Below are 138842 nucleotides of genomic sequence, written 5' to 3'. Positions count from 1 at the left end.
ATCACATACAGACAATACGGTGGCACATATTTGCAATTTTATTCTAAAAACCAATATATACATGGCATCTGTATATGACGTTATAATGTGTTATATGCCCCCCAGTGGCTCAGTGGTATGTCTGCGGACTTACAACGCTAAAAACCGGGTTTTGATACCCATGGTAAGCAGGGTACAAATAACCCACTGTGTAGCTTTGTGCTTAATTCAAAACAACAACAACAAAACAACGTGTTATATTTCTCCATATTGTATCAAGGTGTCTGTTGATGTGAACCAGTGAGTTTTAGCTCCTAAAATTTATATCAATGTTTACGAAATTAACAAATTATACATTGTTTTCATAACTTTGGTTTTTTCTTCATTTGACACTTCAGTATTATCACTTTCACTTTTCGCAAATTTCTGAGAGTTTTTCACTCAAGTTTACATGAAACCTTTGTTATAAGTCTTTGTGGTTAAATATATACCTATTACAGTGATTAATAAAATGAATCACTTTTTAATTTTTTATATAATAATTTCTCGTTTTTTGCAGGTTACAGATACTAGAAAAGTTACCTTCACTTTCTTTGATACAGAATCTCTGTTAGTGTAAAATAGCTTCACGATAAACAACAACTAAAACACAGAAACGTATGTGGAACTGTATATACATCAAATTGTACATTAACACCTGGTGTTCTCCCAACAAAGAGGATGTTATGGAGTGCATGATGTATATCAGGCAGCAGCAGACACTTGCTAACAGGGTCAATCTCCTAGTTTATGCACTGAGTGTACACTAAAAATACTGTAACAATTTCACACTCCACCCTATGAATGTGACCAAACATATTAATAAACTCTGCAGTGAGTTCATTAAGAAGGTTCAATACAGAAAGGTCAGACAGAAATTTAGTTAGAAGTCTAAAATGAAAGCTTAGAATGAAGAAATGATGAAACTGTTTGATTCATTTTACGACAATCAGAGAAGAAAGACTAAATTTGAAAAACAACATGGTGTTAAGATGAGTCAGATGGAATGGAACTTCCTGCAGGATATGAGAAGACCAAGAAAAATGTTCTGTGAAAAGGCTGTAGATCGCTAATTGCAAAGTTCCAGAGAACATCAAATGCAACATGAAGAAAATATGATGAAATTAAAAGTTGCCAAGAAAAAGGAAGAAGAGATGCAGACAAAAGATAGATAGGATGAAGTAGACCTGAGTGAAGATAGCAGCAATAATGATGAGGAAAACTACAATAGCAAGAAAGATGATAAATATGAACTACAGATGGAAGAAGATAAAGAGACAGGCAGTTACTGAACAGTCTTCCTCTAGTTCCACAGATAATATACCATATGAATTCTAGCATATCAGAGAAAGTGTCAGGAAAATTAAGCCTAAGTTTTAAAGGGAAGTCAACAAATTTAAAATCAAGTTCCGCTGTTTTGACACCCAAGCAGTTGCAGCGGCAATTGAAATTGCAAATGGCCTATTCAAAAAAAGATGGAAATACCACGACCAAGATGAGCAATGTGTTGATCTTGATACTGCACCACATGTGAAAAATATCAGAGAATCTATCAAAACCATAGGTGCTCTAACTGTCGCATGCATTGTGAAGAAATGGTGAAATTTGAGAATATAGTCATTACATATCACAGTAAAAGATCAAATGGCCAGGGAGAAGATGGATACTTTGTCATCATTGATGGCAAGCACAGGTCTTTTCCAGCATTGCTTACCGCTAAGTAGAGCCGCTCTAACCTTGCAAAACTCAAGATAACTGTTCTTAACATTCTTACAGTATATGATGACGTAGAAACATCAGAGTTGTTTTTTTTAATACGTTCCAGGATATATATACCATAGCTCATAACTTCAATGTTGATGAACAAGTAGCCCAAGAACTTGGGACTAATCATATCCCAATTCATTTGCTATGTCATACACACTGTAATTATGCTCAACAGGAAAATAGTGGAATTCGACAACAAGATGGAAGAGAAAATAGGTCCAGATCAAATATATTGATCTTGTCTTGTTAATGCAACATCTCACGACTCTGTCACAGAACAATTCATTGACTGCTTCACTCGACTGATTTCACATGACTTTAATAATAGTTCTGGAATAAAGCAGCATAATGCGATGTACACATTGATCTAAAGAAATATCTAGCTGTATCTTTGAAAAAGGAAAGGTACAACCGCTTTGTGTACTTATTTATTGTTACTCGGTATCATGAAACAGATGTCAGGCGCTTTTTTGATAAGTATGGTACAATCACTAATACATTTGCCTGTATAGTGAGAACTTTCAAGATATAGAACTCCTAATTCTATTTCTTGTTTGTTTTGCTGTACTTGGAATTTATTTAATTGAGTCCTACCTTTCTATCATGTACTTTCATCCTACAAATTATTGACAACTAGTTTCAACTATGCAGCAGTTGTATCAAAATCTTGTGAATGGAGATCCTGCTGATCTCTTGGATTTGACCACACCAGCTTTCAAGTTTTTCAACCAGGAAAGATTCGACATGAGCAAATGGGACAAACACATACTTGCTTCTCTTTCAAGTCACATAAGAGAAGTGTATTTGGTTTTGGAGACTTTGATCCAGAAAGTAAATCTCTATTAACACAATATGACATCGACACTCGAAACAAGGCACTAACCACAAACATATATGCATAGAGATCTGTGGGTCCTATAAATTATTAACTTGATTGAAGAGAAGCCAAAGATATGGCAGCTGCCAATTTGAAGTCAAAGTCAGTGGAATTTGTTGAGTTGAAACCTGTAGACCTCTTAAAAGATTACAGCAAGAAAACCTAGAAAGTGAATCAGTTGGTGTCAGATTGGGCGGACACTCAAGGCAATTCAGAGAAGTCTGATCTTTCAAAGAAAGAAGTGTCGAGCCCAGAATCTGAGAAAAGGAGGCTTTCTATCCTAGATGAATTGGTCTCTGTTAGAGAACCTTTTGCTAAACCTAAACACACAGATAATTTTCTCAGATGTAAACACTTGAGGAAAAACGAAAAGCAAGATAGGCTCTACATAAGGTTAGATATGCCCGAAACACAACCATTTTACTTACTAAAATCAATGAGCTGTTCAGACTCAAAGAAAAGCCCTAACCTTTCTCAGCAGAAAGTATACTTAAAGAATGTGCCTGCTACAACCCTTGTCATCTGGCAAAACTTTGGTGCAACCCTCGAAGTAATCAGTCAAAGTGCTGCTGTGTAATACGTGAGTTTTGTTGATTTAATTGTTAAAATTAGGCGTTACTGTTCCATTTTTGCAGATTGAAATGAGTTCAATTAGGTTTACTTAATGTTTGCTGTGTTGTAAAATAGTTTTCGTTATAATAACAACACCTACTACCCAGGTCAACTATTTGTTTTCCTAATTTATAATCTTTATATCTATATTAGTGATTTCTGTAAAATTAATTGAATCTTCTTAGTCCATGTCCATGTGGGTTTTTGTGACTGAATAAATAAAAAAAAAATTACTGTTTGTTTTACTTTTACCCATATTTTAATAATTCACCGGCAAAAGTTTGATTCTCCAACATTTTTGAAATAACACCCCTCCCCAGTATAAAGAAGCTTACGATGTATACGTTCAAAACCGGCACGGCATGGCCAGGTGGTTAAAGCACGTGACTTGTAATCTGAGGATCGCGAGTTCGAATTCCCGTCGCACCAAACATGCTTGCCCTTTCAGCCGTGGGAGCGTTATTATGTGATGATCAATCCCACTATTCTTTGGTAAAATAGTAGCCCAAGAATTGGCGGTGGGTGGTGATGACTAGCTGCCTTCCCTCTAGTCTTACTCTACTAAATTAGAGACAGCTAGCGCAGGTCGCCCTCGTGTAGCTCTGCGTGAAATTAAAAAACAAACAAACAAGAACTAGTGGTTATACCTAACAACAACTAGTGGTTATACCTGCCCAGAGGGCGGATATTTCTACTATTTGAACTAATTTTTTACAGTTTTATTAAACTTTAATACATTGTAAATTCTTTCTTTCCATAAGCATGAAATGTATATGATAATTTGTCTTTAGAAGTTATCGTATAGATTTTGAATGAAAAAACGTAAAACCACATAATTCTCGATAAATAGTTTACTTAAATTAATTCAGTTAAAAAGACATATGTTATAACAATATATTGTACAAAGTAACAGAGATTTACAAAAAGTAAAGTTTGTTAGTGGCTCAGTGGAAAAACTGAAGGCATGTAACACTAGTCGTGGCATGGCCAGGTGGTTAGGGCGTTCGACTAGCAATCTGTAGGTCGCGGATTCGAGGCCCCTCTACCAAACATGCTTATCATTTCAGCAGTGGGGGCGTTACAATATTACAGTCAATCCCACTATTCCTTGGTAAAAGAGTAGCCCAAGAGTTGGCGGTGGGTAGTGATGACTAGCTGCCTTCCCTCTAGTCTTACAGTGCTAAATTAGGGACAGCCAGCGCAGATAGCCCTCGAGTAGCTTAGCGCGAAATTCAAAAAAACAAAAAAAAACAAGAGAAACGAATATGGATTTCTTTAAATAGGTAAACGAGTATATAACACAAAATATTAATCTGTTCACATCACGATTTCCTATAAACCTACATGATGATCAAACAAATTACCATACATACGAAAATTCTGCAACGTACGAGATGACAAAAACCATAATGGAAATAAGAGTCAAACAAAGGATTAAAGCAACAGGAACAAAGCTTCAAAGAAGGCATTCAGAGAAGCAAGGATTGTATTAATGTTCCACAAAGAAGGAAAGACAGCAAATAATCCAAACAGTTACCATTCAATCAATCTGACAAGTTGTGTAGGGAAAATTATAGATTGAATAATCAGTAACTGACTCTCCACATTCTTAGAAATAACTTCAAAAAATACTTGAAATCCTAAATGGATTTACAAAATTTTGACAGACTACTGAAAATCTAGTTCGACTAACAAAATTAATCATAGATAACTTTAATAAGAAAGAATGCATCGTCGAATGCTTTTTCTATATTGAGAAGGTATCAGACATTGCATGGTTATTCACCAGATATAAAACTTTCTGTAAACAGAAAATTGTAAAATAAATGTAAGGAATCCTTCTAGAAGACATTTACTCCAAAGGCAGGTGAGCATCAAGTTAGCTCTATCGTATTCATTATGTATGTTAGCAATATGCTTATTAAGGATTTAAATCTAGGTTTTTCTTCACAAGATATTGCAGTTTAGAAAAGAGCTCCCACTTCTTCAATAGAGAAAGCAAATTTACAACCCGAGTTAAATAACATCATAGAATATTGTTCAAAATATCTTTTCAAAAAATGTCCCCTAAACTCAATTGGTAGTAATCGCAAAACTAAAGGAAAAAAAAATCCACCCAATCTATATATGAACGGGACACTTCTCCAAACCACAATATCGGCGCGATACCTCGAATTAACGTTGGTTACACACACAAATAATATTCTAACTAAAGTATGACAACATACGAATTATGTCAGGAGCCTAATGGACAAAACAGTGAAACTTCAGCCGACGGTATAATAAAAATTTATGAAACATACATACGTCCAGGTGCTTCAAACCAATTTGAACTATGTTGTTTTTTTCGGTAAATGTTATTTGGAATTATCGGTAATATATCTGGTGTTGGATTCTGGTATACCACACTTTAAGATTTCAATCATAATTTATTCATTTTGTACGGATTTTTAACAGAAAAAAACAGGAGCTTCACTGAATATAAAGCTACACAGTGTGAGTCTCTGTCCTTCTGAACCCTGACTGAGTTTATCCACAAGAAAGAATCACTACACAAACTCTATGAGACACCAAACAGACAGTCAGAGATAAACATAAAAAACAAACAAAACAGGAGAAAGTGTTTGAAATGTTTTTGTGCAACATGTAAAATACAGACTGAAAATACACATGTTTGTTATTGTTATTTTTCTCCAATTTAGTGTGTGTTACTTATTATAATTAACTCGGACGAGTCTCCGATGTATTATGTTACGTGCACTACATATTAAGATTTCAAATAATAGGAAATTTTAATTTTCAGTTTAGAGCTTAATTATTATTGTGTATCAAATTGATGATGCTTGCTAACAAGACTGATACACATAATTTTCTTTCTTAACACAAATATATTTTAATATACAAACAACAATACAGTTTATAATAACAGTTATTACAAACAGTTGTTACAAATATTGGTTTATATACAAGAGTTTTACAAACTTACAAACTATACTGTGTCTTCTATCTGGTCTAGAATGGAATACTTTATCGATGGTCCAAGTCAAAAACGAGTAAATTAATTCTGAGTTGATATTGTTACACCTCACTTAAACTAGCTAGCTTAGTTGGTCTCACACCGCTGACTTTTTGCCAATGAAGATATTTAATGTCCTCCTAGAAATACAAGCATCCAAAGTTAATCCACTGAAGTTGAACGGATTGTAATGTTCGAAATCTATAAACGTCCCTAGTCAAATATCTGTAATTTTCTGATTAGTAAGCATTTATTACAATCATAGTTTCTAAGCTCTATAGTATACTGACGTGGAGCGACAAAAAGTTTCTGTTCTGTCTTATGGCGCGTCGGTTTATAAACTTTAAAGCTAGATTCTCGAATGTTCAACAATGTTCAAAGGAACACTAGTGTTTTCATAGACCATATATTGTTGAATCGTGTTCTCGAGAATCTGCTACAAATTTAGAAAATAGGCGAAACTTGCGCAGTACACATCCAACAATATGCATCATATGCATTACTAGAGGGAAGGCAGCTAGTCATCACCACCCACCGCCAACTCTTGGGCTACTCTTTTACCAACGAATAGTGGGATTGACCGTAACGTTATAACGCCCCCACGGCTGTGGGGGCGAGCATGTTTGGCGCGACGGGAATGCGAACCCGCGACCCTCAGATTACGAGTCACACGCCTTAACGCGCTTGGCCATGCCAGGCCGTCCCGATTAAGTCAGCAGGTATAGCAATATATCTCGAGCTTATTTGGCTGGTGTGTGGGTATCCGCTTTGATATTCCGATAAAGATACACACAGAGAGAGACACCTATATATACTTACACATCTTTTCAACCCAAGAAACGACGTTATTTATATATTTAGCAGGGAAAACAACAAGGAAACCAGCTGGTCATTATCACCTATTGCCATCTCTTGAGCTATTCTTTCACCAACGAATGTTTTTTTAGTTTAGTCGGCGTATGGTAGTTGACGTAGTATCTGTTTAGAAGTTTTCTATTTTAAATTAGGCCTACAGGTAAAAATGGCGGTAGCAACGTTAAAGAAGAAATACATGAATTTGTAATTGTCATATGGAATAAATCTCGCGTTATTTTTGCTGAATAATTCATTACATATAACAAATATAATGTAGTTGGCTTGTTGTTATATTCTTCTTTGCTTTAATTCGCTTAAAATTATATTGACAAAATTGGCAAAACTTATCTAAATATATTTCTCGAGACTAAAACATTATCGATACACCGCCTTATATTCGAAAATGAATTCAGTGAGATTTTTATCGTCAAATGCTAAAAAGAATGACAAAGCGCTTTATGGATTTTTTTTTCTGAATATGGGTTAATCTGAAAAACTGTTTTTTTTTACAATTACGATAGTAAAAACAGATGATTAGAGATGATAACATGACCTTAATTATATCCATCGTTTGTTAAAATTGGCTCAGTTTGTATATTATAAGCAGAAACCCCTAATTCCACATGAGTTAGTACAGACAATAGTGTTAGACTAACGACTGACAAGAGTTAAAACTCCAATTGACTTGTCCCGTGCGAGGATATCAGTACCACAAATAAAATTAACCACCGTAAGAATATTCTACGTCGGTGTAACTCGGCTAGCACTGTTCTACCCGGTATTTTATGTGTTCTATCCTTAACCAGTTTTTGGGTGATTAGCAGAACAGTTTGGTTTTTGGTTTGCTATGAATTTTGCGCAAAGTTACATGAGGGCTACCTGCGCTAGCCGTCCCTAATTTAGTAGTTTAAGACTAGAGGGGAGGCAATTAGTCATCACCATCCACCGCCAACCCTTGGTCGACTCTTTTACCTATGGGTAGTGGAATTGACCGTACAATATAACATACCCACAGTAGAGAGGGCGAGTATAGTATTTACTCTCAAGATTCGCGATTGATCATTTATTTCAAAATTATATATTAAGTTCTCAAGCAAATTAAGGGTGGATATGAATATAACAGCAACCGGAAAAGAAAAACAACAACTAAGGAGCTTTATTAAATATATTTACTGAAAGAGCTTGCATCACAGAATACGCAATAAGCTGGATAAAAGTGTCCTATTGTTTATAAACGATGTGGATTACTTTAGATACTGTCAACTGAACAACAATAAAATCAATACAGTGTTTGAAATTATTTCGTGAAGCAATATCAGAGGTCATTGGCAATGTTTTCAGTAAAGTAGATTAAATCTGTTAATAACTAAAAGTTTTAATATTTCATATTTCTATTGAAATAATTTATTCACTCATTCACTTACGTAATAAATTCTAAAATACGACACAGGCTTAAGAATTTACGTGTATACAAAAATATACTTACTAGTTGAGAACACTTTTTTACACTTGACGCTGTTACTTGCTTTCAGGACCATCCTTTATTAACAGTTATTGTACTATTGAAAGCGCTATAAATAATTTATATTTAAAGTTCATAATACTCGAAATTCTAGAGTTGTTTTACTGATGAAAATTTAAAAATATGTTTTAAGTTTCAAATTCCCTTTATTTCTGTTTGGTATAAAAAGGTCGATAAATAGGGAGAAGGGAAAACAATATAAAGTTATTGGTCAACAGGTGGCACTTCCAACTTCTGAAGTAGTAATAAACAAAATTGTGTTATATACAGCTGAGAGAAGTTAATAATGGCGAGTAGGTGAGTTGAAATATTGCAGAGTTCAGTTCGTTCTTGCACGTAGTGATTATTTTAGTATTCTGATTTTTCTTTAGATATTTTAAAGAAAATATTGCTACATAAGATTATAGATAAGAAATTATATTTTAATAATTAAATATAATTTAACAGCGTGTAAATGTATTACTTTTAGTATCTTGGGCAATATGAATATCACGTGCTTATCAGGTGATCAGAGTTAGATATACGTATTGAGTGAATGTGCAAAAATAATTAATGGTAAAAAAATAAGTGTGAAGTTTACCCATTTCAAAAGAAAACGAAATAATTTAAACACGTGCATTTGCATCTAAGAAAAGTGGGAGGACACTTGGAGTTTTTTTTCAGTGCTATAAAAAGTGAAATTTATAGTCTTTTAATAAGTTTAATTTTGATTAAAGTAACTGAAAACTTGTATGAGGCCGAGGTTTATATTGAAATAATACTACTAACAACTGAATATAATTCACTCCTAGTTGTATGCAAAACTAAAAGACACACGTAATTATGTCGTTGTTTCACTTTACAAATTGTTTCTTCCTGTATAGATTATGATGATTTCCAATACTTTTTTTATAAACCATAAAATAGTTTATTAAAGGTCAAAAGCTGAAAAGAAAAAGAACAGACCGATAGTAAAGTCTCAAGTATGAAGTTTATGCCAGACAGATGTTTCACTAGCACATTTTTCGTCAGTAAAATAAAAAATGCTCTTTATATTAAAGCAAAAATCAGTTCTGCCCTAGTTTTTTTTGTTTTTTTACCTTGTTGCATATTTTGAAAGCAGCAAGTGCATACTGTTACAGATGTAATACTGTCTCCATTATATAGTCATTTTTTTTTATTTAATAGGTACTTAATAATTGAATTGTATTTAGAATCTTAACTTATTTTCTTAAGTTTTCATAAGTACTGTCTATTTTATTGCCTGAAAGTTTAGTTCTAGTATTTTTCATGCAAAAATTGTATTATTTAAACAATAGTTTTAGAACTTACTATTACCAGTGTTTGACTCTATAACAACAATTGTACACAGAATTTTATTTCCCCAGAAATTTTTGTTCATTGAATACAATTATTTCAACTCAAAATTACTTTTATATTCAAATTAAAGTAGATATGAAATTCCAAAATTTTTTTTAATTTGTGAGAAAAAATGAAACTTGACATCATTGTATTTTTCTGTATATTACAGTATCAGTATTAAATTTTATTTACAAATATTGTGTTTTCTAAATCAGTTTTATTGTCATAAATTAGGAAGAATGCTGCAATACAAATGTGATACAAAATGATATACTGCTGCTCAAATTGGAAAAGAAAAATCCAATTTGTCGAATGTGTAGAGTTGGTGAAACATTTTGGTGCAGTGGTTCTTAACCTTGTTGGAGGTACTGAACCACGGAAGTTTTGTACTTGCATTCACTGAACCCTTTGTAACTGGAAAAATAGAATATGATTTTTTCAAATTCAAAACATAAGTAGATATTTTATTAGTGTACAAAATGAACCATGCATCAGTTGCACACAATATCACTGTGCTCAAAGAACAAAATCAACAAAACATGAATTCCACACAAAAACATAACTCAATGAATATTTACTGCAAATCAATGTGACTTTTGCTGTTGCCTTTCAGAGACAAGTTCAGAAATGCTTCACCTTGGCAAGTGCCACTCTAGTATTTTCGGAACAAAGTCTGTTCCTTTTCTTCGTTTTTATGTCTACCATCCTCGAAAAGATACGTTGTAACAAATGGTATGAGTATCTCAAGGGCTTTCTTAGCAATAAGAGGATACGCTACAATTTTGTGACACTAAAACGTTGAGAGCGTTGTTGTTCTGAAAAGTTGCTGTTGAACCTGGCTCTGCTGAAATTCAATGATTTTATCGAGGTATTCATCATTGAGATCTGCTGTCACAACATTAAACGTGAACAGCTGTCTCACCAATGTTGGATATGACTCTCTGGTGGGGAAGTATCCGTCGAGAGACTTTGCGAGATCATCTAAGTGCATGGCAATTGCTTGCTTCAGTTCCCCGGGTACAGAAATGTCTCCGATTTCAGACACATCTTTGATCTTACTTACACAGTCACCCAGCAGTGGAAAGTTTGGGAAGTTATCATTTTCTGTTCATCATTTCCATAACGGAAGCTTTTTTTGAAAAGCCTTCAGGTTTTCTTCCGCTTCGATGATGTTGACTCCACCGCCCTGCATCTGTTGATTGAGAGCATTGAAAATATCAGCCATGTATGCCAAAATGAGAATGAACTCAGATTTTTTGAAGCAATTTGCATGACAATGTTGGTGCTCTCACAAAAACAGGGCTAATTCCATATGCATGGCAAAACCATGATTCAGCACCTTTCCCCAGGATAACCACCTAACGTTAGAATGGTACAGAAGTACCTCGAATTCAGTGTCCATTTCATTACGCAGCTCTTTGAAAATGCGGTGCTTCAGGGCACTATTTTGCACAAAGTTCACACATTTCACTAAAATTTTTAATACTTCTGCCAGTTTTGAAGGCAAGGTTTTTGTTGCCAACACATGCCTGTGCAGAACACAGTGTGTTACAATGATGTGTGTTGTATGGGCTTTCACCAGCACACCAAAACCAGAGTTTCATCCCAGTATGACTGGAGCTCCATCTCAACAAACTGCAGAAACCATACCCCACGAAAGATTGTTGTGTCTGAAGAAGTCATCCACAAGTTTCTTCACGTCGGCTGCCTTAGTTTTTGTTGTAAGAGGCTTACAAAATAAAAAATCTTTTATCTTGTCGTTCTTCACATAGTGCATGAATTCAACAAGTTGGCTTAGATTGGAAACATTGGTGGTTTCGTCGAGTTGAAGGCTGAATTTACTGGGCTTGAAATCAGATCTGCAGCTACTTGAGCCAAGATGCCATCACTCATGTCATCTATTCTGCTGCTGATGGTGTCATTTGAAAGAGGAATTTGGGATAACTTATTTTCAGCAGCTTTTCCCAGCATGATATTCACCATCTTCAATGCAGCTGGTTTTACGAGTGTTTCAGCAATGGTGTGTGGTTTGCCATGCTTTGCGATAAGTATGCAACTTTGTACAATGCTGTGAGGATCAGTTTGTCAATGGGTACAAAGCCTGGAACAGGCAAAGTAGCCTTTTCATTGAACCTGGCTCTTTACCTTGAATTCAGCAAGTGTTGTGTTCTTGTATTTCTCATCTCCATGCAGCTTTAGGGAGTGTTCTCTTAGCTTTGCTGCTGCTACACAAGAATTACTCAACTTGGCATTGCAAGTTATGCATTGAGGATGCTGACTCCCATCATGTTCTGTCATACACATGAATCCATATTGTACATATTCGTCTGACCACTTTCCGTTTTTGCTCAACATAGTTAGTATGAAGAGATTGAAAGATTAGGAAAAAATCACAAATGATGCACAATTACTACAATTACAAGTCGAGTGCTAAGAGCACAAAGTTCCCTGCAGCACAGATATAAAGGCCAAGTGATGTGACGTGATCTGCCGCAGCCAATGATGGCCAAGTGGAGCATGACGTCACGAATCATACGAGTAGGGTGAACACACACACACACACACACACACACACACACACACAGTGTGTGTGTCTTGACCCCTGCTGAACCTCTGAGACTGACTCATCAAAACCCTGGGGTTTGATTGAACCCAGGTTAAGAAACTGTTTTAGTGCAAGTTCTACTTAAATTATTAAATTATCTTTGTATCATTTAAAGTAGTTCAAAGTTAGTGTTAAATCAGTAATAGAATATGTCCTTAGGTGTGTTTTTTTTCATAAAGTATCTGTTTATTTGTCAATTAAGACATGTTTTCAGCAGTTCCACATACTTTGGTTCCATGAACATGTTTTGTAAACTTCACCTTACTTTGTAATAATATTAATTTAGTTACTGCTTGTTTAACCCTGTATATATTCATCTCATTATGAAAATACAGAGAGAAAAAATTTTTCTTTCAATTTCTCACATAAACAGGCCTCTATTCCAAATAAAAATGTTTGGTAAAATATTATTTGGAAAGCTATAACTTGGTACATTACCTAGAAGTATCCATCAGTGTGACTTCCTGTACGTGGTGAGGGGGACCTCTCAGGGAAGGTTCTCTTTCATTTTACCTCCTCTGGGATTTAAACATCCACCCATGTGTTTGCTGTGAGTGGTGACCCACGAAGGGGAGGAAAGGATCCTGGTGGTTGAGGGTCCAATCCTAACACACCACTGTGGCCTTGAATTCCTGTTTATGGGCAGCCCTATGGTGGCCCCCCTTTGTGTCAGTCGGCTGGTCCACTTGGGGTAGGGTCAACCAAGTATCAGTGTTGGACATTTTAACAGGTGTTGTTCGGATGCTGGTGTTTGGGTGTAGTGCTCACGAAATCCTGGTGTTGCTGCAATGTCCTTGTTTGACATTGTAGTACATACCCTTGTAGAGCTCCATGGTGAATAAGGTCAGTGGGCACCAAAATTTCCCTCTCTTTATTATGCATATTCCGATTAAAAATCTCGATAAAAGAGTGAAAAAACAGTCTATAGGTAAATGACCACATCTTAAAGATTCTGAGCAGCAATCCTCACCATCTGTACCACCTGTTGTACCTCATTTTCTTATATTACACTCTCTTTCAGACAAACCTTTAGGGCAAATGTCTCCCTTTTTCATTCAGAAAGGACTAGAGGGACTTGCTGGCTCTCAAAAGTCAGTAAAGAAGCTTCAATCTGGTGACATGTTGGTGGAAACATCTACATCTCAACACAGTGAACTCCTCTTGCATTCAAAGGCAATTGGGGATATACCTATTGAGGTTACACCTTATGCTACTTTGAATTCATCACAAGGAGTTATTGTTGAGAGGGATTTGAAGAACATCCCCCATTCGAAGATTCTTGCTGGTTTCTCCACCCAAGAAGTTTCTACAGTGAGGCGTATCTCTGCTCACATAGATGGAATTATGGTGCTGACCAATGTCCTCATTCTTACATTTACGTCATCACGTCCACCTACCACCATCAAGACAGGTTGTCTTAATTGCCAAGTACAGCCATACATTCCAAACCCTCTCCGATGTTTCCAGTGCCAAAGGTTTGGTCACTCGAAGACGTCATGTCATGATTCTTTAATATGTGATTGTTGCAGTGGCAAGAACCATGATCCCTACAAGTGTGAAACAGACCCTCATTGCATCAATTGCAATGGCTCTCACCCATCCTACTTTCATTTTTGTCCTAAATGGTTGGAAGAAAAAGAGGTGCAGGTTTTGAAAATGATTAATAACATTGCTGTCCACCACCTCATCTCAAATGTGTGCTGCTGCACTTCATTCCACAACTACAGTGGAAGTGCAGACAGATCTCTCTTTGCTTCCTAAAGAATCATTCTCCAAACAAATGAAAAGTCTTTTGACCTCCATGGTTAAAAAAAGTTGAATCAACTTCAACATCTATCTCTGAACCTTATACATTCCACCAAACTCCAAGATCCACATCCTTTGGTTCCAGGTACAGGCATTTCCTTGGATGTGTCGTCTTCTCTCACCCCAAGATGCAAAACAGTCATTTGTTCATGTCCTCAGTCTCTAGAATCCCCTTTCAACAACAAAGACCTGCCCAATTGACCAAGGGCAGGATCCATGGAGGTCTTCGCCATCAAGACTTGCTCAGAGCAGTCACCACTTTCCTTTCAAGCTGATTGTCTCTATGATTATCATTGTTTCTTTACACTGGTGGAACTTAAACTGGCCCTTCATTGGTCTGGCAGTACATCAGTTGCACCTGATGATATACACTATGAGATGCTGTGCCATCTATCTCCTGCTTTTCTTGTTATCCTTCTGGTTGTTTTTAACCGGATCTTGCAGGAGAATATTTTTCCTGATGCCTGGTGACAGGCTATTGTTCTACTTTTCTCCAAGCCTGGTAAGTATCTCAAGATTCCTTCAAACAACTATCCAGTTGTTTTGACAAGTTGTCTCTGTAAGATCTCAGAGAGGATGGTTAATGCTCGTCTTGTTTGGTTCCTTGAATCAAACAACCTCCTCTCGCCGACCTAGTGTGGGTTCCGATGACAACCCTCCACCATGGACCACCTGATTTGACTTGAAATGTCAATCAGAAAAGCCTTTCTCAAATGACAACATTTTGTATCAATATTATTTGATATTGAGAAGGCTTATGATACAACATGTAGGTATGGCATTTTGCAAGACCTCCATATATGTGGGTTATGTGGCCATTTGCCCATTTTAATTAAAACTTTTTTCATGGACAGGAAATTCCACGTTTGTTTAGGTTCAACACTTTCCCGTTCTTTTCTACAGGAACTTTGAGTCTTTCAGGGCTCTGTTCTGAGTGTCATACTTTTCAGTATAAAAATTAATGCCATCACTGAACAACTTTCTCTCACTGTTTCAAACGGGCTCTATATCGACAATCTCTTACCCTGGATCATATTGAAGCTGAGCAGTACTCCGACTGCACTATTTATACGGACTCGTTTATTTCTCTGCTGGCCTTGGAATCACTACACGTTGGCTCACACCCTGTTCTCGCTGATATTCAAAACTGATTGGCCCATTTCTCATTAACTGCTACTTCTATCCAGTTTTTCTGGATACCAGCCATGTTGGTATTCTTGGGAACGAGCTTGCAGACACGGCAGCTAGATCTATCTGCTCTGGCACTATCACCACTGTGCCTTTTCTGTACATGAACTATTGTCCTGTATTCAAGGCTTGGCTCTGTGCCAGCTGGCAGTCCACTTGGAGTGAGCAACATGACAACAAGCTTTTTCAAATAAAACCCTATATTGGGCTTTGGCTGTCTAGCTTCCGTAAGGTTCAGAAGGAGGAAGTTGTTCTAACTACACTATGCATTGGTCACAGTTTTTTAACTCATTGTTTTCTTTTATCTGGAACTGTTGCATCAGTGTGTAGTTTGTGTAACACTGAAATCACTGTAAGCCACATTTTACTTTCCTGCCATCGTTATGACTCTTAACGACGGCACTATTTTAAACATGTTCTGTCCCAGGGTTTGTCTGTAACATTGGACAGTGTTATTGGTGATGGTGACACTGTCCACCTTGATAAAGTTTTTAGTTTTTTAAACTACTCGTTAGTTGTACTGGCGAGTTGTTATTACACTTTTGCTGCATGCCATTTAACATTTTTATTACTTTACCTTTTAGTACTGGCCATAATGACACATAACCCCGAACCAGAACTGGAAAGACCAACTTCAGGTGACTGATGGTGGTTCTTGTACTTACCTGTTAGTCTTCCTGGCAGGTTATGATCATTACCATTCTGCTACAGGAAGTCCTTTACAACTTCTCTTACTCTGCTTTCTCTCTTAACATTGTAGACTAGGTGTCAACATTGATTTTATACTTTTTGTGTTTTTCAATGATGTTTTGTTTTACCTTCATTTCCTTTTATGTATTTTACTACATTTAATTTATTTTTATCTTTTTACTGGACATTTGGCACAGATTTCCTAGCTGCTTTGTGCCATAAAACACTAAATCAATCAATCAATCAAACTATGTCGACAAATTTCACATCTCATGTTAGTCATCGAACATTGGGTATATTGAGAGGCAGCTACAGACTGCTCTCAATTGTTTACTGAAGTGGACCACAGCAAATGGCTTTACATTTTCTCTCTAAAACTGTTTGCATGCACTTTTCCCATCAACGGGATATTCACCCTGATCCTGAACTCCGTATCAGTGAAGTTCTTGGGGCTTATCTTTTATCATAAGCTTATCTTTATACCACACATCAAGCAGCTACGTGTCAAATGTACAAGAGCACTAAACATACTCCGTGTCTTCTCTTCCACCACTTAGGGAGTGGATCGATGTTCTGTACTAAAGATATATTGTGCTCTTATTCGTTTGAAACTCGACTATGGATCACTGGTCTATGGCTCTGCCAGGACTTTGTCCTTAAAGATGCTGGACACCATTGATCTTCAAGGACTTTGGCTCTGCACTGGGGCTTTCTGCACTTCCCCAGTTCAGAGTTATATGTCGAGTCTCATGAACCTTCTTTGCACGTTCATAGTTTGCAACTGTCTTTACTATATGCTTTGAAACTTTGTTCTTAACCAAAGCATCCCACCTGGGGTTATGTATTCCTTCCTCAATAGACCATGTTTTTTCAGACCAGATGGTCTGTCATTGCTCCTTTTGGTCTTCGTATCCAGGTGCAGTTGGATGAATTGGGTCTGTCCTTGGATAACACTGCTGTATCCACTGGTCAGCCCATCCTACCATGGCTTCTTACAGTCCCCAATTGTGACCTATCTTTAAGTCATCTGAGAAAAGTACACCCTCCTGACTGGAAATACAGTCTGCTCTTTGCTGAACATCTTTCAAAGCATCCTTCCATTCCTATTTATACAGATGGTTCGAAATAAGGTGACTGTGTGGGCTCTGTCATGGTTTGTTGTGGTTTGGTGGTTGCATGCAGAATCCCCTCTACAGCTTTTGTGTTCACTGCTGAACTGTATGGCATTTCTCTCACCCTGGGTCACATAGAAGCTGAGCAGTACTTGAACTGCACAATTTACACTGACTCGCTTATTTCTCTGCTGGCCCTAGAATTGCTTCACATTGGTTCACACCCTGTTCTTGCCGATATTCAAAACCGACTGGCCCATTTCTCTTTAACATCTACTTCTATCCAGTTTTTATGGATACCAGGCCACGTTAGTATTTGAGGGAAGGAGCTCGCCAACACTGTAGCTAAGTCTATCTGCTCTGGCACTATCATTGCTGTGCCTGTCTTGTACATGGAGTATGGTCCTGTATTCAATGATCTGCTCTGTGCCATCTGGCAGTTGACTTGGAGTGAGGAACACGAAAACAGGCTTTTCCAAATAAAATCCTCTATCTTTGGCCGTCTTCCTTCCATAAGGATTGGAAAGAGGAAGTTGTTCTTATTAGACTATGCATTGGTCACAGTTTTTTAACTCATTGTTTTTTTTTATCTGGAACTGATGCACCAGTGTGTAGTTTGTGTAACACTCAGATCACAGTAAGCTACATTTTACTTTCTTGTCATCGTTACGATTCACAATGTTCTGTCCCAAGGTTTGTCCATAACGTTAGACAATGTTATTGGTTATGTTGACACTGTCCACCTTGGTAATGTTTTTAGTTTTTAAAAGATCATTAATCTTTTTAATGCAATTTAAGATTTTTAATTTATACATTACAACTTTTTAATGTGTCTCCTTTTTAAAAATCACAGTTCATCTAGTTCGATTTAAAATTAGAAACTTGTTGTAACATTAAATCACTCGAAACCAGGACTGGAAAGGCCAACTTCAGTTTACTGACGGTGGTTTTTGTACTTACCTGTTAGTCTTCCTGGCGAGTTATGATTATTGCAGTTACGGTACAGAAAGTCCTTTACAACTTGTATTACTGTCGTTTTTCTCTTGACGTTGTAGACTAGATGTAAACAATGGTTTTATGCTGTTTATGCTTTATTTTTTAAACTTTGTTTTGTTTTACCTTAATTTTGTTTTATGAATTTTACTAAATTTACTTTTAACTGGACATTTGGTGCAGAGAGCCTAGCTGCTTTGTGCCACAAATCACTAAATCAACCAACCAACCAAGCAACAACCTGGAAGTAACATTGTTCAATTGAGGACCCAGCCAAAATAATTACATGATTTATGTAGACTGTTACCTGAAAGTAAGGGCAAGGCTTTTGTAAATTTTCATTTCTCAACTAGTAAATGTTGGAAAAAATCTTCTTTATTTTTGATTTATACAGGTCTTCAGAACATAACTGAAGAAAAAAAAAACTTTCAGACATCTAATGCTCAGGCTGCATTCTGTCATATTTTTCCACTTTGATGAAGAAAACTGTTTTTCACATGTATTCTTTACTGTGCTATACTACACCTTGAATAAATAAAGTAAAAATCAAATAAGTTGTAAGAAGGTTCTCCCTTTTGCTTCTCTCTTTGTGATAATATTTCAACTACCAACTTTGTTTACCAGTCATTTTAAAATTACAGTCATGAAACTCATCACTGAAATGCATACTACATCTGTATAATTTAATGTTCAGTGATTTTTTTTGAAGAATACAATTTGATTTTAATAACAACAAATGTCTTGGTTGTTGTGTTTAACAATATAGCATAATTTGAGTATCTACACTTGATATATGTGTGAATAAAAAAAACACAAAAAACAAATAATTTTATTGCAAACTCCAACTGGACATACCCAAAATATCTCTTGGTGCCCTGCATTTGAATATGATCAAATCAAATTGTATACTTTCTGGACTGATTCTCGACTCTGATCCTTTTATTTCGTCAAAAATTTGTAATAATTGTTTTGAAAATGAACAATACCAAAGGAGAACACACTTATGGCAACATGTTATTTTAGATATTTTTATATATGAAAAAGTTGTGGAAAAATCAGCTAATAATAAATTTTCAAAACATAAATGTGTACTAATTAATCACAGTAAAGGCTTGAGTCATACTTACAATTATTGTATTGTTGCTTCGAAATTAAATTCCTTTTGCTGGCAACATGCTATTTTTAACTCCCACCATTGTTTGTTTCCTTGGTTTACTTGTATAATTTAACACAAACTAGCTATATAATGTATGTTTAAAAAGCTCTATTCATCATCTATTATTTAGAAATTATTATACATACGTGTAAGGTACGTACTTGGAAACTTTTATCCCAGAATACTGGTAAGATTAAATTGGACACTTAAAGCCCAGATCATTAAACTACAGAACTGAAGCATTTGTATGTGTATAAAGCAAAAAGATAGATTTATTACCAGCATGCTACATTGTGCAAAAGAAAATTAAAACTGATATATTTAAGTCTGTTTTTTTATTGGACAGATTTCAAAGTGAATAAGCTATGAAAGTATGACACTACATCACTGATATTCAAGTAATTTTTGCATCCTTTAATTCATTGCATTTTAATTTCAAAGGATGGCTAGGATCTTTTTGACCTAGTAGAAACCTAACCCAGGTATCTGAAATACTCGTGTAGTTTCTTAAACTCTTAGTGTTTTACCAGACTTGAAAAAAAGGTGCATCACAGACCAACTAAATACTTCAAGTAAAACTGGTTTAACTGGAGTCATATCTGTGTTTCTTTTAAATTTGCTTTCATTTATTGTTGCTTGCAAACTTTTTCAAACATTATCTGGTTTTATCAGTTTTAGACATCAATTTCACCCTTCTCAATCTTTCTTTTCTGCAACAAATACACGTCAAAATATTTTAACCTTTTCTTCCCTTTAAACCTGGAATCTTCTCCAAATCCTTTTGAACAATTCCACATCTGGATATGTGTCAATGTATTGTAACCTTTTGTTCCTTCTAAACTTGGAACCTCCTTTCAAACTTCTCCATTAGGTCCACATCCAGATACATTTCAAAGGATTTTAATCTCTTCTTCCTTCTAAAGTTGGGATCCTCTCTGAAACCTCTCCAACAACTTTACCTCCAGATAAATATCAGAAGGTTTTAATCTTTTTATTTATCTCTTAACATCACTTAGGTCTTTTGTAAAGTGTTTTTAAATGGAGAGAATAGATTTAAATGGAAAATGACTAAGGTTTTTAAGATTTGAAACCTATAGATCCTGAACAGAGGTCACAGATTTAAGATATGGAAAACTTGACAGTTATAATTAAGGCAGTGTTACTTTGCTAATAATATGGTTGGTTTGTAGAAAACTTTACCTCCAGGTGTGGTAAAAACTGCTTTATTGAAGATTGAATAAATATTCAAGAAACAAGGTTTGGATATAGGAAAGTTTCTGTGCATATGTAGTTTGTAGTTGGCTTTTAGTAGATAATAGGATGGCCTAGATTGGTCAATGAACCCTGTATCTCTTGGCAATAAAATGTGAATAATTATTTTTTACTAACCAATATGCATAATCTTTTTATTAAAATTAAAAGGCATTTTGGGTATCTGATGTACTTGCAAATGCAGTACATTGTTTTTGTAGTTTATCCATTTAAAAAATTAACCCGGTAAATAATGTAGTTGATTTATAATGTTAGTCTAACTCTACGGGTAGTACAGTATATCAAAAAATTAATATTGGATGCATTGATTTGTCAGTTACATGTTGTCACTATTAATATATTTGCCACAATTGCAATATCTCGCAGGGTGCAATTAAGAGATTTGGGTTATTTTCAAATGCATGTAGTAAGGTAAGAATACAAAATTTAATTCAGGTTTTAAATTAATTGGTTATTCAAAAAAAGTTGTTTTTTTCAGCATCAAATCTTCCATACCACCATCAGAGAGTGCAGCAGTGAAGTTGCGAGCTGCAACGTATCTTTCTCCTAGTATACCTGTAGAATTTTATGAAATGACATTGAATTACTTGGAGAAAGCTCTTAATCTACACACTACATTGATGTATGAATCTCGCTGGGAAGGTCCACCACCAGACAGAGCTGATCCATTTATTGAAAATGAGTTGGACTTAGGTGCAAGTCCCTTTACTGACTACACATCATATGTGTCATACACGACATACATAGGCTTAGAGAAATAGCAAAAATAAGTTATTTTACTTAATTTAAAATTTTGACTCAGTTTTAAATTTTTATACATTTTTAATAGATTATGTCCAACAATAGACCAAAAACAATTATTTACTAGAACAATAAGGTATTTTATTATCATGTTTTTCAAAAAAGAAATCATAAAAGTGGAATTAAAACTTGTGTATAAATATAGTTTTGCAAGAATTTGTGACATCTTTTAAACCATATGTATGAAACATGAATTATATGGTTAAACATATTGAATTACTGGTTATTGTTCATCAGGTTCACATTTTTGTTAAAATTATCTGGAAATGTTTTGTAATGAAATATATACTATATAGTTTTTTGCTAAAAATTTCTTATGATTAATCACTCATGTAATTAAGAATATTCATTAATAACTTGACACAAAACAATAAAAACCCTGTAATCCAAGTGCTTTTAAAAGGTGGACCTATTTTCATCAGTATGCCCCTGAAGAAGAAAGGTTTATCTTTCAAAAGTGCTCAGGTTAAAGGGTTTTTATTATTTTATATGAAGACTTCTCAAATCTGCATGTTTTTCTGACATCATTAGTAACTTGTACATTCCTAAAATTACTACAGGCAATATCAGTGTATCCAAAACTTGGAACACTGCATGTACTTCTAAGTTTTTATTTAATTAATTTGTACAAGGTTTAGAAGGTCTAGTGTATAGTCAAATATCTGGATTTTTTGTGTATTTCAGCATGGATGAGTAGTACTGTGTACTTAAGGATGCTCGAGAAAGGAAACAAGTATATTGAACTTTTGCCCGTGTCTTCAATTCATCTTCATCCACGAGGTGAAGACAGTCCAGGATATTTTGCTGATGTCATCATTCATAAAGACTTAAGGTCGAGCATGATGCTGTTATTTTGATAATTTCATGCTGATTATTCTTCATGTTTCTTTACATGTTAGAAAGATAAAATACTTGTTGCAAACCTTGGTGTCTTTATACGAGTTATGTTTGGTTTTTAAGTTGATTATTAAGTATCTTAAAGTAATTTTACTGTACATGGTGTTTTATTTTAAGTAATACAATACCAGTAATAAATACGTTTGTGAATTATTAATTGGCTCTTTTATTTATTGAATATTGACAGTAACAGGTGTTTAAAGTTGCTTAAATGACAACTTTTGAGGAGTTATGAATTATTATATTAATATATTACTAAACTTGTAATATTTTGGGAATGTATATTTCAATAACACCAAAAAGTAATTTACTCTGAAACTAAGTTTTCTTCACTTATTTTTAGCTGTAGATGAGTGTTTCATGGAAAAGATCCATATTTTTTGTTTGTTTTTTCTTTTGAACTGATTGTAATTTTTGACAAGGAAGGTCAAATGATGAATTTGATCATGCCCAAGGTCTCATAGATTAATTTACTCTAATCGTGCCTAAAATAATTTCAAGTGCAGTAGCTTTTAACAGTTCCCTCTTGTTTTTGAATAAGTTTAGTTGTATGTTATAGTTCTTTTAGTGTAATTGCATTTGATAGGTTAGTCTTTTTCCCCTGTATGTAAACTGTATTGTAGAGCTTGAAAGACAGTTGAATGTTGGGACATGATCTTTATTTCTATCTTTGTTGGTATTGTTTTTACTCAAGTTGCCAAGTCAGGCTTTTAATGTTAGTTGTATGTATGAAATTTAGGAACAGAAATTAACTAGAAACCAACAAGTAGACTTGGCCCTGTAAGAACAACAACAACAAATATCTAACCTTATTTTATAATAATATCTGTATTTCACACACATGCACACATTTTACTTTGATACAGTGAAAAAGTGAAAGAATTCTTGGATTTGAGAGGAAGTAAATGGGCATATAACAGAGCAGAATCTCTCAGTGGACATATAGTGACTTTACAAACTCTTAAAGAACTTGGAGAGAATGCCAGCTTCTTTGGGAACATTCTCTATGCAGGTAAGTAAACCATCATCCCAGACACTGAACTTGTATTGTTCAAAGAACTTGGAGAGAATACTAGCTTTTTGGGAACATTCTTTGCTCTGGTAAATACCTTGTCATTGTGGTCACTAAACTTGCATTTTGTATCTATTGTGAGTAAAGTGGAGAGTTGTGAAGTGTTTCTCAGAGGAATGTAAGAGTAATTATTAAGTGTACAAGGGAAAATGTTAATACCTTATCCATACATATTTTTTCAGAAAATCATTTTCTAAACTGAGAAAATGTACAAAATTTTTGAAAAATATGACAATAGCTTAAAACACAAATTTGCTGATTCAAGGTGTGTTGCTGAAGATGACTTGTAAGAACAGCAGTGTTTCTAATGTAAAGAAATTTGAATGTTTGGTGTTCCTCCCATAAAATAAGGATTGTTTTGCACATTGTCACTATAGGCCACCAAGGTATACATCTGTGATGTTCAGATATTTAGCTTTGAATTAATTCTTTTTATCTGAAGGTGATTTGTAAACTGTTTTTAATCCAAGTCAGAAATGTGGAACACTTTGATGTGAATGGCCATATGAGTTTGTTTATAAATTATTGCCATTTGCTAATCTTGGGTCTTGTAAGATATTCCTAAAATAAATTTGAAAATGATTTCTTATGAAGTGCAAACACGTCTTGTATTTCAACAGTTGTTGGTGAAATATTGATATAAATACTGAATTGTAGGCTAATTTTTTTTTTACTTTTTTGTTTCAAGATTGATGTTGTGGGTAAAATATGCATTGAATAACACCTATTGATATTTTCTTTTTTCTGTTTAGGGTCTCACCTCGAGTCCATACGAATGGTGATAAACAAGAAAGCTGATGCAGCAGCCGTGGATGCAAACTGCTTAGCGCTCTTTCTGGATAGGAACCCTTGTGTGCGTGATGACTTACGGGTGTTAACTTCATGGGGAATGTTAACACCCTACCCTTTGGTGGTTAACAAACGTCTCCCAGGTAACTAGCAAAGATTTAAGGTGTAGAACTTGTTTATATATATAAACGATTTTCCAGTCCAGTGACACTATTAAAACAATTGCTACATTTATATTTGTAAGGGCAACTAGCTCATAAGTGAAACTAATCTGAAGCACACACTTACAATTTTTGAATATTTTTGGACCTCCCCTCGGTGTGGATTCCTGTACATGGTGAGGGGACCTCCCAGGGAAGGTTCTGTTCTATCTGGTTACCTTTTCTGGGATCTAAACATCCACCCACGTGTTTGCCGTGCGTGGCGACCCATGAAGGGGAGGAGAGGATCCTGGTGGTTGAGGGGTCCAACCCTAACACACCACTTTGGCCTCGAATTCCTGTAGACGGGCAGCCTTTGAGTGGCCCCCCTTGGGTCAATCGGCTGGTCCACTTGGGCTAGAGTCAACCAAGTACCAGTGTTGGAAGTTCTCAACGGGTGTTGTGGACATTGTGCCTGATGCTGGTGTTTGGGTATAGTGCTCACGAAACCCTGGCGTTGCTGCATTGTCCTTGCGTGACTTTGTAGTGCGTCCCCTTGTAGGGCTCCATGGTGGGTGGGGTCAGTGGGTACCGAAATTTTTTCCTTTTCCTATGGATCCTCTAAAAAATTTAAATAAAATTGTAAAAAAACAGTCAATGGGTAAGCGACCACGTCTTGAATACTCTGAACAGCAATATTTAACATCTGTAACACACGTACCTCATTTTCTTATATTACATTCTCTTTTGGAAAAACCTTTAGGGCAAATGTCCCCTTTTTTTATTCAAAAGGGACTAGAGGGACTTGCTGGCTCTCCAAAATCAGTAAAGAAACTTCGATCTGGTGACATATTGGTTGAAACATCCACATCCCAACACAGTGAACTCCTCTTGAATTCAAAGGCAATTGGGGATGTACCTATTGAGGTTACACTCCATGCTACTTTGAATTTTTCATGAGGAGTTATTGTTGAAAGGGATTTGAAGAACGTTCCCGAGTCAGAGATTCTCGCTGGTCTCTCCACTCAAGGAGTTTCTGCAGTGAGGCATCTCCACTGCAAAGATGGAGTTACACTGCCAACAAATACCCTCGTTTTAACATTTACTTCACCACGTGCACCTGCCACCATCAAGGCAGGTTATCTCATTTGCAGGGTTCGGCCATATATACCAAATCCTCTTCGATGTTTTCAATGTCAGAGATTCGGCCACTCAAAGACATCCTGTCGTGGTTCCCTGACATGTGCTCCTTGTGGAGGCAAGGACCACGATGCCTATGACTGTGACATAAACCCACATTGCGTAAACTGCAATGGTTCTCACCCCTCTTACTTTCATTCTTGCCCAAAATGGTTGGATGAAAAAGAGGTGCAGCATTTGAAAACGACACATAACATTAGTTATCCTGAGGTTCGGAAGTTGGTGTCCACAACTTCATCTCGGATATATGCTGCTGCACTTCATTCCACAACTACAGTGGGAGTGCAGACAGATCTCTCTGTGCTTCCAAGAGAATCGCTTTCAAAACAAATGAAAAGCCTTTTGACCTCCGTGGTTAAAAAGGTTGATGAATCGATTTCCACACCCATCTCTGTTCCTCCCATACCTTCCAACAAACCTCAAGATCCACGTCCTTCAGTTTCAAATACAGGCATTTCTTCTGATACATCTTTTTCTCCCACCACAAGAGACAAAACAATTATTCATTCACGTCCTCAGTCACTGGATTCCCCTTCCAATAACAAAAAGCTGCCCACCCGACCCACAGCAGGATCCATGGAGGTTGATAGACCTCCTCCGACTAAAGACAGTAAAGAAAAAAGACGTGGTTGTAAACCGAAGGGTTCTCCAGCCACTTCACCTACCCGTTCTTAAAAATGGCCACCTTGATACAATGGAACTGTCGAGGTTTACGTTTTAATCTGGATGATATCAAAACGCTGATTGCTTCCTACCATCTTGTTTGTCTTTCTTTACAAGAAACATTTCTCAAAACTGCTGATACTGTCTCCATTCGGCAGTTTTCTCTGTACAGAAATGACAGGTTGTGTGATGGTCGAGTACATGGAGGGTGGCACTGTTGGTTGATGAACACGTGCCCACCCTGTCTTTGTCACTCAACACACCCTTGGAGGCTGTAGCCATCCGTGTTTCCTTGGGTCACACCATCACTGTTTGTTCTCTGTACCTGTCCCCTGGAAAGACATTTGATCAATCAGATCTTGATGCTCTCGTTGAACAATTGCCATCTCCATTTCTAATCCTAGGGGATTTTAATGGACATCATCCCCTCTGGGAAGTGCTATTATTGATGGGAGGGGCGATCTGTAGAGCGGATGCTCTCTGATCACAATCTTTCTCTTTTCAATACTGGTTCTTCCACTTACTTTCATGCACCTAGTCAGTCCTTTACCGCTGTTGATCTCTCGGTTTGCTCCCCTTCATTATTCTCCCATTTTTCATGGAGGTTTGACAGTAATCCACTAGGCAGTGATCATTTTCCGATCTTTTTGAGAGAGACTGGCCGTGATCGATGCCACCCTACCCGCGTACCCCGGTGGAAGCTGGATCAGGCAGACTGGTCCACTTTCACTGCTCTCGCAGAACTTGATCCTGCCATCGTAAATCAGCCATCAATAGACGACTGTGTAGCAGCGGTAACTGACTGTGTTACACATGCAGCTGCTCAGTGTATTCCTAAAACCTCAACACGTTTTCCACGATATCCTCGTCCGTGGTGGAATCCTGCTTGCCACTTAGCACGGAAGGCTCAAAAGCGGGTCTGGGATACTTTTCGTAGATATCCCACACTTTTAAACCGGGTTGCTTTCTAACGGGCCTGTGCACATGCTAGGTGGGTAAGACGTCACAGCCAGAAGGAATCTTGGATTAAGTTCACAACCAGCATATCTTCTACCACCAGTTCCAAGATCATATGGGACAGGATTCGAAAGGTTAATGGACACTACAATTCTATCCCCTCTCGATCTCACTCTCTGATGGTCAGGAGGTGACTGATGTTCGGAACATTGCTAACACTCTAGGTGAAAGCTTTTGCCAGGTATCTAGCACTTTTGCTTGTTCCTCCACCTTCCTGGCCATCAAGACTCGGGCAGAGTGTTCACCTCTTTCCTTTCGAACTGACTGTTTCTTTGACTATAATTGTCCCTTTACCCTGGTGGAACTAAAAATGGCCCTTCATCGGTTTGCCAGTACATCTGTTGGACTTGATGATGTTCATTATGACATGCTGCACCATCTATCTCCTGCTTCTCTTGATGTCCTTCTGATTGTCTTTAACCGGATCTGGCAGGAGAATATTTTTCCTGATGCCTGGCGCCAGGCTATTATTTTACCTTTCTCTAAGCCAGGGAAAGATCCCAAGATTCCTTCAAACTACTGTCCAATTGCTTTGACAAGCTGTCTCTGTAAGACATTAGAAAGGATGGTTAATGCTCGTCTTGTTTGGTTCCTTGAATCAAACAACCTCCTCTCGCCCACCCAGTGTGGATTCCGTCGACAGCACTCCACCACAGACCACCTAATTCGTCTTGAAACATCTATCAGAGAAGCCTTTCTCAACCGCCAACATCTTGTATCAATATTCTTTGACATAGAGAAGGCTTACGACACAACATGGAGGTATGGCGTTTTTGAGACCTCCATACATATGGGTTACGTGGCCATCTACCCATGTTTATTAAAAAATTTTTAATGGACAGGAGATTCCAAGTTCGTGTGGGTTCGACACTTTCCCGCTCTTTTGTACAGGAACTTGGAGTCCCTCAAGGCTGTGTATTGAGTGTTACACTCTTCAGTATAAAGATAAATGCCATCACTGAACAACTCCCTCTCACTGTTGCGAATGGGCTGTATGTCGACGACTTTCACATCTCATGTCAGTCATCAAACATGAGATATATTGAGCGGCAACTACAAACCGCTCTCAATTGTGTACGGAAGTGGACTCTGGCGAACGGCTTTAATTTCTCTCTCTCAAAACTGTATGCATGCACTTTTGCCGTCGACGGGTATTCACCCTGATCCTGAACTTCATATCGGGAAGTTTTGCTACCAGTGGTCCCGGAGACCAAGTTCTTGGGGCTTATCTTTGATCGTAAACTGACCTTTATACCACACTTAAAGCAGCTTGGTCAAATGCACAAGAGCACTGAACATCCTCCGTGTTCTCTCTTCTACCAGTTGGGGGCAGATCGCTGTTCAATGTTAAAGGTATATCGTGCTCTTATTAGATCGAAACTCTATTATGGATCAATGGTCTATGGCTCTGCCAGACCCTCCGCCTTAAAGATGCTGGACCCCGTTCATCACCAAGGACTTCGACTCTGCACTGGGGCTTTCCATTACCTCTCCAGTTCAAAGTATATACATTGAATCTCATGAACCTTCTCTACACCTTCGCCGTTTGCAACTATCTTTACAATATACTTGAAACTTCATTCCTTACCAAAGCATCCTACCTGGAAATGTGTTTTCCTTCCTCGGTGGGCAGTACTTTTCAGAACAGACGATCTGTCATTGCTCCGTTTGGCCTTCGCATCCGGCAATTGGATGAATTGGGTCTGTCCTTGGATAACATTGCAGATTCCACAGGTCGCCCATCCCACCATGGCTTATTACAGCCCCAAATGTGACCTTTCTTTCAGTCACCTAAAAAGGCAGATACTCCAGATTGGAAGTACCATCTTTTATTCAATGAATATCTTTCAAACAATCATTCAGTTCCCATTTATACAGATGGTTCCAAATCAGGTAATTCAGTGGGCTCTGCTATGGTTTGCTATGGGTCAGTAGTTGCGCGCAGAATCCCTTCTACAGCTTCTGTGTTCACTGCTGAACTGTATGCCATATCTCTTGCCCTGGATCATATTGCAGATGAGCAGTACTCCAACTGCACTATTTATACTGATTCGCTTAGTTCTATATACTTGCCTTGGAATCGCTACACGTTAGCTCACATCCTATTCTCGCTGATATTCGAAACCGACTGGCCCATTTCTCATTAGCAGCTACTTCAATCCAGTTTTTCTGGATACCAGGCCATGTTGGTATTTGCGGAACGAGCTTGCAGACATGGCAGCTAAATATGTCTGCTTCAGCACCATCACTCCTATGCCTATTCCGTACATGGACTATGGTGTTGTCTTCAAGGCTCGGCTCCGTGCCAGCTGGCAGTCCACTTGGAATGAGCAACGTGACAACAAACTTTTTCAAATCAAACCCAAAATTGGACTTTGGCCATCTAGCTTCCGTAAAGTTCGGAAGGAGGAGGTTGTTCTCAATAGGCTACGCATTGGTCACAGTTTTTTAACTCATCATTTTCTTTTATCTGGAAGTGATGCACCAATGTGTAGTTTGTGTAACACTCAAATCACTATCAGCCACATTTTACTTTCTTGCCATCGTTACAATTCTCAACGACAGCAATATTTTAAACATATTTTTTCCCAGGGTCAATCTGTAACATTGGACAGAGTTATTGGTGATGGTGACTCTGTCCACCTTGATAATGTTTTTAATTTTTTAATGGCCATTAATCTTTTTAATCTCATTTAAGTGTTGCATATTTATTCATTACACCTTTTTAATTGTGGTTCCTTTTTTAGAGTTTTAATCTCTCTCCTTCAATTTGACATTGGACAATGGCCAGAACATTAAATAACTCGACACCAGGACTGGAAAGGCCAACTTCAGGTGACTAACGCTACTGTTTGAACTACTCGTTAGTCATCCTGGCGAGTTGTTATTATTCTTTTGCTGCATATCATTTCACACTTTTACTACTTAACTTTTTAGTACTGGCCATATTGACTCATAACTTGGAACCAGGACTGGAAAGACCAACTTCAGGTGACTGACGGTGGTTCTTGAACTTACCTGTTAGTCTTCCTGGCGGGTTACGATCATTACCATTCTGCTACAGGTAGTTCTCTACAACTTTGTTGACTGGATGTCACCATTGGTTTTTACACCATTTTCTGTTTTAATTGCCGTTTTGCTTTTATCTTCAATTACTTTTACAAATTTTATTCCATTTACTTGACTTTTATCTTTTTACTGGACATTTGGCTACTCATTATTATGATTTTGTGGAGTGTCTTTTAAAACTTTTATTCTTTTACATTTTGATAATAGCTGCTATGACACATAACCCGGAACCAGGACTGGAAAGGCCAACTTCAGGTGATTGACGGTGGTTCTTGAACTTACCTGTTAGTCTTCCTGGCGGGTTATGATCATTACCTTTTTGCTAGAGTAAATACCTTACAACTTCTTATACTCTGCCTTCTATCTTAACATTGTAGACTAGGTGTCAACATTGGTTTTATACTTTTTTGTTTTACCTTCATTTCCATTTATGTCTATTACTACATTTATTTATTTTTTTTTTTTTACATTTTTAATGAATGTCTGGCGCAGATAGCCTCGCTGCTTTGTGCCATAAAACACTAAATCAATCAATCAATCAATTTTTGGACCTAATTTAGGTTTTGTTGTTAAATTTACAGTTTAGAGTGAAATCAAACCTGTTGTGTGACATAATGTTTATACTGTGTCCTTATGCTATATGCCTGTAATCCTTGGCCAGTTTTTATTACTCTTGTCTGGTGGCTAGTGTGTTTAATTCCCAATCTAGGATCAAAACTTGTCACCAAATATGCTCACTATTCCAGCTATGGAAGCATTATGACTTGTAGGTAAGCTAGTAATCTGGTGCTTATATATACAAAATATATAGAATCTTTACATATAATCTGCTGGTCATATTTATGGTTCTTGATAATTACTGCTGTTATATTACAATTACTACATGTAGTTAGTGACTGTAATCACCTCTATAAACATTGTATTATAGTTACACCTTGATCTTGATCAAAATTTAGTAAAGTATTTCTCCATCTCTCAAAACAACATTATTTCCTTCACTTTTCATTGAATTCCTCATATGGCACAGTATACTTCACACAGTATACTTCATAAAATGTGCATAAGAGTTAAGGATATACCCACTGTGTGCCTCTTGGAGATAGAATAGCATACATGATTTGTTTTACTCATAAATTTGTTGTTGATAAGATATACGTTAAGTTTAAATTTTAAATTGAACACTATAACTGTAATTGTATTTTAAAGGTTACTTTAGGGGAGGAGATCAGAAATAATCATTTTAACTTAATCATTTACCCCTGTAAAAAACTAAATTGATGCTGGACAAAAATTATTAATTTCACTCTTAGTATCAGGGATTATACTTCTTGCATGTAAACTATACTGAGAATTATTTGTTAATGTTTTCATAACTTAGGGTTTTTGAAAGAGAACATTAGTGAAAACGTTTATTGGAGAATGCTCATAGTAATAGTATGGACAAATTGAACTTTTTTTTTATGTTAGGATATTAGTGTAAACATTCTTATGGAAAACTGAATGTGAACAATTTTCAAAATGCAATCTATATTCCTATACAGAAGTTAAGTACATAATTAACTGTTGTAATTGTTCTTTACTAAAAAAGTACATATTTCTTTACAGATGAATTAAAGAGTAAAATTGTCACGACTCTTCTTAATATGCATAAGACTCGAGAAGGAGCTCAAGCTTTGTCAGAATTTCGCGTCAGACGATTTGCTTCAATTTCTCTCCAATATTTTGATAAAGAAATGGAACTTATTGAAAGTACAAGAAGTTTAAGTTTTGATACAGTATATTATTAAACCAGGTGTCCAGTAGAAGAAAAATGATGTCCAATATTTTTTGTGTGTGTGTGTAACTAACAATTTACTTCTGGGTTTAGTTTCTGTAAGGGCCAGAATTTTCAGTATTTTTGATGCCTTGTTTTTATTTTATAAGAAAAACACTAGATTAATTATATCTGTTTATATTTTTTCAGTTGCTACTTATGTTTTTAAGTTCTGAGTAATAAATATTTTTAACCATGTTTTTTAGACACTGAATTTTTATGTAAATAATTGAAATACTAAGTACTAACTTCAATTATCTGGCTTTTTAGACCAAAGTGTGGACAGTTCTGAATCATGGCAGTGTTTACACTCATTTTCTTTTCTAAATTTTCCATAAACATTAAGCTGTTGGTCAACATCAATGTTCCTTCTAATTTTTGTCAGTAATTGTGTGGAATTATTTTTTTCATGTGCACCAGTATCAAGGCAATGTGCAGATGTGCACTACCAGATTATTTGTTTTTTAGGGGCACAAAGTTATTTTTAGACCAACGACCCTATTGCACTTTGCAATGCCACACGGTTTTTTGGCTTTAGGCCTATTGACTGACAGGGTCATTAAGTTCATCAACACATTGAGACTCTTCATCATAATTGAGGCACTTGATTGGTTGTTGTTTACCTGCAAGGCTTAGAGGCAACACTGGTCAAGATGTTTATTTTTCTAATATTTAACAAACATTTTCTTTTTCATCTTTGTGATTTAATTATGTTTTCTCACTATTTCTTGTGTTAATACAGGTGTGTGTAAACTGTCAAACAGAATTTTGCTTTCAGCACTTAATTTTTATTCACAACCCTCGTTTTTAGAATCTCCTAGAATTTATTGGTAAAAAATAAACATTTTGTGTTTTTTGTAACATTGTTCATATTTCCACAATATAATTTTCTATTTGCATTTTGTTCTCTTTTAACAACTTCCTATGAATTAATTGAATTATTTAATTAGACCTTCAGAAAGATATTAATGCTTACAGCTGTTATTAGTTATGTACCACTAGTTTCATTCATTTGTCATGAGTATTTATGGCTGACATTCCTTTTTGTTGTGCTTAGATCAATATAAATAAATATTTGTTTGCTTCTCTGTTTCAAAAAGTTAGTGTACTTTTAGGAAAAAGAACAATATTTTTGAAGGTCTATAATGTACTCTAAAATGTGCAAAAATTTGAATTTTTTTAAACATATCATTAATAAATTTTAAATTTTAAATTATTATGTAGAATAAAAAAAATTCAAAAACTGGGTTACACAGGGTAAAACAACAGTTTAAAAATTGATTGCTGTAAAGTAACTTATCATACCAATAATATTTTCATCAGTTGAAATATGTTAAAACCACTATAAATCTTTTTTACGAGAAGTTTGAGTTAATTTTTTAAGTAAACCTATTACTGAATGAGTCAAGACTGTCTTAAGTTTCGAGTTAGTAATCTCAAATTGTGCTCATTTCATTCCATTGGGCTTATGTGGAATAAAACTAAAAAAGTTTCAAATTAGTTATACATCCATACTTATTTACTGGGAATATTGATTCTTTTGATGAGGAAATTTAAAATAACCATTCAAAGTATTATGTCTTCAGTGATTTAAATGATGTTAATGTATAACAATTAAATATAATGGAAAACCTAGTATTTCTTTTATAATTATCACAGTGAACAATACTAGGTTTTCAAAGTATATATATCTTTATAGAAACTGAAATTTAGTCAAGTATAGATTATATCTGTTAGGGGTGATTTTTAAATTGATAAAAGATACCAATCTGTCAGTTGCATGATGGTAGATTGGATGTGTAGCTGATATTAACGAAGCAGTACTTAACCGCACATTGTGTAAATATAGAAAACTGCACAGTTGTAGAATTACTATAATATTGTGACTGTTTAAATGGTATTTGTACTTGATCGATCTGTATGTAATAGATGGAGATACGAGGTCTGTTCAAAAAATACGCGGACTGACGTCATAAAACAAAATGTACTTTATTTAGAAGTTACATGTCTGGGACCCCTTCAAAGTACTCTCCTCCCCAACACACACACTTATCCCAACGGTGTTTTCACTTGTTGAAACAGTCCTGGTACGCTTCTTTTGTAATGTCCTCCAGCTCCTTTGTCGCATTTGCCTTAATCTCGGGAATCGTCTCAAATCTTCTTCCTTTCAAGGGTCTTTTGAGTTTGGGGAACAAGAAAAAATCGCAAGTAGCAAGGTCAAGTGAGTAGGGGAAGAACAGTGATCTAGTGTTTGGCCAAAAACTCACGAGTTCTGAGGGCTGAATTTCGCAGCAACGCGGTGCATTTTCAATTTTTCGGTCAAAATCTTGTAACAAGATTTAACTGATATCCCACACTCTTCAGCAAGCTCCCTGACAGTCAGACGTCGATTTGCCCGCACCAGGGTGTTGATTTTGTCGATGTGTCGGTCGTCAGTTGACGTGTAAGGACGTCCAGGACGCTCATCATCTTCAATGGACTGTCGACCATCCTTAAAACGTTCATGCCACTTGAAACATGCCGTACGCTTCATAGCAACATTACCGTTAGCCGTGTTCAGCATAGCAAAAGTTTCAGTCGCAGATTTTCCAAGTTTAACACAAAATTTCACAGCAAGTCGTTGCTCCTTCAGGTCATTCATTCTAAAATTTGCCAAACGAAAAAATCGCACTTCACTTAAAACCGCGTAGCTAATACACAAATGAAGATATCTGCAATCGGGAAATGGCGTCGTAATCAGCTGATATATGCGAACCTAGCGACACCAAGCGGATTCCCCTGAAACCAACTGGAGCCGCGCAATTCAAATAGTCCGCGTATTTTTTTAACAGCCCTCGTTTACAAGTTATTGATACAGAAATATACGAGTAAGGTGTTCTTTGTATGAAAATGTTTTATCACTGATTAGAGGAATGTTTGAAATTAGTAAAATGTTTTGTATATTCTTGTCATGTTACTGTTGGAACAAATCTAGACTTTTATGTATCTAATGAAATTAAATGTTTAAATAGATTGTGTTTACAAATAGGAATAAATACTGTATTAGTTCTCTTTGTTGTTCATCTGTCTGTATGTAATTTGATAAATATGTAATGAAACACTGAAGCCCCTCAGTGGCACAGTGGTGTGTGTGCGGATTTACAACGCTAAAAACCTGGTTTCGATACCCGTGGTGGGCAGAGTACGGATTGCCCTTTGCATAGCTTTGTGCTTAATTCAACAACAACGAAACGCTGACATTAAAGTTTTTATTTTATTAATGTAGCACTAAGACAAAAACTTTAGTGTAATGCTTCAACTGGATAGTCCTTTACAAGAAGTGAAAAGGGTTTCTATTATATATTGTTTTTAACAGTTCAGAGAAATATTGTTTAAAACTACCTAGCTCTGATGGACAGATTTGTCGTGTATTTTCACGAGTCAAGATCGAACTGAGCGGATTTGTGATTTACTTTTTGTGTATATGAAAAGCAATTACACAAACTATTTGTGCGAGTTAGATTGGAAAGTTTGTTTACGAATAATTATTACTGTGACCACAAAATGTTTAAACAGTTTTCTAATCACAGTCAACAAGAAAATTATATCGGAAAGCATCATTAATTTTAAACTTAGTACGATGACACCGTTGCATTAAAAACGTTTCTTAGACAAACACTTGTTTTATTCCAGAATATTTGTTGGGTTTTGGTTGTTTGTGTGATACACTGACTTAATATGTCTTTTTGCAAAAGAAAGATATTAGAAAACGAAGAAAAGTTAAAACATCTCCCCGGGTAATTTCTTGATTGTTTTTAGTAAACTTATTAATGCTCATTACACTTTAATATACCTTTATGATCGGTACAACAACTTTACTAAATAGTCACCAGGTACAGAGTATTCTCAGTGTATGTATTTTGTAACAGCAAAGCCACATCGGATTATCTGTTCTTTACTGAGCCCCTGATTGTGGTGGTATAAATCCGAACACTTACCGCTGTTTCACCTGGCGACTATTTTCAGTAACACTGAAGTATGAGACGACGTTAAAGAGCTCGATAAGGTTTACAATACAAGAGTATGTGATTATTCGCAACGAACTGAATGTCTTTCACGTGACAGTAAATGATTTTTTTTTTCAGAAAATTAAACAAATATTTTATGCATGTGTTTTCCAAATATTTGTACATATTTAAATGTCTGATTTTGCCATTTATTGTGATTACAAAGGCGAATAATTTGTGGGAGAAGAAAAAATGGACGAAGGTATATATTTTTAATTAAAATGATTATAAAATGTTTTACTAAATTTTTAAAAAAATTGCTTACGTTTATTCAAAAGCATCATCACAATAATGTATTCTTGCGCTATCTGTTAGGTTGGAGTTATATTTAAATTGTGTTCTACACAGACAGATATGTAATATGATCCCTGCTTTAATTTGTAATCGTTTCCGTATTTTTTTCGGACACTCGGAAAGATTAAATTTTTAAAAATAAAGAAAAAGATAATTAACATAAAATCCCGATTCGACTAAGATTTTAACGGGATGCTTTCATATTGATATTGACAGTCGCCACCTGGGTTTTAAACAAATAGTGATAAATATGAGGTTAAAATTGTATGATTTTGCTCTAAACATGATGAGCTGATAATTAAAAAAAAAATTGCAAAGCAAACCTACACAACTGGAATTTGTTCGCGAGATCCCCACTTGAGACTAATCATCGAGTTAATTTGTCCGTTACCAACAAAAGAGGCGTTACAAAGAGAATGAGTTTTATTTAACATGCTTTCAACAAAAAATATTTCCTTTTTCAAAAATTAATTTTCCAGCGAGTTTAGAAAGGATAAATAAAAGCTAAAGAGAATAGATGATGATAAAATACAAATTTATTAAGCTGGTATTATTATATCATATTAACAATATTTCCGTCAATTTCTCACACGATAACTGTTTGATACCAGAATATAATATGGTCTTCATTTTTGGGTCGTAACTTACCAACACCTAGAATGGAAAAATGAACAAAAATATTTCTAATTTAAATATTTACAAAAAAAATTAATCATTTTAAACATATAAATAATAACAAATAATTAATACTTCTATCAGGAATTTAAATATTCACAAGTAATTAATGTGTTTAATTAGTTAGACTTTTACAATTACGTAATTAGTACTTTTAACCATTGAACGATTCAAATTAATCCCTACTTTTATCCTATAGTTTCAGTTTGTTAGTTTATATATCTTTGTCAACTGTCCTTAGATAACGAGTAAGTATTACTGGAAAGAAAAATAATAAAATATACCTTAAAACGTTAAGTTTTATCAATGCATGATAGCATGTCATATATTTATAAAATCGTGCTAATGTTCATTTGTGCTCACTAGGTGTTCTTGAGTTAAAAAGCCCTCCAGTGGCACACCGATATGTCTACGGACTTGTACTGTTAGAAATCGGGTTTCTATACCTGTGACAAGGAGAGCACAGAAAATTCATTCTGTAGCTCTATGCTTAATAACAAACAACAGCAACAATTTTCAGTTAAATCTCTAAAGTAAAAAGTATCTACAGGAAGTAACTGATGTTGGTTGGTTTTTTTCACTCAGTCTGAATATTTTTGTATGCATTTTCTGGAGAATGTTTCACAATGGTTCAGCAGTTAGCTTTCTGCTGTGCCCACAGAGGGGAAACAAACACCTGATTTTAGCATTGTAAATCCAAATACTTGCTGCTGTACTTCTTTGTTTTGTTATGCACGAAGCTACAAGAAGGGCTGTCTTTTCTCTGCCCACCACGAGTTATCAAAACTCGGTTTTTAAGAGTTTAAGTTCGCAGACATACCACTGAGAGACATAAAAAACGCCTGTGAAATCGAACACATTTCAACATTTTTATAAAGTTTTGGTTTTGAATTTCAAAGATAAAAGTATTTAATCAGTGAAATGAGTCAATTACTGCTTTCCACAAAGCTGAACATGTAATTAGCATCTACTGCCGTCATTAGGGATTTAATAACACAAGAAAGAAGGAAGGGAAACGTTATCTAACATTGACCTTCATACAATTTTTGCTTCCTTAAAAGGTTCCCTCAGCTAGTACTTGTAAAACCCTTCGGGCATCGATAGTGAATGATAACACAAACAAATAAATGAACTTGTAGACCAAGCAAAACAATGATAGCAGGTTTTGTAAGAAAGACAAAAAATATCGAAACAGTTATTTGAGATAACGACTGAAAATCTAAAACGAGCAAATTTGGTATGTTTCTCGAATACCTTTCGGCAAAAATAAAATATACTAAAAAATTCCTTACCAACTTTAGACAATACTGGCTTGATTGTGAGTGGGTCCATGACATAGAGCATCCAGAACTTTTTATTCACAGCATCGTTAGCAATACCAGCAATTTCAACCACATATGGACCAAATGCTGTTGATTCCCATTTAAACCTAAAAAAAAGAGCATTTGGAAAAATACGAAATGTATGTTTTATCATCGTATCATCGTCGTTATTGGTTAAATTCTCGCATTTAAATGAAGCAGAGATTCAGAAGAGTGAAAAAACGATTCATACTAACACATACACACGTTTTACCCTCATCGATCATTGACTACTAAACTTATCGGTCTGCACAACTGTACTGATACAAATCCAAACAACGATTATAAGTTGACAACTAAACTTGACAAAAACCATTATTTCTTACAAGCCTCTATATTTTCTTTACACTGGATGAGTGGGTATTATATAACACTTTGGAGGGGAAGATGGATATTATGTAAGTCAGATGATCAAATCACATTGTTCGATGAGACGAAAATAACCTGAAAATTGGCTAGCCAGCTGTTTTTCCCCGTAATTCTAGCAGTTTAAAATTAAAGACGGTTTTGCACAATTAATCTTTTGTGTAACTTTAGTTTGTAAATGTACCCTATGTATTAAGCTCCTTGGAGTAGGAAGAGCGAGCCAGTCACGAGTACGCGAATTATAGAATTTAAAAAAGTAATAAGCAAACGGCTTTGAACTCTCAGTTTTACTAAAAGGTACTGTGTAATAGTGGATTAAGGAGGATTAGGCTAAAAAATGGTTCATTCTTAATATTATAATAATTCAATTTCCTACTAATATGAAATCGAGGTAAGGTTAAACCATTTTCGAGATACATCTTATAAAGCCGTGATACATTGTTCCCTTGATGTTGTAGAAACATATTAACATTTAAAACTAGTATAAAACGAAGAACCCGATATTGTTAAACCTACTCTTGTTTGGCTGACAGGTCCTGATGGTTATGGAGCGCAATTTACAATCTTTACTTCGCGGGTTCAAACCCATCATCTAATGTGTTCGTTCTTTTCGCCGTGGAGGTGTTATAACATGATGGTCAATCTCACTATTAGATTAGCCAAATAATTGGCGATGGATGGTGTTAATGAGCTGTTTCCTCTCTGGTTTGTCACTTTCAAATTAAGAATGGTTAGAGCAGATAGTCTTCCAGGAGCTTTGAGCGAAATTCAACAAACAAAGCTTAACAATTAACAAATAATATGTAGTTTCAGATACAGAGGTGTTTTTGTAAAGTTTAAGCCACTGTTTTTTGTTTTGTTTGGGAGGGTAGAAAAAAAAGGAGAGAGGGGGAAGGATTGAAGATGGGTATAATGGTGAGGGTGGAAAAAGAGTATAGATACAAACAGTAGGTTTAGATATGGAAAAGTAAACTTTGGAAAAGGCAAATATAGGAAATATACGGCAGGTGGCATCAGAACAAAAATTCTCTAAGGACAATACATTACAAGCAACACTGAAACGTACATTTTCCAACTTAATTTCTAATAATTCATCAAAAAACTGTTGTTTACTTATATTTAGGGTTTTGTTCCGCTGCTTTTTCCATGATTTGAAAGAACGTAGTATTGGGTTGAATATTGTCCACAATAATTGACTGATTCATTTCATTCTCGTCTTTGAACCACAGAGAGTAACGAACCTTGATATATTCAGCACTCCCCACGTTGTCGATCCCTCGTATCTCCTGGATTTCTTCGCCATCTATTGACATTTGAAAGGTTAGTCATTCAATTTTTCTTTTTCAAAGGAAGACTTGTTATTGTTGATTAAAATTAAGGACTACAAATCAGTATAGTGCAGTCTAAAACTGTGCCATTTATGATATGTATAACTGGTTTAAATTGTCTACTCTACCGAGACAAAAACTTACCATAAGGCTTGTTTTATACATATACTTCTTTTTAAATGGTTTTTTCATCTTAAACTGAGTTTCTTGTGAGTTGAATTTTACGCTCGACCTGGCCATGTGGTTAAGGAACTCGACTCGTAACCTGAGGATCGCGGGTTCGAAACCCCGTCGCATCAAACATGCTTGCCTTTTCAGTCGTGGGGGTGTTATAACGTTATGGTTAATTCCACTATTCGTTGTTAAAGAGTAGCCCAGGAGTTGACAGTGGGTGGTGATAACTAGCTGCTTTTCCTCTAGTCTTACACTGCTACTGCAAAATTAGGGATGGCTAGCGAAGATAGCTCTCGTGTTGCTTTGCGCGAAATTAAAAAACGAACAAACAGACTTGAACTTTATTGTCTTTCCACAGAAAGTTGTTAACATATTGAAAATACACTGCCCATTTCTTTGGTACTGTATTTACTCTAGAGTACGTCAACGTGATTATAAGTTTTTTTGTTTTTTATACTTCATGTGTTTGTTTAGAATTAAGCACAATCTACACAATGAGCTATCTGTGCTCTGCCCACCACGGGTATGAAAACCCAGTTTTTAGTGTGTAAGTTCTCAGACATACCACTGTGCCACTGGAGGCGTCATGTGTTTATAATAGTTGAGTGCGAAAAATAACAAGTGTTTGTTTGTTTGTTTTTTAATTTCGCACTCAACTATCTGTGCTAGCCGTCCCTAATATATCAGTGTAAGACTAGAGGGAAGGTAGCTAGTCATCACCACCCACCGCCAACTCTTGGGCTACTCTTTTACCAACGAATAATGGGATTGACCGTAACATTATAACGCCCCCATGGCTGAAAGGGCAAGCATGTTTGGCGCGACGGGGATGCGAACCCGCGACCCTCAGATTACGAGTCGCACGCCTTAACACGCTTGGCCATGCCGGGCCCAATAACAAGTGTAAAGGTTTGGTTTGGAAATAAAGCAAAATTACTGCTTCTTTGTTTTTTCTTATAATAAATTTAAAGCATGGCAAGGTTTTGATTAACCGATCCTATTGGTCAAAACTCCTAATGTCAGTTTAATAATAACGTGTTTCTGTAAGATTTTACCTCACTCTCTCCTGTTACTTGATTACTACACTTGTCCCCGCTGGTACAGCGGAAAGTCTTCAGATTTAGAACGCTAAAATCAGGGGCTTGATTCCCTCGGTAGACTCACCATGTTCTTTACAAGACCACACAAGTTTGTAGATTTGTATATCGTAATATAAATAGTTGAATAGGCGGTAACAGCAAACTTGTACGACATGGTTTACATTTGATTTTCAGTTCATATTCGTTGTGACATCTGAAACGTGATGTTCAATAACTCAAGGAACAAGGGTTTTATAGGGTGGTCCAAAAGTAACATGACCCTGACATGCTATAGAGGTACTTCGTGATTTCTCAGTCAACATCTTCCACAATGAAATAATCCTTTCTGAATTGAATTATTCCAATCTCATTTATCTTCCTGTTTACCATACGTTATTTAAAGATAGAATGCTGCCAGGAAATACACTTCTTCTATAGTCTTATTACGTATATATAAAGAAATATCTTAAACGATAATTTTTATTTAATAGCTCCAATAATTTAAAAATCGGTATAGTATTTCAACTAGTTTATAACTTATTAGACAGTAAATTATGCAGAAACAATTTGAATTTCTAGCTTGAAATATTAATTTTTAGATGGCGCAAGTACATTGCAAATACTAATGCTTGGTGTTCATATTTATTATAATATATCCGTTATAATTGGAAACTCGCTAAAAGTTAAAATATAGCTCATGACGGCTGGTGTGGGTATTAACAATTTAATTAAAATAAAGTGCAGAACAACGTTTCGACCTTCTTAGGTCATTTCGAGGTTGACAAAGTGAGTTCTCTTTTCAAGATGGGCCTGGCATGGCCAAGCGCGTAAGGCGTGCGACTCGTAATTCGAGGGTCGCGGGTTCGTGCCCGCGTCGCGCTAAACATGCTCGCCCTCCCAGCCGTGGGGGCGTATAATATGACGGTCAATCCCACTATTCGTTGGTAAAAGAGTAGCCCAAGAGTTGGCGGTGGGTGGTGATGACTAGCTACCTTCCCTCTAGTCTTACACTACTAAATTAGGGACGGCTAGCAAAGATAGCCCTCGAGTAGCTTTGTGCGAAATTCCAAACAAACAAACAAACAAAACTTTTCAAGATGACTTAAAGAAGGTCAAAACGTTGTTCTGCACTTTATTTTAATTAAATTGCTAACACCCACACCAGCCGTCATGAGATACATTCGTTGTAATTGTATCGGATGGGTTAGATTCAGGCAATTAGGCCTAGCACAGTTTATCCATATTTACTTGAAAATTAACTTGTGTGAAAGGAGGGCGACAGAACTATAGAGGTAGGTTTGTAGTTTATTACAATATCGTATACTATTATAACTACTTAAAAAAAGAAAGGTGTCGGTATGGTAATATAATTTTTGATAGAAGTTGTTGATATCAGATTTGTATTTTTAATTTTGTGTATTTAGGGTGTTAACTGCAATGCTCATAACCGATTATTGACGGTTCCTTTAAGGAATATGTATCTTGCTTTCCCTATAAATGCAATAAGCAATAATTGTCAATTTTAAAGGGATGGAAGTATTACAGGCCACAAAATTGTCTACAGTGTGTAGATAAAATATTATTAAATACTCTTAAAGTAGAAATATAGGGACTGAATGGAAATGCAATGTTAAAACTATAATGAGGCTAATACAAAAATGTGCGTGACTTTTAAAATCAGATATTTGTTAACTCGAGAAATAAGTGTATACAGGGTGACCCCAAAGCAGTGTGACTGATTTGTTATAAATGTTATTGGTGTTTATAACTGCTGAATTATTCAAATATTATTTATATTAATGTAATAGTATTGTGTGGTGTATGTCCATGTAACTACTTCGCAGGGTTAATTTGATCCATTGTGAGATAAACGCAACTTTTCAGTTTTGTACCACTACTTCGGACCCTTTAGTGGACCTTCATCAAATTTGGCATGAAGGTCTGTTGGGTCCACGCGGAGATACATTCAAAATTTGCAGTTTCACGTTTTGTGTTTTGCAGTCTCTGTGGACATTTTTGCGTTTTTTACAATTATGTATAAGGGAAGCAACTTTCATGCCCTCGGATAACCTTTCATTAATTATTAAGAGGAAGGGCTAATTTCAGGTTACGAGAAAAATAAATTATCAAAAACTGGGCGACTCGTCGAAAAAGATTTAAGACTTGTATCTTTTGTAAGAATTATTTTAAACGCTTCATATCAATTTATTAATTTGCAATTATCAGTAAAAGTGTTATTAACAGTTAGTTCTCTCACTGATGTTTGCTCGGCCGTTAAGAAATCATTACTTTATTGTAAATATTAGTATTATGCATTTTATCTATCCATCTGTTATATTGTGTATTTCTAAAGCTTTAATTAATAAACATTATTTAATTGTATTCGACTAAATTATGTGTTTTTGAGGCTCTCCGACAAAATTTATCACAAACCCCAAAGTTGTAAATACTAAAGTCTTTTGAATAATGTAATAATTATATTGTATCATGTTCATTTCTTTGTGATTTGTAGACTCGCGATTCGAAATTACTTAAGTTCTTGTTTATTTCATTTCTTTACCGATTCTGTAATAGTAACATGCTTCTAAAAGTGGCAAGCTTTTAAAGGTTCATTGTTAGTGTTGTAGAAAAACAAAATGGGGAGGGGGTAGACAGATAGATAGATCAGCAAAATGGCTGCAGTAATTTTTATTTTATTTAATTGTTGTCGACTTCAATTTGAATACTTTTATTCACGTTTTTAACTCTGAAACAAAGGACTAAAGAACATAAGCCTCCTTTAGAGATATATTATCAAGAACCTCTTACGTGTTGAAATTGCATAAACTTGTACACTGTTGAATCTCTTTGCACGACACATGCAAATCGTATGCGGGACATGCTGAAATCTTATACAGTCAGTGACGTCACCAAATAAAATATTGCCACGTAAAAGAGCACTGTTCATCAGATTACTTTATATTGCTAAGTTACTTACTTCCACTGTCTGAGGTTGTTGGTTCCACACAGCTGACAAAACCCAAGTCCACAAAGCTCTTACACGCCAGAGCCGGCAGTACGAAGTATGTAGCCAGCAGATCCCCGAACGATCCATCCTTTTGTTGTTGAGAGAGCAAATAAAGTAATGCTTGCTTGAAGTCCCAGTCGTTTCCGTTGTCCTCTGCTGCTAGAAAAGCCTGTATAAGAAAACATAGAAGATCTAAAAACAACCTACAATCCCAATGTTACTCACTGTGGGGCGGGAAACAGCCGAGTGTTTTTTCTTTCTATGGTTTATAACAATACTAGTAGAATGACCGCCTCCATTTGATGTAAAACATTGTTTATATTTAGCCATAAAGTACTTGTGAACTGAACTATCTACCCCATTTTTAAGGGCCAGGCGTGGCCTAAGGGATTTGACATTCCTAACTGTGATTCGGGGTGTTCATATTTTGTTCAGGTATTTCAAAATTGGGCTTCACAGTTTGAGGTTGTGGGTGCATTATAAAAGTGACAGTCAAATCCCGCTATTCAGTTAAGGTTTTCCGAAAGTTGGTGGTTGGTGCTGTTGATTAGCTGCCTTGTCTGTCTGAGATGGCTGGCGCAAATAACCCTGAGGTAGTTTTCTGTGAATTTTCCGGACAAGCAATCTTATAAAACTACTTTGATTCGTTAATTTTCCCTTTCTGGGTTCATTTCCTCTGAATATGGCGCTAAATACGCATTCACTATTTATCTCATTATTATTATTATTAACATATTTGAAAAATTCCAACAACACAGTGGTGAAGGATATGTGCTTTCAAGATTTTCTGTCTTATAATTTATCATTCCAGCTTTGTTAGCATTGTCTTACCTGTACTAGCCCGGCATGGCGCTCGACTAGCAATCTGAGGGTCGCAGGCTCGAATTCACGTCGCACCAAACATGCTTACCCTTTAAACCGTGGGGGCGTTATAAAGTAACGGTCAATTCCACTATTCGTTGGTGAAAGAGTAGCCCAAGAGTTGGCGGTGAGTGGTGATAATTAGGTGCCTTTCTTCTAGTTTTGTACTGGTAAATTAGGGACGGCTAGCGCAGATAGCCCTCGTGTAGCTTTGCGCGAAATTCAAAAAACAAACTTACCTGTACTACGAGTCCAGAGGTGTACACGTTTCCAAAACTTCCATCTGGGTTCTGGATTTTTTTGAAGGAATTTAAAGCTTCCTCTATGTTTTGGCTGATGTTTGTAAAATGTTGTTTTTTTACAACACAGGATAAAGCCATCACTGCCATAGCTCGAGTATCTGGTAAATATGCATAAAAAAAACTTGTTGTGAAGAAATATGTATGTATTTATACCATGCTTGTACATCAATAACCTTTCAAACAAGGTGCTAATAGATCAAATTTTAAAACTGTTGTGTATGTGTTTTAAAACAATATTGGACAGATAACGAAATTTTAAGTTTCATTGTTTGTTACAAATCCATTGTCAGCGAACTTCCTTCCGGTAGTCCATAGAAAGATTGGATTATTACTGAATGGAAGTGATAGTATAGTGTATAGAACCCATAATGGTGCGCCACTATAAAAGAAAAAATTCGAGACGTTTGCAAAAAAAAAAAAGTTTGATAATCATTACTATCTAATCTTGATACCTTACTCTCTCATTTGCTTTATTCTAAATTTATAATACACATTGTAATAAAAGTTTAAAGGGTAATTATTTCCTTTTGGTGATTATGACACAAGGTAATTTCATTATGTATACCTGTCCAGAAGAAAGCACCAGCCTTTGGTGGAAGTATTTTCAGAAGACGTCCAATCCTCTCGTCTGACAGTTCTCTTCCAGCATTGCAGAGAGATAAAGATTCTAACGCAAATGAATAGTTTGATGCTGTGAAGTTGTAATGCAGAAGTATTTCTGCCAGGTCCACGCCGAAGTAGTTTCTTGGAGTATGACAGCTTCCCAGAAGTCCGTGAATGTAGAGGGCTAGTTGACCAGCTGTCAGCGTACTTCTGTTAGGCCTAAAACATTTACGCCCCCCCCCAAAAAAAAAACAAACAAAAAACTCAGAAAGAACAAACCATAAGCTTTTGATTCAGTTGCAACATTATTTGTATGCTGTTGAAATGCTAGTCGTTTGGATTGAAATCTGTTTTGTTATTTTTTAATGAAATATTTTTGGTTATCTATCAAACTGTTTCTCTACAAAAACAAAATGAGGGAAAACAGTTCAAAGTAAGTGTATAATTACTTTTCGAGTTTTACGAGTAATTGGTCAGGTCCTGGACTTTGTCTGAACTGTGGAAAGTTTAGGTTTTAAACCTTTAATTCTAATTTTAATCACGTCAAGTGAACTACATCTGTTTCATGAAAGGATATATATTTTTTTAAAGTAGCCATTTGCGCGATTAACCAGGCAAATTTTGTTAAAATAGCCATAAATAGCTAGTTAAACTGTCTGGTTATCGATAGGTCAGTCACAAACATTTTATTAAGTTAGTAATGAATTGGACAGTCACGAACATTTACATCCCCCTGTTTCTTAACTATAAAAATATTAACTTTAATCACGTGATGCCATCCAAGCAACAGACTATTTCTGTAGAAGACAACCTTATGATATAACCAGATGAAAAGTTCAACATTTTGACTATGTAAATACAATACTTACCCCCATAGAGCAACAGCTAACTGCAACTCCAACTCTTTGGCCATAAGCTGGTCCTCTAGGTTTCCTGTAGAAAACTGACTGTGATTAGTCAGGTACAATGTTATGATGGCCCGATGCGTTTCCCGGCCCCAGCCCCACTGATCATCACGTTGTGACAACAACCATAATCTTCCCTTCTCGATACTTTCAGGAATTTCATCCACATCACAAGTTAATTTGTCTTCTATATATTAAAACAACAAAGAGTAAACATTTTTAACTTGCTAATTGTCGTAAAAACTCTTAATAGTATTTCAAACTCGCTATATTCTCCATATTAATTTGTTGACCGCGTTTCTCTCAATTCCAGAACTCGTTAGGCTAACTATAATACAACAAAGGTAGTTGTCGTAACAAATTTATACAAGCTTTTTGTTATTAATAACATACGTTATGGTGTGAACTTTTTCAAGTTGGCTAATCATGATTATTAATTATACTCGTCATAAGATGTTAGTGATAGGCTTATGTTTGTCACCACATTCTCTATCTGCTCCTTATAGATTTCCAAAAAGCTATAGGAATATATAATAACAGCGTTTCCACCACACTATTTTTGCCAGATCCATTGCAGATGGCACGTTTCGCTCAACAGTACTTGTTTATCGTGATTTTGTTTTAACACAAACTACGCCATGGGCTGCCTACGCTGTGCCAACCGCAGAGACTGAACCTGAGATTCCAGCGTTATAAACTTTAAAGCTTATCGTTAATCCATCGGATTAATTTCTTTTCTAATAGTTTGCACACAGCTACCCGAGGGCTAGTGCAGCGCACAAGTCCCTAACTTTGACTTGGTAAGGCCAGTTAATAAGCAGTACTACTGCCAACTGTTAAGTTGCTCTCCTTCGATGGAGTAGAAATATGCATCTCTGAACAGCTGGTATGGGTATTAACACTTTTACTAATATTCGACCTTCCTAGGCCATCTTTAGGTCGAAACGTTGTTCTCGGCTTTGTTAGTAGAAGTGTTAATACCTATGCCAGCCGTTCTGAGATTCATTTTTGGTTCAAGTGAGTTTCTCGTCATCAAGAGTAGAAATGATTGTTATTCTTATAGCGAACCCACGTCTCCAGAATGCGGAGCGCGCTTTTGCAGCAAACGTGTCGCAAAACGATGAACCCTGGAACTACAGTCCGTTCACTTTAAACGCTGGGCCACGCGATATTCGTCAATAATTTTTAAATAATAGACTGAAAGGAAGGAAGCTGGTCAACACCGCCATCTATTGTTACTTTTTACCAGCAAATAGTGGGATAACGTCACCACGACGAAAGGACAGACATGTTGTCCATCTAAGCAGTTCGCTGCAGTACGGTTTGTACTTATTTCTCGTATTGAAAAATTAGATGAACTTACCAAAAAAAAGTCTTTCTAAGTATAAAATGAAAATGTTTATAATTCTAAAAGACATAAGAAAATATCCTGTCTGATGCAACTGACGAACTTTTATTTAACTTGTACAAACAAAAGTCCTGGCATGTTACCGATCCTGGGTATGAAGAGACTTTGAAGAAGACTCGTGGTTGGCATTGCCACAGCGTGTTTGGGCATCCTCTGCATTTGTTTTTGAACTTTGAGATAATTAGCCATAAGTGCAGTAGCACGTGCCTTTTATAGGTTCCACTACAAGCTAATATTACTTCCTGGATGATTGTCCTTGTTAAATATGACTCGAGAAACTGAAACCTTCCTTTTAGTTTGAAATAGCGAAGTTACGTAATTTCCTGTTCTTCAGAATGAAGTCCCGTTTGTTACTTAACTTAAAAATACAGTAGATCCTGGTATTTAAGACCACCCCTTTTCTTATAAAACAAAACAAACTAACAGCAATATGTACAAAAACAATTTTACAATACATGTAGACTCTATTAACTTTATTTACAGTTTGAAAAAGTCCTGAATGCACAACTGTTTTTTTCTGGTCTGCTGAGCCAACACGGTCACTGACTTCTGTCCACTCTGAACAATATTTAAAACCAGTCCCACACTCTTTCGTTCAGCTCCGTGTAGACTGTTTTCCGTACTTTCTGATATTTTTGGCCAGTGTTAGCACCATTTTGCCACAGTGACATTATTTTTTCTTTGTCATTTACTATGCTCTGTATTCGTGTCTTTCCAACGTTCATGGATTCTGCAAGTTTTCTGCAGCTTTTGCCGCCTTCAAACAACTTTATAACTTTCACACGATCTTCTAGTGAAAGCACTTTGCGTTTTCGACAATCATCCATGACTTCAGAATGAAGATAAAGACGTTTTGAATATGTGTAGAGCAAAAGAATCAAATTGAAACTGATTTTTAATAAATATATGCCTCCTATTTATACCTTAACCGAACTGATCATTTTTGGTATGATTTGGTCTACTAATTGGATGCGACATGTTTGTTCGGCAATTATCAATGAAAAGCTGGCGTGTGGTGTGGTTTTGTTTGTTTAGCAATATTTTACATCAGTACATTGGACAAAACTGTCAATTATCAGACGTGAGGTATTATGAAATGACCGTTAAGACCAGCATTTAAGCGACCAAACGACCGGTTTTTGATCACACACGGGCGGTCTCTGGTCGCGTCCAGCGGGTGGTCGGTCACTACGGGGAAAATAACATTGAAAGCCGTCCGTTGGCAGAAAAATGGTCGGAAACACCGGGTGGTCGGCGACAGCGGGGGTCGTCCAAACCAGGATCTACTGTATATCAAACAAACTTGGCGATGGTTTAACCCATTATTTAATTTCGACGTCTTTTGTCACCCACACTGTTGACTGTGTATTTCTTTTATAATTCTGAACTAGATGTTGAAAAACAAAATCTAAAATGGGAAAAAAAAAGTTGCTACTTCTTACGATATGACAGTTTTATTTGTTTGAGTGCTCTGTAAGTTCATGGATTGCACGTTTGTAATTATTAGAAACAGACTTAAAAGAGGCCCGCATCTTTGACCCGCATGTTTTACTAGCGGTTTACCCGTTTTGTAATTACTTAAATGTGTATGTGAATTAAAACGTGTGTGTATGTGGGCTAAAGTACCGATAACCCCTCATATTCCGTTTCAACACCTTTAACAAACTAAAAAAACAGATTGTGTAAACGACATCCTGTAAATATATACATTGAAATAAGCTGGTTATAGATAATCCAGTTAAAACAACAGTAGCGTTTCATCATCATTGCCGAGTGATAAATGAAACAGCACGTGTCAGGTGGGTTTTCTTCCAAACAGAAAATCAAAGTTCTGATAAGTTTAATAAAAATATACTTTTTTACTGTTCATATATCAGTCGCTTTTAGTTCTTAAATCCTAGAACAACTGACAATGACACTTGTTTTTTTAGCCGCGATGTAACGGCTGGTAGAATGTATTTTTTCCCTCAAGTCTATGCACAACGCAGATAGCCCATTCTAAAGATTTGAATAAATAGCAATGAAATTTTGGAAATACCACAACATAATAATGATAGAATTATATCAAATAATTTGATTTTTTGTAAAGTCGAAACTAAATATTTTAATTAAACTCGTATGAACTTTCTTGCAATTTTATTAATTGCTTCTACAGTGAGAGTTGAAAAAATAGAACCATAACTTGTGTTCAATTCCCACTTTCGTCAGAAAATGATTTTTCTTTGAAAATACTAATTTTAAATAGATGAAACAGCTATACTAGTTGGCTAGAACTATTTTCAATAACTTTTGATATACCGTATCAATTGAAGACCCAAATTACAAACCATACACTACACTTTTGATTCTCCATGTTCAATCAGTATTTTTCTTAACCTTTTCCGGTTCGCAGTGGCCCAACGATACTAGTGGTTGGCAAAGCACAGATAGTCCATTGTGTAGCTTTGCGCTTAACAACAATCAACCCTTTTGTATATAAAAATTGTGTTATTAGCTAGCGCAGTGTTATTGGTTCTCAATAATCATTGTTATTATTTATTGGCATTTAATTTTAGTGCGGTTAATTTACTGAGTATCCCACTGAAAGAACAACTATCATAAAAGTATGGCCTATAACTTAAACTGACCCCAGTAGGTCGACGGTAGGGCTGAATGCTTATAACACTAAAAACCAGGTTTCGATACCTGAATTAGGCACAGCATATATAACCCATTGTGTAGTTTTGCGCTTAACTACAAACAAACTAAAAAAAACTTGCACAATCGAAATTCTACATTCTTAAAAGGGGGGGATAGCAGAAAAAAGGAATATTAGATTGGCAGAAATTATAAAACAATTCGTTTTTAAGTTAACTAGCAGAGAGCCGGTCAAATTAGTATTGCTGTTGCAATAATATTTCTTCACATACAGAAGTTCTTGAATAATACAAAATAATTCTAATACTGAACACTGAAATCTACATGTCCAGTTCTATTAGGCCTAACATTTGAACGACCTGTCAACTGTATACCTGTGCATAAAGTGTGGGTTGTATAATAGCATGGAAAACGCTGTCATAACAACATTTTGGGGAGAAAACTACAAAAAATAATTTGAACCATCAAGCAGTGTAAATTAAAATGATAAACATACACGATTTTGTTCAAAAATACAACTTTCTCTCTTTAATCGAATTCAAAAAATACAAACTTTTGCTGATTCGGGCATAATTTTTAAAAGGAACACTTGTAAAATAAGAATATTTATATTTTGAATTTGCAAAAACAAACGCACTTTATAATTGATTTAATTTAGATTGCCTGCCAAGCTACTTTAGGAATACATGCGCTTTATACTTAAACTTTCATTTATGGCAGTCAAAAATTGTATCTTATTTTGTTTTTTACTTTGTAAATGACATAAAACTTTAGAACTCTGTGTTTGTCTCGTTAACTTGGTGATATTCCAGATAAATCCAAGTTTCCTTATCGGTTTTTGCATTTTGAATATATATAATCAATACGTTATATAAAAATCGAAGTTAATGAGATTATTGGTTGGTGTAAACTATTAAATTTGTTATACTACATTTATGCCTCCTTGTGGCACAGCGATATGTTTCCGGACTAACAATGCTAGAAACTGTTTAGTTTCAGTATTTGTTGTGGACAGAGCACAGAAAGCCTTTTGCTAAACAACGAACAAACATTACACAACATTCATTAAACAAATAAAAAACAAAATAAAAAAAACCTGGTGACTGAGATCTTATAACAATGAAACACAATATTATATACCCCTAGTGAGCAGAGCACAGATAGCCCACTGCGGTTCTTTGAACTAAAGAAACTTACAAATTAATAAAAAGGAAAAAACCAAAAAACATTACTTACTAGATTCTGCCCCCGTGACCAGAAGGCTTAGAACTTTGAGTGTAAGGATAAACAACTCCATGGTGAGAAGGCTTATCTGCCTAGCATGGGAAAGAGAATTTTAGCAATAAATAAACTGGTTATTATATCGTAGTTCTGATTAACAAATTTCTTACGATTGTTTAAATAAACATTGTCCAAACACACCAAACGTGTCCAGTATTTTTACAGTGATGGGTGCTTCTTGTATGCTGTTATAAACGAAGCCTGTATATTATCGTTTTTATTATTTTGTTTTAAAATTTATCATAGTATTCATTCCTGATAATGGCTGTCGTTGAAATGAACTTAATTTATTTCTATAGTTAAACGTCTCTGAAACAACGTATTCTGCAGTCAGTTTTTAGGTTCGCACCTTCGAAAGAAGTTTTTTTACAATTATATATTTCATTACTTTTCAAGATATTTTACCGATTTTATACAATATCATGTAGTTCAGAATTTGAACCACTAAGATGTTCAATTATTGTTCTTACCGATGAAATAATTGAATTATTTATAACGTTTCAAATACAACTTACTAGGCTCTTTTTAACGTTTTAGCTTTTGTGTACAAAACACTGTTGCATAATAAAACTTTTAAACGGTTTATATACATGTTTACAAGGAAATAATGCTTTTAGTCGTGTGTTCAACCAATGAAATGCTGCTCCTATTTCACTGGAAGTAGATTGTGTAACAGATGTTGTAAATCAAACAGATATTTCCTTACTATATTTTCTCAGAATATAAATAAATAAGGAACAAGGTACGACTATACAACTGATATCTAGGCATATTTATGAGTTGTATTCGAAATGTTCATAATGAGTAACGTTGTGACATCGCTAAGCGATAACAGTCAAAAAGCCATAAGATACGATCTATTATGTATAATAAATTATAACTCTGTTTTCGTCTGTTCTTTAAATGTGCGCGCACTTCATTTCAAGAGATGTAAACAAAAGATGGATGTAAATGTACTTTAGTAGACATTTTGTAAAACAGTGTATTAAAAGCTTGTCGAAGTCTTTTAAAAAGACCTAACTTCAGGTCGTAGCATACCATTAAGTTTACTTAATTTTAACATTATCAATTACTAACAAACGTACACGAGTTAATTTCTCTAACGAATGTAGGCCTTACTTAGGCTTAACTAATGAGTAATGTCAGGCCTACGACTACTGGACTTGCAGATTTCGGTGACTATATTTAAAATTCTTCTGTATTATTCCAGAAGTACTATATATATAACGCAGTGCTTTTACGATAAAGATACTTATTTGAACACCTGTTTTGCTGGTCTATGCTAGTTTTAAACATATCGGAAAAGACAAAGTGGTATAATTTAAGCTTTGTTCCAAAATGTGAGATTAATAAAGTACATGTTTATTAAATTTTTAACATTAACGTCAGAGAGACTATCTAGTTTCCAGATAAGAAAACTTTCAACCAACGTCTCGCTTTTGTGGCTTCGTCAGGGCTCGTAGTACTTTGAATGTCGAAACCAGTCGAGTAATTAAGCATATATTTTGTAAATTAATTTTAGTTAACTGGTGTTTTTACTTAATCTGTGCGATAAATTTATCTTCACATTATTAGTACGAGAACTATTAGCTATTCTTTTAAATTACTTTTGATGTTCAGTTGTTGGATAATTTTGTTAAGTGGTTTTAACAATCCGTGATGAGGAGAAAACCCACTTGTAGAAAAAATTACATATTTAGAAACGGCTGGAAGGGGTAGAGAAGGTACTAATAAAGGAGCGAACTCTATTAGTGCCTTCTCTACCCCTTTCAGCCGTTATTATATACATAATGCTTTTAACAATGTTTGTTTGTTAATTCAGTTATTCTAAGTTTATTTTCTGAATCCATACAGCTTACACTGAAAAAACAAAACAAAATACGCCAAAGTTTATAAGGCTGATTATCCAATTCGACTTGTTGTATCTCGCGTTTGGATCATCTTAAACTATAACAAAAATTGGTTGATTTTGTGAAACTATTCACCAATAATGAACATTTAGTCATAGATAATTTATTCTTCAGCTTGTATATCGGAACTATAAATTTCTGAGTCCGTATACAAAGTAAATTTTAACCTGGAAGGCTTTGGAATCGTCCTCCTCTACACTAGCCGCTGCCGTCCATTCAAGTATTCATAGTTTTTATTTAAAACTTACATTATCAATTTGTATAATTATTATATTTTTACCATTTCAACATAAATATTGCGTTCAGGGGTCTATAATATTGAAATGAGAGAACTAAAATATTAAATTTACTGTTAAAGATGAAAATACTCTATTTTTAGTTTTTATACTTTTAAATCACCAGTTACCTATTTGTGTCTTAGTATCAAAGGTATTAGGGAAATAAATACTGCTGATAAAAAATGTTATGTAGAGCTGGCAACTACAGTTGGAAAAAGGAAACACAATAGGGTTGGAAGTAGACATACCACTTGATCCGGCTGAAGATCGCATAGCACACTAAGCTCTCGACTTAACATGGAGAATAAAATCCCTACACTACTGGCTTCCTCACTTTGTTTACGGAAAGCTTAGTGTTTGAATAGAATATTACTTTCATGACTATTTTTCAGTAGAGTAATCTCCTACGATTGGAAATTCTGGTTTTATTTGTTGTATTGTAAGGATTTTATTCTCCATATGAAGTCGATACGGTTTAGTCTACTAAATGACCATTAGCTGGATCAATATGTCCACTTCCATCCCTGTCTTGTTTCGTTTCCTCTTGCAAATTCAGAGGTCCGCTTTACATAGCTTTTACATTTATCCTTCATACTTGTCTGTTTACTTTTTTAAAAGATGGTGTACGTTAGTTACTACATTATAGAATTAATTGCAAAGTTTTATAAAATTTTCAAATGATGATAAAACATGTAGTCAAAGATTTTGTTCTATCAAATGAAGATAAAATTATTGTTACTATTGAAAATAAACAGACGTTAGGCCTGTTGAAGAAAGATGAACGAAAATAAATGTCTGTTTTGACTATTCGCCTGTTTTCGATTTTTTGGACGCTCTGGATAGCTTAAAAGCGCCATATACACCAGAGATCGAGCAAATGTGCAAATTTCCTCTTCATATCTTGTTTCTGATGACCTGTAGAGAAGAAAATTCGGTTGACCTTTGTATTGCTTTAATACGGGCGTCCGTGCCATACATAGTGCTAATGTACTCTCCGATAAACTAACTTTTAATATTTATGTTTTAACTACAGAGAATTGATACCTTTTGTTTTCCACATTACCAAAAATGTCCATCTCTTCACCCGTGTGGGCGTTATAACGTTACAGACAATCCTACTACTCGTTGGTAAAACGTAGCCCAAGAGTTGACGATCAGCTGCCTTCCCTCCAGTCTTTTATTGTTGAATTAGGGATGACTAACACGGATAGCTCTCGGGTAATTTTGCACGAAATTTTAAAGAAACAAACGTTTTTTCCAAAATATTTCAGAACTTTTGAAATAACACGTTCAAGAGTGGCTTTCTGTCTAGAACTTGGTGACATCAAGAATTTTCGGAATAAATGTTTTTTTTTTGTAATTTTACCACCAAGATCATAAAGAAATACTTATGAAAGTGAGTCCCCTACCTCCAAGAACTAGTGTTTGATTTTATATGAATTACCTCTAACAATGAGTTCAAGTTTTAAAATAAAAATATATTGAACATCTTAAAATCCTTAGTTTACAAATCTCTGAAAGTCATCTAAGTCTCGATAAAAGTGTTTTCAATGTGAAACAAATAATAACAACAACAACAAAAGAAAGACTTCAGTATGGCGGCTGTATGTTGTTTACCAGTTTAGGCGCGTATGTCATGTAAATATTTATATCTATTACACGTTGCACCACCGAGAGATTAGAATCAAAGACCGCACTCAGATGACGTAATTAATTCCAGTATCTCATATTTGTAGAATTGGGCGTGTGGGTACTTAGATAAAATGCATTTCTCGTTTTTACTTGCCCTAAAATAACGTATAACGGGACACCTAGCGGTAAAGAATTTAACATCAGTTGAATGGCAAATAACAAAATATTTTGACTTCGTTTCTTTTGAATTTCGCAAATACGAGGACTATCAGCATTGGCTATTCCTAATTTAGCAATGTAAACTAGGAAAAGGTAGATTAGTCAACATCACTCGCCTCGAACTTTTCAACTACTGTTTTACCAACAAATAGTGGAATTGATCGTGCCATTATAACAGAATAAACCAGTTTTGGCTAATTATTTATGTATTCTAAAATTAAGAGTTTCGGGTGTAACAGCGGTAAACTTACGACTTGCAACGCTAAAATTCGAAGTTCCTTGTGCTGGAGAAATTCCAGATAATTCACTGTACATCGAAAAACACTCCTTGAATTAGTCATTTTTAAGCTTATATTGGTATGATTATTTACATCTACTCAGGTTTCTACTGATGAAGAGTGTTAACGGTAGTACTGTCGTAGATGGGCAAATGTTAATGTCTTTTATGTGTGATTTACTCTTCAGACATCAAAAGTTATTTACCGGAAACGGAAGCCGAAGGATACAACGCTTTTCCTAAACGAGCGGAAGCATTAAAATGAAGCATGAATTGCCATTTCGATGTCACGTGATGAATCTCTCTGCTCTGTAAAGCCTGAATACGTTGAACCAAACGCTCAACCGAACATTGACATTTGATACAATTTTTCAACCCATCAATAGAGAAATCATGGCCGACCACTTTAAATTGTTCTCACTCGCATGATCTTGAAGTCCTCCATTTGGTCAGACGTAATATTTTGTACTTAATTGCTAAAATTCGGGATTCAATTTTGTCCGTAAAATTTTAAACCCAATACCAAACAGACATAACAGTTAACCATTTTAAACTGTTCTCACTCGCTTAACCCTGACGTCTCCTGGTGGATCAGATGTAAGCTTCCGGATTTACATGGCTAAAATTCAGGGTTCGACTCCCCACGGTGGACAGAATGCTAAAAAAGCACAACACTGAAATCTTGCACAGGTTTCTGGAAAATTAATATAAAATATTGTACTATTCAAAAACGTTAGCGCAAACTCAAAAATTAGACTTCGGGCTACTTTCAAAGAACAATAGAATGTAAATCACAGGTGAAACATTAACATTGTATGAATCTTCATATTTCGTACAACAGAAACTTTGTGGAAGTGTTAGAGTTCAGCAGACAACCTTTCTCCAGATGTCTTGTGCACTCCCATAACGTTTCTTTGGAAGTGCGGTTTGATTTGTCAAGTTTTTTTATCCATAAAATTCCAGTTGAATTTTTTATGCCCTGCACCCCTAAGAAATTTTAATATGTTCTCGCACCCCTCACAGTAATTATTTATTTAAGAATAAAGGTGAAGGTGGCCAAAACAAATTTTTATAATTAGTTTTTAATGATATATAAACAAAACATTGTGACGGTTGTAATAAAAAATATTACAACAAACTAAAAGCTGCATAAACCTTACATGGCCTACAAAAAAAAAAAATTCATCCATGCATGAAATGAAATATCTTTGAATTTGAAATGTTCAAATGTTCATAAGCCAATTTAAATTTAATGACTCCTTTGTTCCTGTTTATTTCTTACGAGTTTTTGAAAGTGTGTCACTTTGTTGCTGATAGCAATCCGCAAGTCTGCCTGTGTACCCAAGCGATTTCTAGATTTTGTCTTGATTGACAAAAGAGCACTAAATCCAAATTCGCATAAGTATGTCGCAACGAATGGGATGAGCACATTTAGTGCTTTTTCACAAAGTCTTGGAAACATGTCCATTGCCGAACATCAATATTGTTCCAAAGTTTTGCTTTCAAACTGCATTTCAAAAACTCGATTTGTGCACAGTTCAATAAGATCTTCCTTCAGTTCTTCATCATCCGACACATTATCCAAATTGAAGGAGTATGGATTCATAATCCATTCTTCAGAAGATTCCAGTTCTCCTCCAAAATATCCATCAAATGACTTTGATAGTATTTCCAAATAATCCACAATTTCTTCACACACACAGAATTAGGGACTCATCCTCACCTACCATTTTTTCAAGTGATGGAAAATTTGAAAGATTCCCTCTTTTAACTCGTTAACACCAAAGATATAACTTTTCTTTGAAAGCATTTAACTTTTCACGGCATTTCAATATGTTTGTTTTTCTCTTGAAGAGATACACTCAGGTCATTTATACGAGTGAAAATATCACTCAAATAGGCTGGCATTTGGTTGAATTCTTGTGATTCTATTTCTCCGGGCAGATCATAGTCACGTTCCTTCAGAAAAGTTTTGATTTCTTCTTGCAGTTCAAAGAAGTGCATTAAAGTTCTCCCATGTGACAGCCAGCAGACTTCTGTTTGGAAAGCAAAACTGAATGCTCACTTCCAAAATCTTCACAAAGTGACTTGAAGAGGCCACTGGTGGTTCAGAGCGTGACCCCTAATCCAGTTGATGGTCTTCACAGAAGTGTCAAGGACCTTTTTCAACTTTGGAGGCAATGTTTTTGATGCCAAAGCATGTCGATAAAGAAAACAGTGAGTACCTTGCAAGTGCAGAATCTCTTGTTTCATCAGTGCGAAAAATTCTGATTTAGTTCCTAGCATAGCAGAGGCACCGTCGGTACACACAGAACCAATAATTTGGATATCTAAATTATATTTCGCAAAGAAGTCCTTCACACACTGGAAGACATCTTTCCCTTATGTGGTTGTTTTCAGATTTTCACAGAACAGGAAATCTTCCATTATGGCACCATCATGGACATACCTCACTAGTGCGATGAATTGACTGCAATTTGTAACATCAGTTGTTTCGTCAAATTGGAGAGAGATTTTCAAGGGACTAGCCCTGATGTCTGCGATAACTTGGTCCAAAATGTTCGAACTCAAATCACCAATTCGGTTTTGAATACCATTATTTGATAACGGCACTAATTTAAGCTTGTTTGAGGCTTCTTTTCCCAGAACAATTGTTGCCATTTTTAATACACACAGGTTTATCACCTCTTCTGCAATTGTATGGGGCTTCTTTGATTTGGCTACTTCATACGCCACGTGGTATGAAGCCATCAGCAGTGGTTTGTCAGCAGATATAAAACCTGATTTTGGAAAGGTTGCTCGAGAATCAAAGCGGGCCCTTCTACCTTTCAACGATTCAACATCATGGCTTGCAACATTTCCGGTTGTTGAAGTGTCCCTGCAGCTTATATGGCTTCAAATTTGCGTTTGAAAGGAGAGCGTCACAAAGTATGCACTGGGGTTTTTGCAGATCCTCAGTTGTTCCGATGCAAGTAAAACCAAACTTCACATAATCATCATTCCATTTCCTTTTCTTTGACATTATGAAGTCTTTTTTGCACGAACACAGAATCAACAATGCACTGACTACGCATGGGTTTATATACTCTGCGAAACTTTCTAGAACATTCTCGAATATACGCCACATGACGTCATCGATTAATTCTGGATACTTCTGGAAGTTTCTCTAGTCACGATCACGTAAATACATAACATAAATAAATAATAGACACTTTAAGACGGCGTTCACGAACGTAACCTAATTAGTTGTGCCGAGTATTCAGGTCACGTTTACGTTTCGTATGTAATTTGTTTACAGTTCTAAATTAAGATTTCGGTCTGCGCCGGTGACGGTAGAAACGATAGTTTATATTAACAAGGTAAAAAGCTACGTCTGTAACAACAAGAAAAATAAGAAATAAAAATCGAATGTAATTTTTGAATATATAGGACAGTACCCTTAATATAAAAAAAAAAAGTTACCTCGCCCCTCCTGGAATGCTCACCCCTTGTTGGGAACCACTGTTTTAATGACTCCACCAGCTTCTTTCTCAGCTAAGTAATTTCTGCGTAGTTTTGATGAGTGTTTAGGGTCGTATTTTTTCTTGGTAGTAAGAATCCTTTGTCAATAATACGCAAACCACTAGGTACACCATGACGGATCAATGTATAATGGTACTGGGGCCGGTCCATAATTTTATCTCTCGCAAATCTCCCGTCGCTTCAGAAGAATACTCCCAAACCATCATACTGTCTCCACCATGCTTCATTTTAGGTGCTATACATTTAGTTATCTTTTATTTTTTCTTACGGCGGACGTACAACCTACTCTTTGAACCATATAAAATTAATTTTGGACTCCTGCGTCCACAACACCCTTTTTTCAATCAGCAACAGCCCAATTTTGCACTTTTTAGTAAATTCCAGCTCTTGAGAACATTTGGAAATTGTAGTAAAGGTCTTTTTAATTGTTACACGATCAAATATTCCATTGTCGTCCAGGCTTCTAGATACTGTAGATCTGGACACTTTTCTGTTATTTGGTACTTGGTTTATCTCATGCTTGAGGTTAGTGGACGTCTTCCTTCTGTCCTGAAGACGGCATAAACGAAGATATTTAACATCAGTATCATTGAGTTTAGGTGTTATACCTCTTCCTTTCCTATTTTCATGTTTCTGACCCGGTCTCATGATCTAGGATGTACTGGAGTGTTTGGAGAGCATTTCAAGTCTGGAGCAATTTGTCGAAAAGTCCAACATTACGTAAAGTTTCATGCGAACTTTCTGTTCCACTGATTATTGTGTGCTATTGGGGCAGTAGCATGACAACAAAACTTTATAATATTAAACACTGTTTGTACTAAGGTTTAATGGTGGAGTGCTATATAAAATATATCATATCCTAGCTTCTTTCTATATAGTTAAGACACTGCCTGAGATATCATGAGTTATTTCAATCCCAAAATTAGATCAGTAGGCTCAGTCAAGCAGATCCGTTATGACATGCCCTTGGTATAAATATATGGGCATTCTAAAGAATAAAACATTATCACGTTGGTTCGTACAGTTGTCAACAGGTATCAATGAAGTATTACCATTACGTTAGAATTTACATTCTGTAATGGTATAGAAGAATTAACCACACAAAATGGGAAAAGTGACAAAATATTCTCTTGTCCTTACAATTTTGCACAGTAGTGTGTGTTGTATACACAAAGATACTGTCCTTTAAATTCTCTACAGATTCATGTAATTTATTGAATATCTTGCATAATACCCTTATTGCTGGAAATGTAATAATAGTTTGTGTGCGTAGTGTTACCTGATGCAGTTGTGCATCAGTGAGTTGTACTCACTGTGCTACACCGAAATGTTTATATGGTTAAACTGTTTTCATACGCGTTGTTTAATATAAAATTTCGTTTTTACTCTAATCCATTAACAAACTTTTTTGTTCAACCTTTTCACAACGGATTCTAGTCGAAGACCTGTTCAACTTATTTAATTTAATATTGTAGTCTTGTACGGCATACGTGATGCAACGACTGCTCAACACGATTTCTTCAAACACTATTTATAAATGAATACACCTAATTTTGTGTCAGTTGTACCCAATTTTGGTTATTACTTTGTATCCTGACGAAAACATAAGTCGAAATATTGGTATATTAAAGTTACGTTATTCTAAACGTAAATCACCATTTGTTGTTTGCTTCTTGTTTTGAAAATATTCTTTCCTTATCTAACTTCATCGCCATGTCGCTTGGGTGTTAGTTTTGGAAAACAAAACGAACGAACTGATAAGGGTCAGATGGGTTACAGTAGTTAGTGTACTGTAATGTGAATCCGAGGGTCCATGGTTCATATCCCGTTGTTGCAAATCGTTGTCCGCACTTAGAAGCTCTGGGTACGTAATGATACTTACTACAAAATACTATTATTCGAATAAAGTAGCCCAAGAATTGGTGGGAGGTCGTGTTGACAAAGTGCCTTTCCTCAATGACGTAAAATTAGGGACGACTGGCATAGACTGCTCCTGTGTAGTGTTATATGAAGATCCGAAACAATAGTTAACTATTATTGTATTGTTGCTTTTAATATAGTTAGTAATGCTAAAGTACACTTAAATAAATACTGAACATACAAGATTTTATGTCTAACTATTAATATATTTAATTATTTATAAATAATATTGAATATAGTTAACTTAAAGTAAACATAGGTTAGAAACGAGTAAACCTCGTGGATCATATTTTGTAACTTTTACTATTTAAAAAACATCACTGAGAAATTAAAAATAAAACTTAAATGAGGTAGCGAGAATATTCAAACTGTTCTGAGGGTCGCAGGTTCGAATCCCCGTCCCACCAAACATGCTCGCTCTTTCAACCGTGAGGGCGTTATAATGTAACGGTAAATCCCAGTATTCGTAGGTAAGAGTAGCCCAAGAGTTGACAGTGGGTGGTGATGACTAGCTGCCTTCCCTCTAGTCATACACTGCTAAATTAGGGACGGTTAGGTCTCGCGAAATTCAAGCCAAATAAACCAATACCTATCGTCAGTAGTAATGCAACTTGCAATTTTTTATGATAAAAACAATCTAGCAATATTAATTTCTCAGAAAATTAAATTGCTACAATTGTTTTATTGTTACACGTAAATTGTAATTTTAATGTTATTTCTTTACTAAAATTATATCTCGTAGGCGTTCTCGGATTGGGGTGGAGAACGAGACGTATCCCTGATATCCATGAGAAAATTCGGGTAAACAAAATATTTACTGCAAATAATGCGATTATAAAACAGAAACAAAAATACCAGTGACAGTAAAGTTTCAGTTAATCTATCGATATAAATTATTCAAGGAACTTTAAAAGGGTTAATTATGTTGACACACATCAGCGCCGAAACTCGGAACTACTTACATTGCTCACCTACACGTAATTTTTAAGCATTTCAGTCGAGCTCTATGTTGTATCTTTTCAATTACGTCACGTTTTGAAATGTAAATCATTGATTGATTAATTCTTAATTTAGTATAAAGTGTACAATATTATAGTTACCAAATAATATTTTCCATCAACGTTATTTATACATGTTCTGCCGTTATTTATAACGTCCGCAGCTTTTCAAACGGGAAATAAACGAATGGTTTAGTTCCGAATTTCGCGTAAAGCTAGACGAGGGCTACCTGCACAAGGCGTCCTTAATTGAGTAGTGATGTATCTCGTCATTACCACTCAAGGCTAACTGTTAGGCTACTCGTTTTACCAACAAAGTGGGGTTGACTGAACATTATAATGCCTCTACAACTGGAAGAGCGACAGAGAAAATTTCTGCACCAAAGAATACCACATTGGTATCAAGATTTTTTTTTAATTTAAATTGTTAGCCACTGTCTTGTCTAACGATAACTTTTTTGTTCACTTAGATGCTTTGGAACGTAATAATATACATGTTTAGTATAATAAAAAATAACGTAGTGATAATTCCAGTAATGTTCGGCTGAACAATCTGAGGCTTGTACGGGTGCAAGACAGTTAGGATGGAAATACAAATGTTTCTTTTCTGGGTATTTTCAAATGCAGAATATCCCTTTTAAAGTGATCGTTAGAAAGCACTTTATGCTTCTCCCTAAGTAACCGAATATCCAACCGCGGGGTGGCGGTGCTGGTGTTTCCAATAAATTTCAAATATCCTTTTCTCTCTAACGCATGATATATATTAAACAATTAAAACTATTGTTTGTAATTCGGCAGAATGCTATCCATCCTATCACTGCTATGTCGACCCCTCGGAAAATAAGAAAAAATTCTGTTTATCCATTCAGCCTACATGGTAAATTCAAGTTACAATTTCACTACTTCTTCCATGGACTACTTTCAGCAGACTCCATTGGTTGTTTCCTTAAACCTTCTGTTTCACAGCTCTAACTAGTAAGCACACCTGACTGAACAAATAATTTCTTTAATTCTTTATTAAAAAACCAAATATTGTACATCTGAAGAACCTTTATTAACTAACATTTCGTAATGCATTTACCCAAAAAAATACACAACATTTTAATTATTTACATTTTATTGTACAGTTCTGAGGTTACAATAACTGTGTATTCTGTTTAGGCTTTGAAACTTCTTAAATGGTGAAGATTTCACGTGTTAAAGCTGCAATTGCACAGCTATATACAATATTTACAATAAGATCATATCACGTGATATCCAAATACACTGTTCTAAACCAAAAATTAATGGAGTATATTAAGTAACAAAACACAAGTCTAGTTAGAAGCAAATATATTCTATCAAAACACGTTTTAAATCAGTTTATCTTTAGGTACAAGTATAAAAATGACACTGAACAGAATGTTCACATCGCTATCCCTAACCATGCACTCGACAGTTTCACTAACTATATACAAAGCATACCCTGAATTGGAAACATCTACACATAAAAACAGTTAATTTAGACTTCTATCCTTTATATATATCACTATACTTTAATGAAGATAGGTATGGGAGGATATTTCAATATATCACAAATAATTAAAAACTATCAATAAGCACTATATATATCGTAAAGCACAATATAGTCAGGTCATAAGAGGATATAGTTAATTTTAGCTACAGCAAATCACATGGTTAGACCCACACTACCACTAATCAATAGGGTGGTATGTAGAGGTATAACATTCAGTATTTGAAAATACAATCTATTAGGAAAACTGACCCGTGATTGGGCCATATTATGACCCAAGTTTTCAGTAAACATATTTTCCACTCACTCATTACACAAGATGACCTCTCTGACATGGATGAAAGCACTTGAGATCCCCTTCATTTATTTCTCTATCAGGTGTGTCTCCCTTGTTTAATATTCTTAACCTTAAGCCTGCTTTTGGTGTGTGTGTGTGTGTGTGTGTGTGTGTGTGTGTGTGTGTGTGTGTGTGTGTGTGTGTGTGTGTGTGTAAATTAATCACTACCAACACTCACTTGTCGGACATACCATATTAAATCAATCACTGTCCAACACTCATAGTGACCGTTGATACAAACACTGAATAGTTGTAGTAAAACATAAAGTCCAAGCTTTAATAATAGTGACCGTTAAAAACAAACACCTGAATAGTTGTACTATTAAAGGTTTATTAAAGGGCTAAAAGACTGCTATGTGTATCATTATCACTGATTACTCAATATTACACCATTACTTATGGAGGAATTGAGAGCAGTAGTCTCCTCTCCCTGCACTCGTAAATAAGGGGGTAAAAAACATAACATGAAAAATTAGATTGAAAATCAATGTATGATTATAATAAAATGACATTTTCTGAGAAGATTTAATTTTTTTGTGCATTTTCATAACCAGTAATAAATTAAATATTGAAATTAGGGTAACTGTTATTCGAATTTTCAAAACAATAAAAGATTATAATGTAAATTCGTCTATTCGTTTTGACATGCATGTCTAAGGTAACGCACAGGGCAGAATAGAATTAGTAAATTGATATTTTAAGGTATTCTCTGCTGTAGCCACACCTATGCTTCTGCCAAAACAATACACCTTTTGACCAATGAAGAACTTTTTCTATATTCTCAAAGAAAAAATATATTTACACATTTTAAACCACTGTTGCAAAGCCTTTTTACAGGTTATTTATTTACGGTATGTTTTGTTTTCAGTGTAGAAAGTTAAATAGTCCACCTGGTTTTAACACACAAGAGGATATTTACTCTTTCCCTGTTTTTTTAAAAATTAATTCAATAATAGATGTAAAACAGTTGTATCAGAAGACACTTGCAATGTGACAGTACTTACACATTTATTAAACGACAAAAATGTTTTTAATTTACGTTGTAAAATAAGTAACTTTGGATGTTTTATTTAAGTTAATTTGAGACCCACAGATATAGCAGAAACTGTCCATGCTTTCATCACTATTTAAACATAAGGTTTATCTTCAAGACAAATCTGATTTAATAGTAGTTTTTAAAAATGGCACCTGTTAATTTTATTCAGTTACTTATAACTTTAGAGTTTTAAATATGGCAGGATTTTGAGGTGACCAGTGTGGTACTAGTCATCTTGTGTATCTGTCATGTGATTTGAAAATCTAGCAAGCCTGCATTTAATGCTGAGTCACAATCAATGTAACTATACACTTTGAGAAAACTAGAAAATCACAATTGTAGTAACATGCAGACATGGCATAACAGTTAAAAAGGAAAGCACATAGGTTTTATTTTGATAGCATCACTGACTTGGTAAGAAGTATAAAAAAAATTCTTTAGAGGCTACAGGTATTCTTATTACAATCCAATCATAAACTGTTGGTAACAGTAATTTTATTGAATGAATTAGTTGCCATGGTTAGCTACAGCAAATATACATAGAAATGGTTAAACATTCTCACATGATTGCAGATATATGAGCCAAGGTATAATTAGGTTTATGGATAATATATAGTGGGACTTCATAGAGCACATTTCTTCCAATTATAGACCAAAGTATGTGGAAAGACGCCTTAGCTTATACCTGTTGTACAGGTGGGATAACCCTGAATCTAGTACCAAAGAAGAACAAGTCCCAGGTTCCTCAACTGTTTCTGCTCTAAAACAAACCATATTTTCACTTTTGCTTTCTCATGAACATTGTGTGTGGACAACAACCACCTGGTATTTATGACAGTATACTGCTCTTGGCATTTCAGGTAACTTTCATTTCCCATTCTCAGGGACATGAAAGTTACCCCCAACCACTTGACATAATTGTTAATAATTTAAGCTATTGTCCCCCATAAAAGATGCATCATACTTATACAGCCCAAGCCATCTAGTAGGACTTGCACAATACTAGCATAGGTCTAGAAAAGTTATTGTTGTAATGCCAGTTAGTTCTTGCAGAGCTGGACAAAGGTTTTGAGCACTGAAGACAATGAAAACTACAAGTCATTGAAGATATTGCTTTTGATCTTCACTGTGATAAAATTATATATTCAATTTTTCTGAAATCCTGCCAAAAACTGCCTAGTGGCTTGCCTTATTAACTATATTCTGGTAATAAACAAGTAACAAATCTACTTTTTTACAAACCCGTGTGTATGTGCACGTGTTGTTTTAAGTTAAACTGTTTGTTCAGAATAAAATAGTTATCAAATTAAGGATATGGTAATTTTCTGTTCATTTTCTTATGAAAAAGTTGTCACCATGTCACTAGGCTTTTATAAAGAGGAAACACTTTCCTCTCAACACAAGGATAATGCTACTTTCAACCATAGTAAATGTCTGTGATGACCTTCTTTCCAACATACTAGAATTTCAAGATATATATAAGTAAAATATCCTACATACATTTAAATATACTATATAGTAGTACTAACAATGTCCTTACACATCCGTTCTGTTACTAGGTAACAGTCATCTACACTATCAGTAATTCACTGACACGTAACACTCATTGTCTTAGCTATGTAGTTTTATTATCATTTACTCATTCTGTGAGTCACACACTTTCATCACTGACTTGCACATTCTGCAACTAGGCAACAATAACCAAGTAAATCTTAATACAAACAACTTATCTTTCCTGCAACTGATTCTAAATCTGATAAGAATACACTTAAAAAAAATCACATTTCAATATACAGATATGTTTACTTTCAAATAGTTAAACATTGAAAGTTTTTTAGATGCACAACTTACTGTTAGTGAGATCTAAATATTACCTAACACATTATTTGATACTACATAACTTGTTTTGCTATGAAGGCATCAATGTAAGTCACAACCATCGCAAACTAAAATAAATACACAAAACTGCATGCAACCTATTATCTACAGTGCTTATTGCAAACACTTTAGAAATGCTTGACATGAGAAAAAATTGTTCTGTTAATGTCTTCATTATCTTTATGCTAGTATATAATTGAACATTCCATTGTTACTTTATTTATAAACATACCAACATTACATAAAAACAATGTTATTTAATGAAAACAACTAAGGAACAAGATATACTTTGTATATCAGCAGGATTTAGCATACATTTTTGCCTCTCATATGTATTCTTTTCCTCTCTGCCACTGCTACAAACACTTATGCAATAGCATTATTCACTACATACATTAAATATAATAACTAAAAAAAATTCACTTGAAGTTAAGGAATGGTATTATCACATTGTAGAAATTTGCTTTGGGAAGTTTTTTTTAACCATTGCTTTACTGTATTATGTTCTCTTGTTAGTATTGAACTGAATAAGTAAAAAAATTACAATACCCACAACCTTGATAGCAGGCAAGTTCTGACATGTGATCCAAAGTATGGATACAGTCAATACCATGTGGGAGTTATGTTAGCAGTGGAATTCAGTGTCCCTTTCTGAATGATGACAAAATACAATGTTTGATTGTTTTCTTTGGAGCAAAGACACAACAGGCTACTGAACAATGAATTTCAGCACTAAGTCTGTGGACTTACTGCTGTCCCTCTAAGGGACCTGATACTGTGTTGTTTGTTTGTTGAGCACAGACCCTGGACTGTTTGTGTTGTCCCTACCATGAGTATCAAAACAGTTTTTAGTTACTTGAGCTATATGTCGAAACATTGTAAGAATTAAAATTGGAACTGGCCTGTTACATTTTTAATTATCTCTTGTTATGAGTGTTGCTTTCCTTCTCTGTGTATTACAATCAGTGCCATAAATTTGCTAAACAGCTAAAGCAAAGATAAAAGTGGAATTTGAGTGGAATAAATACTGAACTATGTTAATCATTGGTTGGGTAAACGAGCAAACAAACAAACAAAACAAATGGCACTTGTTGTAATAAATCAGGTTTCAAAGCACCATGTCACCTGTACACATCCACAGTGAAAGAACAGAGTTGAATGCTGTTTACTCATCCTGTATTTAGTACATTCTCCTAATATCACATCATGTTGTAGGCTTGAATGTAACCTTGACTTTGTAATACAAAAAGTCGTCGTTCCACTGCATCCTTATCTGTAAGGTAAGGAGAGAGAGAGAGAAAATATTTTTTTCTGCAACTGCTAACCACATACATAGATAAAATGACTTACAAATTACCTCACCATGCAGATTTATTGGAAAAAGTTAATCTGAGGAGCAGTAACATATTAAAAATTTTAAGTCTTTATGGTAAAAGAAGTTATTGTTTGAAACTTACAGCTGTTCAAGAGCTTTTTGTCTTCATCATTGGGAATTTGTTGTGCTAAACTGTGTAGAAGTACCCGTGCTTTTTGGTAGCGGCAGAAACACTAAATTATAAAATTATCCACATTTGATGAATTTATTTAAAAACAAAAGGACAGCTGAAAAATAATGTAAATGTACAATTCAACTACTAAAACAACAAAGCAAATTGTGGACCCAAACTTCACATGATTCACTAGAAATTAATCTGCTGTTGCAGATTAGAAACATTTTGCACAAGGTCATTGTTAGATAATGGATACAATACCTGGTAAAAGTGGTTGTAGTTTTGTGTGCCTCTTTGTACAGAATACAGAGATCACAATTTGTTATGGAAATAGTGAAGTATGTATATAAATGCAGCACCAATGTTAATCATTCATCCAAACTTGATTTTAGGTAACATCAATAACTTGTTTCTATCAAAAAATTTCCTTCCCACTTTTCAGATAAGTTAACACCATATAGGAGTTCAGATACAAGAAATTTTTATGAAAAATTAGGCCTAGCAGAGAGCCTGCTTTAAATAAAACAAAACTGTCTGTAATAATGAGATGCTAACTTATAACTCAAGTGCAACTGAGTTTGGAAATGACTTTTGTTAAAACTGATTCATGCCAGACATTTTATAACTAACATCAATACTAATGGGGAAAAAAACATAATACGCACCTCTTCTGGATTTCCAAACAATTCTTCCAATGCAGCTGACTGGCACTAAAAAAAAATTTTAAAAAATGTATATATATAGGTAACCAGTTTTTTGGTTTCTTTTATTAAAGGGAACTTTAGCTCATATTCTTTCAGTTTCACTTAACACAAAAAAAAAAACTGGTTCATACCAAGATAAGAACTATAAAATTTACATAAAAATAATAAACCAAAGTTTATTACAAGAAAACCTACGAATAATGATGCATGATCTTGACTGTGATCACAATCGTAATGAATTATGATAAGTAGTAAATACCATTTCAATGGCATAGTGATAAATTAGTTGATCAGCTGTAATAGTATATGTTGTGGGGTCCACTCCTGCTGCTTGAAGTATCCCTGGACTGTTGAGGGCCTTGCACATGTTCAAACAATAGTGAAATTGCTCTTTCATGGTGTGAAGGACTGGAATACAAGTTTCTACTTTATTATTACAAGTCTCATTAATTACTACTATATACACTTAATAAAAAAACATTTAACAGAATACAAGATTTATGCCCCTCCTACTTCTTGCATTTTAAATAAAATTATCGCTAACAAGACAAATTATTTTCAAACTGTTCATACTACAGCAATAAAAAACTTTTTTTTTGTGTAGTTGTCAAATAATTGATATAATTAAGAAAAATAACCACAAATTTTTGTTTTACAATTTAAAAATGTTTGGGTGCTTGGATGTAAAAGCTAATGTCAAGGAAGTGTTACTTATTGGTAATTACAAGTTTAATTGTTTATGGAAAAATATCTGTACACACACACACACACACACACTGAACAATTTTTTTCTAGATTTTTATTATACAAGATTGAATATTATTAGTAATGCTTTGCCAAAAAAACTAGATGTAACACTATCTATGACAATTAGAAGATGAGAAAACTTGACCTTACCACTTCTCACAGAGGTAGAAGGGGACAGGCGACCTGCCTGTACCTCTTGACGAGACAGCTTTAGAGATGATGATAGAAGCTGCAGTGCTCTCATGAAAAGTACCAGCTGTTCGGCTCGTCTACAACCATCAGTGTAAACAGATATCTGACCCTAGGAAAAACGTTAGTTGGTCTTTTACTCTCCCAATAAAACACTTAATGTGATATTACAGGTAAATAAACTCTTTAATAAAAATAAATTTGTTAATGTTTTGTTTTTCAAACTTGTCTGGATGAGAGAACATGTTGCAAGTGTTGAATGTAGATCTGAAAATCTACATGCATGGTTCAAAACTTTTTGATTTTGTGTTTTAGATTTGATAGTATCATTTTCTACCATTTATTTAGAATGTGTAAAGAAAAGTTTTTAATTGTTCTAACTTTCATTTCCACACAGCTCTTGAGCATTTTATCAATTTTAAAATGTTAGCTACACATCTCAAACCACATAAACGTTCTTTCTCTGTTATGGGTGTTTTTTATTATTACAGTTGTTCACACCACACCACTTTTGTGATGTCACATTATTTTATCTGAACAGCTACCAATAAAACATAGCTTTGACTTCAGCTGACTATCCCGATTTCCTGTAGGAGTGAACAAAGGAACATAATGGGAAGTTTAAAACAGCTTTGACTTTTTTTTAGTTTCTTTAGATGTAGAGAAGTCTTCAATGTTTCAAAACTTTATTGAACAGTAATGATAAGTTTACTGTGCACAAAAATGCAAACAAGTAAAATAACTGGTTATTTATTACATACAAATCAATTCCTACCAATAATTTTGTTAACAAAAACTACAATATCTAGCCTGATAAAGTCACATTGACACCACAGTATATATTTTTGATTTATGGCCAGACATAGTGGCTATTTCAGCTGACAAAAAAATGTTTTTCAAAATAGTGTCTTGCAAAAATATTTTGGCCATTTGACAATTTAAAAAAAAGTTTGAGTAATATAAATTACATGAATGTTTTAAAGTCAACGTTAGATACCATTTAATAAAAGTTGCTCTAAAATTCACAAAATTTGGTTATTTTGACTGTAAGAATGAAAAAAAAATTAACCACTGAAGCTGGTTGAAAACTGTTGTACTGATATTTTTTTTATACATTTTATTTACAATGCAATCTTTAAATTCTCAATTTTACTATATTAGTTGCAGCAAGGATTTCTAATATTTAAAGTTAACTTTTGAACCGAGTTTAACAATTGCTGTTTTTTTTTTTTTTTTTATAAAGCAGTAAAAAACAAAAGAGCTGGGTGGAATTCAAACCTACATCTCGTTAAATACTATAGATGAGATGCCTAATGCCTTAGTAAACACTTCATTAGTTATTCAGGTTAAAATCAGGCAATTCTTGAGCCATATTGGTGGACTCATTAAGCTTACAAACATACTTCCATTTTTATTTTGTAGTTCAACAGAAAATAAATATAGTTGCTGCCTGGGAAGTGAGGTAATCAAGACTTACCTCTTTCTTCATGAGGGAATCTGTGAGAAGTGTGAGAGGGTTTCCCTTAGATTTGGCTAGATCTAAGACACATTCTACAAGTGCCAGAACAAAGTTCAACTTGGCCAGTGTCTCATTATGTTCCTTCTGTTGAGGAATAATAATGACAATCTTTTATAATTTTAAATACTTGCTCATATCTTTATCAAATTGTTTTCAAAGTTGCCTCTAATTATAAAACTAGAGAAATTACAAAACTTCACAGCTAGAAAATTTAGTGAGACAGCAAAAATGCAGAAGGATTTATTTCATGTTAAAATATTGCAAACTACGTTTCTAGTCTTACAACATAGAACAACTAAAATTTAACCTTGGGATGTAAAATATTACAAGTTAATAGTTGAGAAAACTACAAAAAACAATTATTTTGTTGCTCATTTAATTTAGCAAAGTCAGAAGTAAAGACCAACAAACAGAAGTGTGTGCCTGTTTTGGTGTTGGTTAATGGGAGGTACCCATGATCTCATACTTTCTCTTGTGTTATCATCTGTAATTAGAATGCATGTATATGTAATAGTTGTTGGTGATTAAAATTACAAATTTTTCTGTTAATATACATATTACCTAGCTTAATTATAGTGTAAAATGTTGATTTGTTAAAATTGAAACTGGTAAATCATAAGAGAAAAAACTTATTTTGATAGTTCTTGGGTTTGCTTCAGGAGCCCTCTTTGAGAAAACTAGTTATACCTTTGTGCCAAATGAATAATGATGATTAAAGTTTTCTATAAGAATATTAACACACTGAGAAAACTTTTGTCATAACTTAATGTAAACTTAAATAGGAACTTGCTATTTAGTGATCAGTTAAGGAAAACCCAGTTAAGCAATCACATGCTGTAACTGCTTTTTATCTCTTTAAAGACTATGTTTCAAGAATACTGTATCGTGCCAGTGTAAGATTATGCACATCTATGAGAAGCATTACCTCAACATCAGCAAAAAAATTTGCCTCCAATTTCTATGTAAACTTGACCTGTATCTAAGTTTTCTTTGCTGGTAGCCTTCTACCTATCCAGCTTATTTGAAAGATGAGACATACGTCTCTAATACAGGTTTAGCTGTAAATAACTATAGAAACTGCCTTTTCACAGAAATAAAAGTGGGTGTATACATAGGAATTTTCAATAAAACACTTCTCATACTTAAATTAAGAGCTCTGTTATACTACCTCTAATATTGTCTCCTCTGGCAGCTCGGGGGCCATAAACACAATGGGTTCTTCAGTATTTGGTGGTGAACTTTCATAGGAGAAATAAGCCTGGCTAGTAGGGGAAGAATCAAAAAACATACAACAACCAGTTGAATTGCGCCGCAACTCAACCGGTGATCCATGAGGGGTTGACATGTCCTTTAAACAGCAGTGGTGATAAGGCATCATTATGGTTTGTGGTGGGCTATATGACACTGAAAGATAGAATAAAAGATACCAGGCATTCTTTAAAAAAAATTATGCACTGTCAGTATGAATTTTGTTTTTATGGAAAAATAAGGGTCTTTTAAAACTGTAGAGCACTCATGTACAAACTCTTAACACTTCACTACTCTTCCATTTTCCTGAAACTTTCTTGGTTAGGGGTAGTTTTTAATAACTGTTAAAACAAAGCGCTCCAGAGGACTCTTCATTTTCTTGCATTTTGAAAATAACATTATTTACTTACTAAGTGGTGCTCCAGATAGAGAGAGAGTTTTATGGAAGCCCCTCTCTCCAAATTTGTTACAGCTTCTTGATCTATGTAGATTACATTCTTGTTGGTCCATTGGCTCTGAAGGTCTGTATCCAATCCCTGCAAAGAAAACAAAAATGCAATATTATTGAAATCTGGAATTTACTCCATAATATTTTAATATTGAGGTTTAACACCTGGTGTTACAATCTTGAACTGACAGGAAGTATTTAATAACTGTCCTCAGCTGTATCTGCTTAAGTTAATTTGTAATTAGAAATGCTAATTAAAGAGAAGCAGTAGAATATAGGTTCGTTACAGGTTCGTGTAAATGTTTTTATTTGCAAGACAATTTGCATCAGTGTTTGTGTCTATGCTTTAATTAAAGAAAACAAACTGCGCAAACTATAAATAAAGCTAAACTTAAAACACGTCTTACTTAATAGACTCAATTTGCAACTTACTGAAGAAAATAAAGGGGTCAGTATTTTTTTTTTTTCAACAAAAGAATCAAGATTGAGTCTTAAGACTGAAATGCTAAATCTAACAAAAACCAAAACTAGATTTATATTGGAGCCACTGCTGAATAAATTTTATAAAATAAATAATGAGTTAGGAAAACATAGGTTCAGAAATGAATTAAAACCCTGTAACTCGAGCCTTTTCAAAAGGCGTACCTTTCAAAAAACACTCAGGTTATAGGGTTTTTATTCATAAAAATGAGTTTATATCCAATTTTCATTGGTTGTCACATACATAATCCACTGTAACTCAAGAAAGAGCTTATGCAAAACTATGTAAGAAGTGGTAAAATTACTAGTAACTGTAGGTAGCATCTTTTAATATAAAATTTTATTGAAAGAATTAGGGGTTTCTATGAAAGTGATTTAAAAGTAAAATTGACACTCACTCTCACCTTAAAACAATAACCTATGTCTCCATTATTAGTGAAAGTTGTGATAAAATGCTTAAATAAAAAAAAGACATTCTGAAGGTCTTACTTTTTCAAAATTAAATTTTCTTTTTGTATTTATATTTAAAGACTTACAATCTGATGCAAACACTAGCTCAAAATATCAACCCATTATTTAATCTTGATACTTTTGTCTACATACTTCTAATATTTTATATGAATCAACTGAGCCCAAGGAAGAGAAAAAAAAGTATTGGAGTATGTGTAAATACAGTTTTTGGTACATATCAAACTCTAAGTAACAGTATTTTATTACCATATCTGGAATGATAACTTAGCCTTTAATCTTACAGGAAGTCATATAAATTCTCACCAGGCCAAAGGTGTTGAGAACAAATATCAGGGAGAGTTATGGCTCTTGTACTAAATGTCACCCCTTGACCTGAGTAACTATTGCTCTTGTACATATCTCTCCCTTTCTGAAATCTCAATGACTGCTTTGCTTTGGAGAATTCTTTAATAGGACATCCAAGAATTGGTGACAGAGAATTCCCTGTAGCAAGAGTGTGGAGGTTCATGGGCATGATTGCACCTATTCAAAAAGAGAAGTTCTGAAAGTTAGTTATAATAATGCTTTTAATATCCTCACCAAATAACAGACATTGGATAACTCTTCAAAACAAGAAAGTTGTTAGAATTCTAACAAGATCCAAAAGTTAAAATTTATTGATAAACCAATGCTATACTAAATATTTAATTTTGAGTTTTTAGTGAACAAGTTGCATCCATTATTAAAAAAAAAATCACATTTGTTAATCCTAAATTTGCTGATGGACATTATTGGTTTTAACTCCTCCAGCACAAGATACACTCTATACATAAATACTACACATCTGGAGTTATGCAATATGTATTGTTTCAATGAAACTACAGTAAAAAATATGAATGCTTTATCCCAATAAATATGAGCAAAAATAGTATTTCCAATGCCATCTAGTAAGCACTGATTGTAATGCAGTATTGCTTGTAGGAGATTTCTCAAGTGTCTCTCTGTGCTTGAATATGGTATGTGAGCTAAATCTCATTGAAACATCTACACACTCACTACCAAAACTTTTGTTGGAGTCATCTTTTCTATGTTTTTTTCCTTTAATTTAGCATTATTTTGATAGAAAGATATTACTTTGTTGTTAATTTACCACTTCTTGAATGTCTTCATACTTTTCACATTTTCAATTACTGACCAAGGAAATCTTCCCACGAAACAAAAATGACACCATAGCACGGTCAATGACCTGCCTGTACATATCCAAAGGAGCGAATTACTATTTGGAATTTTCCAGTTCTGACTACGATGGATCATGACGTATTGTCACAAAGTCATTTGTAATAGATTTCAAAGGACAGCTGCCCCTCTAATTTTATTTTATTTTGCATGAACTAGCATGCAGGTAAACAACTGACCATGAAAATAGCATAAAGATGCAGAATATGTGTTTTAGAAGAAACACTAATACATTACAGCAAATAAATTTGGAAAAATCATTAAAAATACATTAAGAAATGATTTATCCAAATTAACTCAAACAAATATATTTTGAAACATGAAGGGCACTCAAGTTATTTTTAGCAACTCACAGTAGAGAGGCTATATAAAAGTTTTTTTTTTTAAACAAATTGTGTGCCCAACCCTACACAGAAATGTATCAATACTAAAATTTCTCATGTATTTTACATTAAAAAAAATACAGTAATTTCACCCAATTAGCTGGCTGTTCTTTATGCCTACCACTCTTAACAGGCACAGTCATAATATAAACTCTATGTTATCCCAATATTAGTTAAAAAAATAGACAGAAACAAGCAAGTTGTTTGACAAGTGTTTGTGATCTTTCACATTCATTGCTCTGGATTTAGATTGAACTATACATAACAAATAGGCCTGGCATGGCCAGGTAAATCTCGAGATGCTTGACTCGAAAGCTGCAATTCACAAGTTCACATTCTTGTCACACCAAACATGCTTGCCCTTTTGGCCTTATAATTGGATGGTCAATCCCATTATTCATTGGTAAAAGAGTAACCTAAGAGTGGGTGATGACTAGCTGCCTTGCATCTTAGTCTTTCTCTGCTAAATTATAGATGAGTAGTACAGTTAACTGTTGTTTAGATTTGCCAGAAATTCAAAACAAATCAAACCTTAATAAGTACTCTGTTGTAACATACTTGATCGTTGTAAAGAAGTGGAAAGTTTCAGGGGTGGTGGAGAGAAACACCGACATGAGGTTGAAGTATGTCTCACAGATATAGAGGGAGGGGTGCTGCTATTGTAATTAAGTCTTCTTCTGCTTCCTGGTGGGGTGCCAATAGTAAACTGAACTGTAATCAAAATAAATTTGTTTCTAACTGGCCAACATGATCATGAAATGCACACAGACAGACTACATGGAATCATTTAGTAAATATTTGTACAAAGAAATTTGTTTTAAAGATTATGTACCTGTTGGAGGGGAGAGAGAGCAGATGTCCATGACAGTCCGGCTACGCTCACTATACTGAGAACTCAAAGAACCTTTCCTTATCGATACGGAGTGCTGAGAGAAAGAAAGTGTGATTTGAAGTCTCTGTTAGTTTCTTAGTCGCTAGAAAATTACAAGACTGCCTTAACAAATTTAGACTATTCAGCAAATGAAAATGTCTTACGTTTCTGTGGTAAATTTTAATGTTTCATCTGATAGATACTGCTACAGAACCATTTTGATGACTACATATGTTATTGTTAAAATATAATTTTGTTTTCATATTTATTAATATTCTATATCAATAATTATCAATTTATGATCAGTTATGTTTTGATTTTTATCAAGTTATTTATCATTATGACAGAATCCACAAGTAATTGCTTTTTTTTACTTTTGTGGGAAAATGTTGAATTAAAAATTATGGATTTCCAGTCAATTATTTCTAGTAACTAAATATACCTAAAACAGATATTTTAAGAGAAAAAATAACACAATAAGACACCTTAAGGAGGTCTGGTGAGGACTGGTGAGAAGACATGCTAGTAGATGAAGGGTTAGACAAAGCTTTCTCTTCTACTGCACCAACTGAAATAGATGGCTCATCTTCAAGACTTCTCTGTATTTGTTCATAGGCTTCCTTCTGTGAGGGGACTGGAATCGGTTCTGACTGCTGATAGATACCCACTTCGGGAGATGGAAGAGGTGATGCAGAAGTACCACTCACTGGAAGATAGGAGGGTCGAGATAAACTTATTGCTGATGCCTTTGGTGCATGAAATGCTGCATTACTTGAAGAAGGCTTAACTTCTACATGGCTTGACATCTTTGGAGATGTGTTGGTAGAAATTTTAGGTCTAGAAGGTGATCTAAAAACAAAGGAAAAAGAGGTAAAATAAACATCAATGAAAATAGTACAAGGAAAATTATTTGGTAATTCTTTGTTCTTTACTTTTTAATTTAAATTGCTTAGGATCATACTATGTTATTTGCAACTTCACTGTAATTTTCTTTTTTTCTTTCAGAAATTTTCAAAAGGGCTACACTACTAGTTGTTTGTAATCTTGAAATGATAGAATAGAGGGAAGGCAGCTATTCAACAGTACCCAGTGTATGGATTGTAATTTTGTAGTAACATGATGCAAATCAGGAACCTTCATATCACTAGCTTACATCTAGCCCAGAAAACTTAGTTTCTGTTGTTTGTTTTTCAGTTAAAAGTTAGTTATTATTAATTACATACACCTCATGTATAAGAAAATCACGGGTTCAGTAGCTAACGTCCAACTCAGCAAAATTTATTTTTGTCTATTTCCCAGTGGTCAGTTTGTAATCTTCCCAGGGCAAGATCAGATAAAGGTAAACTGACAATGTTTATCTATATGCCTACTCATTTTTTTGGGGTGCCCACTTTTTTCTTTTTTTATTCTCTGTCCATATGAATATAGCTTTGTTTATTAGTTAAAAGAACCAATTTTGATCTGGAACTTTGTGCTTTTTTGGGGTTTCCATATTAAAATAAAAGGGTGTCATACAAGTAGAGCTGTTTTTGGGTTGTGTAAGGGAAAGGAGTATTACATCTGTATTAAGCTCTATCAAAATGGTATTTATATTTTGCCCTCATAATATTTTATATGCCAAACAGATTAAATGGCTACATCAGAGACCTTCAGTCATAGTTACCCCTAATTTAGAACAACTGAACAGCATAACCAGTTGGTGATACTTTCCACCTGCAATCAGTTATTTTTAACTGAAAACACTCGCCAGCATATCTCTGGCTAAATGTTACTATGCCCCTCCTAATCCACAATGGCAAAATTTCTTGATCTGGAGTACCTTGGTAACAATTTTTGTTATGCTGTCTACAGAGTGGTTTGTAATTAAGAATTACCATCTTGGGGAAGGGTAGCATATCTGGCAAGTTCAAACGTTAAAAGATGCAGGGATTGTCTCGGTAGAACTGCGACAAAGACAAGGAGTCTGAAGAAAACTAAACCTTACCATAACGTTTTTTCTAAAGAATTCAGATTTATATAAATGTAAATACCCATTTTGCACCTAGAATTACTAAAAAGTTAAACACAAGGACAGTGATCAGTTTGGTAAATCTACAATAGTTCTATATTTAAAAACTCTCAAGAATAATGTTGATTTTTGTCCCACCCATCTGAAGTAGCTTGAATATTACATTATAAAATAAGTGTTTGAAATGTTTTTTGGTTTTTTTATTATAAAAAAAACTTCACATGCAGAAGTCTCATAACTTCTTACCTGTTAGAACTGACATGCTGAACCTTTGTTGAACCACTACAACTTGAATTTCCTTCTAAGAAAATAAAATTTGTCACTACTCTTTAGCTGAATATCAGAAATGGATTAATATTAGTAGATATAATAAAATAACAGTAAAAACTAAATGTTTTATTTTAGAAATTTAAATATATCTAGAATTATTAGTCACTTTCTATTAAAATTAAAACACAATTTGCTTTCAAATATAATTAGACTGAACATGTGCAGATGAAACCATGATGAAACCACAAATCAAACTGAAGAAAGGTTTACAATTATTCTTAAACTCGATATTACCATCAAGTTTTAACAATGACACCAACAGCAACTCACTTTCATGTTTTGTTTATTGATTTTATAATTTTAAATATATTAGTTTTTATTTTTAAAAATCATTAAATTTACTTATCAGTTACAATACAAGATGTTCTGTGGTTAATTTTGCTACAGGAAAAAAGTTCAATCACAAATATAACAGAATCAAGATGTTTTCCTGGTCATTTATTCACAAACTTTGACACTTTGAAAGAGCTACACTATCTAAAAAAAATTTAACTGAGAAAACCTTGTTATCTACCTGATTGTCGCACCAGTTCAGCTGGAACTATCACAAAATCCTGTAACATGATACAACTCATATAGCATACAAACAGCATAACTGATATACAGAGCATAAAAATAATTTCTACTGGCTTCTGTTTTACCAGACATTACACCCAGATATTGTCATACAAATGCAAAATGTAAAAACACTAACTGTTTAGTAAAATAATGGAAACAGTTATGATTATAACTTAGTGACTTAATTTTATACTGAAAGGATTGCGATATTATTTTGTAAATTGTTCAGCTGATGAAAATAATACTCCATTTTAACTTAAATATATAGGATTGAAAACAAATAACAAGTAATCACAATTAAATGTCAGTGAATTATAGATTATGGAGAGATATGAAAGATACATGATTTTATTGTGTCGTAACAAGCGCCCATGTAGTTTAGATCAATTGTACAGAATTATTACCAAACAAATTCTGCTTTGGGTAAAAAACATCTAATAACCACAGGATTTTGTTCATGTAAATACCGGTTTATGGTCTTGCTTTAAACTCCAGTTTAATTTGTCCTATCTCTGTAAATGTATGTACATTAGGGCACTGACTTTACAAACTCATTATGATCTTGTAACTTTAATGTTAAATTTAGTTTTTCTTTCATTACTTTCAACTTTAAGTAATCACTCTTTGATAGACAATATGCAGTTGTACACTTTTAAGATCGTACGTGTCAAAATATATATTTGTGAAACAACTTTAGATTGTTAAATCTACTATGATTAGTTACAGTTAACAAAGGAAAGTTACGTATCTCTCTAAAGATAGGTTTCTATGGTACCTATTACCAGAATGTACTCTGACGTTGATGGTCAGGAGTGCGATTTGCAACATCCAAATCCTTATAAAGCTTAGGACAAAAATGTTCTCAGAAAAAGAACTAACAGTTTCAGTACTACCATTTTTAACATACAACAAAATTATTGAAATTTCATATAATGTCAGCATTTAGCTAAAAGATGCATCTTAGTCATTAACCATCTATTTCAGAGTTAACAATTCTTTTATTGTTGCCTAATACATAATTCTTCAATTCTGTTACTTTTAGACAGCTTACAGCTTTATAAAACTTTTCAAAATGTACTCCACAAAAATTGTTTCATTTAATATAAACCTATGTGAAAGATCTAAAGAAAGCATTTGTTCTGCCGTATTTTCAAAATGCATGCAATAAAAAGTTAAGATGGTGTTTAAACCAAACTATTTTAATATTCTATAGTTATCTTACTCACTGTTAAATAACCTCAACATACCTGATCCTCAGCAGAGGAAGACGACATTCTTACTCTGTCATCTGGAGAATGCTTATCCAATACTGGTGAAGTAGCCATTGGAATTCCTGTATCGACCATGTGTTCATTCCTGCTACCAACTGCACACCATCCCTGAGGTGAAGGTGGTAGGTTTCCAGAAATCGGAGAATCAAATGGAGAACTAATAAGAGAAGGAACATCTGGAGACATAGAACTTCGACTGGGAATTGGCACAGGCGAGCCTGAAATAGAGATTGAATGATGGTAGAATGTTTCTGTTAAAAATAATTTTAACATTTACTCAATTATTGTAGTCCAGAATAACTCAATTATTGTAGTCCAGAATAACTCAATTCAGTAACTTTTGAAAATTTCTGCAAAACATTATTATATACTGTAACAAAATTTATCAAATGGCTTTCTTAATAGAATGAGATAAAAACCATACTTGATAAAGAACTGCAGTTTGAGTAAGCAATACACTGAGGTCCAATATTTTTTTTATACTTGTTTAGATAGGAGTACATGAAGGGCACTGTCTATAAGACAGATACTAGATATGATGAGATTGCAGGACCAAATTGAAGAGATCTATTACTGCCTGTACATCCTTCAAGCCATGAACAGTGTCCATGTAGAAGTTTACTAACAGTACAATGACCATGGGCAAATCTAATTAATCTCCATTGTGCCATAAACTACAACTGTTTATCTTATGACTTTCTCATTCTGTTCAAATACTAAAGTGGTTTAATAACTTAACTTAAGGTTGACTTGAAGATAAATATTTATTTTAATCGTCTTACAGAATCAGTTCAGTTAAATATTTTCTATAGAAGAAATTTTAAGAAGATTAGAAAAACTAAATTATTAGCAAAATAAAAAAGTCTTAGCTTCAACAAGATTTTCCTATAGAGGACTTGTACATGTCATCATAAAACACTGTTTCAACCATTTCACCATACAGGATGTTAAACATTCTCTCCTAACAGTTAACAGTAATCCATATTGATAAAAGATATGGTAAAGCTTTACATTCTGTTAATGGCATGCACATTGTCAAGGAGACTTAGAGTACCATATAACACAACTTTTTTTATAAATAAAATAATCAAACAGTTAATCCATTGTAAAATAATGAATTTTACGAAATGTTATAGCATTGTTGAGATACCTAAATTACTATATGGGGAAGTAAAATGGACTCAAGAAATGTTGTATTTTTCAAATCAAAGACCAGTATGAGCACTTGACATCCAGTATGGCAAAGTAAAATATAGAACACATGACCTTTTTGATATCAGTGCAAAACCTATACCCACAACACAATCTACATTTAAGGAAGCACACTAAATTAAAGATAATTTGAATTCTTACTTGACTTGGTGACTGGTTGGAGAAATGGATGATTGAAAAACTCATCTGTAAATATAAACAAACTATGATAATTAAGTCAAACAAAGAAGACTAAGCTGTATGTAAAATAATTGATAGTACTGTTATATGGACACCAATAAAAATTAAATATTTGAACAATGTAGCAAAAAAATTGCATGCAGCATTTTCAGTTTTAAAGTTGAAAGTTACCCAATATCAGGTACTTGGCTACAGCATTCATTAGTTTTGAACCACTGACCAAATGGTGATTAGCTAGCTGACACCAATACAGGGGGGTTTGATTCAGTCAGCTCTTTGAATTGAATAATGGACCTGACTGCCACTTTTAGTGCATTAAGTACTGAAAGTATCATAGGTGTTCAGTTGCATCATGCCTCAAAACTTGGACTATTCAATCTGTAGCATGATAAACCAACTATAAGACCATGCCTCACCTCTTTATGTGGAGAAAACATCCTATTCTTTTTTTTTAAAGACACTTTTTCAAAGTATCACAATCTCTATGCTCTGGCTATGCTACTTTCTCTCTTTCTTATTTTTGAGCAAACATTTGGAATTTGTAAATTTCACATGAAGAAACTCAATGATTTTGTTTCACTCATTGCGTGCAATATTAAAAAGGTTAAAGAAAAGTTTTTTGTGCATTAAAATACATATTTATCATCCATATCTTGAGTTTAACTCAATACATTAAGGTTGATTTTGAGAACCATTAAGAGGTACTTTCAGTGGACTGAAGACATTTAACTTCAAGCTGCTTTTAATAATCTAGCTTTATTAGGCCTAATTATTAAGAAGCTCTTATGGCTTCTCTACTCTACCTTTGAAATGCTCATTAAAAATTTAAACATCACAAAAACTCACTTTGAATAATAATAAGTAATGTACACAAATTAGTCAGGTTTATTCTTTCACAACAGGAAGAAAGGACAAGAGTTAAAATAAACGATCAATTGTACTAATCACTTTACAGCAGAAAGGTCTTCATTACATAGAGGACAGATTCAGGTTGTCAACAACAAAAAAAAGTTTAAAAAGGTGTAAAAATTTCAAAACAATTAAATTTAGTAAGTCATAAATAACAAACCAAACTCCATTCTGTCTTTGGCATCCCGCTTTAAAAGTCTCAGAAGTAAGTCTGTGAGACCTGGAGAAGTCCAAGATGGAATTCTGGAGGAAAAATACAATCATATTTGTATATTAAGGTAGGATAAGAAGCAGGATAAAATGGCTGAGTGCATGTTCACGAAGTGATAAGCATACATGTGCATGTTGGAACTAAATCAGTTGAGAAAGCCCATAGAAATTGTGTATAGTGTAATGTTCATTTTTTTTAAAGAAATTAAACACAAACTTAATTGTTTGTGTGAAATACTTTGCAAATAAAAAACTAAATCAAAACCCAAGCTAGTCACACCGTGGCATGATGAAAACAACATGGTGTCATCATGCATCAATTCTTGGTTTATTGAAAAGCCAATGTGCAATCTGTACTCTTTGGACAGACCTTTCCAACACTGAGGTTTTAGCATTTAAGAAATTTGTGAGAAACATTCTCGACAGACATAAGCAAGCATATTATTTACATAGATGGAATGCTGAATTCCTGTACCTGTTGAGACCAGCTATTAAACTTAACTAAGATTTGATAATTCAGATGTTTGGGGGTGAGGGGGGCACGACACTCATAGCCTTGGGGAATAGGGATGGCCCAAGGATTCTGGAATGAAGCCCTTTTTCTACATTAAACTTTATAGGAAAGTGGGGGAGGGAACAAACATTTACTTAGCACCATTATTTTAAACTGTGATTAAAAATACTTCACAAGCAAAGGAAACATTATTAGTTGAAAAACAAAATGAGGATTGAGTACTTTTCTTTAAGATGAGCAGTTCGAGATATTGGTCATTTATTACCTTGCAGTTGCAACTATCTAATCCTGAGTTTGATCATTTTGTCAATATAACAGTTTTTATACTGTCAATAGAATATAAAAGAAACTTTCTATTTTTACTAGTTAATAATAATAATAATAATAATAATAATAATGCATGTACTGTAAGTAAAGTAACTATGTAGTAAATGCAAAATTAGCTGAATATGCAGAAACATCTGGATGTTATAAGAATATTGTTTTGAACCTATTTTTGACCTAAAGTTGAGAAAGCCCACAAAAATTATATTTCAGTGCAACATTAATTTTTTTTTTAGTAAATCACAAGGGTGCTAAGTGTTGTTTGTGTGAAATACTTTGCATATTAAAAAAATTTAAAGTTGAAGTCAAAGCCAGCCATCGTGTAATGGCAATGGCATTATGCCACCACATACCACACTTGTTGTATTGAAAAGTTTGCCTAAGCAAAAAACAGGTAAGATGAATAGACTGAAATACCACTATACACATCTGGACTCCTCTGACAAAGACCCTTCTAATGATACAAAATTTGTAAAGATTGATTGAGACATTGGGAGAAAAGTTTCAGACAAGTGCAAGCATATTATTTATATAGATGTTAAATTTTGGTAAATTATAACATGAGCTGTGTGAATCTCTGGCACATGTAACAAATCTAGTTTTAAAAAAACCAAAACAGTTGGCACTTAGAACAAACTAAAATAATTTCATTGTCCAAATACTACAAGCGAGATGGTCTGCATTTCTAAATATATATCATTTATATAGAAGAAGTCATTCTTAAATTCCTTGTTCAGTCTGACATCCAAGTTATCATAAATCTTCTGATGAGTAGAAATTTGATTCCAAGTAATAAAAAGTTCACAACCACCACAATATATGGTTGTTAGAGTAAAATCAGTAACAAATTTCCTTCTTTAAATTTAGAATCTGATTAACATAATGGTTAAATAAGCTACTGAATATATATTTTAAATCTGAATTACTAAAACAATAAATTAAACAAATATTATTTCACTAACTTTAGTATTAAATATGTTATACTCAGGTCCATGTGACTGTATAAAGGTAAACAAAACAAACTTGGTAAACTAATCACACAAGTTAAAAATTCCTACTTTGGAAAGAGACTGGAATTTTTCTCATACAACTGTTTTAAAGCTTGAGGTGTCTGGGCCTGGAAAAAATACAAAAGTCAGCAACAACCAGGAATTGACTTTTTTCTTTTAATTAAACAACAATTGTAAAACTTGCTATAGATTATTTTGAGATTAAGTAATGTATCAATCATGCTGTTTCAAACTCGCCCTTGAATTTAGTGTAAACATAAACAAAAAAGAACCTCCATAATCCAAAAAGGACACTTCTTAATGAAGTAAGAAGTACAGGACAAGATGGTTTAAACTACAATAATTATACGATAAAATGGCCTCCATGAAGCAGTTTTATAAGTTATCCAATTAATTACTTAAAAAGAAACTTCTATAGTAGCACTAGATCTGTTTAGAAATGTTATATTTATTTTCAAGTATAGCAAACCTAGCCAAAAGTTTCTTGTGCAAGTATTCATAAATTAGGAATTGGAAATTTCTTCAATGCAGATAATTTTTCGTAGAAATAGATTTCTTAATCTACAAAATGTTTGCACAGAAATGGTAACCTACTTCATAACATGCGTTACAATTGGTAACCTACTTAATAACACACATGTTAAAGTTATACTTCTCACCTGAAAGGGTGCTTTTCCTGTTAAACACTGATACACAATTGTTCCAATGCTCCATAAGTCAGCTTTAGCATCATACTGTAAAGACATGATTACCTCAGGTGCCTAGAGACACATAAAACAATCACCAGTTACACAGTTCTAACAATTCACAATAAAATAATTGTTTTTGATGCTTGTAAAGACTACCTCTTTGTTGTTTTTTATGTGTTTTTTTAAACACTACCACAAGTTAACATTAAGTATGCAATTGCAACCTTTTTGGTTCTGTTTACTTTCATAATGAACCAAAAATAATGAAATAATATATTGCAGGAAACCACTTATGTTTATAAGATGATTCAACTTATTGCCATTACCCCATAATTTCAAACAGCAACAAAACAATTTGGAAATACCAAAATTTCTATTAACCTACACAAAGTAAAGATCACATGATGTGTCTGTGTATCACACTACTTAACTACAAAGATTTGATTTTGAAAAATAGACTCAAAAACATGAGTGCTTTGAAATACTGGCCTATTATTCCTCAGGAGACTAGTCTATTATTTGAAAATATTCGAAATTTTGAGTCTCTTTCAAAATAATTGCATGTTTTGTATGTGGTTCTCTGTGCTGACCTTTTGCCAGAATCTATAAAGCTTTGGTTAGTAATACAAATATTTTTCATTACACTCATAACTAAATCACTCCTGTATGTTTTTACTTCAAAAACTATTAAATTAATCTACATAAATTAGTAATGACCAAGTTAAAAACTTCTGATCCATGTGGTGTGCTACCAGACTAGAGTATCTTACCATGTACATGGGAGATCCACATAGTGTCATAGCCATTATTCCATCGTGTAGAAATCGTGCAAAACCAAAGTCAGCTATTTTCAGATGTATCTTGCTGGGTGGTGGGTTAGACCTACCATTGTGGCACAGAAGAATGTTCTGAGGTTTTAAATCTCTATGTACAATTCCTTTAATGTTTAACGCTCTCATGGCAGCAGCTGTTAGCATAAAGAAAGATGGACACTCAAGCTGAAACTTATTTGCAAAACTCGAATTCATTTATTGAATTGAAACTAAAAAAAACCTAAATATCTTACTATTCACAAAATCAGTTAGTTATGCTCAAGTGATGATAACAACTGTGCACTAAAACTCAAACTTGTATTCCTGACTAAATATGATTTTCACTTTTCTGTTTATAAAGTTTTAAATGCATCATTTCATCAGTTAGGTTCCTTTTCTGTTAACTATATTTCAAGATAGTTTTTTATTTTTCTTAAAGAAAATATCAGACAAAATCAACACAAAGCTCTTCACATATTTTTTTCTATTATGATTCTTACATAACTCAAATTAGTAGTTGTTTTCAATAACTTTATTATTCCACATATTTAACACATCTTAATTTCTTAGTGTCTTCATAAGATTTAGTCTTGAATGTATCATCAACAATTTGTCATGAAAGAATAAAAATAGGATCAAAACTTGTCAAGATTTGCTTGTTCCAAATCACATTTCTTTTACAAGAGGCTTAATACTGCTATTTATATGTTTGTAGTCAATTTTACAAACACAAACAGAAGTGAAATGTATTTTGTTATACCTAAAACATGAACAAAAATAATGAAAGGATGGCCCACTTAGTCAGCATACCTAATGAAGTAATACGTAACCATGAATATTTACTTTCTTAAGCAACTGCAAATTTAATCCTTAAAATAAATTCTATAGTGTTCTTAATTAATTATTACTGCTATAAGGTGGATAAGCAAAGAAAATGTAAAAATTGGACACAAAGAACACCTATCATACAATGAATCATACAGTATTTAATTTTAAGAAACGTACATTATGGAATCTCTAACAGAAACAGAACAATTAGAATAGATTAAAAATAACAAAACTATTTAAATAGATTATATATTTTTATATTATTAAAGTAATAAAACTAAATATGTGAAAAAGAAATGATCACCCTTTTTCCATATGGCTTACAAACACTATACAAAAAAAAAACTTTTTAAACCATGTGTTACATTTATGGTGGTAATTTGGAACAGTATATCTTGTATATAATGACTTAAAAAATCTAAATATCTTCCTCCAACACTAACCTATCAAAACAGACATAAAGCCCTATAATTCTGGTATCTATAACAAATTAAGAAGTATAAAAACAATATTTATGGACTTGTCTTGATTTATTGTATTAGAAAAACTGTTTCAATTGTCTACTCTCAACTGAAACAACATCTAAGGATGATATTAATTCAAGTCTTAAACACAACTTGTTTGATTTTATTTCATCTCGTTCATTACAAACCAATACACTGGAAGACTAACTCACCAATCTGACGTACGAACAAACAAATTGTGTCTTCACTCAGTGTGCCTTTTACTGTAATATTACAAACAAAAACAAATTACCAAATGACACTAGTTACTCAAACCAAAAATGCACACCATTTAATAGTTACTTAGGTAATCAGAAAATTGTTTAATAACTTGGATGATATCATTATATTATGAAAAGAACAGCCTTTATACCTCTATTAAATACACCATTATTCAAAATACTAAAATGCCAATTAATTGTGTACATGCAAGTTTAAAGTTGAAAATACCATCAAATGATACATAAGAATATTTTATGGTACATACCAATATGAATTGTATGTTTTTCCCAAGAAACCATTAAAGTAAATTATAAGTCCTTCCAGATTTATAGTGTAATACTATTGAATGTTTTATTCATAGTGTGGACATTAAAAGAACTTAGGTACACATAAGTATACAATAATTTACGCATAACAGTAAATTAAGGTTTCTGGCTGTTCTAAAATATACTTAACGAGGTATTGATTCATTTAGTGTATGACAAGAAAACTTACAAATGTATAAATTAGATATATTAAAATATTAATTTTAATACTACACATTTATATCAAAATCCAATTCGGTTATATTAGTTAATCTCTTCATGTATAGCTACTGAACATAGAATTGCTGAGCTTCCCACACCAACCAGTAGCTTTTTGTTGTTCTAGTGTGTTGATAAGCACTTGTCATTTGTGTGTGCATTTCGTTTTTTGTTTTTTTTTGAAAACACGCCTTTTAACCTCAAAAATGAACAGGATTATTTCTCATTGCAAGAGAAATGAGTATGAAAGTTAAATGAAACCTGATGTTTAAAGCACTAGTTATAATGAGAAATAAAATGTGTTTCTGAAACGGTGACATTGACCTATAACCCCAAAACTCAATACAATTCTTACAATTCCCATGTAAAATGGCATTCCCTAATTAAGAATGTGTATTTGAACATGTATCATTTCTTACCAGTTAAATAATCTGCCAAATCACCTCCATTGCAGTACTAAAAGAAAACAAAAGACAGTAATTATATTACAACCTTTTTTTTTTTTAACATTTGAATTTCAATGGCAAGTAAATATTTATTAATAAGACAAACAAACAAGAAGTACTAAAACTGTCGTAATAAAACGATGTATATATATATATTTATACAGGTCTATATCCTCTTGTAACAAAGAAATTCAGTTAAGAAAAAACAGCTGATATCACCAAGAGTTCAGCTTCGCATCAACACAGACCTCATGATGTCTGTAATACTCCCTTCCTTTCCCTCTGGCGGCAAAACGTACACATAACAATGCAAGGCCCATTTTTCTTTTCCTTTTGAACTTTTAAACTAAATGCTAGATTTTAGGCTCTACAGACAAAAGAAACAATAAAGGGGTACAGCCAGTGATATTAACAGTAGTCGAACGTATAACTGTCAAGTCACTCACTCTTTTCAGATAATTGTTTTTAAACAAAAACTGTCATCTGAAACTGTTTTAACGAAGTCAATTATATTCATCCTACTTGCATCTGTTTACTATTAGCTAGGAATCAGCATATGTTTATAGGAAATAATATCAGCTTGAACGGCGTCCAATACACACGAGGTAACAAATATTGTCCGAGATTCCCTTTAAAAGCTGTCCCTATTGCCCTCCTGAACGAAAGAATGTTACTTTGGTTATTAATTTCACGCAAAGCTGCTCGAGGGCTATTTGCGTTAGCCGTCCCTAATTTTGCAGTGTAAGACTAGAGGGAAGGCAGCTAGTTATCACCACCCGCCGCCAACTCTTTTACCAAAGAATAGTAGGACTGACCATCACTTTATAACGCCCCCACGGCAGAAAGAGCTAGTAACATGAATGGTGTAACGGGAATTCGGATCTCCCGACCTACAGATTACGAGTCGAGTGCTTTAACCACCTGGCCGGCATATGCCGAGCCTCGCAACACAATTATGGTGATAATATAAAATAACTTCAATATTATTCAAACAAACATTTATTTTTTAAAATTCGTTTTTTTTTAATTTCGTTTTTTGCACGTCACACATTTTATGTTGTCAATTAATAATTGATTTAAATTTTTTTTTGTTTTATTACTTTAATTACTTATAGTATTTAAATAAAATGTGACTTTACTTCCTTTCACCACTGTACTGTTTCATCGGTAATGCCCGTAGTAACAAAGGACAATGAATCTAACCAAGTTCCAGCCACATGTACCTGACTGAGACCGTATAAAATATCCTGCAGGCCTTGACAGAAGGCAAATTGACTAGCGAATACGAGTGCAAATCAGCTGATAGGTTCGTCTGCATCGAGTGCCAGTAACCTCGAACGGGTCACGTTTCTAAAACTAAAATTAAACTGGAAACTCACGAACCGAAGCGGTTGTGACTCGTTACTCTTTGTTGCGAGGCTTAAGTTTAGTGCGCACCACTTAAGACATTGACTGTTCCAGCATTCAGGATTACGCAAACAGAGCTGACCTTTCTCTCTTTCTCTTTTACGTTTCAGCTTAACGTCGTAATTTCTTACACAAAATGTTTATTTTTTACTAATCACAACAAAAACTCATTTATTAAAATTTGGAAAATATATATGAGAAACTGAACAGACTATCCACATACGGAGAACAAATAAAACACTACGTTCAGGATTTTTATCCTAAAATTTATATATCATCGCGATTTCGTGTAATAGTAACAAAATTTTGTACAGACCTTCAATTGCTCCAAAACTATTTGAACAAGTTTTGAACAACTACGGTACTGATGAATGTTGTTTTCACTCGTGTACCGGAGGTAACAATAATAATCACGTGGTTGTTTAGAACTTGAAATACTTTTAAAAGATTTTGCACATAGATACATTACTGCTTAATCCTATCGTAGCTTTGAGTTGGCATACTGGAGATAAGGGAACATTAATCAACAGCACCCAACGCCAAACTTTTGGCCCACTCTTCTTGTGTAATCTAATAATGGAATTCTACCATCACTCTAGCAACGCATGTTGAGCACGCTAAACAGCGAGTCACGTTTGGTCCTGCAGAGAAAAACTAAATAGTCCTGCATGAACGAAGTTCGACAATTACTAGATGCCGCTGTTTCCTACACTCTTCTATCCTTAGAATAGCAGCAACAGATAGCGTGCTTCCGCGTCACAGTTCTTTCTCAACAGTGCAGACACTTAATTCGAACTGAAGAAGTGAATGAACAAATGGCAATGTGTATACAATAAAAAAGTTAACAATTGTTTTTGCTATGAATGAAGAACTGACAAAGCACTTTTCCTTAAAGAGTTTATGTGATGAACGAATAAAAAAGAGCATTCTATTTAATATTACCTTTGTCATCTACCGGATAAAATTGGAATTTATCTTGCCAGATGGCTAAAAAAAAAAAAAGCGTAATGCCAACAGCCTTTTCAGCATCCACAGCTGGATTCGGGTTTTTTTTTCCTAAAACACTCGCCTTACCTTCAATGAACTTTTGTTTTCGTGGATCTTGCGCAAAGCTACACGATGCCTATCTGCGCGAGCTGTCCCTAATTTTGAACTGTAGACTTGAGGGAAGGCAGCTAATCAACAACACCCACCTCCAACTGTTGCGATATTTCAGTCAGGCCGAATAGTGGAATTCGATTGTCATTTGTATAAGATACCGCACGCCCAGTCCAGCTAACCAATGAACCACAGTTGGCTCAAACTCCAACGGGAAAAAAAAAATTATATTTAGAATTGTTGCAATGTTCATGGGAGATGTTGCTGTTACGCCCCCTGTAACAGATATTCCTGCTTCAGAGTCAGCACGTAGTAGGAATTTAAAGCCAGTGAAGGTGAATTCTATGCCATCCTAGTCTAAAAGTCAGGTCAACATGAGGTAGTTAGTTAAAGCCAGTGACGGTAAACTCCTTAAGGTCTGATAGTTTAGTCTGTTGAAACCGTATGTTGTATTAAAATTAAGAGTTCTCAAAGCAGTATTTGCCTTCCCTGACTTAATGTGAAACTGGCAAGATCTGGAGCACTTTCTACGTACGTATCACTTAGGATTTCCGGGCAATTTGTCCCGAAAATCTCAAGTTATATATATACAGTTATAGACTATAACAGGAGAAATGCAGTTACATTAACAAAGGATTAAATCACTGGGATTATAAATGATTAACCTTTAAAGTCATAGAACTTCAACAAAAGTTTACCACGATATCATTACAACAAGCAGTAAAACAAAGACTAAAACGAAATTTATAAACTCAGATTATTTGACTCATGACATCTAATGAAAATCGGAAATGGTAAAAAATAAAAAGCCGCCGTATATTACACACGCAGAAAATAAACTTCTTACACTAAAACAACCACGAAATATCATGGTTCTTAAAATTAGTAGCGATTGTTCCTATACGCTATTAAACAGGAGTGAATGCATTGATTGAAATTCAACGTGGTGGTAGAAAACGACACCTACATTTTCGATTAAAATATGAACTTTGACAATCTCATATCTGAAGATGCTCGTAGAAAAAATTAAAAATCGTGACTGCGTCACTGTAAAATGATTTGGATGACTGGTACATCGAGGAAACTTTTAAAACTAAAAATGACAACAGAAACTGCGGTTCTTGCAAAGATAGCTAATTTTTACCGATATAAGCATTCCGTAATTAGCCACTTATATAAAACAAATTGAGGTGTAACTACAGTTGATGTTAAGGTAAGGGCAACAAGGAAGAATTCTGCCCCTAGCCTCAAACAATCTTGCTTGTGAACCTTGGTACTAGACAAAAAGCCTCTCCGGCGATGAGGCAGGCGCTCGTTTGTTTGTTTTAAAATTCGCGCAAAGCTCCACGAGAACTATCTTCGCTAACTGTTCCTAATTCAGCAGCATAAGACTATAGGGAAGGCAGCTAGTCATCGCCACCCACCGCCAACTCTTGGGCTACTCTTACGAACAAACAGTGGGACTGACCGTCATATCATTACGCCCCCGTGGCTGAAAGAACTAACATGTTTGATGTAGCGGGGATTTGAACATGCGACTCGCAGATTACGAGTCAAGCGCCCTAACCACCTGGTCATGCCGGGCCACGGCAGATGCAGTATGGTTGACGCAAGTTTTCTGTTTGTTTGTTTTTGCCCTTGAAGAAAGGTCCATCGTTCGAAACCACTTGATGGTTTTTATCAATTTTTTGTTAAAACTTCTTGGACGTTTTTCTGAGTTGGTTAATATTCTTCCTTTATTAACTTCCTTTTATTAATTTTACGAATTGTGTTTTCTTATAGTAAAGCCACATTAGGCTATCTGCAGAGTCCACCGAGGATTTTACAAATTACCAACAAAGTGTTGCGTTACTCGACCAACCAGCTTTATGGTTCGTTAGTTTTACTTAGCTTTGAGTAAACCAATTCAAGTAAAAATAATCATTTTAGTAACACCGAGAAAATCCTGCTGGATATTTATTAATATTTCGGTAAGACGTGAGCACATACAGATCACAAGACTACACAAAAATTGGAGGAATGCAGAATGAACCGAAGTCAAAAACAAAAGCTAATCAGAACATGTTTTGTTCATTTGAAAGATAACAGTAACATGTATTATGTAGCTTGATTACTTGTGCCAACGCGATTGTACAATCAAATAAATCGTTTAAACAGGTTGCATTCAATAGAACTTAAACTGTTGGTGAAGTTTAGTATTTCTTTCAGTAGTTCAATAAAGGAGAAAATAAAGAAACAACACAATAAGCCAACCAGCCATTTCGATTGCAAAACCTTAAATTACATGTTGATGAACGCCAAATTCTACCAAACGAAAAGTTAGTAACCTCCATATTCCTCAAACGAAAACTTTATAAAAATGCCATATTCCTCTGATAAAAAATGAGTAAACCACGTACTATCTAGATGAAAAGTTGGTAAATGCCTCATCACTCAGATAACAACTGGTAAACACCAAATTATTCAAACGAGAAGTGGTAAATACCACATTCTACTGGTAAGAAGCGGATAAAAGTTACATGCTTCCTAATTATTTGTTTTATCAAATGCTTTATTTTTTTAATTTCTTAAAGCCTGTTGTAGCAACAGACGAGAGCTATAAAAATAATTATTTGAATGTGTGATCCCTAGATTTACGTTGTCTCTTCTCCTTTTAACACAGAATACGACCTCATAGGCGTTAGTTGCGCTTAGTCGTCTCTAATTTTGAAATGATAAATTAAAGGGAAGAGAGGTAATCAGTAGTAAATACCGCCAACTCTTGGGCCACTCTTTGTCAAAGTGTACAGTGGAACTTAACCGTCTCTCTTACAGCGCACTCATAGTAATTGTTTTGTTTTGTTTTCCTGCAGCAACGAGCCGCGAACCATGAATCTTTGGTTTCAAAGACCGGCACGCTAACAACTTGGCCACTTTCGCTTCACAAAAACAGAGTTTAACTCCTACCCTTTTTTTGAAACAACAAAACCGACGTGTATGGTAATGTTAAATAATATCACATACTTTCCACTACAAAGGAGTTTATTAGGTCTCCACATACTTTCCACTACAAAGGAGTTTATTAGGTCTCCATTTATTTTGAAAGTTTCATTATCTTCCAGAAGCGGGGCACAGACTATAGTTTGACTTTCTGTACAGTACATGATTCAGCAGTCTGCTCAGTGGAATTTTCCATGCGAGTTGATACCAGCTGGGGAATAATTTACCTTACAGTACACTCGTTTATTTAGTCGATAACGAGATCGGACAATTTCTTAACGTAATTCGGAAGAGTAGACCACATACATATAACCTTTATACTGTATTAACAAATCAAGCAACCAACAACAAGGTCAAACACAAGTTCTAACACGTCTTTCTTGTCACACAGACACGTGCACACACCGAAACTCCCACGAGATGTGCACGTGCAATAAGATACATTCCTCTCCCCAGTATTCAAATAGTTTGGTTTGTTTTGAACTTCGCTCAGAGCTACATGAAGGCTATCTGTGCTAGTCCTTTCCTAATTTAGCAGTGAAAGGCAGCTAGTCATCACCACCAACTGCAAAATCTTAGGCTACTCTTTGACCAATGAATAGTAATGCCCCCACGGCTGACGGGGATTTGAACCCGCAACCCTCAAATTATGAGTCAAGTGCCTTAACCACCTGGCCATACCGAGCCTATTCAAATGGTAAAGTATTATAATCTTTAACTTAAAAATGCTGATAAAAACACAAGGTCGTCAATCGCAACTTTAACATTAAAAATTTACTTCCAGGTTGAAAAACAAAAATCCATCCACCCCAAACACGCATCCTAGCATCGTTTCAAGTTTTTAAATACTATTTCCAGTAAGTACAGTTGAATAATTTCACTGAAAACCTGACGTGGTAGTTGAAACCCAAACATATTTTTTTTATTATTATTCGTTTAGAAACACCATCATAATGATATAATTATTTATTAGACGCGGCCGAACGGCTAGTAAAACGGCTCTAAGATTTTTTCCAAGTGAAAACTTTTAGCTTCATAGATTTTACCACACCCAGGATACCATACATTAATTTACTCTAATCCTGCTGAAAGTACTCGCAATTTGAGGGTAGGTTGGTATTGCTGGTGCACAAAAAACATGGCTAATAAAATGAAAAAAAAAAAAAGTCTCATAACACAACCTTTATCCTGCCTAAAAGAATTTCATGTACCGCGACTGTTGAGAATTCCCTTGTGTCGCGAACATGTACATTAAAACATTCTAACTATTCACACACGGAATTTAAAATCGCGAAATATATCACGTGGACTAATGACGAAATGGAATACCACAACGAAACGTGAACACATTAGATCTGAGGACGTTTCGGAATTTATCACATCATAAACGATCTAAAATAATAGATTTAATAGTTAATACTTTTATTTTGTAATTAACAATATTAATTAAATATGATCAACTGGGTGTCCGAAAAGTCTGGAATGGTAGATACCATCGAATTTTACGGAACGTGTTCCACATACCGTCCCTGTACTTCCAGACCAGTTTGGATTAATTCGACCTTCTTGTGTTTTGACACTGACGCCGATCAAGCCAATGAAATTATGAAAAGCTGAAACTTCTATAGTTCCAAATTTTCAGAACACCCTGTAAAATTGAGGGAAAATAACCCCTCAAATGAAAAAAAAACAAAATATAATTAGTCGCGAATGATGGGTAACTTTGTAACCTAGCGTTCAAACAGCGTTGCTGGGAATCTTCATTTACTTTTACACAACATATTACATGTTGGTGTATAATTTAAGAATAAGGAATTCAAGCTTCACTTGTGAGATTTTCTTCATGTAGTAAATTAAATAGCGATTCACCTAAACGTTTACACCAAATCATACTTATAACAATAAAAAAAAAGTCAAATATTTGTTCATTTAGAACAAAAACCACTGCAGGGATAGAACAAGGATTTTAATTCTGGAAGTTATTAGACTTGCTATTACACAGAAGAATATAGTGAAAAATAGCCACAAATATTAAACCGTTCGTCACAACGTTTGATTATAATAAGAAATACAGACAACGAATTTTATGGATCTTTCCTGTTAAGTGGTGTTCAATGTAACTCAATCAATAAAACTGGTTTAATGACTTCCTTTGGTATTATTTATAGCTTCACAAAATTATATGTTATGTGTCTTTCATGACTGCCTGGACCCTCCCCGTATAATTCGCACCACCCTTTCTGCAAGAATCTTTCTTCAATTACTGGTACTAAGTGCTATCTCATCTAAACCACAGATAATGCAATTTTTGTCGAATAAAATCCACTAGTACTGGTACTTGTATTTGATCTAATTTTGCGTATTGGTGCTTGTGTCTAATTTAAGCTAGAAGTACAGGCACTGGCGTCTTATCTGACCTATGAGTACTTACGCCCAGTACGCTGGTATCGGTACTTCTGGTGCTATTATTTTGTCAGTAATAAACAGTAACTACAAGTGTGCCATATTTTACCAGTTCTAGAGATGAAGGGTAATGGTATTTTAAGAAACCAAAATATAATGATATTTTGCCAATTTTCGAACAAACATTTAATTTTAGCGAATTCAGAAAAATTACAATCTTTAATTTTGCCAGCTCTATACCACATATAGCCTATAATTTTATTTTACTATGTCTATACCAAATGTACCCTACAGTTTTATTTTGCCAGGTCCGAACGAATGTTCTAGTATTGTGCCACATTTGAAGGCAGTGTACAGCATCATTCTGTCCAATCTAGAAACACAGTACTAAATTTTCGCAAGATCTCGACAGACACCAAAACGTGCCGTGCCCTCTTCTCAACGAAGTTTCTCTTCTAGTGCATAACAACCATGAACTTGAGAAGTGAGCAGATGCTTTTTTCATCGTCAATCGATCAGTGTAGTTACTAACCTTAAGTATTACTGATATATAGTAAAGATTATAAATAAACTTGGTTGCGAAACCTCCATGTAATTATAGCTGTACTTGATAGTGCAGAATCAGCAAGGAGAGGCACTACTATATATCGCACGAACCCACTCAAGAGCCTAAAACAAACTGCACTGAAGGTGATTAAATACTTAAATAAATGTTTTATAACTATTATTTTATTGCCCCTTCATTCGATTAGGTTATTTCTATACCTCTTCCTCCATTGTTGTCAACAAACATTAAGTGTATAACTTCCACCGAAAGGGGGCCATAAGACAACTGTTTTAACAACCCGTATCATTATACAGTGGTGTCGTCAGTCAGTCAGTAGACACTAAAGTTACATCACCTAAGAAACGCTCAAAGTTGTAACTTGTTCTGTCGTGACGATTGTAAAACGTGCGCATCCCATGAATCACGAGAAGAACTACGGACTCAATAGGATACGACACATCATAAGATATTAACTTCACACTCAAGATATAGAAATATTTGTTACCCTTAGTTTTGGTTTTATTTGCTCCTGAAAGAAAACCTTTTAACAGGACGCTGCGCAAGTACATCTAGTTTGTATATTATAAGCAGAAACCCCTAATTCCGCATGAGTTAGTACAGACAATAGTGTTAGACTAACCAATGACAAGAGATAAATCTCCAGTTGAATTGTCTCTTGCGAGGATATCAGTACCATAAATAAAATTAACCACCATAACAATAATCCACGTCGATATAAATCGGCTAGCACTGTTTTACCCGGTATTTTCTGTGTTCTATCCTTAACCAGTTTTTGGGTGATTAGCAGAACAGTTTGGCTTTTGGTTTGTTATGAATTTCGCCCAAAGCTACTCAAAGGCTATCTGCGTTGACTGTCCCTAATTTAGCAGTGTAAAACTAGAAGGAAGGCAACTAGTCATCACCACCCACCGCCAACTCTTGGGCTACTCTTACCAAGGAATAGTGGGATTGATCGTGACTTTATAACGTCCACACGGCTGAAAGGGCGAGCGTGTTTGGTGTGATGGGGGATTCGAGCCCGTGATCCTAGGATTACGTGTCGAGTGCCTTAACCACCTAGCCATGTCGGGCCTAGCAGAACGGACATACTGTTTCAGTTATATTTCATACTGTTATAACGTTTTTACGCCGTTTGTGGGCCATTGTGGCACCAACATATTATACAGATAATGTTTTGATCCAACCTACCACTTGTGATACAAGCTATTTAACCTAACAGTTGACGGTAAAACAATGATTATATATTCTTGCACAGGTGCCCAGGCCACGAGCGGTATTTATTTCGATGATTTCATGAGAACGGCGTATCTGTAAGACATTCGTTAGCACATTGGCAACAGGTGAAATTGAAACGGTTGTCGAACTCGTAAAAATAGGAAACAGTCAACGAAACACTCTTATAATCATTCTTATTACAGAGATCGGTGTTTTTCAACCTTTTCTATTCTGAGGATTATTCTACTGCAGTTTTAAATAGCAGTTGACCATTAAAATGCAAGTACAACAAAAACCATTACGATTTGCACGTATGTATATTCAAAATATCAGATTTTATGAAATCCCATGGACCAATCACTGGTCGAGAAACATTGGTATAGATGTTTCCCGATGTTGTAAAACATCTTTACCTTTGAAATAATCTCCCGCAGTTCACGCGGACAACATCTCTATTTGTCCGAGCAACCAGCCCTCCCCACAAACGTTTAACCTTGTTGATTACCCATAACTGTTAGTTGCTTAATATTCCGATCGCACGAAGTGACAAAAACAACGTGTTCTACGTTTATGAAATTGATTAGATTACATAAACATTTGTTGTTGTTTTTTACTTCTCACTTTCGCCACCAGTTATCATTACAGCAAAATAGCAAGTCGTTACGAAACGACCAGTTTTCGATTTTCTTTGGATTCAAAATCAGTTTAATAAATTGTATTGCATGGAACCAATTAAAAAGATTCAACCTACCTCCATGACTAAGTAAACGTGATGAGAAGTTTCCTGAAATATAAAAAAAGAGTAATTCCTCAGTAGTAGTTGTTTTTTTTACATCATGGTTACGAAACACACACACACAGATAAATACATACATAAGTTTTCAAAATAACGTAATTAACAACTTTCTGGCATTACTTACCAATTGTAAATTATACATTTTAAATATAATACCTCCAAAACACTATCACTATTTTGAAACGCCCTTCCCACCAAAAAAAGTTTTAAAAACACATTAAAACAAGATCTAAAATGACAGTGAATGATATTGTGATAAACTTATTGATTTTTTTTACACAAAGGTACAAAAAACAATATAAAATTAACTCCAGTCTCCAAAACATGCATAAAAATAAACCAAGTTCTGAAAATATCACAACCATCTTGTAGCGGTTACAGTCCAACATTCTGAAGGGTCACACTTCCGAAACGCCAGTGTTTTGAATACTGAACATAAAAGCAGTTACTTGTGTAGGCCTAATGTTCATTAAAAATGTATTACATAAACAGTAGTATGTGTATTATGTTGTTATTAATACAAAGGACATAAGCCAATCACATATTGAGGTATATTTGTAACATTTCACTACATAGACCTAAAATATTATTCGTAACTTAAAGCTTTAAGTTTTGGAATATTATGCAAAACAATTGTCATATTACTATTATTATTACAACAGGATTAAAAAATATAACAACAATAAGTGAAAAACTTAAAATCTAATACTAATGAAGGAAACTTCTTTCGAAATATCGACCCTTAGAAATGCATGTTCCCCTTGTGATACTAATGCATTATTTAAAAACGAAACAAGCATTAGCGCAATCAGTGATAGCTTACCCTAAAATGAAACCCTCTCACATCCTCGTTACATACTGTGTTGCAACGACTTTTACAACTATAGTTCAAGTTAACTAAACATCAGCATCAGTGAACGGTTGTTTCAAAAAAATAAAATTGAAGTATTTTTGGTTTCAAAGGATCGGACACGCACGCGTTTGTAAAAATAACGTAACTACGCTGGATTTATAAGAAAGTCGGATGTACTATAACATGGCTTTCTTTAGCGAGTCTTATTATGTAACACCCGCTATTATGTTTTCCTTTAACGACTTTCAAAGTGCACATACATATACATTTATATACTAATAGAGCCCTGCAAAAAAATTGCAGTCAAATTAGTATGTATTGCAACAGTACTTCTTCAAATACAAAGTTTATAGAATAATACAAAAGAATTCTACTCGCAGACTCCGAATTATACCAAACCACTTGTCTTAGGCCTAACTTCAGTTAAGTCTCAATTAAGTAAGGCCTATACTGGGTAAATATATAAATTAACACTAACTTTTGTATGTTTTTAGTTTTAGTTATAACCAAATATTACTGTACTTAACAATACCAATAAATGCATTTATAATGTTATTCTATGACCTAACGTTCGACTTTTTTAAAAACTTTGATAGGCCTTTAATATATTTTGTACAAAATGCCTAGTAAAGTATATTTATATATTGATATAAAAGTCCGCGAGCATATGCATTTATACAGCAAGGAAAGCACTCATTTTTAGAACAGACAAAAGTGGGTATTATGATAATAGATTACACTGAAATTAATAGACTGATTATGCGCAAAATTATGTCTGCCGTGATATCAAATTAAATTTATAATTCGCCGTTAATATTTGGTTATATAAATACGCATTGCATTCTCTTGAAGCCCACAAACTTTTATCTTATTACACCTTCCCTACAGGCAGAGCACATCCAATTTGTGCTTTGCATGCGTATCGAAAAGTTCGACGTTCGAACCTTGATATGCTGCTGAACACGCGCAAAACTTTCAGCTGCAGAGGCGTTACAACCAACTCCACTATGTAGTTATAGTAGCTGGGTAGGTAGTTGTCCTCACGATTAGAATTTTAAAATTAGGGATGACTGTGTCTCAACCCTATGCGTCTCTTGTTTGTTTGTTTGTTCCGAATTTCGTGCTAAGCTACATGAGGGCTATCTGCGCTGGCCGTCCCTAATTTAGCAGTCTAACACTAGATAGGAAGCAGCTAGTCATCACCAACCACTGCCAACTCTTGGGCTACTCTTTCACCAACGAATAATGGGATTGACTGTAGCATTATATCGCCCTCACGGCTGGAAGGGCGAACATGTTTAATGCGACGAAAATTCGAAACCGCAACCCTCGGATTACGAGTCGAGTGCTTTCACCACCTGGCCATACCGGGTGGGCCCCATGTGTCTGACCACCACGAATCAGTCCACATAGCACATACTGTACCACTTAATTAACAGGTTGTAAACACAATATTCCACCTATTTCGTCGAGATATATTAAAAGGAGCGAAAAAACATCAATTTTGTGAGGCCCTTTATTTACTATGAAATCAAACAAATTTTATGAATTTTCAAATATTTTGTTATTTACATAAATTTTTGTACGTATACCTCTGTAGATAGAAATGAGAGAAGTTAGAACCTTTCTAATATCAAATAATTAAAAGTGAAACTAGTTCGATAACTTTCAGTTAATTGTTGTTTTCTCCTATCATCCCCTCCATCTTTATAAGCAGTGTTGCTATTGTTTTAGTATATTTATAAAATATAGTAACATGTGTGTCTTACATTGAATACATACTGTTGTCTAGATTATTTTAATATATCCTAAACGACTAAAATCTATACACGAAGACTCATTAAAGTTGCGTTTCTGTCTCTCTTACATAAAGGATGACACAAAACAAGTGTACCACCGTAAGTTTATCTTTTTTTTTCTCCAGCTGATGAAGACGTGTATCGTGTTTCACAAGACAATCACTCTAAAGAAAACTGTTTCCAAATATTAGCAGATTCTAAAGATGTCCGAGAGCCCAAGGTTCGATCCGCGATAACTGTAACAGTCAACCCTGTTGGTAAGGTTAAAAGTAGCCGCTAATTGATATACTGCTCTCCCTCTGATCAGCAGAGATAACCACAGTCTTAACATAGGGAGACTCCTACCTGTCCTTTTAGAGTACGTTGAAAACATTAATTACTGAATACTTAATGACAGTCATTCTGATTTTGAACCGTAAAAAGGCAATATTGTAACCATCATGTTTACACTACATAATCATAGCAAATTTTGTATATGAAAAGTTTTGTTTCCAAGCAAGAACGATTTTTCGTTATGATCTTGTGACACTTTTTTGTCGCTGTTAATAACCAGGTTAATTATCTAAGCAATCAGAAGTTTAGTAACACACAACAACCATAATCCGAAATCGTCCAGAACAACAACAAAAAATACTGATGCGCATGCTCCATTCACAACTACACGCGAAAAGCATTACGTCTGTAGTGTTTTAATTTACGAAAGATTATTTGATCACTTATTTAGGCCTAAGGCAGTTTTATATCTTTATCACAAAGAAATGCATGCCTGTAGCTGGTTGGAATCCGTTTGTACACGAGAAGCAATTGCATTAAACTACTGTAAATTATCTGTGTAAGCATAAAAACTGATAACGCATTTCTTTAAAACTATAAAAGCAGTCTTTACAAGCAAGTTAAATACGACGCACTACAAACCTCCCCTTACGGTCCTTCTCAGCGTTAGTATCATTGTACGTACCCCGCAATTTGTTTTGTTTGTTTATTTGAATACCCACAATACTACGCGAAATAACAAATTTCTGTACATGTCCCTATTTAAAGTAATAGACTACAGCCGCGTTTATAGGTAGCGTCCTGAAACTGAAGTGTGTGTAAAAGGGGTCGTAAACATACTTTCAAAACAAAATATTTATTATGATACCCGATTTACTTTGTACTAAAGCTATTTACTGAATTGCAACTGATTATCGATATTTACAAATCGTTGCTAAGCCTTATAATAATAATAAATAAAAGGAGCCACTGTACTAGATAATTTTTTAGCTTAACCAGTATCGAATTTGATGTAACACAGATTCGAATCCTACTCGTGGGAGACGCGTATGTGTGTTTTTATTATAGCAAAGCCACATCAGGTTATCTGCTGAGCCCACCGAGGGGAATCGAACCTCTGATTTTAGCATTGTAAATCCGTAGCCTTACCGCTGTACTAAGCAGGGGGCGTGGGAGACGCAAGAATTTTATTACCAAACAATGATAGAAATACGTAAAAATGTTTGTGCAACTCAGTGATGACAGCTACCGACGCAAACAACTTCCTTCGTCTTGCGGCGCCAAGTGAAACAACTGGAAAATATTGTGATTACATTACTCAGATCAGTTCTGTTCATTTGAACTATACAAGTACGTGGTTCAAAACCACATATTTCAACAACATCTAAGCACAAAACAAACAAAAGGTAGACAACAATTTGTTTTTCAGGATATTGCTGGGGAAACAGACCCAGCTGTGTATAAACAGTATTTCGTTATCATAATTACGATAGTGTCATACGAGTAGTTAGAAACTCTACAAAGATTGTTATAAAAGTACAACTATTAGGTTTCCAACGTAAAGCACACACAGAGGTTGATAAAGTGACCTGGTTTGTTTATATCTTTCAGGAGAAGAGCACGGAAACATGAACTTGCAACGGTGACTGTTTATAGCCTCGGGCACAATGACCGATCTCGGCTCATATCTATCATTACGTAGGACGTTACCACGTGGTGTGTGCATGCCGCGAGACAGCGAGGCTAGCATAAAAGACGACTTTACGATGCTATGTAATAGTTACTAGTGTACTTGTCCTTCTAAAGGGGGAGAATGTGTTCGCACAGAAACAGATGTGATTTAACCACAAAGAAAATTATTCTTCAGTCATTTGAATCTTTGAAAACAAAAAGTATTTCAAAAAACATCGAATTTGAAACACTACAACACAGTAAAACAGAGTTTGGAAAAGCCAACACTAACAAACTCGATCTTATGTTCTCAGTTATACGTTCTTTTAATTTTACAAAAACTACAACTGAGTGTCACGTGACTCCAATTTTAATGTAGACAGCAACATTGATTAATGTAAAACAACAAATCTTGTGTGTTCCTATGTTATACCGACAGTCTTTAGTGTGTCCCTATTGTAACCATCATTTTTACACTACATAATCATAGCAAATTTTGTATATGAAAAGTTTTGTTTCCAAGCAAGAACGATTTTTCGTTATGATCTTGTGACACTTTTTTGTCGCTGTTAATAACCAGATTAATTATCTAAGCAATCAGAAGTTTAGTAACACTCAACAACCATAATCTGAAATCGTCCAGAACAACAACAAAAATACTGATGCGCATGCTCCATTCACAACTACACGCGAAAAGCATTACGTCTGTAGTGTTTTAATTTACGAAAGATTATTTGATCACTTATTTAAACCTAAGGTCTTTAAGTAAAATTAGTGGATAACAGATTCTTCCCATCCCCCAAAACAACAAAACAGTAGCGCAAAGTGCACGTAACACAACAAACCATAACTTAGCATGACCATGACAACATAATAAGAAATCCAATGCCCACCACAGTTGTTCAGAATTAATTTGTCTTATATCAAAGTCCACTACTGGAAACTGAATCCCGGATTTTAACGTTGTACGTCCGAAAACTTACCGCTGTCCCACCGGAGGGACCCGGAATTAGAGTCTGGAGTGCCAAATTCTCACCAGTTGGCGACGGGCGTTTCAATTTTGCGATTTCGTTTTGCACACTTGATAACAAACGCACGTATATGTACGTGCAAAACTCCCACGAAACATGGGCGAATTAGTATCTTAATCGGTTGTTTCTCACAAACAGCTCTGTATGTTAAACACCTAGATAATCATACCAGCATATATATTAAACACCTGGACTTCAAAGTGCATCATATACCATCAGTTCGCTTTTGTGGTTACAGTGAAAATCTGACAAATAGGGAAAATAAATATATTGAAATAACAAGAACAATTCCTGGATATATTTTTATCCGAAGGCCTACAAAACAGCTCTTTCAGTAAGTGTCACAGATAAAGTGACCTTTAACCAGGTTCAAATACATGCAAGCGTCATTATTAAATCCATACGTACTTGTTTAGAACACATATCCAAACTAATGTACAAAATATCACATATTTGTTTGTTTATTTTTATTCAGCACAAAGCTACACAATTTTAGCGTTGTAAACCTTACGACTTGTTGATGAGACATCTTGCTCATTAAAAGTTATTTTTTTTTCCAGCACTATCAACGCTGAAGATTATGGTTATCCCTCAACTAAAACGTTTATTAACAACTAATGCACTTTATGCAGTCCGTAGTTTATCCATATGACACAGACTGAATCTCAAGTGATCAATTCAACCTTACATCCACCACTATACTGGTACAAGTACGTTGATGATACATTTGCTGGATTCCCATCTACAGAACAGATATTTAGTTATTTCAATCATGTTAACTCGATACACCCCAACATCAAGTTCACCTGTGAACAGGAAAACTAACCAAATAGCATTTCTTAACCTCAAGATCACTAGAACTGATACACAATGCAAAACAGAAATCCACCGAAAAATCACCTATACTGGATTATATATTCCCTGGAACTCAGCACATGAAACAAAAACTCGACATATTAAGAAACCAAATAAACAAAGCCACAAAACTTTGCTCACCCGATAAAATTAACGATGAAATCACCAAAATAAAACAACACTTAACCAATATCAACAAATTTCCTCAAACAACCGTGAAAAAATTATACACACAAACCTAGACAAACAAAAAACAAACAAGTCTCAAGATACAATAAGCTACAAAACCGTATATTGCTGCATACCATATGCTCACGACATCAGTGAAAAAATAAAAAACATTTGGAAAAAAAAAAACTTAACAAAACACAACATTTCATTAAACACCAAATTTATTTGAAAACCAGGTGCAAAACTAAAGTCCATACTATGTAAAAACTACACTGACAAACACAACACCAACATCATTTATAAAATACAATGCAACAACTTGCGACGACTTCTATATTGGAGAAACAAGCAGAAAAATGGAAACTAGATTCAAAGAACAAACAAAAAAAAACCACACGTTTTTGAACACTGCAAATCAAATAAACACATAGAAAACATTCAGATACTAAGTAGGGAAACAAATATAAAGAAATGCAAAATAAAAAAAAAACCTACTTATACAGCAACTAAAACCAAAATTAAACCAATATAAAGGAATACATTTGTACCTATACTAATATTTATACCTATACTAATTAATAACTTAACATCTAATTGTAACGCCCCCTACAATGCCGTACCTGTTTATACTCTCGTACCTAAGACGCGTCCGGCAACAGTTACTTGCAGACTCTTTCTTAATCTGAAGATAACCTAGAAAGGTCGAAAAATTGTTCTCTCCTTATTGATAAAAGTATTAACACCCGTACCAGCCGTTCTGAGATACATTTTTATTTCAAGTGGGTTTCTCGTCATCAAGAAAAGGTCCGATTTCATTGTTACAGAAACCGGTGTCCCACTTTGGCATGCTACAAATCGCCGTACAGCTGGTGGGGGTAACCATGTTGACATTTGTAAGCGAAAATCATACTCTCTTCAGTTAGCATTAAGCTGATCTGTACGACTACTTCCGAGAGATATTTTAGTGGGCTGTTTACGTAGCGCAACTAACCCACTAGAGTTGTTACGTGCAGTCATTAATTCACGTGTGATATGAATAATTTGGATCCACGCTAATTCTCACTCACACATAGCTTTCTTAACATATTTCTAATGTTAGTACTAGAAACCTTGATTCAAACCGATAAATGTGACATTCTAAACAATATACCATCACCACTACAAACTGTATGAACAATTGCATAAGCACGGGTTATCTAGTCTACATAAAGTACACTTCCTTCAAACGTAAATAATAATAAAAAAAGCACGTATAATACATTTTCTGCGCGTGAGGAAACACGTTAGCCAAAATGTATGCGATTCTGATCAAACGATACTTTAAAAATGGGGTCAGACAAGAGAGTGTCCAAAAGTGAAAATGTGGCATTTACGGGTACGCTGATAACGGTATAGGTAAAAACAGTAGCCACAATAACTAGAGGAATTGCAGGGTATGTTAAACTAACTCTCCCCACCTGAATGAAATAAAGGAAAAGCCTGTCTGAACATAAAACTTGCAGTTGAATTAGCACAATAGTTAAGTTCCCCGCTGGCACAGCGGTAAGTTTACGGATCTACGAAGCTAAAATCAGGGGTTCGATTCCCCTCACTGGGCTCAGCAGATAGCCAAATGGGGCTTTGCTATAAGACAAACACACAACAGTCTAATATATCAACATGTACAGTTGGTTATTGTACAGGGATCATTAAAAGTGGGCGAGAATATGTTTAACACCATGAGCATACGCGACATGACAGACGACGCTTCTCTCAACAGACTGTTATTAAAAAATAACACATACTATCCAGGAACAAAATTTGTGTAACATAGTGTTATCCTTTGAAATTAGCGTGCATACATATATCTGGTGTTCCTTTAAAAAGCTTGAGTACAGGGTGAAACAAAAATTACCAGCCAATAACAGATAAATGCTAAATCACTGTAACATGTAGATATTCAATGCTTTGTCCACTGTACAATTGGTGTCTTTAGGGAGCCAATCCATATATTATATATGTTTGTTTGTTTGTTTTGGAATTTCGCACAAAGCTACTCAAGGGCTATCTGTGCTAGCCGTCCCTAATTTAGCAGTGTAAGACTAGAGGGAAGGCAGCTAGTCATCACCACCCACCGCCAACTCTTGGGCTACTCTTTTACCAACGAATAGTGGGATTGACCGTCACATTATACACCCCCACGGCTGGGAGGGCGAGCACGTTTAGCGCGACGCGGGCGCGAACCCGCGACCCTCGGATTACGAGTCGCACGCCTTACCCGCTAGGCCATGCCGGGCCATTATATATGAAGTGAAGGAGTAACAATATATCAATATACATAATTTTTATTACACATACGTATAATTACTTTAAAATACACGAAGGTTACTTAAGAGATGTTTTAGACGTATACGTCTTATTTGAAATAGCTGCTTTTCTACTAGTAAAATTTTATAAGCAGTTAGTGTTTGTGTTTTAGTCTTGTCGTATATTTACCAATTGCTATGTATTACTTATAATAAAAGTAATTTAGTTACACAGAAACGATAAACGCTCACTATACTCTCAAACCTCCAGTTGCAGCTTAACATTTTACTGCAGTTAAATCATCGTGAACTATACAAGTTTGCTGTTAGCTGTGTTTATTATCACTACAAGGTAAAATTAGCTACTGTGTCAGGGAATTCTTTACTTTTTGTTGAACATATAAAAAGCCAGAAAACAAGGCAAATGAAAGCTAATAATTTAAAAACCCTGCAAACAAAAAATCGTAAGAAAAAAGTTAGGAAACAAGGTTGTAGATACTGTAGATATTACTTATTGGAACTACAATTATGGACGACTAACGCAGATAGCCATCGAGTAGCTTTGCGAGAAATTAATAAAAACAAAACAAAAACACTTCATAGAAATAAAATTTAAAAAATAATATTTGTATCACAAACCCTTAAATAATTTTTATAATAAATAATCAACGATTTTATTCTATTATTTAATATTTGTCGTTATTTCAAATGCACAACCAAATACCAGTATACAAAAGCAACAAAAACAATTTATGACCTAAAACTAAATTTTATGACTGACTTTTTCGGTGACCTTTTAATATTTATAGTTTTATGATGTCTGGAAACAAAATTGTAATAAATATTCTACTTTCACTTGAATAACTTGCAGTTGCTATACCAAAAAGCCATTGGTTTCCTTAAAGGACCGTATACAAAAACGCAACATAGTATGTCATTTCCATCTGTACAGACGTACAAATTGAGGACGTACACTGACTACATATGCTCCTAAACTCATTTCAACTATTAAAATAAAATCAATATGACATTCAAAATGCCTTCAAGTTGCCAGTAATTAGCCTCGTGGATGGTTACATTCATCAAGTAATAACATTCAGTTATGTTCATTAGTTTCTCCGAACTACAGTCCTCGTGCTCATTTAAACACCATCTGAGCTACAACAGAAACAGATACACATAGAGAGAGAGAGAGAGAGAGATTATGAAACTGCTCCAAACAAGCGCATCTGTGAACCTGGATATTTTATAAATAATGTCATTACGTTGTTTTTTAAACAGTCTCCACGTTCTTAAATACACACAAAGTAAAATGAGTTAACACATAGCGCGTTTCTGAAACATAAAACATTAATTCACATAATGTAGGGGGCAGTAAAATTACTCATTTGAATCTTCGTCTTGTGAACCATAAATATACGTACTGCATTTTGTTTTGAATTTCTCGGAAAGCTACACAAAGGCTATCTGCGCTAGCCGTCCCTAATTTAGCAGTGTAAGACTAGAAGGAAGGCAGCTAGTCATCACCACCCACCGCCAGCTCTTGGGCTACTCTTTTACCAACGAATAGTGGGATTTACCATAACATTATAAACGCCCTCACGGCTGAAAGGGCGAACATGTTTAATGACGCTTGATTTAATGATTCGGGAAATTCTAATTATTAAATGGTTACGCAACATACATTGGTTAAAATAATTATTGCATCATCCATTTATCTTTTTTTTCAGGGTTTTTTTTTTATTCCTCTAACCTTTTACGAGATTATGCATTGCGGAGTAAAATAACTAGTGTATAACAGCTGTGGTGTAAGCTGACTTGCAGTACAGTCATTTAAATACACATATGCATCAACAAATAAACTGACAAGTGTATCACAGCAGATAACCAACAAATGCTTGGCAACTAAAAAATGTTCTTTGAGTAAAAATAAATATACAATAATCTAGATTTAAAGATAACACCATTACAGTATATAACAACAAAAAAGTGACCACAGAATCTGTTTTATATTTGGTTGGACCTCCTCTGGCCTTGTTAACTGCTTGACATCGCGGTGACAGAGTGCACGAGGAGCTTAAAGTAGCAAGAGGGCGAGTTCATGATACCCCACGCGAATTAGGGCTCCAGTCGTTCCAAGGTGCATTTCAGTTTCTTCTTTTGTACTTTGTTACCCATTACATTCCAATAGTTTTCAACATAGTTGAGATCTGGGCTGCTGCCTAGCTAGCGTAAACAGTTCACCTACATCTGTGAAATGAAACATAAGATAGCTCTTCAATAGACGTAGAGTGAATTTTCCTCTTTATTTCCCGTGTACAACATAAGAGTACTTGATTATTACAAACTTTTTTTTTTTTTTTTAATCCCGTGGCATGGAGAAGAGTCATCCTGAAATATGCACTGGTTAGCTATACTGGTTTAATTTGAAATTATTGGCATTAACCAGGATTCGAGGATTTCGATATACTGACAGTGCATTTTACAAAATGCAGACGTTCCACATTCTGGCTGAAATGCATCCCCATATCACATGACTTTGTGATATGTTGCACGCGATGAAACTCTTCTATACATCTTACAAAGTTCTCCCATTAGTCCTATGCAGGTTGAATTTTGATTCGTCTACGAAGATCACTTCACATCAGTCCAGTAGATATGTTCTTTTGTCCAGGTGAGCCTCATCTTCATCATATCGTTGGTAATGATAGATTTCTTGACCATCTTGCTGGGAAACCAGACAGTGAGCACGGTTACAGTAGCCCTTGAAGTTTCCTAACACACTCTTTTGAGGCCAGTACATGATTCTGAAATAATATAACAGCTTTCTTCCACCTTTTTTCCCTATCACTCCACACAGTCATTGTCTATACGTACCTGCAGTCAGTGGCTCATGACAGAAATTACGTTTAATTTTTTCTAGCAATTTTCCTTATCGAAAATCCCTCTTTGTTCAAAGAAATTGACTGTTTGTTATGTTTTTTTTCTATGGAGTTAACTCGTAATCACCGATCATTGCAACACCATGTGCACTTTATAGCAGACTTGAAACGACTAGGTAACAACCTCTGTTTATACCCAGAAATTGGAAAATGCAATAAGGCTGCTTATATAGTAATTAGACAGTATTACACCATCCATAAAATATATTTGTATCTACATGAAACTGAACCTCAAAACAAATGATGATTCTAAAGAAAAGTGTGAAAACTGATTGAAAAAATAAACTTTTGCACAACTCTATACGATAATAGAAACATTTCTGTAGATGGAACTAATGACACATACAAACAGAAATCAGACCAGACATACAACATCGGCTTCGACCATGTACAATTACGGTGTATGTGTGTGTGTGGGAAGGGGGGGGATCGGAAAAGTAAATAGCATTATCATACCTTTCTGTTAATCTTTATTCTATAAGAGGGCGCTGAAGATGTTAAATATCAAACTTGTGATGACCTTCGTGCAAGACTACATCTTATAACGCATCTTTGAACATCCCAAAGTCAACCGTAACATTTCTAAGAACTGTGAAATAACAAACCTATAAGTCTTACAAGATAGTGCTTAGGGGTATGTTCACGGGAAGGAAGGCCTCCACTGGAGAACTAGCTCTACATTCTCAACGATTTCAGTCTTTTAAAATTGTTAAAATTCTTCCTACACTGTGATGACCTCCTCCAAGAGGAAAATTTTTTGTTTGTTTCTTTTGGACGGGTGAGCTAGTGGTACTGTGTAAGTTGAATAGAAAGAAATATCTCCAATTAGATGATACCTAGGGGGTTGATTTAACTGTAGTTTCAAACAGCATCCGACTGCCCGAAACATTTTGGATAATGAAAACAAATACACACTTCATAATGGCAAAAATGAACATCTATTTATTTTTATTCACTAATACGATTCCTTTTTATGTCTTCCAAATCTACTTGTTGCCGCTTAATAAAAACCTTAGTAACGTTACTGTTAGGACTGTTTAAGGTTGTACTGTTGTTTTCGAGACGCTGCAAATAGTTCTTCCAGAAAAAAACGTGTACTAAAAATTACGTTTTTCGTCTCTTTACAACTCTGATCTAGCTTAATGACTCGTAATCTGTGGGTCAAGGGTTCGAGTCTCCGTCATCGAAAACGTTCGCCCTTCCAGCTACGAGAGCGTTATAATGTAACTGTGAATTTATTCGTTGGTAAAAGAATAGCCCAAAAGGTAGCGGCAGGTGTTGCTGACTAGCTGCCTTCCCTGCAGTCTATCACTTCTGAAATGGGTCAACTAGCATGTACAACCCTCGAGTAGCTGTGAGCCAAATCCACAACAATTAAACTTACAACTTTTTAATAGTATCATCTGGTCTCGACTACAAATAGGCCAAACTGTAACATATAATCATAGTTCCTAACAAAAAATGTGAGCCTCAATAAGATATGCTTACGAGGAAGTAAATAGAATATGCAACTAAACAAAAAAATATCAAGTATTAGCCCTCCCCCCAAACACACTCCACCCCTCCTAAAAAATGTCCCATTGATGTCCTGTAAAATTATTGATTAACCGTTGCAATACTGACGGAACTTTGGTTGTTTCAGAATTCCGCGTAAAAATTACAAGAAAGATCTTTGAGCAACGTTGGCCCTAATATTAAACTGAAAGAATATGCGGAGATGACAGCTACTCAACCGCCAATCACGAGCTGCTCTTGTTTGAACGAACAGCGTCCCCAAAGTGCTTGTGTGTGATAACAAGTCGCGAGCAAAAAAATCTCACAGTTTCAATCTTCTTTTTTAGGGAACAATATGGAAACTAATTTTGTGAAGTAAATCCTTCGTTTTCGTCAATTATCTGTTCGTTTCAACAATGCTCAGGAACAGATTATCTCGTTATTAACCCTTCTTTAAACCTCCCGTTTTCAAAAAAATACATTTTCAACTTATAAAACGTGCGCAAAACCGCTTCTTTTTGCGCATACATAAATACAAAACGCTATAATAATAAAACATCAAAAGGTTGAAATTAACTTTGTTTTAAATTCTCTTTTTTCTCCAAGTGAATAAATATATTTCACTGAGCCTATTTCATTACCACTATATGGGTGATACTGTTTCTGTTTAGACTCGGGACTCTTAGAAGGTTTCATGTTATCCATTTGTCAAAAACCTGGTGCAGCAGTCTCGAAGTTAATGACAAGATTTTAGGCAGCTAAAGGAATGGTAGAGCTAGGAACCTGTACAAACATGTACTTTGTTTTTACCGATAATAGAATTTAGTTCCCAAGTGCCAGCAGTACAGCTTCGTGGCCTGCAAACTATGGAGTACTCCCCAAGGGGGATGCGGAGAGTCTCAGGACCGAGAGGAAAGATTATTAAATTAAATCTTAAAGTACAAATCTAAAAATATAGAAGTTTTGAAACATATCGTACAAATAGTATTATGATTAAGTAATAAAGTAAGAACATTTAATACAAGGAAATCACCAGGAGTCCTACAATATTATAAAATCGAATTTTGACAAAACCTGTGAACCACAAATACTGCATTCTCAGCATTTTCAGTACTATGTAGGAAATAAAAAACACAAGGAACAAACTTGTGAAGTAACACTAAATGGTAATTTATACCTCGTGAAGGTAAGGTAGCTAGTTAATAGCACCATCCGCCAACTCTTGGATTGGCCTTTATACAATTAGTCCAGAGCAGAAATCCATAGGTCTAGACATAGTCATCTCTATTTTTAAAGTTGTGACCAGAAGGAGGGAAGCAAACTATAAACACTAGCCTCCTATGTGGGTATGCCTAACTGAATAACTGTCGAAGTTAAAACGTCCCACAGAAGAAAATATGGTCGCGTGTCCAGCAGTTTATTGCGGCTCGAGCCTTAAGTAACACAGTCAAAAGTCGCCAGCATTTTAATAATTCAATAATAAAATTTAATATTTTGAGTAATTCAGATTTATTTACTCGTTTAGTGTATGCAAACAAAGAAAAGACGATCACGACGTTACGGAATTTACCAATACACCCGCAAAAATGGGGTGGGAGGAACGAAAATGTATCAGCCTAAAGACGAAAAGATTGTGTGTGACCAGGCTATCTGCAGAGTCTACTGAGGGGAATCGAACCTCTGATTTTAGCGTTGTAAATTCGTAGACTTACCGTTGTACCAGCGGGGAGACCGAAATTAATGATAATTCGGTCCTGAAAATGAAGACATACTTGAATGCCGGATGTATGAAATAGATTCAAAACGGTGATAAGCAATTTAATACCAACATCTGAATGTAAAAACAAAAATTATTTAATTACACATGACTAGTAAATTATGTACTTTATACAAACATACCAAAATATTAATCATTAAATATGTACAAGGTATAAATAGAGAAGTGGGGCCTACGAACGTTAGCCATGCCATTCGGGTTCAACTCAAAGACATTCTGATTTAGTGACCTTCTATAGTAACAAAAAGAAAAAAGCGCAACACTACGATATGTTTCAACAAACACAATTTTTCGAGACACCAGTTTCATTCTCCATCTACGTTAATCACGCCTCACGTGTTTCCCGTCACTTTGCGATTTTTATTTTTTCTCAGTATATTTCCTAACCTCTCACACCAGGCGAGTGTTGTATCAAATGAACATTTACGTGCGAAAAAGATCAAAATTTATATCCTTTCGTCAAGATCTGTGAAAGTCAGGTACTGTCGAAAACCTCTCCTGCACAGTTTTGATCATCGAGCAATTCCCCCAACCCTGGACAATTGTATTTAATAAAATAACGCATACTTCAACGTTTTAGATAGTTCAAAATTATATAACGTACCTACATGTGTTATTTTTATTTAAGTCAGTTGTATTATATCAAAATATACGGCTGCGGCGGGGAGTTGTCCGGAGAGGACAATTTTCCTACGAGGACAGTTGTCCTACAGCCAGTTACAACAACCCTTTTCAAGGCCATGTCCATTCACGTACCATGTGTAGCGTTTTGTATTGGAATGTACTTTTCTTCGCCTGGTGTGTACAGTCCTCCGCACGATAAAAAGAGTTCCGTACATCACGACATTTTCATTTCACTAATTCGTGACAAGAGTATTAGACATAAATACCTTAATTAGTACCGTAATTATAAACTAGTCAAATGATAATTATGTTTAAAGTTTACCGTTAGGGGGCCTGTAATTTTAAAATATATTAGGTTGAGGAATAATTCGTGAGCGTTTTTAAATAATTTCATTCAAGCATTACATGCAAGACTATACAATACTTCAATGCATGAACACATTACACCCAAAACATTTATTATGATACTTTATTTCATGTAATACCTAGGTATATAGTATGCATTGTTTTAAACGAAATTGCAAGAAATTAACTGCGAAAAGCAGATGGTGTCGAAAATGCTCGATTTTGTCCACTTGACATTCCATTTAATGAGCTGAAAATGAAAGCAAAAATTAAAGACATATGAAAATCAAACACCATCTATTAGAGCAAAAAATTATCTACCAAATGACATGAAATATTTTGCGAAAGCGTTTTCATTTATGAATATATTTTTTTAACTTGAAAAAACGCTCACGAATTATTCCTCAATCCAATATATTAACTGAATAGAAGTACTTCGGCATATTTTCATCATGTACGATATAGTGACAGTGACGTCAGTAACTAGTTATTATTCATTTTTTTAAATAATTAAGTGATATAAAAACTTGTATTTTATTTCTGTATGTTTGTGTACGAAATATGAAGTTATTTTCATGGTTCTTCATATGCCGCAATGAGCAGTGTTGTGTTGTCATTTGATTAGGGCTAGCGAAACGTTAGCACACTCGATTTTTGGTCGTATGTATTGTTTGTATATTTAAATAATGTTTTGTAGTAATATCTAAAACGTTAGAGTCATACGGCTCAAAGGATAAGCATATTGAGCGACAGGGATTCGAACCCGCGACATTCAGGTTGCAAGTCAAGCGATATTACTACCAGACTATTTTAGGCCTCGCTAGTTTGGTTTGTCTTGAATTTCGCACAAAGCTACACGAGGGCTATCTGCAGCCGTCCCTAATTCAGTCGCGTAAGACTAGAGGGAAAGCAGCTAGTCATCATAACCTACCTCCAACTATTGGGCTACTCTTTTACCAACGAATAGTGGGATTGACCGTCACATTAGAACGCCTACACAGCTAAGAGAGCGAGCATGTTTAGTGTGGCGGGGATTGGAACCCGTGACCCTCAGATTACGAGTTCGGTGCCTTAACCACCTGGCCTTAAGTTTAAGTTTAAGCCTTATTTTAAGTAACAATTTATACACATCGTTTATCACAACATACGAGTCTATATAAAAGGTTATAGTATGAGTAACATATGTCCTGTAGTCTCTTCCCCGTTTCCTTTATAAAAGTGTTCTGCGTCTAATCGTATTTTGGATAAAAATAATTAAATAATTAACACGTAACATTTCCAAAGTAGGCGCTAACAAGATCGACCACTAACTCAGCTGTTAAACTTTTCACATGGATGAGTTTTCAAGTTGTTGCAGGTGGAGCTAAGTTGGTGGGTTTGTTTATTTCTTTGTTCAAGTTAAGCACAAAGATTCACAATGGCCTAACTGTGCTCTGCCCAGCAGGGCTATCGAAACTCTGTTTCTAGCGATGCAAATCCGTAAGCATAGCAGTGTGCCATTGGGAAGCACGTCGGTGGGACGCGAAAAAAAAAAAAAAAGTATAATCTACAAGTCCAATGTGAATTTCCTGTGTACATATACACACACACCATTGTACTGACTCCTAGTCCCACCATTCGCCTACACAGATTCACTAGTTTTCTTTCCTTCAACTTCATAAAAACCGCATAATACTTTTTACAACTGTGTGAAAAAAACACCAAAAAATGCATCCCATCCACTAATATTAAGTGTTTAAAATGTTAGTTTATTACTATGTTTTATGTTGTTTTACTTTTATTTACTTCTAGGGTTCTACTTTTTAAAAAAAAATATCCAAAAGTGGTACGCAAGCCTGAAAAGTTTGAGAACCATTGTTCCACGTGATGTTGGTTCGAACTGGTTCAACGAAAACACTTCAAATGACCGGTTTCACGACCCAGAAAATGCTGCTGGTGTTTTTCTTATTCTGTTCCTAGTCGCCCCAAACTTTTCAGTTATGTATAATTAATTTGTACAATCGATGCTGTTAAGGAACAGCATAATGACACAAATCACGATTCCTGGAAAACCACAGAAGAGCGTTCGTTACAAACATGTACGGCGTAACACTTGTTTTGAAGTTGATAAATAACAGAAACAGCAAAGGGAAACACCTCAACGAACACGGATATCAAACCGACCATAGAATCATTTCATTCCCAGCCTTACTAAGTCATTTAAGAATATATAAAAAACATTTTTCTCTGCCTTTCTTATGCTATCTTAAGTACAAAGGAACTTGTTTTTACCAGCATTCCTACATCACCTTAAGAATATAAACTTCCCCCAACCTTCCTATGCCATTTTAAGAACATATAAAACTTGTTCACAGCCTTCCTATAATATTTTAAGTAAAAATTTCATTCCCAGCCTTCCTACACAATCTGCAGTATTAAACGTCATCTCCCGACTTTTTTAGAACATAAAAATAACTCACATTAATTACGAAACTGTAGTAATGTACTACGACTCATACATATCAATATACATACAACGAATGGTTACAAATCGAAATAAAAAAAACTATCGTGAGGTATTACTGGATTTACGGCCGAAAACATATTAACAGTGATGGTTCCCAATTGATCAAAAATACATTCTCAGTTTATAAGAGTGAGAACTGTGTGTTAAGTTAGCTATATTCATTAACGGGCCTATTTTTTATTATTTTTACTCTATCTAAATCGGTAACTTGATTTGTGTTCGTTTATAAAATTTTGTGTAAAGCTATTCTGTTAGCCATCCCTAACTTCAAAGTGATATACTAGAAGGAAAGCAATTGTACAACACAACCTTCACCAACAAATAATGGGATTGACTATTACATCATGACTCATCCACGGCTGAAAGGGCAATTGTGTTCAGCGACAGGCATCGACTTCGAAGCCTAGCGCCCCTAACCACCTGACCATTGAAAGATAGTATTAAAAACTGGGATTCCGAGTCATAAAAATTCAGTTTATATCGAGTTCAGATGCGACCTGAAATGAAACACACACACTCTTAAAAAACAGAGATTTAAGAGCAAAAAGAGACTTCGTTTATAAGTTGTTTGACTGTACCTTTACCAGAAAATACAACTATTTGCTACTATTCTCTCACGTGGATACCGATTTTATTATCATTACTGTACTTATATTTAAAAAAAAACTTTTAAAAATGGTATTCAAATATCAGATGGTTTGTTGTCTGGAAAAGCCAACCTCATAATGAAGAATAAGTGAAAAAAATAGATATTTAAAAAAAAGAAAAAAACAGTTCAGCTATTCGCTAGTGCAGACGAAAAACAGTAAATAAATTAAAAATAAAACAAACAGTATTAAAACAAAATATATAATATTGTGTTATTAATTCTTATACTAAAATCCGATATGTAAGTTATTTAAAGAAAATTAACAATAATTATAATTCACGTACTTTATCTGATTTACACCATAATAGTTGTCGTTTTGAAAATTGATGATGCATCTCTTTATATAGTACTCGGATGATTGCTACGTCTGTTGCATCCCAATTGGCCTGGTGAGCCTCGGTATCGGCGAAAAGCCCCATCAGACGGGATATAACAGATGTGCTGTGGTTGGCATATTTCAACACACGTTGTTTTCGCTCACGAGTTCTTCGAATTGATATTAAAAAAAATGAAGCAGCGGATGATTATACAGTGTTTATGGTGTAGTATTGAGGTTTTCAGCCTTATGCCAGACATGAGTTAAACAGCCAAGTCAAAACCGTTATATTTAAGCATGGCGATCTCAAATTCAGAACTGCTGACCAGAAGGAGGGCAAAAAAGTCAGCAGGACCCGCCGCCCATCCAGACACGTTTAACTAAGCATGAACTATCATTCCCTCAAAGTTAAAGGGACGGATTGTTTTCAGCGGCTCTTCTCGGGTGGACTCGAACCTTGGACCTCCCGAACCGCTCTTTCAAATATTTACAATATTATCGCATAAATCCAAGTATATTTACTTACTTAACATCCATTTTTTAACAAATACTTAGATTTTAAAGATAGATGAAAGAGAGACAATTGTACTTTGAATTACTTTAATGAAAGACAACTGCACTATAAATTACTTTACCTTACACTCCAAAAGAGAAACGACATTTTCGTGATGCAAGTCGGTCAGCTCCTACAAGATAAAACACAACTACTTCAGAAACAATTAAAACAGTTAACAGAAGTGGATAAAAAAAATTTCCAGCTTTTGTTTCAAAATACATTTTGAGACGGCTAAAAATAATTTTGTTTTAATTTGTTTATTTTTTAACTCATCCGTGAAATAGATTTTCCACTAAACTCTTAACCCGCACTCTTCCGTTGCGTTATCTGCAAGTCCGATAACCTACAACGCTAAAATCTTGTGTTCGATTCGCCGCGATGAACAAAACGCATATACTCTATTGTCCAGCTTTGCGCTACAAAACACAGCCAACCTACGACATATACGAAGCAGTGTTTTAGTACTACGCTAACCCTCGACGAGTGGGTTTGTTTTGTTTATATTCAAACCTTACTGTGTATGTTTGATGGATCATTTTGTTATACTAACCTAGTCTACATCTATCTGCATGAAAACCTATTTGTACAAGATCTGTATAGTTACCATGACATAGATTTTTCGATCTCCTGTCACTTCCTGCCAAAGAAAACTTGTAAAAGTCAACATGATTGACCTTGAAAGAAGCTTAGAGGGCGCCTCAACATCCAGATATCTTCAAAGGATTATCGCTTATACACACAGACGTTCTAAGTTCGTGCTTTACCAGAGCCATGATTATCAAGAGGCAAAAGGAACGAAAACATTAAACGAATATAATTACTTTAAAGCGCATAGCTAAATAATGGGCTGGCTATATGTGCTACGACCACGTCTAGTACCGAAACCCGGTTTATAGCTTTACGAGTCTGAAAAAAATCGCTGACAAACTGAGGGAAACAAAATTCTAACACTATACTTAACACCTATCTTGAAACGTATCCAACTCCACGATATCAATCTTGTATTTAATTGTATGTTGATACCTACCGTACAAGGCATTTATGTTAGATTTAGAAACCTTTACTCGTTTAACATGCAAACAGAAGTCACGTGGTGAATGTCTTATTCTAGAACTGCCGATACAGTTACACACGAACATTTTTTGCTTGTTGTTTTCATTTCGCGCAAAGCTACACGAGGGCTATCTGCGCTAGCCTGTTCGTGCGTTGAGACAAATTACATCAATAAACTTGACAAAAGAACGACAAACAGTCGTAATTTGCATACTGAGAAAATGAAAACAGTAACACAAAAATCACAAACAGATCTTAACAGGAAATGTTGGGCACTGATAATTGGGATAACATGCTTAACATTTAAAAACATGGTTCTAACATCTACACACACACACACACACGAAAATTTTTATCGCCATTTTTATTAACATTAATGTTTTTTATTATCTATGTTGAATAAACGCTGTAACGAGTCCCCACTGCTTTTATTGTTTTTTATTCATACAGTTAATGTTATTACACGTTCGCTCCCATCTCGGCTCCCCCTGTCACCTTATTTTCGGTTAACGACCTCAGTTGAAGCGTACCAGCGAGTACTGAAGTCCAAGTGGGCGAAAAGCGTCTTTTAACTAAAAAGCAAACAAAACATTCTCAAACAATTTCTAAAAGTGTAGATTAATAAAAATAGTTTGTTATTTGTTTGTTTCTCTCTTCTATTACAAAGTCACGTTGGACAATCTTCTGTGTCCACCGTGGATAATCAAACCCCAGATCTTAGCGTTGTGAATTCGTAAACTTACCGCTCTAACCAGGAGCTATGCCCCCCCCTCCAAAAAAAAAACACATCTCGCTCTTCACACTAGGGCCGTGGTTTCCTTTTAATAATAACGATACAATCCTACTATCCCATCAGAGTAGCCCAAGGGTTTGCGGTGGGTGTTAATTTTCTTTCTAGACTAAGAATTAACAAAAAGGGGTGGAGTGGAGGAAATCTAACGTATACATTGCGTCGTTCAAGTTGTTACTGTTTTAAAAAGCAGGAAAAGTGACCATAGTATCTACATCGAATGCAGCTAAGTATGTACAATGTATGTGTGACAGTCCCAGACTAACAGTGTATTTTAATAATACCCGAGTACGACCCAAAGGTTCAAGAATAGTTGTCTTCAATTTCAAATTTGTTGACTGAAGTACAGCACTCCACTCGGCAGCAACATGGCTACTCCTAACCGAATAGTTGGATTGACTGTCACTTTTATAACGCGCCCATAGTAGAAAGTGTGAAGAGTATTCCCAGTACATTAACTATTAGTCCACGCTATTCTTTTTAAAAGAAAGTTTTCAGTGTGCCCTAGATTATTCAATTGTTACACAGCTTTCCACCTTCCACCCCTCGTTCACTCGAAACACCACTAAATATCCTAGGAGACGGCCAAATCTCGATCTACAGTCATGACAATGTTTAACATACAATCCACCACTGAAATTTCCAGAATTGTAATAATAATAAAGGACAATTAAAACTTGGCACTGAAATCCTGTTTCCGTCACTGATTTCGATGTAAAGCAAATTACAACAGGAACTTTGTGGAATGAACGAGTCTTGGAAATAAAGATTAAGCTGAAGAACAAAAAATCGTGTGGTTGATAGTTAAACAACATCCGACTAATTTCTTTAAAATTATAGTAAACACGGCCACAAACCTTCAATATTTTGATTTCTTTTGCCAGAAGATTTTGCGATTTTACCAGATTCTTCTTCGTTATACTCTTAACAGCCACTGCAAAATCGTGTTTCTGGAAAAAAATAAATACTGTATGATTAATGTGAAATTGTTGTATAAATTATAGATAATTTATAAAGGATAGGTTTGCAGTGAAGCACAACAGCCTATAATTTGTGGCAGTTACAGTATAGGAAAAACAACTTTCGTGATAATATATACTATCCGTAAAAACAAAACGTAAGCATCACTACTACTTGAAATAGCAACCACAACACAAACCAAACAAATAACTAGATGTAGTACCGCAGAGTCCCCGAAAGTATTCTATTTTAAGTGCAAATAAAATTAACATTAAGAATAGCATTTTTTTTTAAGTTCATACGTCATGTTGTATTGAGCCTACAGAGTGCGTAATTCTTCTTGAGCGTTAGCACGTTTTACTAACGACACGATATTGCAACGTTAAAAACTTTCCTTATATGACGTCATTTTAGTGTACACAAACTGACTGACAGATAACACACCATTGTACAATGTTGCGAGTGGTTACAATAGATGATCCCTCCAGGCGGTCTTCAGTCCTTCCCTTTCGAGGATTGGTTTGGTTTGTGTTGAATTTCGCACAAAGCTACACGAGGACTATTTGCGCTACCGCCCCTAATTTAGCAGTACAAGACTAGAGGAAAGGAAGCTAGTCATCACCACCCACCGCCAACTCTTAGGCTACTCTTTTACCCACAAACAGTAAGACTGACCGTTACATTATAACGCTCTCACGGCTGAAAGGGCAAGCATGTTTGGTGGGACCAGGATTCGAACCCGCGACTCTCAGATTACGAGTCGAGTGCCTTAACCACCTGGCCATGCCGGGCCTCCTTTTGAGGAAATATATCACTACTTGATAATGAGTAACCTATGTGAAATAAAAATGGGTCTCAGAATGGCTGGTATGGCTATTAACTCTTTGTTAACCTGAAAATGACCTAGGAGGTCGAAACGTTGTTCTCTCCTTATCAATAAGTGTTAATACCCATACCAGCTGTTCTGAGATACAATAACTCACCACATTCCGTTACTATTTCCACGAGCCGAACATGATTCAGTGGCTAGTGTGCTGGACTATGGATATTGGAAGTCCAACATTTGCATCTTGTTATCGCAAGCAAACAGAAAAGATGCGGATACACTTTGGAAAACACGGAGCTAGTAGATCACAATACTTTGCAATAAACAACTGTTATCAATTATATTTTAAGTAAATGGAAGTATTTAGGTAAAATTAATAACAAAACAACATTTATTTTATTTCATTTTTGGAATAATAATTATTATTCAGTTAGTCAACAGTCTGCCTGTTTGAAGTTAAGCCCAAAGCTTAAGTAATTATATTTAATGCTATAACTCGTTGAAAATATTGCTTTGTCTGGTGCATCTCGCAACCTAGAGGAGGACCCCCCGTCGTTTTGTAAGTACAGGGCGAGGACAACATGTTGTATATACAGACTTCTCTTTACAGTGCAGCTAAGAGCAATAATGGCTCTAACAATAATATAAATCACAAAAACAAAGTTAATTCTAATAGTTCATCAACTTGCTGTATTCCGAAAAGCGTTACTGGCATCAGCTAAGCCTAACACTTAGTCAGTGACCCACGCTTTTCCTTTAATCAATTTAACACGTACGAGAGCCCACGTGTTACAAGTAGGATCTATAATTACTACAAATCATGTTCCGGCAGTTGAAGCACAAAGTACACAAAGGATTAATCTGTTCTCGATTTTTTAGTGTTGTAGGCCTGCAAGCTTACCGCTGAGCCACCAGGGGGCATCTTTGAATGGGTGTTAAAAGTTTTTTTTTGTATAAAACCATAACACAGCCAATAACATTTCGACTTTTTCAGGTTATTACGAAACATTGTTCCATAACACATGTTACATCAATGCTACATTATCTGTTAAATCTTTATAGGTTCAATGAAGTAGGTCAAGAGACAACCAACATCACACGTAATACATGAAAATATATATAAAAGGGTTACATCTGTATCATTACTCTAATCAGAAGTTAAACCTCATGTATCTTGTGTTTTAAGATACGACTTTCCAAATTCTAATCACAGCACCTATTGATGGGCCATATAAACATTATTAAAATTACAATTATGATTGAGTAGAAAAAACAACAACATACGTTTTATGTTGTTTTATTGTACGTTTTACGTTGTTCCTCCCCATTTCATTTTGGCTGTTTATAAATTTAGAGTACGTAGAAAAACTCCATTACTTAGATATAAATATTACATAGCAGAAAAAATCGCTAAAATGAATTCATTTTCATACATTGTGATATTTCGTGTAACTGATTTGATGAAGTTCAAAACTCAAGTTTTAAAATATTTCATCAGTAATTTTCATTGTAAATAAACTACAATTTGAAACATCAAATTAAGACTCCCGTACTTTATATATAGTTACACTGTTCTTGTATTTTAGAATTTACGCGCAAAACTACACCGTTTGGAACAGTCATAGCGGAGAACGGAACAGAATCAACAAACAGCACGTGCCACAACTCTTGAATGAATTCAACTTCTGACCCAGGATAGATTTGACTAATTTTTATTATGCACTCACAACTTGAACGCGTATTTTTTTATTTTCCTTTTTTTACAGCAGCAATAGCGGGACGCGAGCCATTAATCATTGGACTCAGGCACTGACTACTAATGAGTTAGTTATCAAATAGTACATACACACAACTTTTTGTTTGAAACTTTTTGCACACTGTTTACTTAAACACAAAAATTGGCAAAACGTTTGTTTGTTTTTACTGCATACATGCTCCCTTACCCCGATTACTGAATAGTAACTTCGTAGCTTACAGTGCTAAAAATAGAGTTTCAATACCTACGAATAGTACAGCGTAGATAACCTATAAAAACAAAGTTTGAAACTGAAATAAAAATATATTCAGCTATAATAAACAGATCTCTGCGACTTCTGTCCGTTCTTCTTTCATTTGCGCAGACTAATACGGTTGTCGACTGGACTGGTTTGTCCGTTTTTGAATTTCGCGCAAAGCTACACGAGGGCTATCTGCGCTAGCCGTCCCTAATTTAGCAGTGTAAGACTATAGGGAAGGCAACTAGTCATCACCACCCAGCGCCAACTCTTGGGCTACTCTTTGACCAACGAATAGTGGGATCGACCGTTACATTCTAACGCCCCCACGGCTGAAAGGGCGAGCATGTTTGGTGCGACGGAGATTCGAATCCACGATCTTCGGATTAGTTGTCGAGTGCCTTAGCCATCTGGCCATGCCGGGTCCCTCATCGACAGGCAAAGCTTAATTAGTATATATTTTACGTTTAATAAGAAAACGAAGTTTATAAAAATGTATTTGAAGTTCGTATACTGATTAAATTGCGATAAAAGACAGTGTTGAACATTTAAACGCTGTGAAAACGATAAACCAAGATGCCAATTAACACCATGGTACCTGTCTCGATAGAAATATCACTTCCATTTTTTTATTTTAGATATCACTGGTGATTTTAAGTTGGTTATCCAAGAAGTCCTTTTTTTGTAATTAATTCGTCGTTATCGAGAGTAGCCGTCGCATCAGTGAAACAAGGAGTTAACTACTGTGTCCCTACTGGTATCGAAACCTGATATTTAGCGTTATACGCCCACAATCTTACATCTCAATCACTGGGGAGGAGGTGAATGATGGCGGATAAATATGTCTCTAGAAGGATGGCACCCTACCTTCAATAAAGATTTTGATGAAATGCCAGAACAAAACATTCCCAGAATTCAGTTCGTTGACCCTGACTCTGCCTCCCTAAAGTAAAACTCAACGAATCCTTTCCTGTTTTCCGGCATCAGTCAGACTTCCTGAAGATAATTTTGAAACGATTGCAGTTAGTTGGCACAGTGGCAATGGCTAATTTTACTTTTTGGAATGCTTTCAAATGGACTAATTTAAAACGTATGATGTAGTTGCTGTTTAATAAAAGTTACAGTAAACACTCAAGATAACATTAAAAATTAGGGTACCAAGTGCCCCCTTCTTTTTCTGCGTATTTCTCAGGGTATTTCAATTTACACTGAATAATCCACAGGTAGGATTCCAGCAGTTACTTCTACTTTTTTGGTAAACTATAGTATACGCACGACGTTTAACAATGATTAAATCAAAGACTAAATATAGATACAATATGCACTTTTGGTGAAGGTAGAGGTTTATAGATAATTTTTTTCAAAGGTGGTTTGTTTGTTTGTTTGTATTTACAGCAAAGTGATATGAGGCTATCTGCTGTCTCCACCAGGGATAGAATTATGGTATTTAATGATGCAAGTCTGTAAACGTACAAGTTGTGGAGCAACATGGAACCTCGGCTATTCCATCCTCTAAACTAAACAAAAGCTATTATATGTATTTAGTAACATCGTAAAGCTAACCCTTATCACTCATATACTTATCAAGCTTTCTCTTAAATTCACTTAAACGTATTGCCTCCATAACATCCAAAGGCCAACCACTCCGAGAAGATAAACGGTCTCATTTGAAGATGACTAACTCCTATCCTACCAAAACGTATGTGTGTCCCCCAGTCCTAATATTCTCAGTGTTAAGTGTGAAAACGATGATGCGTCAACGTTATCAGTTCCCTTTATATTCTTAAACACTTAAATCAGATCCTTCTTAACTCTTGTGTTTTCAAGAGACAAACAATAACCCTCGTATTTAACGTTTGTCTCAAGAATATATTAAACTTACTGAACCATACGATAAAAAGTAAACTAACCCCTGGATAACATCTACTCCACCTAAAATAATACAAGGCTAAATAAACCTAAACTTTTTTTGTTAACCTGAAGATGGCCTAGGAGGTCGAAACGTTGTTCTCTGCTTTATTAGTAAAAGTATTTATACCCATACCAGCTGTCCTGATATACAAAAATTGGGAAATGTTCTTTCTTAATGACCTAACATGGTTAAACGATGTTTGCTGAAAATGTTTGAATTTCACGCAAGGCTACAAAAGAACTGTCTGTGCTAATTGTCCTTAATTTAACAGTGGTACGCTATAGGAAATGTAGCTAGTTATCACCACCCACCACACACTCTTGGGATATTCTTGTGCCAACGAATAGTGGGATTGTTCATCACTGATCACTTAACAAGTCAGTATGGTCATTCAAGCGATAGCAGTGCTCTGATTACAATAGAACAATTAGGAAATAAACAATATGCTGTCGTCAGGTTTAATTACATGTGGTTATTCTTTGGTTTTCAACCATACGCGCGAACGTCTGCCATTAAAAAAAAAATACTGTTCATGACAAGCACAGTCTTTTTATTTTTTCAAAGTTTGAAACTTTGCGTTACTTTTAACGACTAAATAATATACCTCTGCATTGCCGATCTTAAAAAATGATCCTGGGCCACCTTGTCTATTATGTTTGAGGCGTTGCACATGAACTGTTCGTCAGATTCTAAGTTACCCGTGCTACGCACGGCATTAAACGTCATCTTCATTTGACATCAGCTTCGCGCACTTTACTGCCGTTCTTCTTACTCAGGTGCGCATTCATTAAGGCAGTAAAACTGCAATAACTGCCTGATCAGTTTCATCTACGCATTTATACGATTTCTACGGGGAATCTACCCAAGTTTTTCTACCGAATTTTATCAATTTCATCTAAACTAATGCAGCCATTTCTTTACATCACCTTGTAACACCAGACAGACAAACGGTCAACTCTCTCTCTCTCATATATATATATATGTAAATACGTGGCTTAAATTTATTCATTTATTTTCTTCACATTCTGCATAAACAACGTTCAAAAATTATAACATCATTTATATCAAAGTGAAAAATGTTTACAGTTCTGTTTTGCCTGTTTAAACTGCCTTTGTGTTAAAACGAAGTAAAAATGATTAGGACCAATAGTGTAATTTCATTCTAATTCACTAAAACAACGAGTTTTAATCACAGTTAGTAAAAAACGGGTATCAGGCTCAAAACCTAGTATCAAACCACCTGCAGCAACCAATGTTTGGTGTACTTGTTTTGTTAAAAAATGGTCATTCTAGGTTAAACGGGAGCACAGTTATTCATTAGTTCTAATACCCTACTTTCACTTTCAGTAACTTATTAAACTACAATTGTTTGAAAATTTATTCTGCTATTGTCTGGAAACCCAGTAACCTAAAGATAGAAACAGTATAAAGAAAAATAGAAACAACACGAAAAGCTATCTGTGCTCTGCCCACCATTGGTTTGTATGAAACCCAGTTCCTAGCTTTATAAGTCCCCAGTCAGTGCCACTGTGGGACCCAGCAAATGTTTTTCTCTCAGTTCTCTAATGTTTCACAACTACAAGACATTTATCCCATACAGATAGACACTGAGTATTCATTATGTATCTACACCTACACATGATCCATTACTCATATATATGAAGATAATGAGTAGAAATGAAATTTAATATCTAGTCTTCACTGTGATTTTGGTTGTAAATCCAATAAAATCTTATGATTTTAACCTTTTTAATACATTTATAAATTATACTTACAGGTGTGTCTGTACTAAGTGATGCTAGATTCCTTCTGTTTAGATATTTCTCCAGAAAACCATAAATTTAATATCAATATGTCCGACTGATCGAGTTTCAGAAAATCTCTGGTTAAAAATGATACAAACAAACAAGTGAACAAGGTTGAATTAAGGATCAAATGGGCATATTAAGGTGAAAAACACTAAACCTCATTATGGGCTGTGTCCAGCTTAGCCAGGTGGTTAAGGCAGTTAACTCATAATCTGAGAGCCGCAGGTTCGAATCCCCGTCTCACCAGACATGTTTGCTCTTTCAGCTGTGGGGGCATTATAATGTGACAGCCAGTCCCACTATTTATTAGTAAAAGAGTAGTTCAGAAGTTGGAAGTGGGTGGTGATGACTAGCTGCCTTCCTGCACGTCTTACACTGCAAAATTAGGGATGGCTATCATAGATAGCCCTCGTGTAACTTTGTGTGAAATTCAAAAACAAAAACATGAGCTTTTTTTGAGCCTGGGCCTAAGGGTGTAGTCTCAATAGCCCACACTTTAATTTGCTCCTTCTCAAAAATGTCAATATGATATACAAGGCTAATATGGGCACATTTTTGTACCAGACTTTAATTTACACTGATCATGGAACTTTAACACTTTTCATAAGAAATCTTCAAGCTTAAGAATTAAAATGAATTTGCATTTTATCAATTCCCATTGTTGTTAAATGTGTTAATGGCACAGATCCAGTTCCCCATACAAAATGGACACATCCACCAAAGCAAAATAAATTCAAATAGCAGGATTTTAAGGGGGGGGAGAATTGATACTTAACTGATAAGTAAAGGGTGGGTTAAGATTTGTGCTTTATCCAAGGTTGGGAGTACAAGGACAGCCTTAAAGTACTAAATGGTCAAAAGGTCATGTTTGAAACACCAGCACCAGGAAAGAAATCCTACTACATAATCTGAACATAAAGATTAATAATAGGCTAATAAATACTTTATTTAATGAAAAATAATCAACAGTTCCTGTTGAAAAATGTAAAGCTTTTGACTGTTAGCTTGCCAAATACTGCATCCAACAAACAAACAGTATTGAGGTATGTAAACAAGTTTACCATTAATCAGATGTATAGAAGGTCTATAACCAACATTTTACACACTAATGAAGAGTATTCAGTGTTATGCAGCTATACTTCTAGCCTAGAAAAGCAAACATAAGACATTAGTACATGTCACCTTATGGCAGAGAATGGAATAAACATTTTTATAAATTTAACTGGTTAGAGGTGAGCAACCCAAATTACAAGAGCTCTTTTTTTTTCCTGAAAAAATTGGACAAAAAACAAAACAACAACAGCCACAATACATGTAACCTAATTTCAATAACTGGACAATGGGAAGATTAAACAGCTGCATACAGCTCCAGAGCCACAGGTTGCTGACCTTTGGCTTGGGGGTAATCTCAATTTGGTCACATTGTTTTGCTCAGCTGTTTAGATTTGTAAACTTAAGAAGAAAAAAAAACAACTCCTTATTTGAATTAATTCTAACCACATAAGAACAAGCAATGGTGGTTAATAAAAACAATTAATCAACAGATATGACCAAATTTAAATGTAACCTTATTTGACAGAAATTTACACAAACTAAACATATCAGTAAAACAACTTAACAGATTTATACCTGTCAAAAAGAGTAAATTCTGCTAAAAGGAACCAATTCTAGACCTCTAAATCTTTTAATTATGTATCATCATATTCAAAATCACACAAGGCCTGGCATAGCCAGGTGGTTATGGCACTCGACTCATAATCTGAGGGTTGCTGGTTCGAACCCCTGTCACACCAAACATGCTCATCCTTTCAGCCATGGGGGCATTATAATGTGACAATCAATCCCACTATGCATTGGTAAAAGAGTAGCCCAAGAGTTGGCTGTGGGTGGTGATAACTAGCTGCCTTCCCTCTAATCTTACACTTCAAAATTAGGGACGGCTAGTGCAAATAGCCCTCGTGTAGCTTTGTGTGAAATTCAAAAACAAACAAACACAATCATCTTATTGTTATTCTACTTGAATATACCTCTTATGGAATGCTTTGTATTTTAAGTAAACAAGTTAAATTATTTCTAAATTAACGTTCCAGAGAAAATTAGTTAACATCTCAAAAGCTTCAATTCTTTTAGACAAGGTTGGTTTTCCATAACACAATTTCAGCCCATCAGTCATTAAACGCATATTGCACTTTCTGCCATTGATCAGAAATTTGTTTCAAAACATATGACGATGCTTCATGGAACTTTTGGTCTACCTATGAAAAGGTAGAATATAATATGGTTTTGATTAGTTTTCAGCCAAAAAGACAATTTTCTTGAATGTTGTCACTGTATGATGGGTAAATATGAATTTGTGACTAGAAGCTGGTAGCATCCACAAAGGTTTAGTGAGTTAAACTGAACAACTTGGTACTTAGAAGTGAAAAACATAACTGTCACATCTGAATACATCTTAAGACATTGCAGTGAATGTTTTTTAAATGGATACAATGGATGCTCTTAATTTAATACATTAACATTTATCATTATGAGTAATTTACATTAATAGAAAATTATAATTTGTTTTTATTTCAAAACAAGAAATTTAAGATTCTGAGATGCATTCAATTTTATTATCACTGCACATCATATATATTTATTTAAAGAATTACATTCAGTCTGAGGTTATTTGCTTTAAGAAGGGCATTGAATCATTGGAAGGGGTTCAATTGTTATACTAGGCAAGGTCAAGATATCTGACATTATTTTCTCTTGAGAAAACAGAGTTAGAGGTGTTCAAAATTGTGAAGGGAATTAATAATGTTGATACATGATTTTTTAATTACTTAATAGCAAAAAAAGTAGGAATAATAGACACAAAGGTAAAAATCATCTTCAGCTTAGACAGTTTCATTTTTCTAACAGAATGGCTGGCCTTTGAAATGAGTTCCCTTCAGATGAGTTAAATGCATTTAACTTCAGGGAGTTTAAGGGAAGGCTTCATAAATATTTAAAGTTATGAGGACTGACTTTCAGTGTTTTTTTTTTTTTATTTTAAAGTTTAGAGGATAAGGCACCCTAGGTAGACAAACAGCTTTCTTGTTGTTACTAAATTACATGTATGCATTTCTACGCGCGCGCGCGCGTGTGTGTGTGTGTGTGTGTGTGTGTGTAAAAACAACAAAGGTATAATTTTCAATAGATAATCTTTTTCAGGGGTAAACAAGAAAGCATCACCTATCAACTAGGTGTTAAATTTTTAATGTTATCTGCTAACATTTTTTTTTGTCTTATGCTGTTGTTTTTCTTATCATGAATACATATAGGTAACTAGTACTAGTTAAGCCTAATTTTTGCTTACAAATGCTGTGTAGCACTTTTACAATCCATATCAAAATATGTGCATCAACTTAATATTCCACAAAATAATTGAATGAAAATAAAAATAGTTAAGATGTCTAACATGGATGCAAAGAACAAATTTGACATTTGTCAAAGCAAGTTTTAATATACATTTCGGAATTTTTAAGAAACAAAACTTTACTTAATTCACCTTTTTGTCAATTCAGGTGAGCAAAAAAACTTGTGTTGTGGAACCAAATACACAACATTTATAATGTACTTTGTTGAAAAAAAAATCATCAGTGCTGAACAAACAAACAACATAGCTTAAGTAAAGTTTTAAGTGCAGTTTAAGGTTTTGTTACTTTTATTTCTTAAACAGAAAAACAGATATTTAGAAGTGAGTACAGTAGAGACTAACAAAATATTTATCAAGATTTTAAAAAATTAATGTAAAATATGTATCAGTACTTGAATTTTTCTCTTCAGAAACATTAAATGATGAAATTCAAAAGGATTCTGGGAAGGCATGCTGAAGGCCTATGATAGTCAGATAGTTGTATCTGACAATTACTGGTCAAATACATGTTCTAAAAAGTCTTGAAGCAATATGTTTAGATACTTATTCCTTAAAATTAGTTCTAGATCTGTTTACTTTATAAAATTAAAGTGTTGGGAAAACATTCTACATGAATAAAACACAGAAATTCAAAATTGTATATAGCAACTGCAAGTCTTTTAAACTGATGTTCAACTTTACACTATACAAGAGACAGGATTCAAATGACAACAAAAAGCCTCTTGGCCCATTTTGACCATTCCATTTGTTTCATTAAATACCTTTCTGCAATATCCAAGTTTTTAAGTATTAATCAAACCTGCTCTCAAATGCAACAGGATTAGAACAATTTATCACTTCTGAGTAGTGTCTTTTAAAAGCTTAAAATTACCTAATTTGTAGACAACTCCTATCACATCAAATCTTAAATTATGTTCTCTTGGTCTACTATGCTCACACACAAAATGATGCATCAATCCTTTCTATTGCCTTTATACACTTGAACACATCAACCAAATCCCCTCCAAGAGTTTTCCAGAAAGAACAATCTGTCCAAATTTTACAGCCCACCTATACTGGACTGTGATGTTTCGTGCCTCATCCATAATAATTTTTATATTTGTTTATGGCATTAAACATTACATAGACAGAATCCTTCTGCCACATAATTAGGTGTAATGTGCGATATGTACACAAATTTGTGAATAATTTGATTTTTAACATGTTATCATTTATTTGAGTAAAACTCTTCTTGTTAAACTTTAAATCAGTTATCCTTTTTAGGTTTAAAATTTTCCATAAAAGGAAAATAACTAACATATTAAAAAGGACACAAGTTTCCCTGACATAAACAAAGGAAGTAAAATTATATGTTTAAAATTAATTCATTATAAAAACAAACAAGGTTGTTTGTCACATAATACAGGTGATTTAAAACTTAGGAAATTTAAAAAAACAAAAGGTTTGTTAAGTAGCTAATACAACCTTCAAACTCTGCAAAACCAAGGTATGGGATATATGCACTATAATTTCATATTAATTTAGCATATAAAAAACGTACAAGCAAATTCACGTTTGTCACCAAAACTTTTGCTATTATCCTCAATTTCTTGTATATACTGTAAAAGGATTGCAACACAGTTTGTTAATAGTATCTTGGACTAAAATGTAATAAAATTAAATGATTAAATAAGTTTGATATTCCAAGACAGACATTGACACCTGTAATTTTATAATTTATGAAAACACCACAAGTTCCTTTAACAATTTCACAACAGGCATTATATATACCTTTTAATATAAAAATCATTAAAATTAAAAAAGCATATAATGACATGTTGCGATTGCTAAGCTTCAGTACTATTAAACTTTGTGATTATCTTTCTGGCTATACAAACACATTGCTTCAGTATTACGAGAGAGACATTTTAAAATTCAATACTGAATTGAGATCGCAGTAAAAAAAAAAGGTTTTGTTACGTTAGTCTTAGGAATATGCCTCACTTATTGCTACTCACTAACTAAATTACTGAATGAAATAGCAATAACAGAATTTAAATTCGTTTGAGTTATCAGTGAAAGTTTACTATTCATTGACGTCGAGAAAACCCACTTGTAGAGAAATATATATGCACAAACGGCTCGTTTGGGTTGAGAAAATGATGACCGAAGAAGGTCGAAACGTTGTTCGCTCTTCTACGTAAAATATTTTCTCAACCCAAACGAGCCGTTTTTGCATATATATTTTACTATTCACTATTTCGAGAGTGTTATAAGCAGTAAATAACAACTAATACTTACTATTTTATGTCTTCCCTTAAATACAACGGCAAAAGCTCCGTGTCCGATGAGGTCCTTGGTATTATACTCGTAATCCCCTACAGTTTCCATATCTTTGTTTTAAAATCTTATCATGTACCTCCAAGTAAACTTTCTTCTGAAATAAAATACATCTAAAAAATTTAGCCTGCAGTAATAAAAGGATAATGTGTATCACAACGTTTTTCTTCTGAAATCAAGAACAGAAGGAACATATTCTTTAACATGTTCACATACAACCTACTACTAAATTGTCAGTGTTTATAACTACTAACGCGTTTTGTCATTCACATCAGCTGTTTTGAGCATGCCTATTACGTTAAGTACTAGACTAAAACATAGATGAACGCCATCGTTTGACAGAATTTAATACTATATAACATGTTTATTTCATATTCTGCGTATATCGTATTCATTATCATTTACACTTTATAAGATAAATCTGACCGGAAACTTTCATTACAGGATAATAATTTAAGACCATCTGCTCTACCTGGGAAATGTGATAATTCCTTTTTTTAATATATGTTTAAAACAGATACTTATAAATATAACTTTATAAAACTCATTCCAAAAATTCCGCTGAGCCATCATCTGTGATATGATGAGATGGCACCGCCAATATTGCAAAATATTACACCACAACATAATGTTCTGGGATAGCATAGAATTTATTGGTATATCTGGACTGCCCTATTCCCTAAACTAAAACTATTATATCTATTTAAAAATCCTAAAGCTAGTCCTTTTTATTTATATATTTATCAAATTTTTTCTTAAATCTACTGCCTCTTCAACCTATTCTAAAAGCCAACTAACCCGTTAGAAAAAATAAAACTGTCTTAACTGAAGATAACCCTTATCTTGCTAAAATTTATATTTGTGCCCTCTAGCTCTACTATTCTCACTGTTAAGTAGAAAATAAATTATGAACCAACAATATCAATTCCCTTTGTAGTCTTAAACATTTCAGTCATATCCTTCTAACTTTTTTTTTGCAAAAGAAAACAATTTAAGAGATTTCGACCTCTCCTCGCATGCCAATCCCTCCATCCCAGACACCATTCTAATGCTCCTTCTATGAAACCTATCCAACAATTCAATCTCCTTATCAAGGTGAGGAGTGCAACACCAAACTCAACACTCCAATTGTGGCCTAGCCAGCGATTTATGAAATGCAATTATCACCTCTTTAGACCTGCATTCAATATTTCTGAAGGTACAACCTCAAATTCTATTTGCCCTACCACTGGCAAAAGCACACTGCTTTGATGACTTAAAGTTATTCCAATCCAAATTATACTTATAATTGAAATTATGACAAACCATATACACTATTTTCCATTTATTATACTTAAAACCCATCTACCTTTTATTTGTCCAAATCACTAAATGATATAAATCCTTTCGTAAATCAGCAGCATTTCTTTTACAGCTAACAATATCCAAGAACTTTAGGAATTTATTAAACACTCCTTCATTTTTGTCAATACTGAAAATAAAAAAAAAGCAAAGGTCCTAAGACTGAGCCCTGATGTGTCCCACTTGTAACATTAATCTAGTTTGACCGAACTCCCTTTTGTAACAACCTTTTGTTTTCTTCCATCCAGCTTGCTAACTTACCTTACCACTGGAGATTTTTTACAAGCTTTTTGGCCCGGCATGGCCTAGCGCGTAAGGCGTGCGACTCGTAATCCGAGGGTCGCGGGTTCGCGCCCGCGTCGCGCTAAACATGCTCGCTCTCCCAGCCGTGGGGGTGTATAATGTGACGGTCAATCCCACTATTCGTTGGTAAAGAGTAGCCCAAGAGTTGGCGGTGGGTGGTGATGACTAGCTGCCTTCCCTCTAGTCTTACACTGCTAAATTAGGGACGGCTAGCACAGATAGCCCTCGAGTAGCTTTGTGCGAAATTTCCAAACAAACAAAACAAAACAAACAAACAATACAAGCTTTTTATACGTGCTTTTTGAAAATCCAGATACAAAGTATAAACCTTGTACCTTCATCTACATGAGCTGCATATATTTTTCAAAGAATGTTAAAAGATTTTTAAGGCAAATTTTTCCTTAGTGAAACCATTGGCTATCAAAAAAAAGAAAAAAAATCTCAGCTTTATTAAATGGTTTTGTAAAAGATCTTTTATCAGACTTTTAAAACTTTTCCCACAACTAATATAAGACTAATGAGCCTATAATTACTGGGACCATTTTATCACCTCCCTTCAAAAGAGGAATGATGTTACTAACATCCAATCCTTTGATACTTGCGTATTATTCAAGGACTTAAACAAATAGTAACAAGTGGCTGACATCTAATCTTTAACCTCCCTTAAAACTCTTATGAAGTATTGTCTGGCCCTGAAGTCTTATTATTCTTAAAACTTTCCCGTTTTTTGCGTTTACAAACTTACAACGTAAAATCTGAGATTCGATTTTTCCTGGGATGGGAAGAAAGTATATAGTTCATTATATAGTTTTAAATAAATAAAAAATTTTGGGAAATGTAATTCAGAATTTTCTGAAACGTCAAAGTAGGCCAAGCATAATGTAATCGTGGGCATGCTGGACTGCGGAGCTTAGGTTCCTTGGTTCGCGTCCTTTTACCATTCAAAAATAAAAATCGTGCTCCAGCATGCGGTAGTGAGGGTGTTTTAAAAAAGTGAGGGTTAAATTATACTTTATGTTTTGTCTCACAAACACTAACAGTGGGTGGTGTTGATTGTTTGTTTTTCGTTT

The 138842-nt window shown here is 34.7% G+C and overlaps 3 protein-coding genes across 18 annotated transcripts; 1 reads left to right on the top strand and 2 right to left on the bottom strand.

Moving 5' to 3' along the window:
• Positions 1–8876: 8876 nt before the first annotated feature.
• LOC143253875 (putative phosphite transport system-binding protein PtxB) lies at positions 8877–35342 on the top strand. Its single transcript, XM_076508381.1, has 6 exons — positions 8877–8964; positions 21309–21523; positions 22316–22463; positions 23395–23540; positions 24353–24532; positions 32084–35342. Exons 1-6 carry the CDS (start codon positions 8954–8956, stop codon positions 32263–32265), a joined length of 882 nt encoding a protein of 293 aa, XP_076364496.1. The 5' UTR covers positions 8877–8953; the 3' UTR covers positions 32266–35342.
• Positions 35343–37149: 1807 nt separating this feature from the next.
• LOC143253874 (uncharacterized protein CG3556-like) lies at positions 37150–53224 on the bottom strand. Of its 4 annotated transcripts, none has more exons than XM_076508379.1 (9): positions 53089–53224; positions 52574–52653; positions 47257–47479; positions 46350–46606; positions 45722–45882; positions 44592–44790; positions 40147–40336; positions 38599–38735; positions 37150–37285 (listed from the first exon to the last, which is right to left on the bottom strand). In XM_076508379.1, the coding sequence occupies exons 2-9, from the start codon at positions 52632–52634 to the stop codon at positions 37218–37220; spliced, it is 1296 nt and encodes a 431-aa protein (XP_076364494.1). In that variant the 5' UTR covers positions 52635–52653; positions 53089–53224; the 3' UTR covers positions 37150–37217. The 4 variants fall into 4 exon arrangements, with proteins under 4 accessions (XP_076364494.1, XP_076364493.1, XP_076364492.1 ...); XM_076508378.1 differs by having other exon boundaries at positions 53134–53210; XM_076508377.1 differs by lacking the exons at positions 52574–52653; positions 53089–53224 and adding an exon at positions 48784–48911.
• Positions 53225–64372: 11148 nt separating this feature from the next.
• LOC143253873 (serine/threonine-protein kinase unc-51-like) lies at positions 64373–136386 on the bottom strand. Of its 13 annotated transcripts, XM_076508363.1 has the most exons (27): positions 136090–136137; positions 123767–123859; positions 121146–121196; positions 120479–120680; positions 100875–100907; positions 90427–90463; positions 89435–89485; positions 87889–88085; positions 87089–87190; positions 86478–86536; positions 84532–84614; positions 83424–83468; positions 82047–82288; positions 80756–80795; positions 80158–80212; positions 78389–78752; positions 77865–77958; positions 77591–77743; positions 75738–75956; positions 74446–74571; positions 73956–74191; positions 72746–72871; positions 71230–71380; positions 70592–70740; positions 70294–70338; positions 69596–69686; positions 64373–69411 (listed from the first exon to the last, which is right to left on the bottom strand). In XM_076508363.1, the coding sequence occupies exons 3-27, from the start codon at positions 121169–121171 to the stop codon at positions 69338–69340; spliced, it is 3000 nt and encodes a 999-aa protein (XP_076364478.1). In that variant the 5' UTR covers positions 121172–121196; positions 123767–123859; positions 136090–136137; the 3' UTR covers positions 64373–69337. The 13 variants fall into 13 exon arrangements, with proteins under 13 accessions (XP_076364478.1, XP_076364477.1, XP_076364482.1 ...); XM_076508362.1 differs by lacking the exon at positions 120479–120680 and having other exon boundaries at positions 136090–136386; XM_076508367.1 differs by lacking the exon at positions 100875–100907.
• Between the last annotated feature and the right edge of the window lie 2456 nt (positions 136387–138842).

Source organism: Tachypleus tridentatus, chromosome 6 (genome assembly GCF_004210375.1).
Source record: "Tachypleus tridentatus isolate NWPU-2018 chromosome 6, ASM421037v1, whole genome shotgun sequence".
In the NCBI taxonomy this organism is placed as follows: domain Eukaryota; kingdom Metazoa; phylum Arthropoda; class Merostomata; order Xiphosura; family Limulidae; genus Tachypleus; species Tachypleus tridentatus.
The sequence above is the reverse complement of the archived record's forward strand: the minus strand, read 5'-3'. Positions and strand labels throughout refer to the sequence as shown.

Excerpts from the sequence above, each read along its gene's own strand:
- LOC143253875 (XM_076508381.1), top strand. Across the intron at positions 22,464-23,394 it reads ATCATTCATAAAGACTTAAG|TGAAAAAGTGAAAGAATTCT; the intron begins GTCGAGCATGAT and ends ACTTTGATACAG. Across the intron at positions 24,533-32,083 it reads GGTTAACAAACGTCTCCCAG|ATGAATTAAAGAGTAAAATT; the intron begins GTAACTAGCAAA and ends ATTTCTTTACAG.
- LOC143253874 (XM_076508377.1), bottom strand. The coding sequence starts at position 48,889 with ATGGCTAATTATCTCAAAGTTCAAAAACAAATGCAGAGGATGCCCAAA. Across the intron at positions 40,337-44,591 it reads AACAACCTCAGACAGTGGAA|ATGGCGAAGAAATCCAGGAG; the intron begins GTAAGTAACTTA and ends AAATGTCAATAG. Across the intron at positions 38,736-40,146 it reads GAACAAAACCCTAAATATAA|GTTTAAATGGGAATCAACAG; the intron begins GTAAACAACAGT and ends TCTTTTTTTTAG.
- LOC143253873 (XM_076508362.1), bottom strand. The coding sequence starts at position 136,179 with ATGGAAACTGTAGGGGATTACGAGTATAATACCAAGGACCTCATCGGA. Across the intron at positions 121,197-123,766 it reads AAGAAATCAAAATATTGAAG|GAGCTGACCGACTTGCATCA; the intron begins GTTTGTGGCCGT and ends TTTATCTTGTAG. Across the intron at positions 71,381-72,745 it reads ATTCCCTCATGAAGAAAGAG|GGTCAGATATCTGTTTACAC; the intron begins GTAAGTCTTGAT and ends CGTTTTTCCTAG.